This window comes from Agelaius tricolor, unplaced genomic scaffold (assembly GCF_023055355.1).
Source record: "Agelaius tricolor isolate 1412-34295 unplaced genomic scaffold, bAgeTri1.0.p SCAF_1, whole genome shotgun sequence".
NCBI classification, from domain to species: Eukaryota; Metazoa; Chordata; class Aves; order Passeriformes; family Icteridae; genus Agelaius; species Agelaius tricolor.
This window is the reverse complement of record NW_027269261.1, coordinates 10454930-10599108: the sequence shown is the minus strand read 5'-3', so window position 1 is coordinate 10599108 and position 144179 is coordinate 10454930.

Below are 144179 nucleotides of genomic sequence, written 5' to 3'. Positions count from 1 at the left end.
GCCTTGCCTGTGACTTTTAAAATCCCACCTTTTGTCAGCTGGCTTGTCTTCTGAAAGTCATTTCTTCCTCTCTCCAAGGAAAGACATCAGAAGAAGGGAATCTGTGATTGCAAGAGCAGAGAAAGGGCCTATAATAGGGAAAAGAAAAGCAAAGAAGAAAAGAAAAGGGGGGAAAAGGGGGCAAAAGGGGGGACAAAAGGGAAAGGGGAAAGGAAGAAAAGAGTTCCCCTAAGGCCTCAAATAATTGCATACAAAGATAAAATGTGAGGGTCTTCACACATGCTATGTGCATGACAAGCAGTACTTAAATTTCTGTCCTGCCAAAGGTCACCAGGACTCTTTGGGTGTTAGCAACACTACTTGAGTGTGTTAAAAAATATTTAAACCCCACTGGTGTTACAGTGGTGGTTTCAACAATAGATCTACCAGATCCAACAGGACAGATGGGCTCACAGTGCAGGGTAGTAGGAATAGTCAAGAAAAAAGGGAATTCTTGGCAGTATCTAATATTCTAAAGAAAATCAGTATATTCTAGCACTTCAGTGAGCAGGATCATCTGCAGAACAACAACTATGTTCTAGTAAATGACATTAACAATTAATGTACAATTCGCATAAGTGCTCTAAAGTATTAAAATTTTCATTGGCATGAATAGATATTCTGGAATCAGCTTTATAGATATTACAGTAAAAAGAACTGGATTTCATAAAGCCCTGAATAATTACTGGTCCCATGTTAAAAAGTAGGAGATTATTTAGAACAAATAGGCCAACAGAAGAACATGACAAGCCATAAACATCCACTTACAGAAAACATAAGATAGGCAGAGTGTTAATCAGAAGACAGGAGTTCCTCAGGTCAGGGTGAACCTCTTCATAGAATAAGACATTGCTATAGGTGCCAGGCAAGTTTTTTAACCTCTATCCCAAAACCAATAGAGGACTTGTCCAATATTCACTGAAATTACACTTCTAACTTGTAAACTATATACTATAAGGACAAAACTGGTGTTAGATACTGTCATGTGGATATTATATTGTGACCTGAAAGAGGTCAGTCAGTGATGAGGTGATTCAGTGGTAAAAATAACAAGCAATCATACACTCCAAAGCCAGGTAGGTATAAAATGCCAGCCTTTTCTCTTTCCTTCCATTATTTCCTTTCATCTGATGTTAAACATAGCTCCTTTTCATACTGTTTTGCAGTATTTTCATCCAATTCCAGAACATCATCACAACGTTTGCATGATACATTAAGCACGTATTGGGGTTGTTACAGCACTTGTTACTCTAATCACCAGAAGGTCATTTCATGTTCCTTTTTACACTAAATCCAGTGAAAGGGAGGAACATCAAACAGTTTATTTGATATATTTATGGATTTAGCATAATTACAACCATTGCAGTTACTACAGAGCTCTCTCTTTCCTCACTGTGTAATGACAAATTACTGGGCACACAAAATTCTACTCTCTACAAACAGGCGTAGTAGATGGGTACAGAGGTTATTAGCAACTCACAGATAGTCCAGAGTTAGGGCTTCATCCCAATCATCTGAAAATGAGGCCTACAATCCTATTTTTCTCCAAAAGAGTAGAGCTTTAAGAATGAAATTTCCTACCAGTTTAGCAAAACAGTCTCTCAAAATTTCTTACACATCTCTGTTTGCTTTTTCTCAATAAATACTTAATGGCCTTTAAATTGAACTCTGACTGATTAATTTTGGGGTGGTTTGGTTGGGGAATTTTTTTATGCTTTGGCAGTTCTACTTTCTTTACTGTTAAGATGCAAGACTGAAAATTTTCTGAGGATGGAGAATAAGAGTCTGAAACTTCTCATTCAAATAATGATATGAATGCAAACAATTCTGTTTGATTTATCAGTGACCCATCTCACAAACTTCAATATTATATTAAGGTACAAGAATCAACTGTAAGCCAATCAGCATTTTGGAAACCAGGTAGAAAAGATGCTTCCCACTGCTTCTGGTCCTCCAAGTTGGGTGGGTTTAATTAGAGTGTCTGTGCTGGTTTTAGATGTAATCTAGGACCTAAAAAATTCTATTCAAGCTGGACTAACAGGTGGAGGTGGTCTGGTCTATCAGTGCACTTTGACATCATCCAGCATCAAGAATTTGAAATAATCCAGTTTGCAATGTCACTTACTAAAGCTTAAACATTTAACTTTGAGACTAAAACCAAGAAGGGAGGAAAATCCCCCTGCTCAATGATTTTAAGAAGGTAAAAGTCTCTTCATTGCTAAGAGGTTTATTTCTCCAGGAGAAGCTCTGGAAAAGATGGAAAGTGCTGATACTCCAAGTGAATACTCCAGTGCTCAGTCACTAAAGCTCTAAAATATCAATCTGTGAGGCTTCCACCAAGATAAACCCATTTATTTTTTCTGCCCTGGGAGTCACATGATTTAACAGCTCTTACAAATAGAAAAGAAGACACAACTGGCTAAGACATAACTTTTCTCCAGTTTCAAGGCACATGTGGTTGGGGTTTTTTTCCTAAATTTTGAATAATTTTTATGACCTTGGTTGTTTCTACTAATACTCAAATATACTTTTCCTACACCAGCTGTTTGTGATCTAAGTAAAAATGTGTGAATAAAGGCTAACGAGGGAAATTAAACATAAAAAGAAAGGAGCAAAATTTACCCAAAGGGTTCAGATTTATACCTTGGATAAATGCGTGGCTTATTATCAGTATATCTCAGTGTTTGGTTTGGTTTGAAATGCATCTTGTCAGGGTGAAGTTTCTTCCATTCCAACTCTTTTTTTTTTTTTTTTTTTTTGTATCTCAAAAGCCATTGTTTGTTTAGGGACTGCTGCATTAGCCCTGTTTTTCATGGGCCACTGCTAAAAATGCCTTCCTCAATCTCTTCGTGCTCTTTCCTCTAACCAGCTGGGCCATAATGAAAAAGCACCTCGGGCTGATGATGTGCTATCAATAACTGTGCAGTTCAGTCTCAAACCCCTATTAAATCTCTTTTGTAGCACTGGCACTATTACTTTCCCTCTGTTCTCACTTTATCAACCTCTACTTTAGCTGCAGTGTGTACATTTTTTCCCTTTATGTTGCCTCATTCCAAGCCTGGATCCTCAGGCAGTGTCAACTGGCCTATCCCCATTTCCTTTTGGCCTTCCAACACAGGACCTGGCTAAATGTATTTTTCTAATTTCATGTGTCAAGTTTTCCTTTCTCATAGCAGCAATAAATATTTCTCTGTTAAAACAACTGGAGTGATTTTCTATTGCTTGACTGATTTTTCTTCCACACATGACCAGCAGAAATGGACCGAGGGCATCATCAGTGATTAGACTGGACACATTACTATCTTTCAAGTTTTTGTCTTCATTGTCATTACTGCTGTGTCTCATGGTGCTAAAATTGAGCTAAAATTTCAAGACCTTAAAATTAAATTTCCATCCAAATTGAAACTTTTCATTCAGAAAGCTTAATTCACTTAAAAATCACAAAAACATGCAAAGTGCATTCTGCCATATTTCAAGGATCACCACACAACGTGGATCAACAAACAGGACAACACAATTCAATAGAAAAATTAAGTTTTGTAAGTTACTAAAAATTTCTCAGTTTCAACATACACTTTTACAAACCTGAATCATTATAAACCATTAAATAAAAATGGTTTTGTGCAATTTGGCAGTTTTGGTACTTTCAACCTGCTAAGAATCCTAGGTATGGAGACTTAGATGATAGAGATATAATCTTAGACTTGATATAGAAAACAGAGAAGGAAGTTTCTCTCATGACTATTAAAAGAGATGGCAAAATGGAGTATAATATTGTAATAGGAAAGTTCACTGAAATAGTTGCAGAATTTACTAGAGAAAAGACAGTACATCAGAAAATCAGAAAGTAATTCATTTAAGCATATATGGAAAATGAGATGTAAGAGCAGCAGAACACTGATCAGGGATAAAAGGAGGGAGCCCAATTGCATTAAAACTGAGAGAGATAAAAGAGCAGAATAATTGCTAAGGAAGTTTCTGTATTTCTAGGTCTTGTCTAAACTGTTTTCATTCCATATTGTATTCAACAAGAAATAGAGAGGAAGCAAAAATCTGGGGTAGCAGCAAAAAGCAAGCCAGCTATGAGAAATTGAACAGAAAGCAATAAAGACAGAAGGTCCAATGATTATATTCAGCATATTGGAGAAATTCCTCAGGGCATATATAGAGAAACAGCAGCACAAAGACGTGGGACTGTGCAGAAAGCGCTCTTGATTAACCACACCTATCCCAAAAATAGCCACACAAGGAGCAAGTTTCACTCATTGAAGCAAATCTAAAAATATTCAGGGGGATTTAGTACCAGAGAGACAAGCTGATCCTCAGATACATGAACTGACTCAGCACCCTGCAGTGTAAGTTCCCCAAATTTCTATTACTGCCTGCTCTGTGACAATTTGTGGCATACACACACTGAAAAGAGAAAACCCTGTAAAGGGATTTTTACATATGTTTGCAGAAACACCTCTCCCATCGATCTCCCAAGGCTTTAGAAAACAGATTTTTTTTCCAAGGAACAATGCAATGAATTTTCTGAAATGTGTCCTCTCCCCTGACACACCATAGTGCCTGCATGGCCTGCAGATGGAGGTGGAGATTACTGTAAAGAATCTTTGTTTCAGGGAAGAATTGTCACGTTGTTTTTTTCCTTTCCCTATTCCAGAGGTAATCATTAATTCTCCCCTACAATGTTCCTTCTAGACTACATACAAGGTTTAACTGTGATTTTTCCAAAATGGCTCATTTCTCTCCTCTCTTTCCTGTCTCAGGTGTGGGTTGGGCTCCCAGCTTTCTGCTGGAGTTGCAGCACAGCTCTGCACATGTCACTCACTGACCCAAACACACACAGACCTCTCAAAAACAGCAAGAAGGAGGCTGCCTGCCTATGCAGGAAGTCTTTTGTGGCCAATGGATGACAATCACCAATTGCTTCAGTGCTAAATATTATACTGAGCAATTTCCTAATTATTCTAATCATGTCTTTGATATCCTTAATTGTGTTTCCAGAGTACAGTTTTGAAGCTCCTTTTCCCTGGCACGTCCTCTAGCTCATCAATAGATTTGTGGGAAGTAGCTTTACTACCCATAAGTAGACAAGAGTAATATTTCTGTCATTGCCTCAGAGGAAAAGGAAAGAACAGAAAATAAACACATGCACCACTTGTATTTAATGACAACAGGGCATTAGCTGGGAACAGAACTGAACTCAAAGCACTCCAGACAAGGCTCCACCAAGCCCTGTAATGGGGCTGTCAATTAATGTGCTGGCTGCTTTACCTTTTTTCAGACTGCTCTCTTCAAGGCTTTTAAATCCATAGCTTGAAAGCCAAAGGCCCCTGCACCTTAAAAACTTGTGCACAAATGTTGCCCATGTCCCTTTATTAATACGTCCCCTGATGGGCAAGAAATACATGGAGCTTGCTTCTAATGTGATCTCCTTTTAGATTTTTCCTTTTAATACCCTCTGAACTTCTGCTGACTCACTGTGTTTCTTTATGGGAGATAGCAAGCAGAGCTGCTTCATCACTAGTGTCCTTTGATCCCGCTTTCTGTCTTGCCTGCCTGTCCCTCATCCAGTCTGTACATCCTCTAAGTGCCCTTTGATCTCTTGCCACTCATCTCCCTCTTTCATTCTTGCACTAGGAAAGAAACTGGCCATTACAAATTTTTATTTTCAAATTTACAGGTGGACCTCTCCTTTTGAAATAACCTCTGCATCTGCTATAACTTCTAATAGCTTGAGAAGTTGTTTTGTCTCTACAAGCTTCAGTTTCTTTTCTTTCACCTCCAGCATTATTTCCTTTGGTTTTGAGGGCAGGTTTTTCCAACCTGTGACTTGTTTTGTTCTTACATATGCCACCCTGAGATAAATATGTATGTATGTATGAATGAATGAATGAGATATCTGGAAAGATTTCTAGCATTTCTTTTACCTCTATACTTTAATTCTCATTTATTGGAAGGCAGCTGGTGAGGTTAGTTTGGAACCTGGCACCTCTCAGCTGCACCACAGGTACTGCACATGCACTTCTCACCAAAATACCAGCTGAAGGAAGGTGCAGGAGTGACAGACATCCAAATTAACCAAAGCTCTTACTTTGAGTGCAGAACATGCACCATCCTCTTGAAATGCTACTACTGAAGTAGCATTTACTGGTATTTACCAAAGAATTCTCATTTCACTGTCTGGAGGCTCCCAGTGTCATCAAAGTTTGTATTTTGTTTTATTTTACTCAGAGAGAGAGCAGAGCAGAAGGGGCAGTTCTTTCTGTAGGAAGCCCTGAGGAGTAGGTGTGCCTCCTGCATGCCTACCTGACACCTTTACTCTTTCCCCACAGAGCCTTGCAAATCCAGGTTGGTGATCCCACCAAAACCAATCACAGAAAGCTCTAACAGCAGGGGGAATGTGAGGAAGGACCGAGGATTTTCTGTGGTTTTTACACATGAAAACAGAGAGCTGCACTGTCTGGAGCCTGCTGCAGCCTCCCAGACAGATTTCAGTGCAATCTCTTGCTCCCACAGCTCTTGAAGTCCCTCCCAAGCAGCTTCTTGGATGAAGTACCTTTTCCTTTCCATGTTTCCTACAGAATTTTATGTGCCATAACTCACCTCTGGAATACCACCCCACCAGGCTTGCTAAAATCTTGATAAATCAGTGCAAACAAACTGGCTGTGGACACCACAGCACTTGAGAGCTCAGCTCTCCCTTCCAGTGATGAACCATGTCCCAGTAAGTTCCTCCACTTTTGTGAGGATTGGGATGGACAGTCCTACAAAGGAAGCCACTGAACTTCCACAAAAGATGCTCAGACAGCATTTCCCTGTAGCACTAGGAACATAGAAATGTGTCTCTCCTGGACCAAAACCAGGAGAGACATTCAGAGAACAGAAAGTCCCACCACTGTCTCTGGCAAAACATGGACCCACACTCTTTCTGCCACTGATTTTTAAGATGTCACCCTTTGCTTTTAGGCATTTAATACAGACTGTTCACCTGCCACTTCCAAATCTCAAGTCTCTCTATAAGTTTGCCTATTTTTTCTGACTTAATTTTTACCTGTTTTCCCATCAGGATGTTTAGGTGCTCAGCACAGGTTGCTAGAAAATATCCAACTCCCTTGCTTTCAGAAATTCTATTTTTTCAGTGCCAGTAAGCATGACACCTCCAATGGAGTCATTCAACAGTCTTTTTTAAACAGCAATCTGAGGAGATGGCTTTCAAACTTTTTGTCTGCCACATACTTACTGTGATGTTTGACAGAGAAAAATGTGTGTTGGCAACACTGCTTAGTCCACACTGAAAAAGGAAAATTGAAATGATACTTCTAAGAAGATTAGTTAGTGATCAATAGCGACAGGTAGTTATAAACACAGTAATGGAGACCCTCTCATATTCTCTCTCATCTGGTGCAGCCCTCCCAGAATTACATTTCAGGAAAATTAATTTGTTCCAACTCCCACTCTGGGCAAATTCCCACAAAAACAACATGAGAGAGAAAAACAAAGCCAAAGAAATGTCCCATAAAGAGAAATATGAACAGCTGCAATGCTAAACAAAACCACACTAACTCAGCTGTAAAGGAAAGGAGAAGATTTTCACAAAGGGGGTTTTGAAGTCCATAGAGTAAAATAAGAGGCTGCTCCGAATGGAATCTTCTCTGTTAGAAATGAGTAACTGTAGAGTAAGAGGTCTCAAGAGACAGGAAGACCCAAGGGAGGAGACAGGAGAAAGTTTATGTACAGGCTGGAAAACACTTCAGGCAAATGCCTACAGGTTTGGCCACTAAAAGTCAAGATTCTGCTTTTTTTTCCTGATATATTTATCACTTAGTAATGCTGTGCTCCCAAAAGCATTTTCAATAAAAGCAAACCATGATTTCCACCTGAAAATGCCACATTTCTTGACTTATTAAAAAAATATTTCCTATATAAGAGGTCAAATTTTGTGCATGTTCTGTTGTGTACAAAGACACCATTCCTCAAAAAAAAAAACACCACTCAAAGGTACAGATTTTAAATTCAGGAATGTTAAGCAGTTAACACACAGATAATGACAGAATCAAGACCACTGCAAAAATATCAAGTCTATCTTTGAGTGGAAATTCAGAACTGCTAATCTGAGCACTCTTAGGCATAACTTAAACTACAAAAAGAGCCTATCCGAAAGTAAATTGTCATTTATAGTTAATGTTGTTTCTCATTAAAAGAGCATAACTGTAAATTTATAGAAAGCAAATAGACATAAGCAAATAAGAAATCTAAATATCTTAAATAAGCCACAAAAATTAAATCAAAATGTGCTAATTAAAGTGAAATTTTCTTAGCCAGTTATTTTATAGTCAGAATATAAGGGTAATAGTATAACAATGGAGAAAAAAATGCAGTTTATTTTTTTTTGAGTCATGGTAAAATTGACAATGCAGCACCATCAACTCAAAACAAATTAAGTTTCAGCACTCAGTTTGGAATAGATAAGGCCCCAATCTGTATTTTCTGGGACCTAAAAAATATCACTTAAATCAAGATATGCATAGGCAGACAAAACCAACATGAGTCTCTTAAAAAAAGTACCACAATGCTCAATGCCTTCTTGAAATCTTAGGCATAAAAGAACTTGAACATTTCTTCCCTGTGTCCCTGTACCCAGAATAGGCTGAGTCTGTTCCTTACATCCCAGAACTCCAGAAAAAAATTGAAAGTTTGCCAGACCCCCTTTATCATTCAGAACTTTCATTTTGTGTAGGAAATACTGTACCCATTTGAAAAGTGTATCCATCAAGACTTCCTCTGCCTTTTCTGCAGAAAAATACCGAATAAATTACATACGCCGTAGCAGTTCTACTCAATAGGTGAGGTAAGCAAATTTGGGTTGTTCTGGGAGCGATTTTTCTTCTGGATTTGTCCTACTTTTCACCTTTACAATCTGATAATCCTAGAGCAGAGGTGCCATGCTGCTCCAACATTTCACTAACAGCCAAAGCTCTGGCTTTGGTCCTTGACAAGAACACTTCCTTTACTCACAGTTCCTAATCCACTTTTAAGGAAATGTTATCACACAGACAATCCTTTGCCATGGTGAGACAGCCCAGAGCTGCACTACCTTTGCTTTGCTCCATTCCAACCTGTACTGTGAGTTTCCATGGAGATTTGTGAAGGAAGAACCATCCCTGCTATGTCAAATCTGAAGATCACAAACATTTTCCTTCCAATATTTAAGGAAACAGATCCAGAAGGAACATCTTGTCCTTAAGGTCCATTCCTTAATTCATAGTTCTGGCCTCTTGTCTGATCTTGGGAAAAGTTAACATCTTTGAGCTCCAGCTTCTCTTAAATTACTTATAACAGTTCTCCCCCTCTGCCACACTTTGTCTCTCTTGTATATTTTAAAGGTATGATCTCCAGAACAAAAAGGCTCTGGTTAAAATTTTGCACCTAACTTAGAGAAGAGGAGAAAACAATAAAAAGAACAAAAACATTCTTAGTTTAAGAGTTCTCTAAAGGAACCACAGGCTGGGTTTCACACCATTTAATGCCAGAATGATAGTTTCTTACAAGCATGGTAAAAACTGCTGATCTGAGTCAAGTTCAAAGCAGAACCAGCTTAATTATGGTGATATGTCTGCATGTTTAATCAGGTAATGCTAAATAAATTTATTAAAACAATTAACTGCATCTTGTAAGCACTGAATACACACAAAGCAACACTAAATTACTTGCAAACATTACATGTGGTTTGAGTTCTTATGATACTTTGGGGAAAGCTGTATACACTGGCAATAAACTGATCTAAGAGTTTTGGCTAATACCACATGGAAACTTTAAATAGCAGGGACTGAGCAAAGGGAAGCATCTAAAGAAACATTAAATGCCAACCATTCTATTCCAAAGGAATGTAACTCCTCCTTCTGCCTCTAATTCTTTATAGATTTTTGTAAACATCTTACATTTTTGCACCCATAAGAAAGCAGTTTTCTCTTTCCTTAAGCTTGAAATACAATTTCTCTAAGGTTGTCTATCAGCATATTTATATCCTTTGATTTCTTTCTACTTCATCAAAGCAGGGCTCAGTATATTGAGCCTAAAGAGCAGTGCAAGATGAAATGCTGCAGAAAATGAATATTCTCATTTCCCCCAACATTGCAATATATATTAAAGATGAATTGGAAGAAAAAAAGTAATTTTATTTACCATGCTTAGCCTTATTCCTATGCTTAGCTTAATGGAGATCAGGGGTAGAAAGGCAGTTAAAAGAGTAGGTTTCACAATTTTATAACATTCTAATTTACCAACATTTCATGGTATAGATGTAAAAGTTTGAAATTTACCAGTCAAAAACTACAAATCCATCTATTCCCCTTCCTCTTTAAAACAAAGGATGTTTAGAAATAAGGATTATTTCCTTCCTTTCCTGTTGTCACCTCACCTGTATCTTTCTTTCCTTTCAAACCCATTGGTGGATTTTTATACTGTTACCTTCTCTAGTGTGTAGGGCTGCCAGTAAAAATCCTGCACAGGAAACATCAGAAGATTTTGGAAGATACAAAGCGATGGGAATCCTTTGAAAATTATTTTTCACAAAAGTTCACTAATGAACTGATCATTGCAGGGCTGTGCAACTTCCAAAAGGAAAGAGAGATGAAGATGGTAAAGCAGTTCAGTGTGTGTTTTAAACTGCAGCACGGTACATTTATTTTGGCACTTAAACTCCTCATTTCCCCAAGGACAAAGTGTGCACATCTCAAGTAACGATGCCCAGATGTTTCAAGGATATGGCTTAGCAGTCAAGCTTCTTGCTGGTATAAACTGGCAGTTTCCCTGAACTCCCAGGTGCGCTGTTGAAAGCTCACGAGCTATTTCATCCACACCAACAGGTCCAGCACTCTGCCTAAGCTACTTTTGCAGCAATAATATTTACCATTTTGATTTTGAAATTTACTTCCTAGAAGTTTGGAGTATTTATCCAAAATACATTGTTTTGTATTGGACCCATTGCACCCATTTATGTCATTAAAAGTCTGCTAGTGGAAGAAAATCTCCAAGGAGAGTGAATGCTGCCAAAGCAAATGTGATACCAACTCAAGGAAATACTTGCAGAATTCTTTCAGCACCCACCAAGCTTTAGCATCAACATATTTGAAATCACTGCAATTAGCAGCAAGTGAGGCTTCAAGATTGTGATGCAGGAAAGCATCCTAAAAGGAGGGAGGGACCTTTCTTGACTTGCTAAAATGATTAGGGAAGAAGCAAGCAGCACATGGCATTTCCAGAGTTACACAAGTTTAGCAGAAAGAGCTGCTCCATTAGTTCACTTAATAGAACTTTCTGTCACCCCCAGCTTCCTCTGAGGCTGTGCAGAAGAAGAATTATATTCCTTTAAATAGAATCCAAGTCTATTCAAAGAAGAATTTATAAAATAATGTAATTTTTCTGAGGCTGAGTTTGTTGGCAGAATTGCCAGGATTTGGCCTATATTTTAGGCACAGTTGCATTATCAATTTAAGGCCATAAACAGTATATGTGTTCAAACCTAGGGCAGCATATATGGAAAATGGACACTTCTTGATTTCCAAAGGAAAGGGATTTGCTATTTTTTAATCTCCAAGCACCAGTGAAAGTCTACAGGCAGATGAAATTCATCTGTTTATTTTGGTCATCATAGAATTCAAATATCAAGGTACCTTCTCTTTTCTTAGACTATCTAAACCCATCATACCAGACAAAATATATCCAACTCTCTTAATGACATAATAAAAAGGAAGGTGAGAACAATGGGGAGAAAGGGGAAATGGATGAGGAGAAAGGGGAAGACAAGAATAAATACAGAAAACATTATTTGCAATAAAGCTTAAAATGGAAAACCTCTCCTTGAATTAAGAAGCAACACTTAACCAAGCAATAATTCCATATTCTCATAGGAAAACATAATTATTCACACAATGCAAAGTTCTGAAATAATGGAATTTTCTGCAAGTCTTGATTTAAACCTAAATAGCTCATGAGTTTTCACGAAATAAAAGCACTTTTTTGTCTCATTTGCAAACGGAATCTTGAGCACCTGCAAGACAGTGACTAGGCAGAGCACATCAGGGGAGGATTATCTTCACTTTTATTTTCTTATTATCAATTTACTCAAAAGAAAATTACAGTGGAAAGGTCATCACACTGGAGAAAGCAGCTCAGGGTTTTCAAGACCAACAAAACACACAAGCTTGCCATTTACTGTGAAAATTTAACAGTAATCCTTCTGAAAGAGCGAGTTTTAATTCTGCTGCCATTGCAGCTTCTGCTTTCTGCTGTTCTACCTCTTCCTTGTTCTTTGATTTCCATTCAAATTATTTAATGAAAGGATGATAAATTCTTGACCTTCCTCTCACGAGCATTCCCCTCTAACATTTGGTAATGCTCTCTGATAGGACAATGTGCCTGGCAGGGATTAATATTGTATATTAACCTTCTAAACTGAACCCATTAGAAGAATGTAAATTAGGCAAGCCCTATTGCTGTACTTTCACCTTTTGATAATTCACCATTGATAAGATTTCTGAGGCTAATCAAGAGCTGGAAGCTTTCTTTTTCATGTGTAGTGCATTTTGAATGTTTTCTGATATGCTGCAGCTTGTTCTGCTTCCTGGGACAATCACAAAGGTGTGTTTCAAGCCAACTCTGTTGTTGTATAAAGCAATACAACCATAGGATGTTTTGGTTGTTTTGTTTCTTTTTCAGTTTTGGGGGCGGGGGTTATCATTTTTTTGAGGCTGCTACCACAGATCATGATGGGAGGACAGGCTGCTGTGGTCTGCGACTGGCTTTGTGCATAAGGGAAGCCATGGGACTCTTGAAATGGTTTCTGCTTGGACCATCTCGTGCACTCTCAGGAGCAAATCCATCCTTCCTTTTTAAAATCCCAGAGGGTGCTCAGACAACCACCCATGCATGTCAAGATAAAATTAATTATAGTCCTTGTTCATGTGTTTTATTTCACCTCTGAGTTTGTCACCTTCAGCTCCCAGCCTTTGTTTTCCTCCCTGCCTGAGTAAACAGCCCTACAGCGTCAACTCTTTGTTCATGTATCATTTGGTGTATTCTGCATCTCTGCCTCCCAGAGGAGGACATTCGGTGGCACAGCCAAATCCAGTAAGGTTTCCCTGAAATTTAAATCCTGAAAGCCTAAGCTGCTTCCAGGACTGGACTTGGCTGGGTCAGTATTAATTTGCCCTCCAGTTCATTAGTGACCACAGGTACCAAATGTACAGAGGAGGAACCTTCTGTACCCCAAAGGTGTCATAATTCCTCAGGTATCAGCCAAAGTCTCATGGTCACAACATCATCTTCATTCCTCACCTGGGTGGTGAAAAACCACAAGAGTTTCTAGATTTCTCCAATGTCACTTGCCAGAAGAGAATCCTCCATCCTAACTGTCATTGCCTCCACAGAAGAATTCCCCATTAAAAGACAGTTTTCTTTGCTCTTTTCAGTATGCCAAAACAAACCAGGTTATTCCCATCAGCCATCTTCAGCAATTGTCATATTCCTGATACTTGCACTGCTTTAAACTTCACCCCTGTTACACACCCTTTGCTAAGCTAATTCTGGAAAGAAAGGAAAGATTTCAGACAGGAGTCATGTCTTCCTGTTTCCAGGTCAGTTTGGGGCACACCACTTAGATATTTTTCACCCATAGGTTGTACAACTATTTGATTTTGTGTTATTTTTATTCCTAATGAGAAAACTGTGCAGAATTAATGCTAGTCTTATCAAAGTTTAATTACATTGCCATTAAATTATCAATGCTTTCAAATCAATAGTAACAGACTCTTTTGTCCAGGGCAGATGCCAGACTGATTGGTCAAGAACTACCAAGAACAGTCTCTTTAATGTATTTAAATGTTGCAAACTTGTTTTCTTTCACTTCAGAGAAGTTTATCATGATTTTGAAAACTTATCAATGACCCTGGAAGGATTTTTACAAATTATTTAGATCCATAGAATACAGAATATTAACAGTTGCCGTTGAGGAACTTTTTGAGCTGCTCCTCTCCTGTAAGGGACAGGGCTCCAGAACCCATTTGAAGACAGACTCAATAAAGCACAGGGCTCCATGCACGTAATGCTGTGTGAGCCCATGAGAAACTGGACTGAAGGGCTGTAACTCAAGTTTTTATTGACATTATTTTAGGCCCCTACTGTTCCCTAAGGAGTGCCAAGGGATGAGCAAGATGCTTATGGAGTGAATTATGCTTCACTGAACTTCTTACATTATGTAAACAAGCAGAGAGCCAAAGAGAAGTCCAGACCAGTTTTTTCAGACATTTACTGAATATTTATAACCAGTTCTGAGTTATCACTCTTTCTTTTTTTTCCTAAATGCAGTTCATGTGCCCAATAATAGTTTCAGCTTTGAGGAACTGGCAAGCTCTGAATGTGATTCATCTCTGAGGAATCAGTCTTTTGGCAACAGGTTATGCCATTTTTAGAGCAATTTGGCACTTCTCAAACTTTCCTCACTTGCTGCTTCCTGATTATCCTCTTTACTACAGTAATAAAAACTTCCCCATCAGGTGTCATTTATAGTAACTCAATAGAATTAATAGCTGTGAGTAAGCAAACATTCTCTGTTTTGTTAGCCATGACGCAGATGAAGAATTTTCATTACAACACATGAAAGAATTTAGTTCAACTTCTTTGACAAATTCATGGGGCTGCTCTGAATTTGCAATTCTTTGGCTCTACCATCCATTCAGGAAACCTCAAGGAGGGTGTAACAAGGTTTTCAGAATGGAATAAGATAACTTTTATTCAGCACATCCTGTTAGGTGATTTGGTTTCAGTACAGCCATTGGGACCCTGGGGATTCAAAAAGCAGTCAACATTCCTCCACTGCTGCTGGGCCTACAGTCAGTCAAGTGGCCAATTCTACCATGAGTAAAGATTTCTAAGTAATAGAGCATTCAGTATCTTAGCAAAAAAACCTTGATTTCATTGTGATGGATTAGGACACAATACTGACCAGTAACATAGGCACCATGGACAGAGCATTTTTAAAAAAAACAAACCCTACTTTACTGAGAATTTCACATGTGGTAATGCCGACATGGATGAGAAGACAACTGTGCCCAGTCTCCTGAATAGGAAGGGTGAGTTGCTCTCTGACAATGAGAATTATCTATAAAAGTCCTTCCAATAGTGACTTCAGATAATTTGCTTGAATCTCAAACCAGTGGATTCTCACACCCAGGCAGATACATCAATGAGATCCTGGACCTACCAGGGAATTAACAATTGACTTTCATCCTTGTATCTCCCTCACTGCTTAAATTTGATGGCTTATTTGGTTTGTAGACTGTATGCAAAGCTGTAATTTAATAAAACTCAATCTAGCACTGAATTGTAAATTAACTATGTGGATTATTTAAATGCTCCTTTATTTTTTAGCTGATGATCTTCTGTAAAGTCATGCTGGATATGATGCTAATGCCTGATTACAGACCCAGAAGATCAAGTACATGTGTTTGTGGGATACAGGGGTATTTTTAACAGTGTTTCATGGAGGTTGGGGATATTTTGAATTCTACAGACCTCAAACTTTCTCCCAGCTGTCTCACAGCAGAGCATAAAGAGACTTAATTAGTTAAGTTCACCATGAAGTGAATCAGAGCATGTTTTGTTGAGGAGGCCTCAATGTTTTAAGTGCGCACACCTGAAATGCTGCCTACAGTAAGTTAGTAGATGCACAGAAAGGAAATCCACAATGTAAAAACAAAATGTGCAATGGCATCTTTTACTGCTCACTGGGTTTAGGAATCTAGTCTGTGTTTTCTGACATGACAGGAGTATTCTTGAAGAGACAAAAGTGTTACAGATGTGAACTACATAAATACCTGCTTCCTAAGGCTGCCCTTGACAATAGACACCCAGTAGGTATAGAATACTTACCCTTTCTGACTAACGTGTTTTCCTCCCTGCCTGACTAAACAGCCTTGGGGTTTTCCCCTCTTTCCTTCCCCTATAAAATCTTTTTATCTTGTCCAATGATTTTTCTCACTTTCAATCTCCCTAATCTCTCCCACATCTTGTAGGGATGGGATGGAGATGGAGTGAAGTGAGCAAGCAACCCTGTGGGTGCCAGGGTCAAAATACCACAAAAGGTGATATTGTATCTTCATCCCTTTTTCACCTTAAACAATTAATACAGTTCTCTTTAAATATTGCTGAAATCAGTAATATCTCTAAAGTCAGAATGAATTTGGAAGGCAGCTGGCAATATTCAGGTTGTCAGCATGTAAGTTGTAATGACAGCATTAGCTACTATTCTATTTTATTTTTTTTAAAGTCTGGTCAGAATTTAGCTCGAGGCAATACTTGCTGCACATATGAAGCAAGAATAATTACAAAGTTCATTCACTTACAAATTTTCACCCAGCTCTCAGTCTGGTTTAGAAAACATCGTGCATCAAAAGACAATAAAGTCTAGACTTAATAAAAGGGCTGTAAAAATGAAGGTGGCAAGCAAACAGTGACTCAAAATTTACACCAGTCTCAGAGCTCTTAATACATCTGAATTTAATGAAAGTGTTGAGATTGACTTCTGAGGTTAATACAATTAAACCTTAATAAGAGCACAATAAAAAAAAAAAAAATCAATGAATGCAAACTGAGTGATTACACATTTCCATAGGCTAGTTAAATTGGAATGTACTAACTTTAGCAAGATGTAAATTTTCTAAATATGCCCACCTAAAGGAAAAAAAGGAGCAGCAGATTAATATTTGGAAGCACACGGTCAGCTGTGCTAGGTATGGAAAATAACTGTTTCCCAAAGGTCTCCCATATATGCAGTGGTATGGATTCTGTCCTCCTCTAATATTGGAAGATAAGGGGATATCCTAGTGGTCTTTAATTCTTTTACTTCATCAGCAAAATTCCATCTCAAGAGAAGCAGAATAAGACCTGTAAGAGCAGAGAGACTAAAAGACAGGAGAAATGTAACAATGATGTACCATGGACAGAAATTATTACAGGCTAAATTGGGGAGATTCTTTTTTTGCTTTGCTGCAGGCATTTGATAACAAGAAACATTCTCAGCAAGACAGATGGGCCTGAAAATCTGAGTTCAAGAAAGGCAGAAATATGTTTCAGGAGGCTGTAAGGGACAATTCAAAATAAAGACATTTGCCACCAGTTCACTGAAGCTCAAAAAAAGGAAAAATGCCCTACCATGTGTAGATTGCAACTTTTCTGTTGCTAGGAATCTGTTACTAGATTCTCCATGATTCTACATGATTGGGAAGCTTAAATTACCACCTAATTTCTGTATGACTGTAGCTTTGAGAACAAGCCAATATCTACTTCATGTTCCTCTCCCTCGTGGAAATGTTTTTTAAGCAAGGGGGACACAGATCATTGCCTTAGTTCTGCTCCTGTTCCTTGGTGTCCAACATTTTCTGACAAACTTCATCTCCAGAGGGAGGAGGTAGATGTAAAAGCCAGGCCTACCCAACACCTATGAGCATCACTTTGAATCCTTATGGAAGCCTCCCAGGAAATCTTGCTATTTCATGAGGGAGACTGTAAATGTCACTGATGATATTTTCCCCTACCTAAAAGCAGCATCCATTCTGTTTCCTGGTGGTCTGCTAATCAGAGATGCCCTCAGGATCAAAAACTTTAATGGCTCTGAGCATCATGCACTTAAAATTCTCTGAAGAAGCAATATCCTAAGCAGCTCAAAATGCACAGGGATCACATTTACAGAGCAAAAAGTGTAAAGTGACATTTAAAGTAAACACATTTTTAGCATATATTGCTGATTGCAGCAGTTTTCAAAGAGCATTTAGTTCTTCCACTTTGCATATCTCTATCAGTGTGTGTGGTGACTGTTTGCATGCAGGTCTAGCAATTTAAAGAAACAGAAAAGTCAGGTCTGATTTGATGTGACATCCACTACCCTCACCCCATGCTCCAGTCAAAGTGGCAAAGATCTGGGCTGAACTGGAGAGTGGAAGCAGGCTGAGTCAGCACTTCACCTGACACAACCCAGCTTCCCCTGGTGTTTCTCTGCACTGTACAAGAAACATAAAAGTACCACAAGCATGAAGATATTCTGTGTAATACTAAGATACTACAATTAAATTGCATAAAATTCACATAAAAATGATCTCCTCACTTTGTTTACTTGGCCAACTGATTGTTCATAAAAATGTAGAATGAAGATTGCTCTAAAAGCATTTAAAAATGTTGATTGTTTCAGTTTTGTTTAGAAGCAAAATTACACCCCATTAAGTTTCTCTTTGATGTTCTGGCTGGGTCAGTACATGCTGTCCCTTATTTTCAAAACAAGGACATTTATCTGTAGGCACAAATCAATAATGAGCATTAAAGATAAAATACTGCAGAAACAATCATGTAAATTATTGCAACATCAAAGTAAGGCTCAGCATGGCATCTAGCTTTTGGTGTCTGGTGGGCAGGGAGGAAACCACAACTATTGTTTAAATGACTGCTGGAGATCATTTTATTCAGCAGGAAACTTAAGGGAAGTCTAGGGGGAAATGCTGAGCAAAGCCACTGTAAAGTCTGAGCCACTAAGGAGGGATATTTAAGAATATTCCCCAAAGAGCAGAAGCTTGGAAGCCCTCTTTCAAAATTTTGAGCACTTTCCTTTAAGACAAAAAAATAAGCGTGCCTGCCTTTCCTTTAGCTTACTTATGGTAAAGCCATGCCACTCTTTATCCCATTGCCCATTTTCTCATGTGTCTTAATTAGGCCTTCCTTCAGACTTTGTTCTAAGCCCTGCACGCAGCTGAGGTGAGATTAATGGCCTGTCCTTTCCGCATCACTTCTGCTCCCTTCCTAAATAAAGGTACTGCATTTGCTATTCCATAGTCATATCCATTCTCCCCAAAGGTTTATTAAAGATGCTCAGCCACAGTCCTGCAGTTTCATGTGCCAGCTCTTTCAGCTTTGTGTGATGGAAATTAGCTGGTCTCCTGACTTGATAGGATTAAGTTCTTTGTGTTCTCATCTAGAAAGTGGTAATTTCTATTTCCATAACCTCAAAGCTGCTTGCCTTTGCTCAATGGCCACCATGCTAGGACTGCTCAATCCCAGCACAAACCATTCAGTTAAACTCCTACCTATGCTTGGATTATGCTTCCCTCTCCTTCATCATACAGGAAACTAGTCAGTCATTGCTCCTTTTGGTTTCTAAGGCTGAAGAATATTTTGCCATTTCCTATTAGTATTTCTTTCAAGGTTTCTCTCAGTCTAGCTTGGGCCAAATCTCATTTTATTCCTGTATTTCTTGACTTCTTGTCAAATCTGGTTTATGGAGAGAATTTTCTCCCTTTTACTGTGTAAGGACTGTCCCCAAATTTTTACTTGCACTCTTTGGAGTTTAAATCCTGACTGGTGTTTTTGGACATTATAACCAAGCACTAAGAAAAAGTGGAGTAATACAGGAGCAAATAATGAAACTTATGCATTTGTGTCATGACATCAGAATGCACAAAAGGAGTACCTGGAGTGGCTCTTGGCAGGTGAAAAGAAGAAACCACAAAGACTGACAGATAAAGAAATTGACACAAAAGAAATACCAAAGATCCCAGGTATAACATGGTTTATGTACGTAAGACTTCTCTCTTTTAGCCATTCATATCCAGAAAACCTTCACAGAAGCCAAAGGAGTCCCTTTCTATTAACTATGGAGTAATACAGAAGGACTGCTGAAAGGAAAGAAAAGCCAGTCAGAGCAGCCTCATCCTGACTTGAGGCCACTGACAGCCCCTTTAAATGGATCACCTGCAAGCAGGGACTAGAATTGTAGACACAGATAATCCCCCTCTGCTCAGCTGCAGTAGCCCAACATATTTAATGCAACTCAAGGAACATTGAGAGGTGTATGGTTTATTACTCTGTTAAAGTTATGCACCACAGACTCTGGGGCATAAAACCACTGGTTAAATCTCAAGAGTGTATTACATAAATTCATTTAAGCCTTTCCTGTAGATCCTTGGCAATTTTCAGGCCCCTCATTAATTCTACTCACAACTCAAAGTAAACCCATTGTAAATAGCAGTGCAGATCCCATTTAAATGTGGTCCTGGAGTCAGACTAGAAATCACCAAAACTGTCCATTTGAATTCAAGGGAGAGGATAAGTAACAGGTACCATCTGGCTGAAGAGGAGCTGATTTTTATTGACAGGAATGACATGAGGTATTATAGAATACCTGAGTATAAGAGAACTGAGAGAAGATTTCTCTCTGGGTTTGCAGTTCTGACAGCTCTCTGAAAGTGGCACTAAATGCCAAAGTCAACTGAAGTATATTCATCCTCACTAGGAATAAACAGCAGAAAAGTTGTGCACAATAGACATTGCCATTAAAAAAGAAAGAATTATTCCATCTCTAAGTGTTTGTGTCACTCTCAGTCAGCAATAAATCCAGCTGACCTCATCTTGGGAGTAGAAATAACTGTGGCTACAAAGGAGTATTGAAATACAGCATTCTAACAGCACACTGGGCTGGATGGAAGTGGATGAATCTGGTTTACTGAACCTGCTGCTGGAAATAGGCTCTGTAATCTGAATCCCACTTTCCTAAAGAACCATCCCTCCTCTCCTGATGTAGGCTGTCCAAAAACAGCTTTTCAGGTGGCTCTTCCCAAGGTTCTTCAAGTCTCCCAAACTGGGTGCCCTGCTCTTTGCTATCTGCCTGTTTTTTCCCTGTGGTTTTGCCACTGGTACTGCTCAGGCACTGGGGGCCTTTGTAAACACACATTGACCTGAGTCACATCATCCACCTCGATCCAGCTCTCTTTTCAAAACTCTTTTCAAAATCAATTTAATTACTGCTGAAATGACAGAAAACAAGGATGGTGTGGAAGAGGATCACAAGGAGCAAACATAGCTGCAGATTTTTGAGGTCTAATACAATACAGGTATTTAGCAGCAGACAACAAACAGTTTCACAAAGCTTTACCCAATACTGCTCTCCTTACCTGAATATCAGCAAGGTTCTCTTGGGCTCTCTCACTGTGAATAGCACTAATTCCTGTGCACCACCAACTCCTCCACCAACATGATAACTATTTCTTCTTTAGTCTCACCTACTGCTATTTGCCTAGTTAACACTTCTCTTCTTTTCTTCATCTCCTAATCTGGCAACCCCAGATGAACCTCATAATCCCCTTTTTGACTTTTCATAATTTCTGATGGGGAAAAAAAAAAAAAACAACAAGATCAGGTGCCTGCATTCAGTTCATTAAGAAAACCTCTCCTTTCCCTTCAATTAAATCCCATGTTGCCATGGGTGTGGACTGTTTTCCTGCTGTTGTATGTAGGTATCTATGTTTAACCAGAGCACAAATGGATCAGGTGGGCCCTCCTGGGATCCAGATTGCTCAAAGCTCCATCCAGCCTGGCTTTGAGCACTTCCAGGGATGGACATCCGCAGCTTCTCTGGGGAATCTGTTCCAGTGACTTCCTAGCCTCAAAACCATACCTCCTTGTTCTATCACTGTCTGTATAAAATTCACTCTCCCACTTTCATGTGTTTTATCACTATATCATCTTTTTTGGTTTCTGTGATTTTATTTTCTCATTCTCTTTACTCAGATTTTCTCTGATCAAATCCATCTAACTTCTTTTGGTTTTGCTAAGGGTTTCCACCTCCAGGACACCCCAGGATAACACAAGATAAGAAATGCAGATATCTTCACCTTGCCATCATCCCAAGGACCTGTGTATACCTTGTATTTGTCTCCTAGGAAATTAATAACTTGACCAACCTCAGTGATTCTTTTCCATGAAGGGAAGCACAAGTAAACTTAAAAAGAATTCCAAATCCCTCCTTCTCGCAGGCCATTTCTCTTTTTCTCATCATTATAACTCACATTTCACTGTTTGTTTAGCATGATAAAACCCTGCCTCATCTTCAATTCTGAGTGCACATCCAGGTTCTGTAGAGCTAGCTTGTGAATAGTTTTTTAGTGAAAAACATTCCTGTCTGGCTACTGTCATGCTGCTAAAATTCACTTTTAGACTCCCACTTCCATCTTGCTCACTGTTTATCATTTAATTTGGCTTTTAAAAATAAAAATAATGGTTCATAGTCATTTCAAACGTGGCAGGAGGCATCTTATTCCTACCCAATCCCTTCAACTATACTGGCGTTTCACTTTGTATTCTTCTATGGGCTCCATCTCTCTCACAAAAGTAATAAACTCATTTTCCTCCTTCACTTTTAAAATATTTCATTACCTCTTCCCCAAAATCTTCCACTACCTATTACCTAGGACTGTTTTCAGTCCTAACTGGGCTTATGACCTTTCTCACTATCCTTCATTTGCTGTGGTTTTCGGAACTAGCATCTTTCCATTTGTCTTCCCTCTGTTCCTTATGGCACCTTCACTCAAAACTGTGTATTCTCCTCAGCAGCAATATAAGCAAACAAAGTCAGGCCCTGAGATAACAAAGCACCAATTTCCTGCTTCCTCACAGTCTCTAAGGCAGCTGCATGTGCTCACCTGTGGCCTCCAGCAGCAGCAACATCCTTACAACAGGAGGTCATTGAAGTGTATTCTTTGCTTGTTGCTTTTGCCAATAACTGGGTGAAAAAATACTGAGAAAAGCAGAGATGAAAATTAAGTCCAGCAGGAAAGTGCTGGTATGAACATTTGTGCTGAAAGGAACATTTGGACTACAAATGCATTGCATACTTAGAAATATCTGACAATTCACTAAATTCAGAGGAATCAAAGTGAAATGATTCCAATTCCTTGCCTTGACCCCTTCTCTTTACAAGTCAGCAACTCCTGTATTAGTCTAACATGACCTAAATATGTGTTATTCTTACTTGGGTTATGCCAACACCCTCTGCACATGGAGCTGGGCCCCAGAGCTACAGGGCTATTCCCACACAGAACCACAAGGAGAACACATCCCCAGCTGCATCTGGGTGTATCCTGAGCAGCACCACAAGGTGCCATCTTTGCAAAATCAACTCTCAAAAATAGGCTGCCAAAAAAAAAAAAAAAGGAGGGGAGGAAGAACTTCCTAAGTGAAGATCATTTTGCACGCCATCTGCGAAGTGCTAATTAAACACATCATTGTTTTTTGGCAGGATAAGATATTTCAGAATGATATCTGTAAGCCACCTGCCAGCTCTTACTCACATTCTTTACATCACCAGCAAGAGATCTTATACTTTTTTTTTTCCTTAGGTAAGAATCTGCAATATGCAAAAAAGTTAAATTTTCTAAAACTGGCTTCTATGCATATAACTGAAGTCAAGTGAACTCTAAATGAATTATTTTGATTTGTTTAAAATGTCATATTTTAAGTCATGGTTTTAATATTGAATGCAGGTATTAAGCAAGAATTTCAACAGGTGCTTTCTGCTATATTTTCTATATCTTTTATGTGATTTTGAAGCAGCAAGGACTTCCCATGATAAAAATTAAGTACCATTAACAATTGCATTATGCAAACATCTTACTTTATGTTCCCCTAATCCAAATCTTTATATTTTGTACTTGCTTAATATGGTAAAGTATATTTGGTTTGGGGGTTTTGAGGGTTTTATTCTCCCTATGAATCATTAATATTATTTTTATAAACATGAAGTATACTGCCACAGTATTTTACTGTTCTAACCAGAGATTAGCAGGTTGCAAACCCGAAAAAGGAATTTCTCACAGAAAGAGGATACATTGTGTTTAAGAAATTTAAACACAGCCAGACACAGAGGAGACTTTTTGAACACTTTTTGAGGGATAATAGAGATGACAGGCAAATGTCTACTAAAGGTTCTTGGTATGTACCTTCTCCAGAATCATCCATGTAAATTCTATCCTCATGCATGACACCTGTCAGGATATCTGAACAAATATGTATAGAAACAGAAGTGACAAGATAACTGTCACAAAACCAGATTCAGCTTGGGAGTGGTGGGAGAAAGAAAAGGCAAGAAATAAATACCCCAAGCCATTCAGCCTTCAACACACAAAATCCAATGGGATACTTTCTACTCCCTCCTTAGGAAGACAAGATTCTACTTTTACCACCCTCACTCCACCTGATGGAGTTCTTCTACTGTCAAAGATTGTATTTCTGTTGCCAAAGAAAAAGATGACTATTTGATAGCACAACTACAAACCTGATTTAGCTAAGACATGCAGTAAGAAAAACAGCTATATAGATATCATCCTAACATAGCTGGCTGAGACCAACTACAGTTGAGAAAACAATACATTGACCTCATCTATGTCAAGGTAAGGATCACCTGATTCCAGCTGGGATTTTGACACAAAACAGCCATCTGGAATTTCTATAAAAGCACACTATTGTGGAGAAATGTATCTATATTGTCATTTGTCACACAGAGAGTTCATAGAGGCCTTTGAAGAAAGAAATTATATCCAAGACAAGCAGAAAATATTCCTGGCAGATGGACTAATTGGTGGATAGTGAATAGCTTGGGGTACACACACACATCTCATCAAAAGGGCAATAAACTACGTGGGAGAAGAGAGGACCACTCATATTCTGGAGTGGAAATGCCAGAGAACAATGCGTGACTCTGTGGGGGAAAGGAGATAGGAGAAAAAGGGATTTAGTAAATAGAATTTCCTGTATTGCCCCAGCCAGCCACATGTGGGGTCAAGCACTAATTACCATGTATTTATGAAGTAACATGCATGTTACTTAATCAAGGCTTAATGAGATGAAAAAACATCAGCAGAGCTCATCAGCTGGATACCACTTCTTTCCACTAATGCATGCAGCGTTTTAGGACTGACATCTCATTAGAAATAACACTGCCCACTTCCCAGTCCATTATCACACAGAATCTAAATCACACAAAGAACACAAATATTCAGAGCTGGAATATCACATTGTGCTGTTTTCTCTTTTAGAATACATTTTTTAAGACATCCCACAAGCATCTCAGTTTGAATTTCCACTAATTCGTGTTCTATCCCCACCCCAGGTTGCCTCTCAATGCCAATTCTATCGAGTCTAACACCAACAGCACTGAGTCAGAAACAGCCTGTTGAATCCACAACATCCAGAAATAGGAATATTCAGGAGTGTGGACACCAAATCAAGTGGCCAATGCAAAAAAAACATCATCCAGGTGAGCAAGGCAAGGCCTTTCTCATATAGAATAAGCAAGGTCTCTCATAGGTAGAACACGACCCTATGGTTGTTGTGCAAATGTTGTCATGCAGATTCAGTACTCCCCAAGAATTTCTCTATTGCAGCAGTTACACAATACCCTCAGCTGCTTTTTTTCCCTCTTTACTTATTTTGTTTTAAAATAAATACTCTTATGCTTTGTACAAAAGTTCTTACTTGCCAGTTACAATGTGGTTTTCACATGTGACACAAGCCCTGCCTCAATGAGCTCCTTGGTATTGTTATCTTGTTATTGCAAGCATGTATTTTACCTTGCAGTCTCCAGCTCCTATTAAATTTAAAGAGAGAAACAAGCCCCACTTATACTGTCTGTCCCTTGGAAGGAGAAACTTGAGAAGATAATGAATGAAGAAACCTTTAAAGCTTTGAAAAGACATGTACCACCATAAATCTTTTACTGCCTCTCCTCTTGTGTATGTGCCTTATTTCTTCATTTGCAAAGGTCACCTCTCTTAGAAGCTGAGACATCAAAACAAAGGTAATGACTGGAACAGAAGAGGTTGTAAATCCCACTTCGATTTTGGTTCTTCCCCACGCTACAGAGTTGAAGCCTTAAAGCAATTGCTCATCTGTGACCACTGAAGCCCACCCTCCTGAATATGCCTCTGGATTCCCGGAATTTGGACTGTGAACTAAGCCACCTGATGGAAACTTTTCTATCTCTCTCTTTCTCTCTCCACCTCACATTTCCTGTTAAATAAAATCTGTACTATTGTTTTTGGTCAAAAAGTCTTGTTTGCACCTTAATTCAGGCAGAGGCATCTCTAATAATGGGATTTTAATATACATTACTACTAAACTTTTTACATTTATAATCTTGTGCTCTCTATTACACAAGTAATATAGAAAATCTGTGTATAATATATAAACAATATATGAAATCAGTGTATAATTGTTCTAAATTAATTAAGGTGGTTCCAGCTGTTATTGTTCTTGCTGAGACAAAAGCCTTCCTTTTCTCCTCCTTGGTAATTCAGAGCTCTTCCCCAGCAAAAGCAGGGAAAGCAAAAGAAAAAAAAACACCTGTGTATACATCCACCGTCTTTCATGCATGCAAATAACCAGCAGATGAGTATTTATATTTAGGATTAGAGTTTTGAATAGACAAACAGTGGATAAATGTGTGCCCTCAGTATCTAGGTTACATCCTTTAGGAATTTAGCCTAATATTCTCATTTCATCGGAAAAAAAAAAAAGATTTGAAGAAAAAACAAGAAGAGAAATGAGCTTACTTTGAAATATGACAATAATGATACACAAATGCTTGCCAGAAGCACATTAGTTACATTCTTCAAAAGGTTAAAAGTTCAAGAAATGTAATATAAGGTACAAGATATAATGAGATGTAACAAGTGAGAACCAGGAATAGCTGTGTTGTAAGTCAGAGGACCGTGCAAGCTTATTTACAAGTCAAAGGAAAAATAATCACCCTCACATTCCCATAAAAGCCCTTTCCAAAGCTCCCATTAGCTATGCTTGCTGCTGCCAGGTTTAAAATAACTTGGCCTTCATTTCACAGAACTGATTCACCTCCATTTGCAACCCTTCTCCCAGGTGGGTCACTGGAGAAGGCCCAGAGGATTCCCCTTCCCAGTGAACCAGAACTGGCCATCTTTTTAAGGACTGAACCAGCTCCACAACTGACATGTTGGGCAACACCAAAATCTCAGAAATTTGGGGGCTTGTTTGATTTGTTGGTTGGGTTCTGTGGTATTGGTTTTGGGGTTTTCTTGGTGTTTTTAATTTTGTCTGCGCTTCTTCCTCTGTGGTAAGTCTGTCAATTTTTGCCACTACAGAGAAATTGTCATATTAGATCATTTTATATCAGGAACTTCAAAACTGAAAGGTAGCAAAAAAACCAGCTGACAAGAACATGTAAAAGCAAAGCTCAAGGCCAAGAGCAGAATTTCAACCTGTGTCCTCTTGTGCTCTGTGTGCCTTGAAGCCTTCCATCACTGCATCTGTCTCACTGAAGGGCCTCCAAAGCACCCTTTGTTATTCTCTACACAACAGAAAAGTTTCCAGTGCTGCTCTCAGTTTGAGCAAGAGGAATATCATGTACACACACCTCATACTGGCAAACAAACAGAGGTGAGAAACGGCTGCAGCACGGACGTGCTGGAGAGCAAACGCAGCTGAACAAATGAAAGAGAAACCAGGGCAGCAGTGAATCAAGTGGACAAAAAGGAATCTGCCCATCTCCTTGTTATTCTGCAGGGCAGCTCAGTTTGTCCAGCTCTATCAGCCTTCTTGCTCTCTGTTCACTACAGGGAACTGGCAGCACAGTACTCTCATTTTTTCTTCTTTTTTCCAAGAGAGTTCACATGAATAGGTACTTTCAAAATAGTCCCAAAAAGATCAGGACTGCCAACAAGGAAACTCACTACATGGAAAGCAACAAAAGGAGAGTCATATTGGTCAGCTGGGCTGCTCAGCACACCACAAGAAGAATTGTATTAAGATTTTAACTTAGAAAACTCTTTTATTTGCAATTTGTTTGTGATTTACCTGCTTTAAATTTCTGAGTAGCCCAGTCAGGGTGATTAGCTAATACCTTGAGAGTCCTGGGCCTACCAATTTCAGGAGAAAAATTTTCATTTTAGTTTCACCAAGTCTTTGTTTTCACTTCCTCATGAAAGGGAAGACCTCAAGAAGATCACGTATTTTACAAACCTCAGTGTTTGACAGGGCATAAGAACAAACACTCTCACAGATTTCAAGCAGTTTATGAATATCTGCAATAAATGCAGTAAATAATTCAGTTTCCATCAGTCCCAGTAGAAACCACTTCACGAACCCTGGTGAAGACATACAAGCAGCACGTGCCTAGAAACAGTTCAATACATAAAACCTGGGCTAGGGGAACTTTCCCTTTGACATTCACTGCTGCACCACTGAATGTGAGAAGTATTTTATTCAGAAGTATTTTATTGGCATCCACCCTTCTGCTGCCATGCTCTGTGTGAGCCTGAGCTGATGCATGTGGCTGAGGTCGTGTCGAGAGCAGCGCCACGGAGGGAGCAGACGCCGTCTCGCACTCCCTGACTCCAGCGGCTGTGCTGGCTCCCACCACCAGAGCCTGGCATTTCCCAACAGCCTGATGGATGAAAAGCACAATGCCTGCTCTCCTCCCTGACACCCTGCAGGAACCACAGGGAGCCTATGAGATAAAGCTGGCAAGTTCAAAGGGCGCAGATCAGAGTTGGAACAGTGTTTTCTGTAGCTCTAATGATCTTTAGTTTTCACTAGGGTCTTTTACAGCCCAGCATTTCTTCCTCTAGTTAACAGTTTTCTTCTATTCCTTATTCCCAGCCCCTAGCATGGCAGGGATCTCAGTGGCTTTGTTGGAAAGGGAGACCATATCCTTCTTTTTGCACGTGTCTCAGTTACTGCCTGGAGCACCCAGACACCAATTAGCTGCAGGCTCAGTCACAGAGTACACACTGCCCATATCCCCACTGGCACTGGGAGGATCAAACCCAGGGAATTTTTGTGGGTCACAGGTAAAGGATGAGTCTCAACAGAACTGCTTCTCCCAGTCCAGGCAATCATTTTTAATGTTACTGCTATTTAGAGATGTGATCATTTGACTCTACATAATCTGTGACCTTATTCTCTAGCCTGAATACAAGGAAAATGCTGAAAAAAAGGATATCCACCATTACTTCTTTAGCTATTTTAAGTCCTTTTTCAGCCCCTCTTAAGCCTTTTTGTTTGGTTCTCAGAAAATGTTTGAGTGATCTTGTTTTTCTGACCAAAGGCTTTGGAAAAATTTTAAAAACTCAAGTGTTCCTAGCAACCAAGCTTCAGCTTCACCCACACAGTTATTTGAGCCAGAGTGCTTACATGTTTGTCTAATCAAGAAGCCGGAAAAGCATTATGAAATGCTTCTGATCAATAGTCTGTAGGCACAGAGCTCAAACACTGAATATTCACCAACAATCAAAAGAGCAAACATTTAAAAGCATTTGCTGAAAAAAAAAAAAAATCAAAAACCTGAATAAACCAAAGTCTGCTGACAAATTTACTGCTAATGCTAAAAGGAAAATTCTTCTAAGCACTGTTCTTTACAAAGTATTAATTCCTTTCCCACTATGTATTTAGGTTGCATAAATTTTGCCATAAATAACAGAAATGTTCTGGATTTAATATTTCTGTTCAGGTCATGAAAGAAAATCCTATTTAGAAAACAATTATGAATATATAGGTCTTAAAAGAGGGGACATTTAGGAGAAATTTGACATTTGACATCACTCTTTTAAACCAACCACAAGTGGCAGGAATCAACATATCTGTGCTATTTATACAAGCATAGCAGTGGGCATGAGAAGAAATGATACACAATTGTATTTGTATATTTTCACACAATTGTATTTGTATATTTTCCTATTCAATCAAGATGTCCTCTCAGAATTTTAACCCAGAAGGCTTACTTTGCAAACAATATGTGAAGCACAATTTATTTTTACTCTATTTCTCAAAAAAAAAAAGTCAGGAGCAACATGTGGACAATGCAACACTACATTTCATTTGCAACATTTAAATTGTGGGTATGAAGACTATCAAAGAGACAGTCAGCTTGCAAGTAAACAAATTATTCATTTTGTTCCATGTGTTTCAAAGGAAAGAACCCACATTTACACCTCAGTACTCCAATCCCTTGGGACATAAATGTGATTGAGCAATACCTGGATATTGTTCAGCTCTGTACATGCCTCAGTGCTTCCCTGGTTTGCTCAGCCATCCTGTGGTGCACTGTTCACACTCTGCACTGCTATGACTCCATCCAGGTGACAATCTTGAAGCATTTTTGAAACACGAATGAATTAATTCTCACCCACTGAAGCAAGGAGAGATTCAGTGACTTCCTCAGGGAAACAAAACCAGCCTTGATTCAAGCCTCAGGCTGCAGTCCGGAACTTCAGTAGTCTCGTAGCCATGGAAAAGTCCAAAAGTTCACTCTAAGTCACCAACAACATTCTGCTTTATAGCACATCTTACTCAGGTGATGCAAATAAATGAAAGAGTTGTTGCTGCAGAACTGAACCTGCTCATAAATCATACAACTGGGCCAGAAGTCAGATCTCTCTCTTCCTCCTAGACATCACACCATATTTTCTGATGTCTGCAATTAGTTGGGACAGCAGAAGGACCTGTCATCCCCAGCTAAATAACACAGCTAAAAATGAACAGCAAGCATCACCCTATTGTCACATCATTGCCTAGCTAATAACAAAAAGGCTGGAACTGAATTGCAGGGAAAGAACAGCTTTGCTGTAGGAACGGCAAATGCCCTGATGAGATGTGCCCTACAGATCTAAGCCATCATTTCTTCTAAGCTAAATGGACAGCCAGAAGACCTAAGGGTTAAAACCACTAACACAGATCAAAACTCAAAAGGCACACTTCCTTTCCAAGAAATCACAGGCTTTCATCCCCTTCTCTCCAAAGAACTTTTAAAAAGCATTGAAAGAAAAGAGGTAGAAAGAAAACAAGGCAGAACTTTTATTTCTCCACACACTTTACAAAGTCCCCCTTTGAGATGCTCCTGTAGGCAGAAGGAAAGAGCATCACTATGCAATGAAATACAGCACTGGCTATCCAGACAATAACTAATGGGGCTATTGCAGGACTAGAGGAACTATCAGTTCTCAGAGTCCTTTCATTTATTGGCTTGCTTTCAGCCATTTGTGGCAAAGGCATGCTATTCAAACAATAAAATATGGAAAGTACAGCGAAGGACATGCAGCTAAAGGATAAGAGTTACTGAAGGAGGAGCAATATTAACTTAATTATTCTCACATATCTACTGCTTCAGTACATAGCTCATTCTTCACAACTGCACTGCAGCAAAAATACAGTAATTCACTTCTTATCTCTGAGCTCTGTATTCACCCTATTTTTATTTTTCTTTAAAGAAAATATTAATTTCTTATCATGGAATGCCAATTTCTCTTAACTTGCAGGGATTATAGGGAGCATATCTTCTCTACCTGGATGATAGACTAGAATATCAAAGTTTCTAGTTCACCTCTTAGCTGAAGGTGTTTACAGCATTATATCTAAAACTTTTAAGCTTCAAAGGTTGATAAAGCATTAACGCATTGCTAAAGCAGGAGCTCTGGTGCTTGAGAACAGACACTGGAGTGAATAATGTGGTGGAAATAATTCTGGAGATTTTAACAGAAACTGAGCACATCCACCTCATTACCTATGGAAACCATCTCTTCCCACTAAGTTGCTTTTATCTATTTCCATATATACAACAAGTTTGTGAGACAAGGTAGGATGTGCTCCCAGGTCAGAAAACAAATACATCAATTATAATATGTACAAACTGAAGATATTACCTCTATTTTCAATGAAGTGACTCAAATCTCTCCAAATGAAAGAACACAGGGTCTGAGAGGACACTTTGCTTAGCAGCAGGAAGACAATTAGAACAGTTACAAAACATCAGATTATCCAACTGTTTCTGATCTCATGAAACCACTTTTTGCCCACCTTTTCCTTCTTAAAAGACAAAGCATGTCTTGTTAAGATGTACAGCTCTTTTGTAACATCTCCAGCCATTTCCAGTTTCACCCAGGGGGTTGCAAAAGGCGAGACCCAGCACTGCAGTGTGCAGCAGCATGTACTGACCCCTGTAAGCATGGAATGAGATGACCTGAAGATGATCACCCAAAGAAGGAAGGGCTAAAGCAGCTCAGACCCATCTCACTGCCCCAGCCATATCAACAATATAGCTCTTTTAAGCTGCTACACACTGCACAACTTTATAATGAGATTCTGATTTCATTCTATTAGTGCTTGTTTGAAACATCTTCACTGTGACCAAAGAAGTTAATTCATATTTACCAAGGTGGGTCTCCACTGTTACTTGTGGCATGGTCATATTAATTCCCTGTCATGACTGACCCCCATGCCACCAAAGAGCAAGAACACCAAAAATGTTTGCTGGAACAATTAAGAAATGTGCTTTGAGCTGTAAAGTGAGATTTGCCGTTTCACACTTTCTTTTTATATAATATATATGACCAGGTTTTTGCTGCTTTTTATGTCAGGGTTATTCTGAACCCCACTTATGGCACTTTAGCACTGTGTTCCCCCAACTACATGGCAGACTCAGTACTAAAGACACAAATATTTATGTAAGACAAAAGGTGACAAAGGGACAAATAGAAGTGCAACACTTGCTCTTGAAGAGCCAGCTTGTGCCAGATGCAGAGATCAATTATTCTACAATCTTGCCAAGTGTCTCCAGCATTTGTTCAGGATACTCAGTGGCAGTGGGGGAAGGCCAAGGGAAAAGAAAAGCAGCTCATGTACTAACTGGGCTGTTTGGTGTTTTTCAGGATGGCAATCACCTCTCACTCTAATGAGCAGAACAAATGCTAATGGGCCCCAGCTCATTGCAGCCAGGAGAGGAGGTCAGGCTGAACAGAGAGCGACAGACCTCCCTGCAAACCAAACATCCATTTAATCAGCACAACGAGGCCAAGAGCATTATCCACAGGCAATCATATTGTTTCTCAAATACACTCCGACATGTTAAAACAATAGTCCAACACAATGAGAGGCTCTTTGTGCTACTCTGAGACACTTTGAAGCTGCGACTGTCAATTTTGTCGATTTGTGTCAAATGTTCAGCAATAAAAGATGTGAGTAATATGCCCTTCAAGTCTTCCCATTAAAGGAACCTCTGTGACAAAGTACTTCCACAAAATCATGCTGAAATACTTGGGCAACAATGTCACACAATTGTGCTGAAGATCTCATGTAAATGACATGATTGAAAAAGGCACTAGGCAAAGCAGAACAAAAGGGTTTCTCTAGCAGGTCTTCATATTATTTCACAGGAAAAAAAATAGAATGCATCAGCTCAAAGAACAACTAAGTGAAGAGAAATCTTGTAACATGTTCTCCATAATTTTGATATCATTTTCCTTTCCTGAGCTTAGAGACAGCAAACACCTACAAACACATTTATCTTATGCATAAGTATGGGGGTCATTTCATCAGTAGCAGAAACCAACATTCACAAATATTTCTACAATGAGATGTGAAAAATATATCTAGTCTAATAAATTGACCTAATAAATACAATAAGAGGATGTCAATGTAACTCTTTAAAACTGCTAACTCATTTTCTGAAAAAGTAAAAATATACCAATGTACTCTAAGGCAAAAGGCAGACATTCGTTCTTAACCTGGGCATTATTATAACCACAGTCACATGAGCAGAACAAAAAGCAAATGTTGCTCAAATTGTGCTACTGCCATAAAAGTGTGAAAACAGGGCAGAATCTGCCACTGATTGAGCCAAGGAAATTATAATGGGAAAATCAGATAGCATTCCATATTTCCAATTATGGTTTCCTCCAATACCCCGTTTTTCTTTTTCTTTACAGCCTGCTGTATTCATTATTTAAGACTTCAGAATGTTCTTTCTCCTTGCCTCTGAACACTGCCCCAGTTTGTGCTCAGGTTCCAATTAGAATTTAGCTGAAGACAACCCATCAGCTGGAGACAGTCAGGAGAGGTGCAGGTCCTGCTGGAAACACTGGGCCCTGCAGATGACCTGTCACAGCTTCAGCATCATGTTTCCATGCCAACTGAGAGCACTGGGAGAGGTACTGAAGGAACTGTCCTTGGGAAGAAAAAGCATCAGGAATTTTACTTCATCTGCCTTCTGGAAGGATCATTGCAAGGACAATGAAAATTTACAAGCAAATATGGTGTGAAATATTTAGGCACATGGCTTAGTGGTCAGTGCTGGGTTAATGGTTGGATTTGATGATCTTAGAAGTCTTTTCCAACCTGAGTGATTCTATGATTCAAAAAGCAAAAAATGAAGTCTTCACCTTCCAGACAGTCCCACTTTCTAGAGCTCTAGATTTAGGCATTCCAGGCAGATCTGCTTCCACACGAGTCTTTCCCCAGGTCAGAAACTACCCTGTCCCACATTTAAACTGCTCAAATTGACCTCTGGCCTTTGGGTCTCTCCACCCTGGATTTCAAACCCCTGCTGCCCAGGGGTGCCCTGTACCTTAGAGCATTCTGGCCCCAAGCCAATTCCTTTCTACTCTCTTCATTCTGTGATTACCACAAGCCACTGTTGTGAGTCTCCTCTGCTTCCTGTCCAGGTGTGTTTGGCTCCGACCACATTAAAGGATTACTCAGGCAACAGAAGCAGAGCTGAAATAGCAGGATGCAATGTGATGATAGGGACATTACATGGGCAAGTGGGTATCTACCTCACATTTTCAAAACTGATCCTCTTCAGCATCCAGCACAGGATGGACCACATCCTCCTTGGTTCACCAGCTGAGATTTGCTGAACAGTCTCATCCCTGAAGCAGCTTTTTCTAAAGTCTCACAGCTCCTCTGGCCCCAGAAGTCTCCCTGCTCCAGGGCTGGCTCTTAACCCTGTCTTTAGATCCTTATTCCCTTATTATTTACATCAGCAAATGAGAGGCCTTGACTATCTCACATCTCTGGAGCCTGCCTGGTCTTAGTTTGAGGTGTGTTTACATGACCAGGCAAAACAAGCAAGCCAAAATGCATTCTGAGATGGAAATTAAAGTCTTGCAATCTGTCTTTGTGGGAATTTGGAGTTATGCTTTTGTCTTGGTTTAAGACAATTTAGGGGGCAGACACTCAAAAATGAGTTAATTTCCCTTGTATTTTTAACCCCTTCCCTTTCATCCAGAAGGAGAGATGAATGTGAGAAGACATAAGTGAAAAAATAGCAGTTTACTAAAACACAGAACAGCAACAACCAAGATACCAGTAATAAACACCTGATGGAAAAATGCTGAACGCAATGGACTCCCCGGGAACAAAAGAAACCCCATGGCAGAGAAAGCCCCTCCCAGCTCAACCTTCCCCCAGGAAGAGAAAAACAGGAAGATGAGAGTGTACAGAGAACTTCTGGCAGCAAATGCAGGGAACTGACTCCATCCAGAGCAGTTCCCCTGCAGGGCCAATTTCTGTGAGAAAAGTGAGATTGGCTGGTGACTGTCACCTATGGTGGTAGCTTATAAGATATGAATGCTGTTAATATGTCCCTAACGTTTGTACCTCCTAGCTCCTGGTTTCACTAATGATCTTGGTCTCTTTAAGCCTCTGTTTAATTACATCATTCCCTGTTCATATCATATTGGTCATTAATGCCCTTATAGTTTAATGCAGCACCACATATGAACACAGAGCATTTCACAGAGCTGCAACTGCAGTAATGCTTCATTTGGTATTCATATCAAATTGAAATAGAGGCAGCACGCAGAAATGTGCTAGAAATGCAAACAGGCATAAGGAAAATATTTGGTGATTATAAGTCGCACGCTGCTTCAATGTTCCACATTTCTGTACACATCTGAGTTTTGATAGCAGTATAGGGTACAAGTGAATAATTCCACAAAGAAAAAATATTCAGGTTTTTCTGATAGCTTACTTTTAGGACAACCCCTTTTACCCATCCAGGCTGAGAAGATGAAGGGGTTGAAAGCAGATCTACTGAGAAGGACTTGAGGGGACTGGTGGATGAAAAGCTAGACACGATCCACCAGTGTGCATCCACAGCCCAGAAAAACAACTCTATCCTGGGCTGCACAAAAGGAGGCATGGCATGGCAGGGCAAGGGAGGTGGTTCTGCCCCTCTACTTTGGTCTGCTGAAACCCTACTGTGTTCAGTTCTGGGGCAGGTCCAGAGGAGGGACACAGAAATGATCGGGGGATGGAACACCTCTCCTTGGAAGAAAGGCTGAGAGAGTTTGGGTTGCTCACACTGGAGACAAGAAGGCTTTATGGACACCTTATTGAGACCTTTCAGTATTTAAAAAGATCTTACAATATGGTGACAGACATTTTAATAGGGCCTACAGCAACAGGACAAGGGGTTTTAAACTAAAAAAGGGTAAATTCAGAATAGAAATAAAGAAGAAATATTTCACAAACAGGGTGGTCAAACACTGGAACAGGTTGCCCAGAGAGGCTGTAGATGCCCCATATTTCCATTTAAGAGGAGGTTGGGTGGGACTCTGAGTAACGTGGTCTAGTTGAAGGTACCCCTGTCCATTGCAGGGGGTTTGGACTAGATGGCCTTTAATGATCCCATCCAAACCAAACCATTCCATGATCTTTGGTTTTCACTTCCCCTTCTGCATTGAATTCACAAGTCCATTCATGCTCTCACTTTCATCTTTCCAATGCTGCTAAAATCCCTCCTTTCCCTGTGCTAACTAGCTCAGGAATACACTGGAATGTTCCTTGCCTTCAATCCCACAGTATCCCATTACCCACAACTCTCTCTCATGCCCCCTCTCTCGTGCTATGTTTCCAAAATACTACTCCAGAATCAGCTTCCCAGAGCATCAATCCTCACATACATTCTTCCCTAACAAAAATGAATCTCCAAAAATAGGAGCTATAAATCCCATGGAGGTGGCTTTGTTCTGTCTTTTACTGTCTAAGAATAATCTTCATTATGCCATGAGCAACTTGTTAGACAACTGCGTGACAGAATCATTGAAAGATTACATTTAAAAATTAGCTGAAAGTGTTATGAAGCTGAATAAAATATGATTTGGACAAATTTCAGAACTATAGAGGATTTGTTTTGGCAGTGCTTAATATAACCACTGTGCAACTGGGTACTGGATGAATGCAAGTTCTAATACTGAAGTAATTTTTTTTAAAGATATTAGTTAAGAAATTACAGTATGATGCACAAGAGCAACACTGACATCTTTATATGATCTTTGAAGCAATGTAGGACAGTCTAGCTCAAAAAGAGTCACATATAGACCTTTCAAATAAAATAGCATTGAGCTTTAGAGACATTCATAATGTATCAGCCAGGACTCACTCCACTTCTTTGTCCTAAGTGCTCAGTGAAAACACATAGAGAAAGTAAAAGCAACTGTGTTTAAATAACAGCTAAAAATTCCTTTCCAGGTATAAAACCCCCTGAAAATGTATGGGACTACTGGAAACATTTGAGATTTGTCCTGTTTTGCCCAACAAATACTAAGCATGAAGATAAATGTCACAAGCAGGTTAGTTTCTGACAACAAAAGATTTCTTAAGCTTTTTTTATAGGATTCTTATTTAACTATGAATTACAGCCAGTTTGTATGGCTCATGGTCTTCTCTTAGCACTTTTTCAATACATCTATGAACAGAGATCCCACAGCCTTTCCAAACAGGTTAATCCACCCTCACATGTCAGGGGGTGTTTGGCACATTCATTGTTAAAGAAATAAGCAAAAAAACTCACTGAAAAAGAATTTCCAAATTAGGTATTTGTAAAGTATAATAAGATCTGCCCTTCCTCTGGGTAAACCAGCACCTACAGTTGGCCTTCAGTGCAACACCAACAAAGTAAAAGATGCAGAATAATGCACTCCCAAAACTCATCTCCAAGAAATATCTGTTTGAAATCCTTCCACAAGTACTGGCCATTAATTAGAGCAGCTATGGATATCCAATATAAATACTTACTTTATCATTTCGTAAATATTATGTTCATGACATCAATAGCCTCCTGTGTCTGAAAGTTCTACAGTTAAATCAAAAGTTGTACTGAAAAATATTTTATCAGTTCCACATTTCCCTTTTCAATAATATAAAGTAAATATAATCATATTTATTTCAACCTGCTAATTTCAATTTGATTCGTCAGCTGAAGTTAAACATATAAAAAAGGATAGACATAATAAAAGAATTAGGTATAAAACTAATTAGGTATTTCAAGGCAGTCCCTCTAATTTTCTGCATTGTCCTTTCCTTGGATGTGGATTTAAGTCCCTTTGGCTCAGGCATTCCTTTTCCTAGTGAAATGCAAACAGGAACCACCAGTTACCACCACATGGGCACTTTGGTGTATTTTTTGCATTGTTCATAAAGGAATCCATTAAGGATACATCCTTGTACTCCTGCAGGTGTTCTTTAGTGTTTTAGATTAATTTACAGGGAGGAATTCTTTCCCTTCCTTCCTGCAGTTTAATAAGGATTAGCCAGTATATATATATATATATACTTCCAAATACTTCCAAAAGTTTACTTTTGTTTAGTACCAAACTGTTTTGACAACATGTATGCTCAGCTCTGGAGCTGATGAGTCTTCTCACAGCTGCTGAACCCATGAACTTTGATTTTCTCTCCCTAGAGGTTATTATAGATTTCCATGGGTTTGTGCACTGAGGAAACCAAGACTGTATTTTCTATTGATTTCAGCCCTGCAGAAGTCAATAATCCTAAAAAAGGGCATTTAAAAAAGATCCTGTGTGGGCTTTGATGTAGCTGTTCACCTATTTTTATCCATTAATTATAAAATACTGTGCAATTCAGGAGGATAAAAAGTCAGTTTAAAGGCATTGTTGGAAGGGAAACTAAACCTTCTGCAGTCAAAGAACAGGAAAACATTGAAGTCCCCCAGGACTGCTCATGATGTCCATCTGAGAGCCTCTGGACTACTTCACTGCAGGAAAACCTACCTCGGTCCCCATAGTCCCCATCACCTCCCAGAGTTCTAGCACATCCTCCCTCTTGAAATAACATCCTGACTGCCTATATTTCTCTGGAATCCAACAGAAGTTTCTCTAAGAAGGAGGAGGAAGAAGTCAGCATTTCAGTCAGATTAGAGTGCAGGACATGAGGCTTTCAGTGAGAGAACAAAGCACGCAATGGATGCTTCTTAAGCAACAGTCATTTCTGTGCTGTGAAAGGATCATACCATAATAGACAGTCCAGAAAATCCATAAACAATGATTTTTTTTGTTGTTCTTCACTGTTTGTCATTCTGCTTTCCCACTAAGACCTGCCTGTCAGTATCATGTATGCCCACCATTCAGGTGCACTTGAAATTGTTTTGTTTTACTGTTATTGAAGGAAAGGTTTCAAAAAATTATTTTATTTACTTTTCTCCTGGCAGAAAAAGCCCTACTCTGGTCAGCTCTAACTCCAAATACAGCATGGACATCTATGAAGTGTAAAATAACCTGCAAGGGATATTTAACCTAATTTAATCTAACTTGATAGTTTACCAGAAGTTTGACTTCACCATTTTACTTCTTAAGTAGTTCAGACTTATTCAGAGAATCAAAACTCATATCAGACACAGGAATAAAAACTAAATTGGTGTCTTGAGGTCTGGGGCTCATTTTAAATAGATTTTTGAATTCTTTCCCAACATTTTTTCAAGCATACAAAACCAAAACGCAGTTACTCAGCACTACTTCACAACCATTCCTTGCCAATGCTCAACCTGCTTGCCCCAAATACAGTGTTTTTCTCTGTATCAAGAAAAATTAACAGACTATTGCCATGGGGATGTACAACTCAAAATTCAGTGGAAAGTTATTATGCAGGAAGCATTCACACAAGCACACTACAGATACCAAATAACAAGGAGACTGTGGTTAAAGGAATAACAGAAATACTTCAAAATAATTTCAGCAGATGTGGGAGAGGATCAGAACAGAGGCTGCCATGAGAGCCAAGACTAAAGAAAGTCAATATGGCCTTTTGTTTGCAGATTACTGAATAAAAAAGATCAGTAGACCTACAAAATCAGGCCAGATCAATAGATCTACAAAACCAGGCCAGGGTTCTTCAGATGCTATTTTAACCTGTACTCATGTTAAAATATTACTTGTGGTGATTCAACTATCAGAAATTGCTTGAGTAATTTGGCCCACTTGCAATATTATCCTTATTTTAGTACAGTTGGATGTATAAAAATTGTTGTGCATTCAATGTTTAGGAGATTCTTTTCTTCCAAATCACACAGAAATACCCAGTGAGACTTCCAGATTTTGTTTCTACTGGTATAAAAAAATCAGCTTTTATATTTATGACACACATAGGATTACTGAATATACCTTCATTTAAAAATAGGAGTTGCTAATAATATAATATTCCACAAAATCCTATTGTAGCTAGAAATGCTTTCATGCTTTTGTCCAGTTTCTTGCAAGTTCACCAAGAGCTTCATGCTGCAAATGCATAAAGCCACGTAATTGTAATTATTGTAATCACAGCCCAAAAATGTGGTTTTCACAGACTTGGTTAAAAAAAAAAAAACCTCCAAAAAAACCCCCACCACCTTGTTTCATCAGAATTTGGTAGTTTTTACTCTGGAAGCTTCTTGTGTTCCACAAAGATATTTAAATCCAGCTTTATTCTATCCGGAGGCTCAACAATTTCAGGGCAACTCTTTGCATGGTTTTAATCCACTACTTTCAAATTAACTGACTAGACCACACTAGTACCAACATCTCAAAGATGCATGGAAAATTTTCATGTTCAGACAACTTCCAAAACAGATCAGTGCAGCTGAGGTGCTTCAATTTATCAAAAGTAAGAGAGGGTTAAAAAAAGAATTAAAATATTAACTATATTAAGATAAAATATTAAAAATAATGGAGATATATTCATAGTTAAAATTTAAAAATTAAAATATTGAAAAAGATATGAGGAATGGACTGTGGGAAGAACAACTGGATCAACAGGGAAAAAATGTGGGTGGTGCTGGTGGGACAGAAAGCCACACTACTATGAGGGATTCAATGTGGAGTAAAAAAAAGCAGTTTCATTCAGACTGCAAGAAAAAGTTCATTGATAAGAGCTAAGCAGTCTTCCATCAAGCCCTCACTGACAGAAACACTGAAAATCTCAAGGCCATTTAGAGTTTTCTATCCATCAAATCGAGCTTATCTTTCTCCCCCACTAATGTTTTTTAAATGCATTCTAAATAAATCTGTTGTCAACCCAACAGTTTTCAACTATAGATTCAATTTAACTTGTTCCCTATCACACAATTAAAACAAAATAACAGCAGCAGCATGGACAGGAGCCCAGACAAAAGAGCTTTTTGTTCACTCTCTGCAGGGAAGGAAAGCATGAAATGTTGATGGTCTGCTGACAGGTCCTATAAACCAAGTAACCAGATATATGAGACCATTGTCATGGTCAAGGAAGACACTGGAGGGAGGGAACCTCATAAATCACAAATTTCCATTTCTTTCTTTTTTTAGGCAATATCTCCTCTGTTCAGTTCAGAAAACATAGTACAGGCTCTACCCCAGTAACTGCACTCAAGGATTAAGGTCAGTAGACTGATGCTGAAAGTTTAAATATGGTTGATCTGGTGGATTCCAGGTGAAGGCTCCAGCCCCATGGAGACAAAAGGTTCTTATGGAGAGACACTGACTGTTCTTGGTGTGCTCAGTTTCCACAGCTTCCAGCCCCTGAGCATTTAGCTCTGAGCTGAGCTCTTTATCTTGATCTCTCCCCAGATAGCATTTTACAGTAGTAAAATTCCAAGAAACAAGGAGGGGAGAAATTGCTCATCTCTACCCTCCTTTATCCCCCACTCACACTGATGAAAACGGATTAAAAAGGGGGAATTTTGTTCTGCAGAGATCTTTCATTGAAATGAAGCACAAAGGGTGGAGTTATATTTTTCTATTGAAGGATTCACATATGTTTTGAGGGATAATATGTAAAACATGCATTGATTTCCCCTTCAAATTTCAAATACATCACATTTCTTTCAGCAGAAACTGAGATAAAGTGTGGAATTATTCAGAGAACAAAAATTCTCCAGACCTTTCCATAGGTCTGGAGATCTATCACACAACATAAAATACTATTAAGAAGGTGTTAGAGAAATCCCAGCAGTGGTGCAAAAATATGTGTAAACTTGTAACTCATACACTAAAAATATTTGTATTTTTACAAGCAAGAAACTGGAAAAAAAACCTAGAATAGTGTCAAACTATCAGTACAGCCAATAAAATAACATTTTACAAGGCATGCTAAGCGGCCTTCCAAAACTGGGCTATTTGTCACATATATGCAAACTAATAAAAATATTCTGCATGCTTCTCCCCTCAGATTCATGGAATATTATAATCAAGATACAAACATGACAGGCACATTCTCTCTTCTCTGAGAAATGAGAGCTGACTCATTCCATATCATGCATTTATCTCTGAATACTGCATTTTCCTCTGCAGTATGAGGAAAAGAATAGACTTCAACACTACAAAGAAAACTCTACATCCATCTAATCCAAGCCTTTCTCTCCAGTTTAATGAAGATAGCCCTCCTTATTAAAAAATTCACTAAGAAACACATTTCACGTCCCAATTTTTTCTCTAGGACTTTGGTAAATAATGTAATTATTCTCCTGTGCTTTCAATGGAATTGGATAGGTAACACCTTTTAAAATAGGTATTTATTTTTTAAAAGAAAGCAAACTCTAAAATCATGAGAGAGAAACTGCAACAAATTATCCTTTAAGCAACTAAAGCAGAACCTTACAATCCTTCAAGGCTGGGTTTGTAACATGGATTCCATGGTAATTTATCCTAAGCAAGTACCTGAATGTGAATTTTTTAGGCTTTATAAACTGGGTCATTGATTCTTATCAGTGAACCATCATGTATTATTCAATTAGTGCTACTTTTCTTGACACCTATAACAAGGACTTATTAACATTTAATTTGTCCAGAAATGGCTATTCATTGATGCTATTCAATGGGAATATTAGCAAGTCTCAACAGACAAGTTCTATACAAAAGGAAGAGGGAAATTACATCTCTTTCTATGTAACTATATCACCATATATATATCAATATATCACTATCACTACCATCCTCAACAGAAGCTGGGCTCATCCTTTTGACCAGTTCAGTCATTCAACAGCATCAATAAAAATGTACAAATAGTCTGCTTATTAAATTTAGCTTTATACAAAGTGAACAGTGTGAATTTTCTGTATAAAATAAGCCCTTTTTCACTGTTGAATTTATGAATATTTGGCTGGACTATTTGTGTGTCATCAAAAAGTTGTTAATGACAGTGAAAAAGAATGAAGAAAGGCAAGGACTAGCAAGAAGGAAGTTCCTGCTACTATGTGTTTCTCAGGAAAATAAGGCAAGTGGGACGAAGAACACCTATCTAATTTTACATTCATTCAGGGTGTAATTACAAAACTAAAGACAATGGAAGACAGTGAAACAACCCTCAAACACTGCTTTAATTAGGCCCTCTCTTTGTAAGAATAAAATATTAATGAACACTCAGAATGCCCTCATAGGACTCAGATTTACTTCTCATCTTCCAGACAGAGCCATTCCAAATGTATGCACAATGATCTTTGAAAGACGCAAAAATTAAAACATTTTTTCTCTAGGAATGTCTAATTTGAAACTCTTGCCTCCCAGACATGCTGGATTAACGTGAACATACTGAACCTTGCAAAGGAAAAGGTTCAAGAGGCTGCTTCCAGTCACTTGTGTCTTCACTGGGGCATGGACCTGTCCCAAACCTAAAACATAAAGTACCAGTTCCAGCAAGACAGAGTTGAGTAAGAATTACCTATAACACAAATACTGTGAGAGTGCTGTGCTGGGGTTGACACTGGTCTGGAAATTGGAAAGAAAAGCAGAAATATTCTGATTTTTAAAGACACCAGGGAAAGCCCTGGTTTCTGAGCAGAGTTAGAAAACCCACACAACATGGCCCAGAAGTACACAGATAAATCACTTCAGGTGGCACCAGCACTGCAAATAGGAACTCCTCCTCCTTCTCCTCTTGAATGGAAACTTGGGCTTTAAATAAAATAATTCCATCACATAAAAAGCAGGCATATGTGAACAACTAATTTTGGCAATTAAGAACACCCAGGTGGCTCATGTTTGTTGGTCTGAAAAACACCTTCTCATTTAGTGATATAAATCAAGAGTAATTGCATTAAAGATTAAGAAATCAAACCAGTACAGCAAGTGAAGCAGATCCACTTAGAGTTATGTGGAAAACAGAATTTCAGTCCCAGGAGAATCCCTGACACTTCAACACTAAATCCAATGTCAAAAAAAGGAGGCAACTCAATATATGACACCTTGTGGAAAGTTTGCTTTGTTTTGCAATGTTGATTAAATGAAACTGTCTCCATTTAAAATGTTCTGCATTTTTAAAGCTGAAGAGCTGGAGGTAGATTTTTGGGGTTGGAATTAAATAATCCACTCTATGATTCCATGAGGTGCCTGTTTTGAACTTACCTATTGAAAAATAGAGGTCCACTCACAAATCATAATTTACTGAGAAAAACATGCAACTATCAAGAGCTCATATCTTCCTCAGGAGGATCCTTGTGCAAGCTTTAAGACCAGTGGACACAGATATAAATCTGTCCTGTTGCTGCCCCATGGGTAAAATGGGTAGAATAAAAATCAGCCTAATATTTCATTATGTATTTGTAGTATTTTTATCCCATGTTCTTAATTTTGTGCACTGTAACTTCTCACAGAAAGCCTAAACCAGACAATAAAACAAAATCTGTCATTTTAAACCATGCAGGAGTCCTGAGCATCGCTCCCCTTATCTTGTGATTTGTGTCTGCAAGGTTCTTGGCCACCTTCTGCTGATGGAGGAAGTTCTCGTATGGTTAGAAAAGCTTAAGAAAACTCAAATACTTGAAGACTGCCTCCAGGCTGCTCTGCTCTGTACAACCTGGGATTAGATTGCCAGGAGATGTCCCATTAGAAGGCTTTCCCTGCATGCAGAGTTGTCACCCTTGTTCCCATCCTGATTTCTTTTGCAGAACAGCTCCATCCTTTTTCTCCCTGAGTCTTGGCCTTTGACTTCTCAGGAAGCTTCTTATGCCCTGCTTTAAACTCCTTAATTAACCTGGGACAACCTGACAATGACATAACACACTCCACATCCAAGACAGGTTATCTCTGACAGAGTAGATATTTAGGGAAGGAGGTTTTTTGAGCTACTGAACTACCCATCAAGAAGAAAAATGTAACTAAACAGAATTAAACCAAGGAAAAAGAACTCATGCTTGAGCAGCTCAGGAAGAACTGCAGCTTGTGGGAAGTACTCACACTGGAGAAATTTGAGGACTGTCTCCTGTGGTAGGGACACACACTGGAGCAGGGAAATGAGCCCTCTCCTTGAGGAGAAAGCAGCAGTAGAAACAACGTGTTATAAACTGATTTTAACTCCCATTCCCTATCTCTCTGTAACAGTGAGGTAGAGCCCAGGAAGGAGGGAGAGATGGGGGGAAAGGTGGTTTTATGATTTGTTTCAATTCTTATTCTCCTGCTCTGATTGAGATTGGTAAAAAACTCAACTACCTTCCCCAAGTCAAATCTGTTTTGCCCATGAGACCAGCCAGTAAGGGATCTTTCTTTGTCCTGTCTCAACCCCTGAGCCCTTCATTATATTTTCCCTGCCCTGCTCAGATGATGAGGGGAGGGATAGAGCAGTTTTGGTGGGCAATTCATGGGTGTGAGGAAGAGTTTGCCTGGCTGACTCCTAAGTGCCAGTATATTATGCACATCTTGCAAGCTGTTGATTATTTTCTAGGTCTGGTGGAAATACCAGTTAGGAAAATCAAGCAAAAGCAATCTCCTAATTACACAGGTTAATCTCTTCCTCCTATTTACATAAAGAAAGAAGATGGCAATCAAGATGCAGTCCTACTGCTGAAGGAAGCCAATGCAGGGGTTTCCAGTCCTCAGGGTAAAAGCTGGGGTTGACAATTCTTGTGTAAAACCGATTTACCTTTGGTTTTTATCACAGTGTGTATATATACAGCATGTGGGCCTGAAGACAAGCTTTTTTCCTGAACAGTAATTTTCCTTACAACATCTGCTGGGTTTTCATCTGCTATTTGTGCATGCAGCCTTCTTACTCACATTATGGTCTGTAAATAATGCATATCTTTTTATTTATTTTCATTTAGCCCGCTGAAATGGGTTTTCTTGAATAAGCAGCATCCATTTATGAAATGCTGCAATAAAATTTAACACATCTTCCTGATAGCATTCTGCATCTAAATAAAGTTGTGTGGAATGGAGCTTTATTCCAGGTAAATCAAGAATAACTCAGGTTGGAAATGATCTGTAAGATCATTGAGTCCAGCTGTTAACCCAGAACTGCCAAGTCCGCCATTAAATCACATCCCTGAGTGCCACATCTATGTGTGTTTGAAATGCCACCAGGGATGGTGACCCAACTACTTCCCTGGGCAGCCTGTTACAATGCTTGACAACACTCTCAGTGAAGAAATATTTCCTAATATCCAATCAAAATTTCCCCCAGCATAACCTGATGCCATTTTGCTTGTTACGTGGGAGAAGAGACCAACACCTGCCTTGCTACAAAACTCCTTTCAGGCAATTGCAAAGAGTGATAAGGTCCCCCAGAGCCTTTCGGGTTACTAGAGAGTGATAATGTCCCCTCTGAGCCTCTTTTTTCTAGGTTAAAGAACTCCCAGTACACTCAGCTACTTCTCATAAGACTTGTGCTCTGAGCAACTTAAAATAAAAATAAAATAGATAAAAGGAAGGCGGGGGGGTGGGGGGACCATTTAAATTTAAAAGATTTTAGGCCATAACTGGCTAAATGGTCAGGGAAAGTGATCCAAGATTTCACCTTTTTTTTTTTTTTTTTCCTTACTAACCAGCTCTTCTACCTGCATTCAAATATGTAAAAACCTCAGCATTCAAACACTGGTGCAAACAGCTGACAGGCTAATAGACCAAAACACAGCAAAACTGCCTTATCAGCTCTCTTAGAGGTCTTCTCTGGGCTAGTTCCCTGCAACAAAATACATCTCTCATGCATTTAATGCAGAGAGATGGGCTAGTTCCCTGCAACAAAATACATCTCTCATGCAGACTAAAATGCATCTGTCATGCATTTACAGAAGACAAAAACTCCCCAAACTTTCAAGGGAAATGACCCTCATTCATTTCTATATAGATTTCTCAAGTCTGGAAAAACACCTGGAGGCAAAATTAGAGGACACTGAGAAGTTATATTCACATCCTAACAGAAGCTGTAACAGTACAAGATTTACAGGGTAAAATGCAGCTGCTGCTCCCTGGATGGAATGCTGCTGGTGTGCTCCAAGCCTGCTCCAGGATGGTTCTCCACAGACACAACCTGCAGCCACAGCCTCTGCTGAGGAGATGGAACAGAGAGTGGAGCAGAGTGGAAACACCACGGCCAAGTTCCCTTAGAGTCCTGGCAGGGAGGGGATCTCCATGGTGCTTTGCAGCTGATAAACTGCACAGGGCCTGTCAGCCACGGGAGATTGGAGGCATCTTGTGGCTGAGCCAGAACAGGGGAGAAATCATCCTCCCTGGATGAGCTCTGTTCACCATAACACAACTGTACTAACACACATCCCCTTCCCAAAATCCCCCTGCTTGGATGAGCTCAGTTCACCATAACACAACTGTATGAACACACATCCCCTTCCCAAAATCACCCTCCTTGGATGAGCTCAGCTCACCATAACACAATTGTATGGACACACATCCCCTTCCCAAAATCACCCTCCTTGGATGAGCTTAGTTCACCATAACACAACTGTACTAACACATTATCATATATTGCAAGAGTTCTATTGTCATTATATTGCAAAGATTCTGTATTACTAGAGTTTCCTACCTCCTTGATGTTTCTTGCAGGCAGCTCCTCTAGGCACTGACTCCTCCTTGTCCTTGCAGTAACCAACTAACTCCAATTCCCACCAATCCACTCTTTTATAACACGATTCTTATTGGCTACAGGTGTGGCCTCTTAACATCAGGCCTGCTCCTAATCTTTAGTAATTAACCCAGCTGCAACTCTTTAGGGGATAAAATTACATTCTATACCACCTTCATTTACCCATACTGTATGCCCCTACAAACACACATCCCCTTCCCAAAATCACCCTCCTTGGATGAGCTCAGTTCACCATAACACAATTGTACTAACACACATCCCCTTCCCAAAATCCCCCACCCCAGAGTGTGACCACCCCTCACAGGGCACATGCTCTGTGCTTTACTGAATACAGCTGTGAGCAAAGCAAGAGAATTTTACACCAATCAGTAACAAAGGCATCTATGACTAAGAGTCACTCGAGCTCCACCTAAACATAAAGAAATAGCAGAAAAGTAAGCTGAGAATAGGAGTGAGTTAGGGAAGACTCCATTGTAACTACTGGGATCAGTCAACAGGCTCAACCTATCTTCTTCCCCTGTGGATAAGAAATGTACTCTGCACACTGAATACTTTTACTGGGAATTAGAGCTTCTCTGAATTGTTTTGAATATGTTTTTGCAGTCAGATACTTTCACTGTCAGTCCCTGAACCTTAACCTGTCACAATTTTATGTTGATAAGGAATGTTATTCCATGAACTGTCAGTGTAAGTCCTTCCCAGGCACTGGCAGTGACCAGCAGCAGGGAACACAACAGAATAAAGTGGGTGACCTGCTGAGGGGTCAGAAAATGGGAAGAGACATTGAGGGGTCTCCCTTATACTGCTGGTGTGTGTCCCTGAACAAGTCAGTAGGACCACCTGTGACCCAGCAGGACTGTTCAGTGGAGGATCCCTGTAATGGGACACTGGCAGAATGGCTGGGCACAAGGGTCCCGGTGTTCCTGGGCTGCTGACAGACAAATCAAACACTAAAGGTCCAGGAAATCTCCCCTTGTCACATGAACCAGAGCTTTGAGCTCCTCCCCACAAGCATGTCATTCTGTCTCAGAAGTATGATAGAGCTAGAATGAATTAAACTCTGCTTATAAGTGCATTTCTGAGCAGATTGATTCTAGAATATATTTCACTACAAAGCTCTTCAGCAGGTGTTTGAATTCAACCCTTAAAATAATCAAGAGTGGCATTCATATGCTAAAAGAGAACCCCACAGTCAAGTGCCTTGCTTAATGAGAATCTTGGTGAAATTGGTAATTTCAAATTGGTTTAAAGTACTTGAAATTTATTCCACACGGTGCTGACAATCTCACATGCTCTTATTATAATTACAGTGTATAAAAACAGTAAAACAGTCCCTGACCAAAGGTCTGGCAGCCTAATTAAACAAAAACAGCAGAAAAAACTGAAATAAAACAGATACAGACTGGAAAGTTAAAGTGGAATAAAAACCAAGATTTGTGATCTTTAGGTTATGAATAAAACCATATTGCCTCCTCAGGCAAACTTTGCTGGTTATTCTGACAGTTTCTGGCTAGGCACAACATACAGACAGTGCTAATTTAGATTTCTCACAATCTCCTAAAGAATTCCTTGAAATCACTTGGGTCCCAATGTTCCTCTGAGAAATGTAAGCCTTTGAAATAATTCTATTCCATCTCTACTTAAAAACAAACAAAAAATTAGTATAGATCTACTTCATACTCCAGGCAAGAGTTTTGTAACTTTTTGGAAAGAATTTTCAGCTAAAGGAGACAGAAGAACCAAAAAGAAACCACATTAACCTGTAAGTTAAATACTTATGCTAAATGCACAATTCAGAATCTTGATAAAATATTTGAAAATCATGATTTCACACTGAAAATAAAAATTATAATATAATACTAGAATATTTATATAAATTGTGGAATAATTTTGATAAATACACTCTGTCATCAAATACAAAGATTCTGTCATGAAACACAAAGTATGATCACTTGGAATATCCTGAAAAAGAAAGTGATAACATGCAAACCCCCTTTTTGGCAGTTATCAGAAACATCTTGCAATGCCCAACATGTTTTTGGCAACAAAGAGAGAGGCTGCTCAATTATGAAGTCAAGAAGAATGCTCTTTATGGGCTTCTTGGTCCTCTAACCATATCTTTTGCAGGGGAAAATGAATTTGCCAGAGAGAAGCCCACTAGACAAAAGAAATGCTTTATCCAGTGAGTACTTCCTAGCTCCTGACAGTGTCAGTCATTTCAGTGTTCCCAGGAAAAGTGAATCCTGCCAAGTCATTCCAAGATGAACCACAGTCATTTCTACCTGGCAGTAAAAGATGGCTCTTCATTACTCACAGGGTTTAATGAGCTCTGCAATGCTAGCTCCCAGCTCCTGGCCAAACTCCAGTACAGGTAATTGCCTCCTGCCTCTCCAAATTCCCTTTGTGAATCCCTTAGGTCAGACACTCTTCAGTCTACTTGAAGCTGCCCATGCAGTGTTAAACACCAGAAGGGGCCACTTTTAATGAATGAATTACAGAGTGAGCTAAAATCTCCTGCTTTCTCAGGCTAGAATTCACAAAATGCATCACTGGCATCCATTCATCATTTTTCTAAATGTCACTGGGTCACTCAGTATGTTTTAATTAACACTAAATTATTTTAACAGATTCTTTTATGTCTGTGCAGGTGTTTTGTTGGCTTGCAGACTGAGGCCAGCCAGGATCCTGGTCACAATGAAATGTGTTACACTTAAGTGTATTTCACTGAGACATCAGTGAATGTCTCAGGGGCCCCAAAGCATGTACTTACTTCAGGCCTTCAAAAAAACCATGACCAAATTGTGCATTTTTTTCGTTCAGAAGTGAAGGGGCGAGGGGCTAGAACCTGACAAAATGTTCTGCTGTAAAACATCAAATTCTTGCCATTTCTGGCTGGCTACTCTCATTTTACCATGCATTTTCATGACCTCAGAATTTTGCATGCAGAGCACTCAAGGTTAGTGTCAAAACTCCATTGGAACTCCCTTGAAATTAAATAGTTCCACAAAACATTCAACTCCACGTCACCTACTCTGCCTGTGGGACAAATTCCAATACTTGCTCCCACATACAAGGATGTAAGGGAGATTCACACCTGGCAAAACAGATCCTGTCCTTTACACTACACTACCTTTACATTGCAACCACAAATTACCTTTTCTTTTGGCATTATCTACTGTCATTGCATAGTTTTTTTTAATTAATCTGAGCATTTTGATAACAAAATATTAATAAAAACTTTAAAATTATTTCCAGTGCTGTGCAGACACCAGAATAAGTTTCTGCTACCAGTAAAACAGATGGAGGGGAAAAATTCTGCTTCTGTTGGTAGCAGAATATTCTAAACTCCAATTTCACATTTGGTTTAGTCATGAAGACATGCATTTAATCCACAATGCACCATCATGAATTTTTGATTATTTCATTTCAGAGTTATCAATATGCAAGTCCTTTTCCTTTTAGGGTAAGGACTTATTTTGTCACACTTTTATTAGTTTTTCAGTCCCTTTACAAGCTCCAATGTTCAAGTTCTGCGCATACACCATCTCTGAGGGTGACAAGCACGTTTCTGGAGAGTTGTAGAGGGGAATGCCAAAGAACATATGGCCAAAAGAAAATACCATTTCCTTTTGATAATGAACAGGCATCTGTGACAGTCCCTCACTGAATGGGACTGGCAAGCAGCTTGATTTCCCACAGAACTGATGGAGAATCAAAGCCAAAGCATGTCCAGGTGAACAAGATAATGTCCAATCTCATCATTACATCAGTGTGGCACACTCCAAAGGCAGCTCCAGAAGCCACCATAGGAATTACCTCATTTTTCCACAGTGTCTGTGAAGAAATAAAATCCTGCCACTGGTAAATATCTTTCATTGTCTGGTATCTGGGTGCTTTGATTTCTGTTCAAATATAAAGGAGCAGGACAGGTGAAATAATTTCTGAACAAAATTGTTTAAATATGTCAAATGTAGCTGCAGAAAATCAGATATAGGCCCCCAGAAAAGTGAGGAATAAAAGCAAGCACATCTCTCTAGAACCTCAAATGCATGTCAGACAAAGAGCTCAGTTCTTCAGCACTTTATGCAAAACTGCTTGGAGAATGTTTTCCTTTAATACTGTCATTCTGTTATGACAAAAATCACATTTATTTCCTTCAGTAACAAATATTGCTTCAAGTTCAAGACAAGATCTGAAGCTGCTCTGGAAGTGCGAGAGCTCCTCAAGTTCAGGACTCCTACTAAAACCAGGAAGATGCTCGCTGGATATTTTTCAAATAGCAGGAGGGAACAGTAAAACTCCTTTCAAACTGTGCCCATCTGAAATCATACTATAAATAATTCTGAAACAAAAATAAACAACAACAACAGCAACAACACCTTTCTATGAGAGAGGAAGATGGGCTTTGCATCCAAGGCAGGGACATTCAGCTGGAGCTATCTGGACACAGCTCCCAGCTTCAACTCTTTCCCAGCACTATTACATCTGGGAAAATCACAACCACCCTCTCCTATCACAAACAAGGATATCCAAAATCTTCTTTGCTGTCATGATACTTTAGAATACAAACACTTCACGTCCAGAAACATGCACACCTAACCTATTTTTTGAACAGTGAGATGAAAAATCATTCTGCAAATGTGTTGGATAAAAATACTCTGCATGTATTTGAGAAGATTTCAAGGCTTTTCCACACATACCAAGCCTTTTAATCATTAATACTTTTACCTATTATAAGTACATATAAATAGCAAAAAACCTACCACAGATATTGAATGATAAACCCAGACAGACTTTAAAAAGTATTGATTTGCTCCAGCTGCACTGCTGGCATGAGGTTGTCTCTCATGGATTTCAGAAGGGATAAAATGCAGATATTATCCCTAATGGAAAACATTTAATCTCCACTGTAAAAATAAGATTTGTTTTAGACAGACTTGCAGCTGAGCACTTAGGATTTACAGTGGTGAAGAAATAGAATGTATATTTTAAAAGTTGTAACTCCAGAACAGAACAACAGAATAAAGTGGAAGGAGTATTTGAAGGTTCAGAAGCCACGCAGGCACCACTGCCTACATCTTCCCCGCCTATTTATTTCTTCTTCCTTTCTCTTTCTTCTTCAAAATATATGTCCTGGCACAAAATTCAGTACTGTTGTCTGTGTGGCTAAAAAAGGATGTTTTCAGAAAAAATAAACATAAAAAGATTAAGCTAAATCATATTTTGTTAAACTATGCTCAGTAATTATGCCATTATATATTAAGCCTCAGCCTTTACCTTATCATGTAAATAAAAAGTCCATTCTATTATTTATTAATTGTGTTCCAGAGGACAAATCCATGTGATACCAAAAAAAAAAAAAAAAAAAAAAAAAAAAATCACTTCCCAGGGAAACCAGTCCTTGGTCATTTTTATTAATGTCATTTGAAGTGACTGGTGCCCAAGATCTCTGGGAAAAAGAAAAGTCCTACAAACCTCACACACCTGCCACTGAAATCAACTGCAAATTAATGATGTATGACCTAAAGCTTCAAGTTCCAGCGGCATTTTTATACTGGCATCTCCTCGGAAGGCAAGAAGGCATCAACTCCTAAAATACTAAAACATCCAACTTATTCTTTAAAACCAGAGAGATTGTATGCAGATCACAATTATAAAACTTTGATTTTTGTCCTGCATTACCAAGAAGGACACTTGATTTACCTTCTCTATTCCCTGGACACCTTGTTGTTCTCTTCTCTGGAGTCCTTCTACCTGACCTCCTTTCTCAACATGATCTCTTCACTTTCTGTTTATGTAGAGTTTCCATAATCCAGCCAGTGTATGTTCTCCTTTTAGTGAAACATTTTGAGTCACAATTTATAACTCTGGCATAAAGAGGGATGAACACCACATTCAAAGTCTGTTCTACATTAAACTGAGTTGTTATAATTCTCCACAGGAAAGAAAACAGGATAATCTCTCCTAGTGCTTGAAACCACACCAAGCATGATGGTTTTCATAGATTTCTCTTTCATCTCAAAGGTCAGGCCAGATTTTGGATATAAAAAGTTCTCTACACAGAAGGCAAGAGCCAAGCCTGAGACCAGTCTTAGAGCAGAGCTGATTTTGCTCCTTAGAAAAAGGTGGGATACTCACAAACCAATACATGGGAACTGCTGAATGGGCAATTTCACTCCCTCCAAGAACCTGAGGGTTTAGCTTATAAAAATAGTTAAAACTTACAGTACTCACACAAAGAACTGAATCAGCAAGATGCAGGATACCCACAGCCACTTGAAGGAAATAAAAAACTACTTTGAGATAACATCTCCTATAAGTACTATTCCTATTGATTATGGCAGCACACAGTGAGAGCTTTATGAAGTGGAATTGAATTTGCCTTACAATATACACTGATTATATTTTGTAAGTGCTGCAGCACTGCTCCATTTCCTATGGGATGCAGACAAACTCTTTTACACTCCCAGGGGGTAATAAACATGATGAGGCTGAATGCTTTGTATGTCTCCCTCCTTGCACATTCACACTTTTGTCTGCCAGCCAATTAACTTGGTCCTTGGGAGAGGAGTTCTCACTTCACTCTGCAAAAATGGACATACAAAGGCTCTGGTCTCTAATATATACTGCAATGTGAAAAATACTTCAAGGCTACTGTTAGCTTTCTTTATTAACTGTTTTTATGACTTTAATGCTGTTTCCCATCTGACCATATTGCTACAGTGGCTGCACATTATGGAGTGCTCCTGTCAGCAAGGGTTGATGTGCACTCCAAGGGCAAGGCTTTCTTTAAATTCAGTGCACTGAGACTTTATATTCAGGGCACCTTCCTGAGGAGGTGCTCCTCAGAGTTACACAAGCTTGTCAGTGAGCACACGGGAAGAAACAGAGTGTATGTACCTTGGCCCAAGTGCCTGAGGCTCTAGAATACTCAGCTCTGAATTAGGAAATGAAGTCAGATAAGAAACACAAAATTCAAACACACACCAACTGCAGGATGCACAAACCTTTATGACAACCAGCTACTTGGGCTGGGTTTGCTTGTTTAATTACATTTGCTTCATATGCAGGCTGAGATCATATTAAGAAAGAGAAAACAATACTTCCTCAAGAATTGTCAGGAATCATATTATGCATAAGAACTTGGATAGCCTGGGAAGAGATTTATAAGCAAGTTATTGTTTTTCTAAAACTATCTTGTTCTAGAGGTCACAACACACCACAAAAAAAAAAGAAAAAAAAAGGAGAAATGGTAGTAAACATGCAAAAATATCCTCATTGTATTCTAAAAACCTATGTTCTGATCAAAGAGGCTCCTTGAAAATTTGCCACAAAGCCCTGTTACAGTTTTTAGGGGAGTGGATTAGGTTTACAGTGGATTGGTTGGATTTGGGGAGCTTGCAGAGGCCATAGTGACTCCCTTCCTCTGAGACACTGCAGTGAGAAATGCAGGAGAAATGCAGAGCTAACAGCAAGAGGGGAGGACTGAGGTGCCCTTTGTGAGCAGGATGGTTGGGCAAATGAAGGCAATTTATCACTCACACCCTGAGCACACACCTAGGACTGAGTCATCCTTCACCTCCCCTTGGCTCCTGCTGCCTCCTGTTCCCCACGGCTGCTGAGCATTTCCTGGGAAGCTCCACACCCACAGCAACTCCTTTCTGAGTTCTCCATCTCATATCTCATGCTGTCTCTTCTGCTCCTAAGTATCCTCTGTTTCCCCTCTCTGCTGTTTCTTAGGTCATTAACCCCACTGACTCCTGCCTACACTCCATCCCTCTCCATCATCAGCTCCTCCCCATGCTCCACAGCCCTCCATTAGGGTATATTGCCTCAAAACAAACACTTAACAATCATTTTTGCTTCTACCTAAGGTTTCATTATCTCTTTTTGTATCTGGTTTTCATAAGAGATGCACCTTTTTCTCCACATCTGTGCTGACTCGCTCTCATTTTTTTCCCTCTCCCACTTTAAAATTTCTTTGTCAGTACATTCAGCCAGTGGTACTTTTCTGTAGCCTCCTTCACACCAAATCAGGTATTTTAAACAGGAAGGAACTGCAAAGTATCTCCTGACCAGTAGTCACAGACTCTAAAATAATAATTATATTGTCTGCCTTTCAAAATGACCTCTTATGATCCCATTTTATCCCAAAAACTCCAATAATTTTGTAGCCAACATCAATCTAGAAATATATGCCACTGAAATTAATGCATTTCTAGATAATAGGAAGCTCCAATGTATCTCAAATTTAAAGGAAGAGTACCCTAGAGTAATGAAATTCCAGCAACCACTCACAGCTAATTTATTTCAGATGTATGTATAAGGTTCCAATTTTATTACATCCCAGTAGAGCAAAGGAGCCTTAACCTCCACTGGATTATTATAATTTCCAAATTGTTTGCCCATCCTGCTTCATATCTCAGGGAGGTTTGTATCAAACACATTGTTAGAACAGCCAAACCTCTGGAGTGGGATTTGCTTTGGTGGAAATGATTAAAAACGAGGAGGGCATTACAGCCCCAGTAATGTATGTTTAAATTATACAACTGACAGCTGCAGTCTCAACTAAGGAACTGATTGAAACACTTGAGCAGATGCCTAAGACTTCTCCTTGCATGGTTTCTCCTCCCTCTGTGTGAAGGTGCACTGTTGTGGGTGCCTTCAGCAGTATGAGGATATATTATTCTATAAAGCATGTGATGCTACTGACTTTATGGTATTTATATTTTATATTGTGCATACTCAGATACTGTCTGAATCAAATTAAATGTCCTATGTTCTCCATCCATTAAAAAAAAAACAGGAAAACAACTTTGTATGATATTTTTATCCACATTTACAACTGCACACTACTAGTCTTGAGAGTCTGCTTCCTTCTTTGTATCCTGTGTATCTCCAGTATTTTAGTGCAGATATCTGAATTTCTATCACTCTCATAGGTGTTGGGGAAAGTAGCAACAGTCATGCAGCTAGATTTCTTAGCACCTCTGCAGATACATACACACAAATTCTTTTTCATAAGTCTTCAAGGCTTGCAAGATTCTGGAAATTTGATAAATTCATGCAGCTGCCTTTCTATTAAAGACTTCTATGAGAGTGGCTCTTTTGCAGGACTGGGAATTGCTTTTAATTAAACAAACCAATTTCATGGTTACTTATTCATATGAGCAGATGCAAAAAAGTGTTATTACATAAGGGTTCCCAACCCACTGGGCAATATTCTGGTGCCCATCTGTTCTCATCAGGAAGAGACTCCATGCTGAAACATGGCTCTGGAATGGCATTTCAATCTCCCTAGGGACAAAGTCAAACCTCAGCTTCACAGGGAATTCTGTGTTTGCTCCCAGGAAAAGCAGCACAATGTACCTGGGCAAGGAGGCAGAGCCTGCAGATCCTACTGTGAATGTCAAGGGAACTTCAGCAGGCACATATTCACCAGCTGAGAGCCTACTCCCAGGTTTGTAGTTCAAATCTATTAAAGGCCATCTACACTGTAATTTCCCTCTGTTGAATTTTAAACTCCATAAGCTAGATTGCTGCAAATAAGTATGTGGAACCTCTTATTTCCATTAAAGCCTGATTTTCAGCATAGCTCAATTCAATTAGCAGCAGCTTTTCTTAACTAAGTCTGTCCACAGCAATTTAAATTTCTTTCCTTTAACCAGTGTAGTGAACAAGTTTGAATTTCCATGCAGACAATTCCCACCTTAACTTTCTCATTATCACTGTTCAGAAAACAGCAACATATTTCTAAATGAGCACTTCATGTAGCCTCTTCTCAATTATACTTTTCCAATTATTGCATTTTCCCCATTCAGAACCTGGATTTTATTATAGAACTTTACTGAAATTTGAAAGATGCCTGTTCAGTAATTCTTACACATTCTGAAGGCAGGCAGATAAGCTTTCCACATGACCTAAACTGAAAGACCAACCAATAAAAAAACTCTTTACCTTCACTTTTCCTGGTCACTTATGCCAGTCACCTACAGTTAGCAGCATTTTATGTAAGTATAATGTGGGTTTACATATAAAATTTATATATAAATATATAATGCACAATAATACACGGTCAGGATGAGATGGTTTGGTTAGCATAAGGTGCTGAGAGATACAGAGGAAGGTGGAAAGATTCTGCCTTCACCAGTATTTTATCCACTGTCCAAAAACTGTGAAAGGAATCTAAATAAAAAGAAATCAATACACTCCTCTCATGAAAGATGTGAGATCAGATGCTGTTTTTTCCTTTCTTAAGAAGCTCAGAAAAGAACAAAGGTGTTAACAAAACACAGTGCTGGAGCCATTAGCCTCATCAGATAGCATTGCTATCTCCCTGCAGCTACAGATTGCTGCCTGCTTTATTTAACAAATTCCATTCTCACAGGTGCATATTTATGTGCAGATACTCCTGTGATTAAATCCTTCCATGAATATAAATCCCCACTTAGGAGTTATCAAGCATTATCAGCCTTCATTCATATCTATACACACACACTCATTCTGAACATAATTGTGACAGTGACACAAAGGGATTCTCATCAATTGTGTACAAGAAAAAGCAGATTTTAAAGCCCTCTAAAATGTACTTCAATGTTCACACATTATCTGACCAGAAGAGAGGGGTCAAAGGTAGTAATCCTAAATTGCTAAAATGTTTGCAGCAGTTTGTGTTAAAGCTGTAAATAAATATTATCAATAGGAGGCATTGGTTTTCACAAAACACTTGGTCAAATAAGCTGGCAACCAAAGAACTGAAAACAAACTGAACTTGCAGCAAATATAAGTGATATTTTGGTTGAACATAATTTAGTGTAAACAACTATGTGGGGGAAGCTTGAACAGAAAGAGAAGGAGGGAAAGCAGAGCATCAGTTTTCTGTACAAGGCATGACACAGTTCCTCAAACAGATAAATTTGCATCTACAGGGCAACAAACAGCTTATAGAAGAGCCTGGTGTGGTTAAAGAGCAGAAAGAAGTCAAGGCTGGAAACATGATCCACCTGAGAAACAACACAACCAGGATTTCCCTACAATCACGTGCAAAACCTAATTAAATCTCCATGCTGTAGACACAGAGTTAATTTGACATATCATGGAAATTTTGATAGCACAGTCACACACCCTCAGGAGACAGAATGGGACACTGATTGCTTTGTAGTGCCCTGGTAAGCAGAAATAGTTCTGCAGACACACTGCAAGGGTTACCTTGCCCACTGCTTGCACAAAACAAGGGTAAGAGAAACATTTACCTTCACACAGGAGGTCTGACTGATGAGAGATGTGGGGCCTCAGCTGGTGTGCAAAACCACCTTTGTTCTAATTAATCTGAATTAGGTATTTTTTAAGAGAAACAACCACTGTTGATGACAATTTCTGGCAGAACACATCAGGGATGAGTTGCTTGTGCATTTTGCTACTGCATGACAAGCACCATGACTTTCTCCACTTCAGTCTTGCATTCATCTGCTCTCAAATCCAACTGATATATCAGCCTTCAAAGTTTTTTCAGCTTTCATTACATTTTTCCACAAGACACTGATGCCCATGCTTTAAGTGTGGCAGTGTTCCTTGCCACCAGCCTGGTTTTACATGTGGCCACAGTGAATATTGTCTCCTTGTGCCTGCCTCACCAAGGAGTTCAGCATTACTCAGAGCTTTCAGTTTGCTCTCTCTGCAAGTGACACACTTCTCCCAAACTGGAGCTGTCTGCCTATCCAAATTCGTGATGATTTTACTTGCAGAGTAAAAGAAAGATGTAAAATACCTTAGGGTTAAAATGCAGGCCCTTTAGGGACCACATGAGAAACAGAGGTGTGTAAAAATTATTGGCTGCTAACAAATATATTCTGAGACATATTTACCTGTGGTATTTGCTGGGTTTTCAGGATGAAGAATTTGAGAATTTGACTCTATGTTCTTAGAAGGCTAATTTATTATTTTATGATATTATATTAAAGAATGCTATACTAAAGCATAGAGAAAGTATCTTTACAAAAGGCTTAACAAACTAATGAAAAACTCGTGACTGTTTCTAGAGTCCCGACACAGCTGGATGGTGATTAGTTATTAAGTTAAAACAATTCACATGTTAGATAAACAATCTCCAAACTACATTTCAAAGCAGCAAAACAAAGAAAAGCAAATGAGATCATTTTTCTCTGAGACTTCTCAGCTTCCCAGGAGAAAAAATCCTGGTGAAGAGATTTTTCAGAAAATATGACAGTAACATTTACCTGCTTTATTCCATTTAGCAGGGCCCATGGAAATACTACTTTTTAACAAAAATGCCACAATCTATTGAATTCAAACCCCTTCAGATATCTATGACTGACTAAACCCCTCAGGGTGGAACAGGAGCCTCTGAATGAATCCCTCAAAATGAACAACACTCAAAGCTGGGCAAGGGTGAAGTGCCCAGGAAGCTCAGAGCACAGTACAAAGCAGCTGGCTTTGTGGAGCCACAGCAGTGATCAGACCAGAATGGCAAAAGCAATGATGTGGCTCACCCAAAACTAACAAAATACTTTCAAACAGAGCAACAGGTTTGAGCTGGCTTCAGCCCAAATATTCCTTCCTGGCAACTGAGGATGCCAAGAATGTTAAGACAGGTAAAGTGAATCACATTAGTATTGTGATTGATTTCTTTATTTGATTTAAAGGGGCAGATTTTCTTCAAATTTTACGTTTTTCTAAGCGTAATTTACATTTGCATTGTGTTTTCTATATATTTTGTACCACTCTGCTAAACCAAAAGTTGCATGGAACATTAAATATCTTTAAAGAAGTAAGTTTGACATTAAACATTACACTCTTCACTCATGGAATATTTAAAAGAATCTGGTCTGAGGATTTTGGACTCTGACAACTTTTATGGCAGACTTTAAATCAATGGCTTTATCAATGAAATACAGAGTCTCAAAACATGGATGTCTAAATTGTTAGGCTCTATTTCCCACAAATCCATGTGCATTAGCATTCATTATATCCCACTCACTAAACTCAGTGTCATTCAAGTCTCCCAATAACCATTCCCTTGGATTACAGATTTACTGACAGGAATTCCGCTTATCCTGTCAGAGAATGTCAGAGAGACAGTTTAATATAGAATTTTCCAAAGTTGAACTGACTCTTTTTTAGAGTTAAGCAACTTTAATGAACCATTTCCTTAAGCCACAGAGACATTTGTGCTGGCAAAATGTGTTCCACAAGACACCTACAGTGCCGGAAAAGGACAGGTTCCCATATATCAGGGACACATCTAAGATAGATGTTTTCCTTAACAACTGCCTGGTGATTTGCTGCCAGCACTATCTACTATTACACTACGTTTCTCTAGTTGGGATTCAATTCTTCTTCTTGGGATTCAATGATTTCCAAGATTATTTACTTACTGACTTATGACACAAAGCAAGAGTTTGACTGATTTCTCTCCCTGTGCTTCCTCTGCCATGGATTTCAGCACTACAGTTGTACCTCTCTCTCTTCAGGCTCCCAGCATAACATGACTATCATATAAAATTCCTTCAGTTATCATTTTAGGCAAAATGTTTCACTCAGTGTTATAAGAACTTTGCAAAGCAATCTTCTGGTTTCTTTTGATTGTCTCGCTTCTTTTAATAAAGCCTGCCTGACATACCAAGGGTATTTTCATATAATAGGAAAAGCCCAAAAGCTACTTTCTCCTCTCATTATGATGCACAAGTAAAATTCTTCAGTATTTTTGCACACCAGCTGAGGGGCCCCCCAAAAAGAATCATCTCTTATGGAAGAACACCAGGAAAATGCAAAAATCCACCTTTCCACGGGAATACCTTCTGTCTTCCACGGAAAGAGTCAACACCCAGGGGAATGGGGTAAAAGGAGCAACTGTGGTCCAGCTGTTTATAACCAGCCCATTTTGTTTATAATCAACTAGAGTGAATCAAGAGGCCAAAATGAAGCAATTACATTTTCCTTAACACATTTATGAGCTACTCAAAGCACATGAGTTGGATGTTTCATGTCACCTAAAACAGCTCATATCAGCACCTTGCAAGGATTCATTTGTATGTTTAAGATGCATAATTTTAATAGCAATAAATGCATAAATTAATAGCAATAAAGATGCATAAATTTAATAGCAACTCTGGAAGAAAAAAATAAAAAATAACAAGAATCCAAGAGTGGGCCTGCATTGTTATCCATGCTTCTATTCAGATTCCCATGGCACTTAGGCATCTAGATGCAAATTTCAGGAGCAGGGCCTGATTTATAAAGGTGCTTAAAGCTAGGAATAGAACTCATAATCATTTTGAAAATCCCAGCAGGTCCTTAATCTTCATAATTAGTCACTTAACTGCCTCATTACAGTTGGCCCAATTCTCAGCTGCAAGCAAGGGCTATGCTGAGGCACACCATGTTCCTAAAAGTTCTTCAGCTCAATCTCAGCTGGCTCAGCCATGCTCCAGTGCTTTATGCCTGGTTTCAGTCATCACAGAGTTGGACAGGGTAGAAAAAACGTACACAAGGCAGCAATAACTTATAATGAAACAAGGGTAGACAAGGCATAGACAAACATCACTCTCCAAAAGCCTGCCCTGCAGTCTGCAAGTTGTAAGATGGCTGTTTTCTGTCAGAATTGTTCAATGGGCTTTGCTCTAGGTCTCCTCCTAAACTGTTAGACCAGCTGGCTGATCTGTCTAGGTCTTGACAATCTGGTGGGAAACAACCCAAGAAGTTCCCCCAGAAGTGAATAAACTTCACTGCTGTTTGTCAGGTTTAGTGAAATGCAGGTAAATGAGAATTTATAGCAGTCTTTAACCCTCCAGACCCTGTACCCTCTGATGTGCTTCTAACTTCTTTATAAATAACCTTCAGCCATACTTGTGGTCAGGCAAGCACTGGGCCTGCAGTTGTTTAATCCTATTTTTCTCTCTTTCCCTTAATGAGTCCATTTATTAGTCAATGAGGGGGACAAGTCAAACCTCTCCTTTCCCAGTCTCAACACATGAGAGAAGCTGAAGTCTCTTGCATGGATCTTCTCCCTACCATCAAAAACAAATCCAAACAAAAAGCCATCCATCCCTCCTCAAAAACCTCCATACACTATAAACAAACATATAGGACTACCCACCCATGAACCTTTGAGAACTCCACTGGCTGCTGATCACAGACCTTACATGAAACCTCACTGCTCTCAGAACAGTATATATTATTCCAGATATTACAATATGTTCACTCAACACTCACATTCTTGTCACAAACTACATTTATTCTAATGTGATTCTGGGCAACCTGAGCAAACATTAAGAAAAAGCAGGACTTCCACAATTACAAGACAGAAAAGTAATCAAGACCTGTCACCCTCCTACAAGCCGTTTCCAATACAATAAAACTGCTAGAAAATGAATCTTCAGAACTTGAATTTGCTGCTTAGGAGCTTCCAAGATATTCTGATCAAATCAGGTAAGTTGGCAATGAAATTTATCTGCACCAGCTCCACACCTATTCATTGCTTATTGTGGGTTCAGTGGTCAAAGGTACCCATATTTTGGTGGAGGGAAATGCTATTGAGGAGGAGGATGTCCAACCCACCCCTGGAAACAGGCCTGGCAAAAGCCCAGCTTCAACAGGAAGTGAGCAAAGGAGCACTGCTAACACCAAGGAGCTGCCAGCAACTGTGGCACAAAAATACTCTTTAACTCCATTCACAGTTTAATTAAATCCCCAGTTTAATTAGTACAAAAAAAAAAAAAAAAAGAGTCCTGATCAGGGCCACAACTCCACATGATATAGCTGGAATTCTGTTTCCATTTTTAAATTAAGTGCCTGGAAAATATTCAAAAGAAAATTAAACCTTTCCATAACAAGACTGTGAAACTCATCATAGATACATTTAAAACAAGCATAGCTTCAATTGGGTAAGAAAGCAAGATAAAATTTTAAAGTTGCTTGGTAATGTTTGAAATATAGCTTGGTTATATTTACTGACAAGTAGGAAGTAATTTGAAATGCAAAAGTATTTAAAAGTAATTTCTGGCCTTTGGGGTTTGACTTAGAGCTTTTCATAGAAGTTCTTATTAAAGAAGCCTTCATTCATATAAATAATGTGAAAGATGACATAAATAATCTGTTACTACAGGGCTGTAAAGAAGACTCAATCCTCACATCATTGCAATTAAGAGCAAAAGTAAAAAATAAAATAGCTTTTATGGGGAACTGATAGCAATCAGAGTTCGTTGATTTTACTGTTCCTGGCTGACAAATTGATGTGAAAACATTTATAGTACACCATAAATAGAGCTTGGAGGCAGTCAAAATATACAAGGCAGAATGAGAATCCCTAATAAGGGAACATCTCTAGATATGAGCATCACTGATGCTCTGACAGGCCTGCTAAAATCTTAGCCAAATTCATGGAGATTTGGTCCTCCAGAGTTTTGCACAGCACGTGGCCACAGGAAGTTCAAATAAAACCAGCAGTGTATTTCTGACTTGGAACTTTGTATTCCCTGAGGTCTCAGGTCCCCAATATCAGATATTTTTTCAGCCAAATTTACTCTTCCCTCATCTCATAAAATTCAGAGGGTGAAAATGAACACTCCTGTGGAGGAGCACAGGAGCCCTATAAAGGAGTTACTGCTACCCTGTGTCACCCTTTACTAAAATGAGACCCCTACAAGCCAATTATTTAATGACAATTTATATCCCAGTTACACACCTGATATGCAGGTCTTGAAGATGCTTATTGTATACCTGAAAACTTTAGACTTTGTCCTGGCTTGTCTGATATTCATGGAATTTATTTTTGTCAAGCCAACTTGCACCAGCAAAAGGTCTTATCTTAGACCCTTTCTCTGGAAGGGAGTGTTTTAGATTCTGTCATTATTTCTTTTATTAGAAAAAACATAATGCACTTTAATTAGTGGTTTCAAAAGCTTATTTCATACTGTGTTACAATTTGTGGCTTCAGTTACTAAGAAAAAAAACAAGCAAATCTCCCAACCAGATGCAGACAAATAGAAAAATCTAAATGTGTCAAATTGTAGTCTTTAATAAGACTTTAACAAAAACAGCTGTTATCCAAAAAGTTACCTGCATTTCACTTATTTCAACTTCTTTAATGTTTACAGCTACCTCTTCAGTGACTTTGGGTTTGTTTATGTCAAAGAAACAACTTCCATTTTAAAGGTCAAGAATAAAACATTAATTGGGGGCAAAGAGAAAAATCTCCCAGCTGACTTATATCCCACAAATGGACTTGAAGGGCAGTTTACAAATTTCAATAGACCTGTTGTTCCCTAAAGTAAGGATGCAAACATAATAATACACCATTTCTTTTAAGCATTCAAAGAACCATAGAAAACTCAGTAAGAATCAAAGTTCTCACTGTTATACATAGCAGAATTCTTTTTGCCTGAATCATGAAAGAAGATGTGATTACTACTCCTGGTATCACATTTCCCTTCCAAGTTTAACCTGATGTTCATTCACTTCTGTGGAGGTCTAACTCCAAAGAGCAAGATACATTGATATATAAAATAAATGTAAATAGTCACAGTGGCATGCCAAGCTTAACAATGCTGAGGATTTAGTACCTAAATGGAAATAAAATCATTTTACATAGTTATTAACTAAAATATATGTTTGATTTGCCCTTTTTAATGTTCATATCTGCAGAAAATGTTACACACATTTGTAACACCTGAAGATCCATTGTGGAATTTAGACAGGGTGTTGTAAATGATATAACTTTCCTAACTAATTAGTATGAAAAGTGAGAAATCAATAACCAATAGAGAATAGAATGCTAATTAATTAAGTGAAATACCTAACTTAGAGCCAATGAGCATTCATTTCTTTGACTGCTAAAAATGTGTAAATAAGTGAAAAAGTTTTATATCAGTATCTGTGTAGAGGCCATAATTTTGTGGGCCACACACCTTCTGGACAAGAATAAGACAATGACTTACCAACATTAAAACACAGTGTTAGGGGGTCTTATTTATCCCAACAACTTCAGAGAATTTTGGTAACAAGGGAAGTGTTTAACTGATTACTGCATAATAAACAATTTCATAAGCACTCTCCAGAATCCATTACTGAATATGCTGTACAAGCACTGCAATCAGGTACTATTCAAATTATAAGGAAGTCAAGATAATCCAGTCATTTTCTGATAAGCAGCAGAAAATATGCCCAAAATTAAAAAGCTCTCTACAACAGCAGTGATTTCCACTCCCTGTGCACAGTTATTCCTTCCCTGCAGATTGCCTGAGGAGAGCTGCTCCAGACCCCACATTCCAATGCCTCAGCCACCCTGGCACCTTTTGGCCCCAAAGACAACTTGGAAGTTTGTTTACTTGACAAATACCAGATTCAAAACATGTTCTGTGCTCTCAAAGTCAGCCAGAGACATCCAGAAATGGAAGAGTTTCAGCTCCTTGTGCAACTTAACACCTCTCCCTGATGTGTGCATGATATCAACTCAATTTTCCCTTTGTGCTCCTGTAACACTTCTTGGTTTCTTTCTACCCCACCCAAGTTCTCCCAAGCTGGAGCCCTGGTTTGTTGCTTCTTTACCACTACAGAAAGGTGAGGAGGGAGCTGGTGTGGACATTTGTGCTGATCTCAGGTGTGTTGCCAATATTGGGATCACCAGAAGTCAGTAGGATTGTACGAGGAAGTAGTTTCAGGCTCCTCTGGACTGACTAAAAGGTGTTTAATTCAAAAGCAAACCAAAAAAAGCCTTTTTACACTCTCAGAGCTGCTCTAAGTCCTTTCCTCCAGATGGGGTCCATCTGCCACTGCCATCTCTTACTTATTATGTTCTTATTTCCACGTGAATTGTTAGATGCAATAGCAGTAATGTCAGTGGCACTGAACACTGGGACTAGCTCATGGTTTCCCACTTTGCCTGGATGCTTATTTTCTATCATTTCCCACCTATAAATTAGCATTTATCTTGCTGATAGGGACTATTATCAAGTTGAAATCCATATTCTACTGAAATGAATCACTTAATTAAGACCACAGTGCTATTCTTACTGTGTAGAAAAGTATTTTCCCAGTCATTTTCAGTACATGAGTACTGCTATAGCTACAGGAGCAATGCAGTGTAATAATATACTCTGGAATAATAATTTGCACTTGTACAGGGTAAAGGTGGTTAATATTTTTTGAAGAACACCACAGGATACACCATCACACTTGAACTCATTTCATTCAAATTCTGCTCATATGGTTTGACACATAAATGTGTTTTCAAATAATATTCCCACTAATTGCATCAGATCTTTTCTGGCTAAAAATTCAAAGAATCTTCGAAGGAAATGTTCAGACCGGGAACTCTAAAACCATTCAAAGTAATTACTGTTTTTGCTACCCTTAAAATTGCACTTTTTAATAAGTTGGTTGCAAGCATTCAAAATTAGCAGTTTTACCTGTTATTGAACTTCCATTAGCAGCTGATTTTCTCCCTGGGACACCAACATGGCAGATTCCCACTGATCTTGAACAAAACACAAATGGTCTCATGGAGAAATGGAATATTTTTTTCCTTACAGATTGTCCCAAACCTACAGTTGCTAAGTGAAAATATTACTTTAACAGTGCACTTTCATAAAAGCCACAGAAATCACCGAGGTTATATGGGATTTCCAGTGGGGGAAATATTGATCTTTATGACAAAAGGAAGAGGAGTGATGGAGAATAATACACTTGCAGTAGTAAAATAGACTATTTACACAGTAAATATCAAAGACATGCTTTGAAACTTGGAAAAAAATGCAATTAAAAACCTCTGTTGGATCAGCTTTGCACACAGCCTCACCCTCAATAATAAACAAGTGCAATTCCCCTTTTCATTGGTATTCCCAAGAGTTCTTTTTTAGCATCTTTAGTCAACAGTAAGTAAAAAAAATCCACATACAGTAATTCCATAGGACTACAGACACTACCAATACATAAAATATATGCAATGTATTTTTAATATATTTTCTAAAACCTCATATTCATCCTTTTAGCTGTAAAAGGTGAGGGAATTCAAGTCAAAAATACAGCCTGTTTCTCCAGTGGAACTACTAATTAAAAACCTTTCAGATATTCAAAAGAAGCAGTCAGTATCTTTTAACCATACCTACTACTGTTATAGCTTGAGTCTTGGGTGATGGAAGAGGAGTACAATGCAGAACCTTAAAGAGCTGATGCTGCAATTTCTTTTAAATTAAAAGCAAATCTCTTTATGAAGAAGAGTCTTTGTGTGATTAAAATCTACCATTATGAAGGAACTCATTTTCATATCTACATTTTAACAACAAGATTTATCAAATACGAAGGTGATCGCAAAATTCAGTGAGAGCTTTTACTGATTTAATGGCAATAAGAAGAATGTTTTTATTTACCTAATCTGTTAAATTAATTTATTTCTATAAACAATCAAAGAAAAAAGCAGTAGCAGAAAATAGCAGTAGCATTGTTCAACTACAAGGCCATTATAGCTACTACTACAATAAATTTGATTAAAACCTTATCAACAAACTTGCCAACAGAAAATTTACAACATTACTGCTTGAAGTTTTTTCAGAATATTTCAAGTGGTTTCAGTGAAAAGATGTGTCTTGAGAGAACACACAAGAGGCAAAAGGCACTGAAAAAAACCAACAAATTCTGCCTGTTTGGGTTACTATCGTAACAAAAAGTCTTGACTGCTGGGGGAATAAAGAATGGTCTTGCCTGATGTGTGGCTGAAGTGCTGAAAAAGTGGTGCTATTTAACAAGCACAACAGGACACTGAATTTCCAGCCTGTCTGGCACATTTGCCATGTGAAATGTTCAGCACATCCCTTCCTCACCGGAGTTCTGCCTCATGCTAATAATGTCATCCAGGCTAGTCAAGATCAGATTACTGAGGCCAATGCACCCAATTTGAAACCACCAGTTCACTCTGGGGAAAGCCAAGGCCACCCTGAAGGAGGAGAGAATCAGAGGACAAAGTGACATGGAGAGTAGGTCCTTCCTTGAGGTCCCTACACACTGGCACATGACTAATGCAGAATATAAAGAACTGCAGGCAGCTGAGTAGTAAAAATGATTTTTCCAGTGTTTCAGCCACCCTGTTAACCTGCTTTTATGCAAGGATACCCCATGCTCAGAGGAAGTGCTGAGGTGAGCTCTTGCTTATCCATGTACATCAAAGTTAACAAAGTTATTATTAACTTTGTTGATAAAGTAAACATTTTTTTGTTTCCTAATTTTGGCAGCAGTGCTGCCCACTGGCAGGTAATGATAGTGACCCTCAGAGGAGTAGTGGTTATATTTATGAGAGAGGAATTGAAAAAATATATAAATCCATAGTTTCCCTTTCTTCCACCAGTTTCACCAGAAACTTTCTTTTCCCTTCCATCCATTCCTGTCCCTTGGGTCCAGCAGAATGTATCATGAAACTATCTGCTCCCTGTGTCATTATCTCCAGAATCAAAATTTGGTTAGGGTTTAAAAGGGATTGTACTTGTTCCCACTTCTGAGGAGATGAATAAGGACCAGTGGCTTGCCATGAGTTTACAGATACCAGATCTTAATAACATTTCCCAAACTCTGTGTTGCAGAGCCACGGACACTTCCTGCAGAGTCCAAGTGAGAATTGCTGGTTACTCCTTGTTCTGTTTGAGCACTGTGCTGCAATGTCTGAGCTGCAAGCCTTGCTGAAAATCCTTTACATCCAAACAATCCTTTTTGACTGAAATGAAATAACCTAAGTCAAGAATCTAGTATTTACTGTGCTGGTGGCCAAACAAGAGAATCCAAACTTCTTTGTCTGAAGTTGGACACAACTGCAGAGCTCTGTATTTGTAATTTACATCTGGAAGGGGTTTACAGCTAATTTCAAAATGAGTTAACCAATGTCATCTAAAATTAGGTAGGACAATCTCAGACTGTATTAAGCAGATGGGCAAAAAATAAAGAAAAAGAAGACAGAAAAAGAGAGAGAAATTTAAAAAATTAAAAAGGAATAATATTCCTCTACCTCTCACCAGAGGCAAAATTCTGAACCACCGTGAAGTCTTTATATTCTGATTCAATGGGTCAACCCTCCAGACAGAAGAATTTACTCCTTTTTAAAGACTTGTGTGGCAATTTTTGCCACTTCTGCTACTTCAAACTGAACAGACTTTCATTTTTCTGTGGGTTTTTATTCCACAAACAATTTAAATAAACATTCACATGAAGGCACGGTATATATGCTTTGGGTATTTTTGCTAACCTTTGAAAAACAAGAACAACAACAACAACAACAACAACAACAATAATAATAATAATAATAATAATAATAATAATAATGCTGGGATTAAAAGTTTAAAATCTTTACATTTAATTGCACCCAGTATCTGACTTCAATGGCCACTCCATGTACCAAAAGGTATTTAAAATCTTACTTAGGCCACTCCATGTACCAAAAGGTATTTAAAATCCAGTATTTATAGATTTTTTAATAGGAAAAAACCCAGTATTGTTTAAACCTCCAAAATAAAGATATTTACGTATTTTGCAACATAGTAACCAGTAGATGTACTTTTTAAAAAGCTTATGAGCTATCAAAAACCTATTAACTTTAGGCAAAATCTTGCTCACCTAAAAGAAATGAGTATTACAAGATTTTTATAATTTTGTAAGCCTCCCTAGTCTTGCACCTGAGCTTAAAGGCTTCCCAAACAACCTTGGCTGGCAGGCTTAAAAGCCATTTTTGTTATTTTTACAGCACCACACAGAAGAATTGGTTTTGATTATTTTAGGCATACTTTTGCTAAATACGTTCATGGAGAAATGATCCCACTGAAGTTGACAATCTGATTACCTAGTTTCAAAACAACATAAATTGAAATGGCTGCACTAACACACAAAGCCTCTATTACAGAGATTTATAAAGGAAATGCTGAGTGAACTTTAATTACAGCAGCATTTCCCATGCCACTGTGTTACTGACAGGTCTATTGCCTCTTGCTCCAAGCTAGGATTATAGTTTACTCAAGGGCTTTCTCTTTCAGAACCTGTGGCATAAGCTCTCTATGACAAAGTGCCTAGAATTGCACTGTCTAAATCAGCATAAGCCAGTGTTTTTAAAAAGGAAAATTTGGCACCCTGCAGAAGCCCTGATCTCTTCTAGAGCAAGCCAAGTCCAGCAATGGCAAAAGGATATGAGATACTGGAAGTGGGAGCCATAAAATAGCTGGATGAGATTGGCTGCATTGAAAAAACATCAAAGCAACATCAGCTGAGAAATCAAGCACTCAAATCTCAGGAAATTCAAGTGTTATGATTACTTTTGCACCTTGCACATAGCCCACTTCCAAAGGCATGAATGAGACAATTAAGATAAAGGACTAAGTAAGTACCCTGAGTCCCATTTCTGGCTGCTGCCAAACACCTTTTCTCCATTAGAGGCACAGCAGCTTTGCTGATCCAGACCAGCTGAGGGTCTGGGGTAAGAGTCAATTTGTTACTGTAGTCATTAAGGGGCTGAGGTAGAAGGTGCAGAACAGGCCACAGGCTCCAAAAGCCTGATTCTGTCTTTCTCTCACTCATCTCAAAGGTGGTTACAGGGGGAGGCAAATCAAATTTGTCAATGTTTCAAAAGGTAAAAAAAACTTTAAGAGCATCTAGTGCCTAATACTGCTAAAGAACAACAAGCTTTCTGTTCTTGTGTTTTTACTGATAATCACCATAAAGAGTCATTAAAGGCTATGATTTTCAAGGTAAAGCTGACACAAATGAGTCACTTGGAATGCTTAAAGTGAAGTTAAACCTTTATAGACCTCTATGCACAAGGAACTCACAACTCACACTGTGCTTTCATGGATTTCTTCAGACTCAGCTACGGCCCTTGTGAAACCACAGCTTGGTGGGGGCTGCATGACAGAGGAGCAGAGGAAAGAAAATCAGGAAATCATTTCACCTTCCTGACTCAATTCCACCTGCAGCCTGTGCACACATAAATTCTGCTGTCAGACAGCTTTAACTCCAGCCATTCCCTGGAGGTCATGAAGGATTTTCATACCTTCAGGACAGCCACACATGCAAACACAACCCTTACCTGTCTCTGCACATCTCTCTGCCAGGGAGGCTCTGCCAAAGAAAGAAATTTTTCCAGCAGAGGTGATCCTCCTTCAGGCTCCAGGATGGAGCTGCAAACTAAATGCCTTGTCTTTAGCCATGCATTATACAGATTTCTTCCTCAACACACACCTAGCAAAAGCAACAAAAAGAAAGCTCTGTATGCAGAAACTGAAGTAATGCTGAAAGTATCTGTGCATAATGTGCAAGTACACATTCTGTGTCCAGCTGAACTATTACAAATCCCAATGATATTTTTTGTGATATGTTAACAGTTAGATACAAGCAGTGCATAACCAGTTGTGAGTAACATACAATATGCGATTTCCTCTGTCACTGACTTGTAAGAGTGTTTATTTAGCTGTTGCTTGTCCTTTCAGTGATCTAAACCTCCAGAAGGTAAAAATACCTGCTGGCCTGAGAAAATGAAAATATTCTCATTAGCCACCCAGATGTTTTTACCTGACACCCCAGGAGCACATCTGCAACAAAGGGTGTATTAAAATAACACAACTTTACTTCACCCTGGGTCTCGTTTTTTGAGTTATCATAACAAGTTTGTCTAGGCCAATGTATTTATTGTAAAGTTATCACATTTGCACCAAAGTTCTTCACCTTAAACCTTCAAACTCGTTCCTTCAAACAAGTGCCTTCTCCTTGGCATTCATAGGAGCAATAAAGCCTCCTTCAAATGCATCACTTGGAGGTCCACCAAATGAAAAATTCTTAGCTGAAAACTCCATCAAAGCCCACAGCTTTTCCTTGGACCAGAGCTCTCTCACTTCTGTATTAACACCAGGACAGAGTGGATAAAAATCAGTCTATTATAGAAATTTATAAAGGAAAATTGGAGGGCTCTGACCGAATATTGACTCAAGCCTTGTAATAATCACATTCTGAGACTCCTGAGGAGTTATGTGTAGGTTCAGAAGCCCAGGGAGAACTGATACTTGAATAATTCTTCTTCTTTTTCTTATCCATCAAGTGCAAGAAGAGGATTTCCCTTTCTACCAATGCTTGTTGCCTGATTTTGCAATCTGAAATCAATATAATTAAAAGAAAACAACACTGTAGCATACTCATGACCATATAAAGCTGTACATCTGTAAATATGATAAATCACCAGAACTAAGCCTTCCAAGTAAGAAAGAGAACTTTCTAGTTTTTCTCCTGATCTGTTCTCACCATAAACAGAAATATCTTGCATGGACCATGCTAGCTTTCCTCATATACCAAAGGGAAACCCCTCCTTGACAGCAGATCTGATCTGAATGCAGCACTGATGTGTTCTGGATGGGTGGAGTTTGGGGCAAGAGGGGATGAGAGCTGACAAGGCTGCTGCCAGCCCATGGAAGTATCTCCCTGGTGCCCTTGCAAAAGAGCAAAGGTCATGAAGAATAGCACTGTAAAGAAATCAGCTGAGAGGTTTAGAAAGGTCTGAATTTAAAAAGCCTTGCTGTCCAGGCCTGCATTTTAAAAAGTATTGGTCAAAGCCACATTTAGCATCTCCAGTATCAGGATATTTTGGTATCCTTTGTGCTCTTCATCAGAGCTTCTTGACATCTATTTTCTACTCCTCCTTCTTCCTTCCCCATCTCCACAGCCTGTTACTCTTGTTACAGCCTGTAACTCCTCTGTTGCTTCCAGCTCTATCCTTGTCTGCTCTTTTGTTTTGCCTCACATGCTATGAATTCTTATCTTATTTAGGAAAACTCAAAGCCTACAAAACACTGCCAGGTTTATTCTGCTTCCAGCATTCGTATGCAACACGCCAGGAAAATCCTCACCATAAGCTAATCAAATAAAATATTCATTTCAGGACCGCCCGAACACGATATTTAGAAAACTCTTAAGGATTGTGGTGGAGGTTTTTAAGTTCTCTATCAGTGGAGCCCAAGGCTTTGCTGCTACATAAAGCTGTTGTTTCTCTGCTGTACCATCACTGTCACTCAGGGATAGCTCCTAACCTGCAGCTCTCTCACATCACACAGGGACGTCCATCACCCTTCCATCACCCTCCCGCTGCCCATCCCACCTGGGCTGCCCCCAGGCCTCGGGGGTTTGGCCGGGATGGAGCTGAGCCCTCGGGCCCTGCACACAGCCAGGATGGGAGCTGAGCCCCAGGGCCGGGATGGAGCTGATCCCTCAGGCCCCGCACATAGCCGGGATGGAGCTGAGCCCCGGGGCCCTGCACACAGCAGGGATGGAGCTGAGCCCCAGGGCCGGGATGGAGCTGAGCCCTCGGGCCCCGCACACAGCCAGGATGGGAGCTGAGCCCTCAGGCCCCGCACACAGCCAGGATGGGAGCTCACATAGCCGGGATAGGAACTGAGCCCCAGGGCCCCTCACACAGCCGGGATGGAGCTGAGCCCCGGGGCCCTGCACACAGCCGGGATCGGCCCGGCTGGAGCTCAGTCCCGTCACTGCCAAGGCGTTCAGAGCAGGTGTCTGTGTGTCTGTCTGTCTGTGGCACAGCAAGGCGAACAGCAGCTCACGCTGGGGCGGCTGTGACTCGAGGGCCCACAGTGACATCTGCTGGAACCGCTCCCTCCGAAGGGCCACTGGAAGGATTGGTCAAGCCCACACGAGCTCCGTTCCAGAGGGAAGGGAATCGGTAACATCCATTTGTCGGGAATTGTAATCATCGATGCTATTGACAGCGGAGCGCCTGAGGGAGAGGCAGGCTGCAGAGCCTGAGCACGGCTCACATGGCAGAAGGGGGGAAACCTCTGGCATCCCAAACCCTCTCCTACTCACCGGGTTTCTTCACACAGAGGCCTGAAAACAGAACCTGCTCTCGCAGTGCAGTCAGAGATAATGTCTGCACAAGCTGGCATCTCCTTTTGATCATTTCATTGAGAGCACAGCTCCTGAGCAGAGTACGAGGGTTGCCAGATTTCTAACAGTGTTAAATCCTTCAAGTTTTCCCAACCATGGATTTTTTTTCCCACTCTTCTTCCAAGCAGCATTAAAATCCTCCAAATCTTAATTGACCAACTTGAGCATTCTCCTAGAGAATATCAAACACATTTGACAGCTTGGAACTGCTTTTCAGTTACAAGATTTTAATTATACTAATTCCACTTAGCAGTTCCACCTCCATGGCCTTTTTTCTTTCTGCTGCTGCTAACTGAAATATCTTTCTGTAGAGCTGAAGTTCATCACAGGATTGTCAAGCACCTACTTTGGCATTGTGGGTCAAGCCTTTCCAGGTGACCTTTCCATATGCTGAGGGTAAGAGCACACACAAGGGAGAGGTGTTGATTGTCCTGGGGATGAGGACACACAGTTCATTTTAGGATATGTGGGAATGTTCTGTGCCCCAGTGTGGAGACTGCTAAGCCAGGAATTTTTTTTTTTTAACAGCAGCACATAAAAGGAAAGAGAAACTGACAGCAAACAACAAAATTCAGAGGGAGAACGGAGAAGTCCACAGCTCATTTTGCAGAACTCAGAGGCTGGACATCCTGAAGCTTCCAGGAGTGGCAGCAGGATGGAGAGAAGGAAAGAAGGTGCATGAGAAACAGGCATCACAGAAACTAGAAAAAGAAGACAGTTTTTTTACAAATCCTTACAAGAAAAGCAGTAACAGGTGTTCCACACCTTTCTGTATCCAAAACTTGCAGAACCACAACCACCTCCCTGCCTTAAAATTAAATGGGAAATAGGAAAGTCAGGAGGAGCTGACTCATGAATTATTGAAATCCAAGTTACTTACTTAATTTTTAAATTTTAGTTACCCAGTTACAAAGTCTTGACCCTTCTAATGCTGCAATCATATTTATAAAGTGTTTTATCCCATTTTGGAAGCCTGGGGACTTCAAATAAATCATGACCTAACCAGAAAAAGCCTCTCAGGAGGAAGTTGTCACCAGTGTGTAGAATATTGTACATGGGTAGGGGAACAATTCAGAATGGGAGTTACCAAAGGTGACCTCAGATTTTTTTGCCCCCCAAAGAGCCAAAAAGTGAGTTAAATGGCTTAAATTGTAGATTCAAAGAAGGCTTGAAAATGCAACAACTTGGTTATCACATTCTTGAGTACAGACACATGGCACAGCTATTCAGTTCAAAGACAAGCAGGGAAGAAAACAAAGCAATCCAAACCCAGATAGGGCAGCTGTCTAGATATTTCCATAAACAGGCCAAGTTTTCTGCTTTCATTTCAGCAAAGAAATGTCTCACTCATGGAGGATCTGGCCAAAGTTTTCAGACTGTGTGAAATACTAACAAACTCCTATTCGTGTGAATATGGAGAGTAAGAGGGTTTTATTAAATTGTAAATCTGCTGCTAATTCATCAGTCTAGTCTGCAAGTGCCAGTTATAAAACCCCACATGTTTTGAGGATAAAAATTAAATGTTTTGACTTTGATGAGACTATTCATGTGTCTGAACATGTGTTTATGGTCTTTTCTGGCTGGAGGCCTAACTGCAAATCCTTTATTCTTTAGTGCTACTGGAATAGGAAATAAGCAATAAGTTTGCACTTCTCTCTAAGAAATTTTAATATTTGGCTTTTAGCAGGTATTTCCCTTTGTTTCTCAGGAAACATTAAAATCTAGTGAACCCACAAACTTCTTGGTTTTTTTTGTTTTTTTTTACTATACTTAAAATCTGATCCACAGTATCAGATTTTGTCTGACAAACAAAAACAATGGGATTCTGTTTGGCAGAATTGGCCAGAGTGGATGTTTTTATGCTTACTGTAGATCTGGGGAGAAGCTTTGCATATCTGAGGGGGAAAAAAAGAATCTGAAATGCATCTGCCATAGTATATGTACTGCCACTACACAAGAAGATTTAGTTTAATATTGGAGTGATCCAGCACAAACCCTTCTGAATTAATGAAGCAAACTGAGCTATTTCTATTCAGGTGATCTAACACAAAGTTAAATATTTGTTTTGCTGTTCATCATAGAAAACATTTGTGGGCTGGTTTGTTTGGGTTTAGTTGGGAGCTTTTTTTCCAAAATTAGGGAAAAAAGATCTAAATTATAAAAATAAATTCATCACAGTTATTTGTTGAAAATTCGGTTATGCAGGGGATTTGCCAACCACCTCTGACCAACCATCATCAACATATTTATATGGGTTTCACTGCTAAATCACCTCAGCTGCTGCACTCCTACCAGATGAAAACATTTTAAAGACTTGATAATATTTCTATTCATTTTATCTCTGTGTAAGTTGATGTTTATGTAAATGCTACTGAAGAGCATTCTCATTCTGTTCAAATCCTGGATCCTTGGTTCACACTTTGAATCCTTAGTTCAAAGTTCTTTATTATATCAAAATTTTAAATTCCTAATAATTACTCTGACAGTCAGAATGTGTCCCATTTTCTAAATCTTCTTATAACTTTTTTCTTGAAAGTTATAGGTATTGAGTTTATTTTCCAGAACATACATGATCTGATTGTGAACATCCCTTTGAATTATTTATAAAATATTCCACCTGAATAGGAATTAATATTGTTCTCTAAAAAATTATGTGTGCCTTATTGTCTTCTAATTTCTGAAAACTGGAGATAATGGACCCCTTTTTGAGTCATTGTTTGATCAATAGTTTCAACATATTGAAAATAATGGTCTGACTTTCAAAAAGATTTTTTTAAATTCTCTCTATAGCCAGAATTAATTTTTAAAACTGTGAACAATGGTTGAAACATGAGGGCTTTTGTTTCCAAGCCAGAACAACTAGGATACAAATATTTCTATAAAACAATCCACTGATCTCACTGGCAACTTCTACTAACACTCTAAGAAGGATCATTTTTAAATAGCAAATCTCAACATTTAACTCAGAGGATATCACCAAAACAAAACACACAAAAAAAAAAAGAAAACTCCAAAATAGCATAGAATATGAGCAAACTATTACAGAAACTCAAATTGCTTGTCATTAAGAGGAAGGAGGAAAGCCATCACTATGATAAAGCACTGCTCTGTAAAAGTATTAACCAGTCATTTAGTCCAGCTGACAGCTCTAATGCTTCAAGAGCTTCAAAGATTTCTCAACTAGAAATGTAGTAGTGCCAAAAATACATCAAATGGGCCTTTAAAAAGTCATTCTATGCCTTCTATTATGCTAACACTGCACTTTTGATCACTGGCTTTAGTTCCAAGAGTTTATGAAATGAGTGAATTCTTTTTGACCCTTTTCATAATCCCTACAGCATAAACTCATCCTATTGTCCACACAGTAAGGCAGACAAGATATAAGGGACATTCTCTGGTTAGCCTGCAACATTATTAACTCATCTGGAAACCACTTGGCAGGAAATCACACAGAAGAAGGTAATTATTCCTCTTTTTATGTAATTCCTTCATGCTTCAGACCAGGTTAAGCACTATCCTAGGAACCCCTTGGTTCCTGTCCTCTTGTGAGAAATAACATAAGTCACACAAAGTCTCCTCACTGCCTAATACATTCACAGGCTCCAAAACCCACTGTAATTTGGAACTATCTGGTAATCAGACAATGTGGGAAATGGACTTGTAGAGAGTTCTCAGGGCCTGACAGAAGGCCCACACAGTGTGCATCTGTATGCAAACTTTGAGATAAGAAATGCTGACTTAGAAATGCCATGGAATAGGACAGATATTATTGAGAAAGAAATGGAGCTAGAAAAAAAGTTCCAAAGGATGGCCTTGCAAATAAGTCTATATACTTTAAAAAAATAAAGCTATAAAAGATACATTGTAATGAAACCCACAAAAAATAGTTTTATATGATTGGCTTGAAAACATCTACAATATAGCATGACAAAAAAAACCTAATAAACCAAGAAACACTTATAGTGTTTTGGAATTAAGAATTAGTTAACTTCTGATTGTGATAGCATAAATTATGACATCTATATCATCTCACCCTTCTCATAAGACTAAAAATAAAAATTTTTAAAACACCTCTCAATTACCTATCTCTAAATAAAAAAAAAAAAATTGCTATCCAACAAGACCCCTCTATAGAATCAGTGCCTCAAGACCTAGCAGCAATTACTATGATGCCAGATTGGTGGTGCTTCCCTTCCTGATATCATGCAACAAAGCACCTTCTTCCAAATCAATTTGTGCCATCAAACTTTGGAAATTCAGTAATTATCCTTCTTCTCTGCTCATGCCCACCTGCAAGCAGATGCTGGTTTTCCTGGCCAGGGCACCTGGGGCAATGGAGAACATTCTCTCAGATCCACAGAGTTATCCCTGGGGTTGTCCTGAGCAGAGCCAGGAGCTGGACTTAAATGATCATTTTGGGAACCTTCCAACTCAGGATATTTTATGATTTTACACAGCCAGCATGCAGAACAGTGGAGCTTGGCCATGGATTCCTCTGTGCTCTGATAAATATTCATGATCTCACAAAATTTCACACTTTTCTCACATGAATATATGATTATGGGTTGCTGCCAGAAAGTCAAGGCAGGGCAACAACACCAACAAATATCTTCTGCTTTTACTACTGGTGTAATGTCATATATTCCTCAACCTCCAAACATCCAAATAAAGAATAAAGGGCATCTCCCAGGATCTCTTTGATGTGACAGTGATGCTTTCAAACCTCATAATTAAACAGCCCCTACAAAACCTTAGGTAAAGTTGTTCTGCTGCAAAAACTGACAAAGGTGTAAAAGCAAGTGATGATAATCTATTGCCAAACACACCTGACCTGCAAAAATGTAAATCAAAATCAAACCCAGCATTCTCTATGAATATTGTATTTACAGGGATGCCCCAACGAAGGCAGGAATGAAGCATCTGACTCCATGTTCTCAGAAGGCTAATTTATTACTTTATGACACTATATTATATTAAAGAATACTATACTATACTAAAGAATACAGAAAGGATACTTACTCAATGCTAAAAAGATAATAAATAATGAAAACTTGTGACTCTCTCCAGAGTCCTGACACAGCTTGGCCCTGATTGGCCAATGAGTGAAAACAACTCACACCAGAATCCAATGAAACAATCACCTGTGGGTAAACAATCTCCAAACACATTCCACATGAGCAAAACACAGGAGAAGCAAATGAGATAAGAATTGTTTCCCTTTTCTCTGAGGCTGCTCAGCTTCCCAGGAGAAAAATCCTGGACGAAGAGATTTTTTCAGAGAATGTGAATGCCACATATGAACACCTCTTTTTTTCACTAAACCACAACTTGGGAACCTTATTGCTTTGAAGGGCTAAGGCTCACTGCTTAATGTGACCATGCCCAAATATGACCCAGTCCATCAGCTGTTTAATTAGCAATAGAACAAGCATACCAAATTAAATGCCAGAAAGCAACCACCCCCAACAACTCAAGGCCTAGTTGTTCACTTTGTGCCATATTGATACTCTTAACCCAGAAATTCCTTCTTTCATTTATAAACTGCTCTCTCCATTAATTACTTTGGCAAAGTGTAGAGGAATCAACAAATCATGGTGAGCAGAGTGGCAGGCAATCCTGCTCCTGAAGCTGGATATTTCATCATCCCAGTTCTTTCCTGAGTGCTGCTGATTTTAATCTGTATTTTACAGGGTAACAGGCTGTTCTTCCATCTCTGCCAGGGGAGTAGGGAGGCATGTTTGAGGTGGATTTATGAAGAAGCAATAATCCTCAAATCACTTGCAATTCCATCACTCTTGAGCCAGCAAATTCTCATTCTATTTAGCATGTGTTTGAAGAGCCCTGGTGGGATGGAAGTGGTGGAGGCACAGACAACTGCTGCCACATACACAAGAGTGGTAACTTCAGCTTGTAAATTATGACACAGAAAGTACCTGTAAAAGCACAAGGCATCTCTGAATCATGCAGAGAGCTGTTCTGAAGCCTCCCTCTGCTTAGTTATTTCTCTTCCCTTCCTCTCAGAAGGCTCTCATTCCCTGTAGACTCTATACAATTTTTTCCCCACAGATTTATGTCTTCTTACTATATACAGACATTGTTGAAGCCTGCAGAAGGAACTAAACACACTCCAGCAATGCTATTCCAGAAGATGTTAAATTTCAACTACTTATAAAGGAGTTTATAAAATCGAAGTAAGCTCAACAATAAATATTACCATCAACATCCTTCAATTTTTTTTCCTTTAGACATATCAGCTCTGTCTCCTGAAGTGATCTCTGATTCAAACAGGATCTCCAGACCATGGTCCTGCTAACATACTCCATTTCAAACACATTTAAAGCTTCACAATGATCAAAGATGACAATGTCAACACTCACAAAAGATGTCCTTTAAAGCACTCCATTTCTGCCACTAAAATTCTTTACACCAACAGCCTTTATTTCCAGCATAAATTGTAAGAAGAACATTTTAATGAGTGTCATATTTGTAGTGTGGCTTATATTTCCTTCTCTGTGCTGTATTTCACTTCCTCTAAGTTTTTTTCTAGTGCAGTTTCTGGCTTTGCTTCCACAACTCACCCTTACTGAGAAAACTTCAATATGGAGAATATTCTCCAAAACTGCAGCAAATTAATGCTGCATTTCTGTCTTTTGGAGGAAAAAAACAAGCCTCTTCAGCATTCTTAGGAAGTAAATATACCAGAAAAATTTATAAGGCTTCCTAGGAAATCACCTGTGAAGGTCAAGAATTTTAAACCTCTGGCATGCCATAAAGAACATTTCCCATCAGAACAGAACATTTGCATAATATTTACATGTATATTATGACCAATTCATACGGCACAATGCCAGTTGCACTGAGACTGACAGGAACTTTCATGGCCTAATGAGAGCAAGCTTTTCCTTCTAGATTTTAGAGGTTGGAGGGCCCAATTATAATGGTCTGATTGAGCTGCTGAGCCACAGAAAGTCATCCAGTAGTTTCCATGTTGAGTCAAAATAATTCACAGATGTATCAGCACATATGTCTGTCAAAAAGTATCCAGTTCCACTTAAAGATTTTACCCAGGGAGCAATAAATGATTTTTTTTTCTTTTTTGTTTCTCTTATCTAGCTGATACTTTTATCTTGTTTCATAAAGGAATTTTCCAATTCAGGTATCTTTCCTCACAATGGAGTTTTTAGGCATCAGTAGCTACTTTTAAACTTTCTCTTCAGCATATAAATATTTATACACCGTATTTATAAATTAAAGAAGAAAAATCTCAAAAATATGCTGCTTAGTCATGGGGGATGAATAGCATGACTCACAAAGACTGAGATGGTAACAAGTTAATACAAATCATGCACTGTACCAAATGTTCCCTTAGACAGGGTCTAATAATCCCCAAAATTTTGGGAATGAAATGGCCCATCGTGCCTCTTCAGGTTTTTTAGTCATGGTGCTTTGGTTAGTTACCAGGATTGTATATACAGTGTAGACTGATGAACAAAGCCACCTTTTCATCCATTTTCCAAGTAATTTCTGACGTGACTCAGTGCAGGCTCCTCACAGCTCAGTGGTGAGGTACAGAGGTTCCCACACAGCTATCATTATGCCAGGAAAAGACTTAGTTTCACTCATACATTTTGAATACGTGGTTTTCTGCATTTTCAAACCTTTCAAAACACTTAACTCAAGTGCTGGCATTATAAAACCGTCCTTTTGGCAACCATTATTTATCCCTGCACAGCTCATTAACCCTTCTCCCTTGTGGTTTAATTTAGACAATAAAGCAGGTCCAATTCTTCTTTCTACTCAGGTGACACTTTATTGGGACCTTGGAACCCCCTTTAGTGTCTGAGGAGAGAGAACTCTGAAAGGAAAACCCCTGTGCTGCTTGCAGGGTCCTCATACTCAAAGGGAAAAGTAGGGGGGGAAAGTGTTTGGATGGAGGTGAAGAAAAAGGGTCTGACTGAGGGAGGGTTTGATTGGTTGAGTTTGGGGAGAGAGGGAACAGGGGTCACATAACACTTCAAAATCTGACCTAGCTTCTTCCAGTTTAAAAGATAAAATAGAAGATCAATTACATATCCAGATATGAGCTGCTGCAAGCTTTTCATCTAAAGCCTAAAAACATAAATATAATTATTTTTGGTCATCACTTTAAAACAGCCATACATAGGGACTTATCACAAGGTAATTTTTGCAGTCTCCCTCCCCCATCATTTTACTTCTTGTTCCCATCTTCAGCACTGTGTTAAAAACTTTGAAAAAAAAAAATCACAAAGATGACAAACCAGAGCAAACAAATTAACCTAAATGTGTAATTTAGGCACCCAACTGCCAGAGACTCCTATTTCACACCACTAATTCAGTGCCTGGCATTAATTTTAAGAAGAATCCTGACAGAAAGGTTTGTTTTCTTTCCTCTGCCACAGCTTTTAAAGTCCATCTGCTCTCCCTGTTCCTGTTGGTTGCAGAGCCTTTGCACATCTTCCATCTATGTTGTATTTTTCCTGATGTCCACAGCTACAGCTCAAGTTCCCTAGTTTATCATATCCCTTCATAATTCAAGTCAGCAATATCACTAGTGCATAAAATGTAATCTCACTGGTTATCTACAATGAATGCCAAGTGAAATGAAAAAGTCACATCCATAACTCATTCCCAGAAGCCTCCATCCAGTCTTTCATGCCTGTTTTTAACCATGTCATTTGGTGAGGAAAACTAACACTTCTTAGCTCCAAAGAAATACTGAAGTAGTTCAGCTAGAGATGAAATATCCTTCTAATCTTACGTACTTAGCAAAAAAGAGTGAAACAGACTGAAAAGGCTGATGTCAAAATTACTTTCCACATAGATTAACACAGAAAGATTAGAAGGCAAAGCAGTTTTCTAAAAGCAGCAATTTAAAAGAGAAGATTGTGATGAAAATCTTCATATCCTGCATGTGGATGAGAATGAAAATCAATAGCAGACAATTAAATGGATAGCTCTGGTATCCTTGGAAAAGGGGGACACTTCAAAATTGCTGCTCAGCTGCAATCTTTATACTATTCTTTTCTCCTTTTATGTAAAGCTCAAGGACAAGGAAGCAAAAATCTGAAATTACAAAAATTACAAACAAAAAAACCTTATAGAAATGGAGGACTCTCAAAAGAGACACACAAAAAAGACATGAAGAATGAGGAGAACATTGACTGACATAAAACACATTATTTATGCTCATAAACACCAATCAGATACTGAATGGTAAACTGGTAGTCATCTATATGATTTTCAATGGTTTTGCCCTTCAATTATTTTATAAGGAGTTGAGAGGAGAAATTTCCCAGGAAATTTCAGTGCTGAAAACACTGCTGAATCCCAGGACAACTTTTTGGGAAGATACATTTGGAGATTCAGGACAATTCAAGCCAACATGAACATCAACTGAATTTGACTACCACCAAGTAGAGAAATCCACTGGTGACCCAGGTCCTGAACTTGGCTATCAGCTGTACATTTGTCAATTGCAGAAAAGAAACCAAAAGTTCTTGACCAACAAAAGCTCCTTGGTAGCTTTTTTTTTCATGCTATGGTCTTATTAGTGTTGACCACAAAACTTGGATTTGTTAGCCAGCTTGCACCAAGCCAACAATTACACAAGAGAGACACAGACTATTGATTTCAGAGCTGCACAAGCCTGGGTGCTCAGTGGTGTTCCACAGATCAAGCATGTCAGCTATCAAAACTTTTTACTAATTATGTATCTTATAATACAAAGGATTTGGAGTTCATTGGCTACAAGTGACAGAGCTCTCTTAATGTGTATTCAACATATATTTATCAATTGTTTTGTATCTCAACGTTTTATCCAAAATTTTAACGTGTCAAGTTCTTGAAGATGGAGAAGAAGGAAGAGATAGATGAAGAATGAAAATATGATATCAATTTTTACTTAAAGCCTAGCCCTGCTGCACGGGGCAATTTTGTTATTAAGCCTAGCCAGGGCAGGATTTCACATGAATTTTATGTGAAATAATCTTAATCAATTTCATCTGCAGCCATTTAGAGGTGTAACTGAAAAATTCTGTTTTGTGTGGACATAAGATGAAAATCTGAATAGTATCTTATTTTAAAGATGCTAAAGCATACCACCTTTTAACTAAAAGAAATATACACCCTCCCCCCCCCAAAAAAAAAGTCACCAGGGGCCAGTAGAAGTAGTAGAGTAGAATCCTACCAGATTTCCCAATACTGTCTGCAGAGTATCCACCAGGAAACACATCATCCCATCATCAGAAGTGGAACATTATACACGTGCCTATGCCTGAATCCTTTAGTTTTAAAGATTAAATCTGTATTCTGCATGGTAAAGAGCAATTCAAAATGGAAATGGAGGGGATAAAAAAGTTGCTCCTTAGATCTGCAGCGCTGTCCTTGGGAAACCAGGGTCAGAGCATTTCCAAAGAGATAAAAATCAGTATTATTCTTAAAATAAAAAAATGACTATGTTATACTTCACAAGCACTAAATGAAAATATAAACATCACTGCAAAATGTTTATAAACTAAGTTACAATTGATTGCTTAAGCCACTTTTTTTTTTCTCCCATTGACTATTATCCAATAAACTTTTTATGCAAGTTGGCAGAGATAAATAGGTGTAACTAAACATCTGCTCACCTGATCCAGGAACAGCCTGATTTGACCAGGCAGATTCAGGCATCACAGGAACATCAAAGAGCACACATGGACTGACCCTGTGTTTATGAACTTCAGCTTTCCTGAATACTTGAATATGACCCATAATTTTCATTCCCTTCACATCTACCAGTCTTCCCTGATGACTTTTTCATTAAAAGGAAAGAAAATTATCCGCCCAATTTTTTGAGTTGCAAAGAAGCCTAAGGAAAAAAACTGGATGCAACTCCTGCTAGGAGGGGCAAAAGCAAATGAAATCCATACAATAAAAATTCCTCAAAAGCCATGTAATCCTCTGAATTATGCTCATATATTTTCTGGTTTTTATTTTACATGGACTCTGACCAGGAAATCTATTTCTACAGAAACATTTTCACCCTGCCTGCAATTTTCATGCCACCAGTTTTGCTGCTGAATTTGAAATGGGAAGCACAGAAAGACTGACATCTGTGGAGGGCAGATCATGCTGTGTTGGGCAGTCCACAAAATACTTGCATATCAGAATCTCTAAAACTATGAAAATATGGTAATATTTTCCTGGAACTGTGCATACTGAAAATACCAACAGTGCTGGTGCCAACTCAGAGGGAAACAAAGATTTTGAAGTTAGATCATGAGATAAAATCCTCCTCTCCTAACAGTACAAGCAAACCCATGAATTTTTGAAATTATTTATAATACTGTGGGAGGCGGTATTGCTTTATTGTCATTTATAAAAGATAAAGTACCCTCAGTAAAACAGGAAGAGGAAAACAAAAGAGAAGAAAAAAATTGTGTCTCTCTTCCAAGCTTCTCAGAGCTAAGCCTGCTATGTTTTATACCTGAGCAGTAGGAATGAGGCTGATCATTTCTTTTAAATATTTTTTAAATTAATATAAAACTACTTGATACTGGGAAAGGACTTGTACCAGCTTTGCTGCCAATTGATTGATTCATTTCACATTGACACAAACGGCCTGAGTAGGCTAAGGGTGCTTTTCATTTCCTGCTGAAAAGGTTTTGAACCCAAAATTTTATTGAGTCCTGGCCCTGCAGCCAGGAGTCCCATCTTATCTTGATTTGGAACAATTCTCAAAGTGAGCCTGATAGATATATACTAAAACTAAGACAAAAAAACCTGAAATAACACTGTAAAAGGATCTGCCTATTTCTGAATGTTAAAATGTGTGCAACAGGGAGTTGAGATGATTATTTTTGCCTTACATGTGAGGGGACAACAGGCCAGAGAAGACACAACCAAAGACAGCTGAAATGATACTGCCTAAATGTAATACACAGCAATTCCCTGGCTGGACAGGAAAATAATGAGAGAAAGGAAGGAAAAGATAAAGTGAAAAACTGGCAGTGAGGAACATTCTCAATCCCCCAATGCCAGTGAGGAACAGAACTGTAAATAGGATGCCCAAGCACCTTAATTTGCACACCAACCCCCAGCACTGCCAGCCTGGGTAACTTGCAGGGAGGTTCTAAATCACCAATGTCACCATGATATTTTCTGAAAAACCTTCTTTGCCCAGGATTTTCTCCTGGGAAGCTGAGAGGCCCCCGAAAAGAATGAAAACAATAAATATCTGATTGCTTGGGAATGTGGTCTGGAGATCATTTACCAACAGGTGCATCTTTGATTGGTTCCATGTGAATTGTTTTTAATTAATGACCAATCACCATCAGTTGTGTCAGACTCTGATGAGTCAGTCAGGAGGTTTCATTATCATTCTTTTCTAGCCTTCTGAAGTATCCTCTCTTTCTTTAATATTTCTTTAGTATAATTTTAGTATATCATGCCTTTTAATATAATATAATATCATAAAATAATAAATCAGCCTTCTGAGAACATGGAGTCAAATTCTCATCTCTCACCTCGTCCTGGGGACCCTCACAAACACCACACTACAACATTGCTGGTTACTGAATACATTTTTAAGCCAGAGCAAGGCATGTAGCTACATATTATTCCTACATTTAGGGAGCCAATCTACCAAGAGATAAACAGAGATACCAAGAGACAAACTGTCTCCAGTGAACTTTGCAGCATATTAAATATCCTCTGTTGGAAAAGCAGTCCATAACACATAAATCACACAAGTGAGCATATGAGAACATAACACATAAACCATACAAGCCATGGCACTTCCATGTGAAATAAAGGCGAGGAGATACCTCAAATAAAGCACTCAGGCATAATGACATGTACAGATCATGACAGGGCAGGTGTCCTTCCTCCAGAAACTGGGAAACAAGGGGGTAAAAAAGACTCCAGTCATGAAAGGTTACCAAACAGATAATAAATTACTAGGTGGGCTTTGCAGCTTTTGCAGCACTGAGTTCAAAGCAGGCCTGTTCTGGCCTTACATCTCTCATGTGATTTTACTTCAGGTAACAACACTTTAGTTTCAAGCTCCATCAAGCACTATGTACATTTTGGGTACTGAATGTTTTTAATTAAGTGTATTTATATGCTACTACATTTATAGAGAGGTGGCACAAAGATCAGAGAACTGAAATAATTTGATTCACACAATTTAGCCTGGATTTTGTATCTCGGGTCTCAAATACTCAAAATGGTACCAGTGTTTCACAGCCAACTCAGACAGAAAATGTGTTTGGGTAAAATATATTTTACTGGATTTACCCAAATTAACAGCTGCCGTAAAATTATAGTATAACTGACAAAACATCCATAAATGTGATTAGAATTGAGCTTGTTATATCAGAGCAAAAGACAGTAAAAGCCAGTTAATAAATAGCTAATTATTATATTTAGTCCAGTGGGTAATTCAGGTGATTTATCTTTCTGTCTTCACACTGTCCATCTATACACCACTATAGATTTTTAGATATTTTGTCATTAAATTTGCTAACAAAACAGTTTTTACTGGGCACCTTGTCAAAGGCAATCCCAGTGTTTAATGCAATGACTCACAATTTTTATAATCCAATTACAGTGGCCTGAAATTGAATACAAATTTTAAAATTCACTTTGTGATTAAGAGTCCATAGCCTTAACATTTTCAAATTTAATGACTAATTTAGTGACTAATACACACACTATAATAAACACACTAATTACAGTTGGAAGGCTATAGATAATTCTGGTCGCTTTTTAAATTTTCTTGGAACCAAAGAAAGGAAAGCTACAATATTTTCATCTTTATTTTTTTAAACAAGAATCAGTTTCAGTGTGGATAGCAGCGATAAAGTTACTTCTGAAACTCTTCAAAGGAAACTCTTTTTGTGGAATTTATAAAGTCACAATATATGATCCTTTTTATTTTTGTGTCCTGGTTTTATTTCCAGTCAGAATGTACACTTTTTGTTCAATGAGCTCCAATAAAAAAAATCTTCATCCTTTATCTTAAACCAGAGTATAAAAACAGCAAATCTTAAAAAGTTCTTCCTATAAAGTACCCATTATCTCACAGAAAAAAACTCCAAAATAAAGCTTACATGAATTTAATAGAATAAGCTGTGAAAATGTACCCAAGATGTAATAGACTCTTATAATCCATGATTTTTCCATTATTCTGATTGTGATTTATATTCTCAACAGATAAGTCATAAAAACGAACACAAGTTTTTACTCAAACACAAGCCTAATGTATGACAGGCACTTCCAAGAAAACATAAGTAGTTTTCTAGAAAAAACTCAGCCAAAATATACCAATTTACCTCAGCCAAATATCACACACAAGAACTGGAATATCACACACACTATTCATTTTTGCTGAGGTTGGATAGAAAAACCTTTAAAGCTATTTGACAGCATGATGCTCTTCAGGTATGTGTCATTTAAATATTTACTACATGATTACTAGGATGAAGTTTCCATCATTTCTGTAAGCAATTTCTGGGGGAAATCAAACTTGGAAAAACATGAAAATATTAAAGCACTAAATGTTCACACTTGCAGAAATAGCAAATTTAATGTGCAGCATGAATAATTTCTAGCCCTACTCAGATCTTGAAACAGAAGGAAGTTATCAAGGAATTTTAATCAAAACAAATTTCTGAGGATGCAGGAGGCCATTCCATAAACCAATAAACAAACATTCTGAATGGACAATGCACACCCACCTCAGGGGATGCTGCAGGAAAGCATGTAAAGAACTAGAACATGAAAATCAACAATTTCAACCAGTCAGCTTTACAGGGGCTGATTCTGCCTTGATTTATACCAGTTTAAATCAGAATCTCATTATATCTACATAACAATCCATCTCCCTGACGAGAGGCCAGCTGCTTTTTGCAGGCTCAGGCTGCTCAGCAGTCACTGCAATCCTACAAAGAAATGTTCACTGAGCTCTGCTGACTCATTGCAGCTTTTGATTTATTCCAGCTGGCAAGAAGAGGAGACAGAATGTGGCTGGGAGGGGTGGAATTGGGCTTGGGTGGCTGTCAGGTGAGGAATGCCTCCAGTTTGCCGTCACCTCATTATTAATGAAAACTCTGACAATATTCTCCCCCTCCTCAGAGCCTTTCCAGCCTAAAAGTAGGAGTGCATGGAGATTTGGACAAGCAAATGAATCCTGCACACACCTTCCAAACCAAGGCACTGTTTACATTCAGAGGTTAATTATTGCTTATATTTGCCTCTAATCTGTATATGTGTCTTAAATGATCCACCCAAAGTGTGCTCTTACAATTAAGAGTAATCACTTCTAGCCAGGGTGTAGTCTTGCCTGCCAATTAATTACAGATTTTGTGGGAAGTGTTTACAAACTAGGCAAATGAAAGGCTAAATACAGCAGAGCAATCATCCTGATGAGGCAGGAAATAAAAACGTCCTCGGGTATTTCATGACTCTGTTCTTGTGTCCACAACCAAAGTCAAATGAGAACACACCAAAACTCCACTGGCAATTTTCCAGGGTGCCAAAATGGTGTTTCCTACATTTAGCTTGCAGGATTTATAGTGCATTCCAAAATTTGAGGCTCTTAATGGAAACAGCAGATCAGTCCTTCTTTTAAAAGTTACAAATGCTTTTTAATGCCTTTTTCCTAAAAGTACCTTGACTTTATAACTGCTGTAATTAATGTTGACAGGAGCTGTGCTCCCTAATTTTTCACAGTTTGTACAATGTACCATCACTAGTTTAAAAGTTAGAGGGGAAAAAGGACCTTATTGTAGGAAAATACCTGGGTGATTAAGTTCAGTCATCTGAAAATTTACTATATAATTGATCTGACAAACTTCTCATATTCCTTTTCAAGCTGCCTCTCGATGTCTGACTGGAGCTACTAGGACTGTTCTTCTAGTTTCTAGCCTTAAATATACTCATACTACTCTATAACCACTTGCTTTTGTGCTGATGTTTTATTCTGACTTTTATTTCAGAAAAGACATAATTATATTGTGAGATTCAGTGCCACAAGATGTTGGAAATATAAAGGGATAAATGAGAAAATGTGGAAATGAAAATATATTACCTCAAAACCCTATCAGGAAGTCCAGCAAGGGCTATTAAAATTTATATATAACTTTCTGCACTTCAGATTGAGAATGTAAAGTAGAAAAAAAATATAACTCTGCACTTTTTAGTGGCTATATTATTGCCATAAGGATCTAATACTGGCTACTAGCAAAGACAAGGTACTGGAACATAGATACCTCCTGGGCTGTCCATAAACAATATTTTCCATGGAAATATAAATCAAGCTAAAACTTTTAGACTAGTCACAGATTCTTTTCCACTTAATTGTTTTTCACTTTATCTAAATTGCCAAAAGAAACCCTTTCACTCTAAATATTGAATTAGGCTGAAGATCTCCAGTGCAGTCCCTGCTAGATTCTGTGATGGAATGGCATTTTATTTTATAAAAAATTAAGGATACAAGTGATTAAACCCATTTTTTTTGTTTGCTTTGTTCTCTTTCAAGGAATTCTTGAAAAGGCCTATAGATATTAAACACAAGCAGTCAAAACCATGCCCATGATGAAAACTGTCCATAAATGAGGCCATAAATAGTAACCTTTCCATTAGTCTTGTCCACATGAAAGAAATTTCCCTTTGAACTAATTAATGCTTTCAATAACTGTGCAGAAGAGGAAATGTGGCTTGACAGCACTGGATGTGACAGTAACAATAAGACAAATTTTGCTTCTGCACCAGGCCCTGTGAGGGCATTGCCATGGGAACATTTATCCCTTTACCCCTTCTGTGCTGAGATTCATTGCTTTGAACATGCCCAGACCCACGAGGCTGTTGGCCTGAATATTTTAATTGTTGATGAGGGAGGGATTGAGGGGCCATAGGAGGAGAGACAAGATGCTTGTGCAGCCTGGAGCAATACATTTATGAAAATCCCCTCGTGGTGAGCTGTCTCCTCCTGACTGAATCAGGCTTTCAGTGCTGCCCCTAAACTATGACCAACCATGGATTTTGAGCCCAAAACACATTTCCATAGAGAGCTAGCAGGCAGGCAGGAAGTCCTGCCAGGAAATTATATCTCTTGGCAGATACACTACAGCAACATCTTCCCTCTAATTCAATGGGAATGTATTCAGGCAACAGGTGCAAAAAGAGCCTCTGAAAAGCTGATGCCAGCTCACATCTCCAAAAATCAGGACATGCTTCTCCAGAGACCAAGGCAAGCGAATGATTAGGCTATGGCAAGATTAAGGGCTAAAGGCTGTTTGGTCCTCTCAATGAATTTGTTCTACTGCCTTTAAATAATAGGATTTGGGTTGCTGGGTTTTCACAGAAAACCAAATACCAATCACAGAGCCATGGTTTGGGCTGGAAGGGAGCTTATAGATCCTCTAATTCCACCCTGCCCCACAGGGACCCAATATTAAAGGGTATGCCCTTTGTATTAAAGGTGTCATACTTGCTTACTAAGATAGAAATTACTTATTTACTTATCAAATATTGCTGTACTGATTTAGATTTCTTTCTAAGGGAAAAAAAAATTCTTTGTTTGCATTAATGACATTTCTGGACATTCATCCCTACATAGTATTTCTGACTTGCAAAGGTTTTTGCAGTATTTATTATCTTGAAAACCTGAGGTCATTGGCTCAATTCAGAGAGAGGCACAACTGCTCCTAAATCACTGCAAATATCCTTGTGTCAGCAAAGTGCTGTGTGGAGTAACATGTCTGAGAAGGCTCCAGAAGAAAGAAGATAGTGCAGAAATAAATAAAATTCCTCACTTTTGTTGATTATTCTTGAAAACTGTTCTATCTCAATGTCATTTATGAAGTATTCTTATAGAGAGAGTCTTTCAGAAGTTAAGGAGGGTATTGTTATAAAGCTTAAAAGAAAATTTAAAGATGCAAAGCTCTGGAGAATTTTATCTTCTTTAAGAAGAAGGAAAATTAAGTGAAAATTTACCAGAAAAGGAGCAGATGTTACTCTATGAAGCAACAGTAGAGCAAGTTGAAATTATGACCTGAGAGGAGCTTTGCTCAGAGCCATAATTTTAGACACTCAACACCTGCAATTAGGGTCAGACTGAAAATGAGATACCTGATGTGTGAAAGCCTAATGCATCCCACTGGATGCTTTCCTAGCTAAAATCCAGCTTTCAAAATGAATAAAAGAAACATATGCTTCTGGTCTGAGGTGCTGAGCAGCCATTTGTCAGAGACTTTTCAAAAGAATTTTTTTAATATCATGATATGGAGATAAACGAACAGTCAGTATCCTGCAAAAATAAGACTTTGGTCTGCAAAAATATCCCCCAATGGTTTGTTTTAATATTTGGATGTGTCATTACTATTTTATTTTTGAAACATTTTGAAACTTTTTTTGTACTGTCTTATCATTGATATTGTAAAAGCAGTTCAAAACAAACTTAAAAAAAAAATATTATAAAAGCTTCGCTGTCATTAAAAACAGACAAAAAGAAGACCTCATTTCCTGTCTAGGTATTTTTAAAAAGTATGTTTTCAATCAGATTCAGAAAGAAAGTCTAGTTCATACCTCCCATTCTTCACACATCTCAACATGGAGCACTTATGCTGGGATTTCTGCCTATAAAAAGACAATGTCACCAAAAATGCTCATGTTCACCTGAAGCTGAGAGTCAATAAATATTTTACTGCTAAAAAAGAATTGTCCTTGGATCCTGAAAGTGCTACTGTAATTAAGTGAAAAACATATGATTATTTCAAGGGCCAATTCTTGCCTACTTCTGCAGAATCTATCCCAGCATTTATGGTGATGTGTCATCAGTTGCAAGTTACTTTAATATCTTGTTTGTTAAATATGACTCCTACATACAAAAGTGCTTTAGTTCCTTAATTTGCAAAATACTTTAGCACATAAGCACCAAAGCTCTTTTAAGAGCTACAGAAGTGTCATCCACTATAGGAGGCAACAGCAAATTAAACTGGGAGGGGGAAAGAGGAGGGGAAAATTATAATGGGTGTACAGAATATCAGAGTATTGAGTCAGGAAGGTACATTTAGACTAATTAAGGGTTCCTTTCAACTAAGTGCACCAACCAGGATTAGTTCACTGTTAGATTTTGACTTGGCACCTGGGAATTGTTTGTTTATGGGAATTGCAGTTTGGGCTGCTCTCAGGTCAGGGAAAGCCCATGCCTGTCACTGAGAGACCATATGTTCCCCCAGCTCAAACCCATCAGACATCTGGAGGTGAGCACATTTGTGCAGCAGCAGGTCTAAAAATATCATAGTGAAGGGAAATATCTCCCATCAGAGAGACTCAGCACAGAAAAACCCCTCTCCCCGAGGTGTTGGGGAAGCACAACAGCAGGGAGGTACAGCAGACTCCTGGTGAGTGAGATCAGACACAATACAGAGCCTGCTGCATTTCAGCAGTGGATATTATCACCTCTGGAAGGAATAAAAGAGCTGGATAACCCCCAGTCTTTATCTTTCTGAGAGCTTCAAATCAGTGACAGGCAGAACAAGGTGAACTGCCTGAATAAAAGACACTGTTCCCCCAGAAAAGCACGAAGAGAAAACTCCAAACTGGCAACAGAGCAAAGAAGAAAGAGTTGATGCTCCCACACTATTCTCAACTCCAAGGATTTTTTTTTCCTACATACTAATTTTTCATATAAGGAGATTTTTTCTCATTCTCCCTTATGTAAGTGATCTTCTCCTAAGGGAATTATCAAAAGTGAGAATGATCAGTGCTGGAATTTAATAAATTTGGGTTCTAATTAGTTTTAGTATCTCCTACATTTAATTGTTGTTTAAATTTTTCTTTGTTGGGAGAGCTAGATTAAAATCAGATTACAGAGCAATAACTTGGGAGAAAAGTGACCATGCCTAGTGAGGGAACATGATGTACAGCAGAAAGCAATCACAGCCAGCAGCTATGATGGAGGAATTAGATTTCAAAGGGGAATTTCACATTTCCCAAGATGTAACAGGACATAATGCTGCACTGATTCACACAAATGTGCAAAAGCATATAATAGCCTTAGAGATGGAAAAAATTAATCTAAGATAGAGGGGGCAATGTCAATAAAGTGTTTATTTTAGAATTTTTCTTTTAGTTAACTATTTACCTTATATATCTGACCTCAAACATCAGTGCATGCCTACTAATAACCTTAATTTATTACATTGGGGGCTTTGATGATTTCTCTGTCTTAAAATGGGCCAAACCAAAAATGGAGGAAGGCATTCCAGAGAAATCCTGGACAATCGTTTTTGCCAACCAGCTTCAACCCTTCTTAAGCAGTCATGTTGCCCAGGAATCTACTAAAGGTGGGAGACTGTTTCATTATGGGAACTAAACATCATGCAAATATTAATAGGCAATGGAAATAGAATGGAAATCACTTTGCAGCATCATCTATAGGTTTCTGTTCAGAGATTAAAGAGAAAGGAGTTGAAACATTCACTGCACTCTCCACAGAACAGGTTTGTCAAACCAAAAAACACAGACCTCCATGCTTAGAAGAAAAATCTGCTTGTACCCTTCTGAATCTTAACCATCAACAGTAAGATAAGTCTGCCTCTGCCCAGGGGGACAGAGGAAAGAAAAGTTGTGATGCAGCAGAGTAATGAGCTCCATGAGCTTCCCTTTGTCATCAGACCTTTCTTGAAGAGTATCATTTCCACAGAAAAAGACACACTACAAGTACTGAATGACATCCTGTACTCAATTATGGCTTTGTGATGCAATCAGACAGGTTTTAAACATCAGCAGGGACAGTCAGTTTCCTTGCAGTGCCCACAGAAATGTCTCTTCAGGAAAAAAAAAAAAATAGTCAGAAAGACAGCCACATCTGACAGTGAAGACAGAGAGCCCATGCCTAATGGGCTGCAGAAAAATCCTAAAAGCATTCATCTCTCTGAGCTCTCTGAGTGACCCCAGCAATGAGCAATGCAGCTGTGGCTACCAAAACATATTGCTGCAAGATGGGCAAGGGACAAGTGTGTGAAGGACAGTTAGAACTTGCACACTTGGTCAGTTTTTCAAAATATTTTGAGGCAAGACATCAGATTGCCTCGTAATTCATGTGAACAGCCTAACGTGAACCCCTCAGTACTGTTAATGTAAAAAATTACATTCTATCAGCCAGAATAAACACATCAAACATAGCAGCAAACAGAGCTCTAAATGAGACATTATCTTCTGTCTGTGTTCAGATGCTGTGTGCAAAACACAGACAGGTGTAAACCCATAGTTACTGCCAAACTTTCTGAGAGGGCTGTACTTCCTACAACACTGAACAGCATCCCACTCCCAACCTCTTACAGCATAGCAGCATTAACCCCTTACAGAGCCACATTCAGACTGGAGACAGTCACTTAAGTCACTGGCAGCTTCATCATTATGACAACCTTAGGACAGAGGCAATGTCGAACATTTCCTCTATTGCTGGGCAATTGCTTTGAAAATAGTGCTGCCTCTCCAAAGCAGATGTCCAGCTCTGTCAATTTGACTGATTGTTTTGTTTCACCCAAATTCCAGCAGTCTGCTTTCCAGGCTGGTGCCCCACAATGTGGAGCACAAAATCTAAGTACAAATTGAGCTTAGTAGAGTAGCAATGAATGTCAAAACACTCACTCTAGAACCTTCCTATCTAAAAACCTGGCACAAAAACAGGAGAGACAATCCTCCCATGAATGCTGTTGCTTTGCATTCCATCTGCATACACAGAATGCTCAAGTTTTCTGTGGGCATATTTTAGGGTGGGTATAGGAATGTGCCCCCTGTTGACAGAGTGACAAAACTATCCTTTGTCTCCTAAAAAAAGTCCAGAAGTTTCTCTCCTCAATTAGGTAAGAAGACACCTCATAGGACTTGGGAGACTTCACCTCAAATTTAAGGATAGCCAATTGGACAGAAGCCAAAAAGTCCTGCCTAAGCTATTTACTAGAAAAAGAAGAGAACAAAGGAACCAATCACTTTTGTGGGGTGTTTTACCAGGAGCAAGAGCCTCTTGCACCTGGCTCAGTTTTTCTCTGTAGAGAGCTTTGTTATTTTGTCTTTTATTAAAACTTTTCTGTTTCCAACACTGCCACAGAGCCATTCTGCTGATTTTATGCCTTCAATGGTAGCTGAGCTATCTTGGGTGTGATATAAATCTCCAAGAGCTTATGAGACCTGGCTCAAAGAGACCAGATATTGGGTGGGCATGTTCCTGTTCAGCAAGAGACAGGGCCAAAAGCACAGGAAGAAGATGAGGTTGGCCACTATCTACCCCCAAGTGTGCTGAACACACCAACCTCCCTAAAAGTGAGAGACAGCATCACTGGAAAGTCTGGAAACAAACAGCTTTCTTTTACTTCTCTGGACTGGGGCAAATTGCAATTAAGTTGGTGAAACAACCTTATGAAACTGGGTGTGAAATCTAGAGGGGAAGGGAGAGTGAGGTGGAAGACTTTCTTTGTATTGTTTACAAAACCCAGCATTGGTATACTCTGAGAAGAAGCAAACAGTGACATTATCCCACCCTGCAGGACTGAATGCTTATGAAGAACTCGGCAAAACAGGAATAAAGATATTGCATCTACATCCATCTCCCCACATCAAGCAGCAAGAAAGGTCATCCATGACCTTTATATTGCAGTTCAGAATGCACATGAAAATCTTGAAATTGCTGTTGAACCCCCACACACACAGAGCCCTTTGAAAAGCAGGTCCATGTCTCTTTTAAGGTCAGCTCTGCCAGGAGTCTCCTCTCCCAGGGCTGTAGGAACTCCCAGTAGTCATGCAATAAAAATGAAACACAATGAAACAGAAGAGAGGGTCAGTGTTTTAGGTCTCTTGGTGAGATGTTCCTGTGTTCAGTGCACTCAGCAATAGAGGGAACCTTAAAATTGCAAGTCAGAGCTATCTGCCAACTCTGCTTGGCTCCACCACAGAAACAAAACCCTGAACTACATCCCTCCATGGGCTCTCTGCCTGAGGACAGCAGAACTGCTCTGCATAGGAACTTGGGCTGAAAAAACATTAAGAGATGTAATTTGGCAGCTGCAGAATACTGTAGTGATGTTGCATGAAAAGCAACTCATTCTTTGTTTCTTCACTGCCTTTCTAAGCAGGTCCTTACCAGTCTAACCTTTTTGGGGGGGACAGATGGTGGATATTTCCCTGGCGTTGATAAATGCAAACTCTGCCACAGATTTCAATACCTGGGATTAGTTTTAGCATCAGGATTGAATATTTACTCTCCGTAGCCTGAGAGGAGAAATCTTTGAAAATTTCTATCAATCAGATCTCTGGGTTTGTCCCAGAAGACTTGAGAGTTATGAAGTATCATACATAACACCTGTTGCAATAGAAGTTTATACCTGGAAAATTGACCAATTCTAGTTCAATCTATTCTAATTTTGAGTTTAAAATAATAACAATCCCTCTTATTAAACAGCCAATTCACTCCTGAAATGCATTTAATCTTTAGATTCAAAGTACAATTCTTTAGATTCAAGGTAAAAAAGGTCGTCATTTTACTCAAAAGCAAACAGAGTAGATAAGCAGCACTTTCTCTTTTTTCTCTCTTTGTAATACAAGGGTAGTACAGCAAAACTTCATCTAAGGCAGAGAAAGCACCAAAGCCTTCACCATCACTTGTTTTGAAATAAAGATCAATTCCCCACCCTCACCATTGAGCTCAACCTCAAAACACTTTTGCTGCTGCAACGGGTGCAGGAGCTGAGAGACAAGAGAAATATACAGATAAATGCATGTGCTGTGACAAATTCACTTATCTTGCATCAATAGTCATGAAACAGCAGCACTGAGCTTTTGCCTGTGTGTAACAAACAGCAGAGATGAGGTGGACACAAGTTACACCCACAGGGGTGCTCTACATCATCTACTTACAGCTGGGGAGTGGCAAGAGAAGAAATTAAAGGCCTTTATATGATACTGTGATAATTCTAGATAGTTTGCCTTTTATCCTCCCTTTTCTGCTGCTAGCAATATCAGCATCACTAACAATTAACGGGCACTTGAGGAATGCTAATGAAGGTAGAGGAGGTGCCTGCTTGATGTGCACAGCTGATTTTACTGCACCAGCTTTTCTGCAGGGCACATGGGAGCCCAGGGAAGGCAGACACCTTCCCTGCAAGCAGGGCACAGCAGTGGATGGAGCCCCCAGAGCTGCTGAGGCAAGGGCACTGCCAGCACTGGCTTTGTCACCAACCTGCTGCCTGTCTTTTGCCCTCCGCAACTATAACGTGAAGATAAAGGTGTTTGCTGCAATTTAAAACAATTTTGGGATGCCAAGCCTGCAGAAAATCTGCCTTGGGCTTTTGCAACCCTACTAGCAAGTCCACTGTCTCCAGTTTTCTGGGAAAGAAGGAAAAATTAAATAGCAGAGGAATGGTTTTCAACCCAAGTACCGCATCTCTGGGCCCTCAACAGCCTACTCAACTCTGCCCACCACCCACTGAATACCAAATTCTATTTAATATTCCCTCACTGTCTAGGATGCTGGAATGGAGTGTATAATTGTAAAATCAGCATAAGGAGATTGGGGGGGGAGGGGAACAAGCAGGCTGAGGGACACAATCAGAACCCAATATGAACCTGCTCAATCAGAAAGAAAACTTTAACAAGATGCATTTCAGTAAAAACAGGCTCAAACCACTGCACTGAGTAAGGAGAAATTGAAAACAAAAATTCAAACCATGAAGCAGCTGGTGATGCAGCAGAAGAAATGATGAGACCTAGGTTTGTAACACAAACAGGACATGCACACAATGACCATGGACAGTGCAGACACAACAGCAGCCTTAAACTCCAAATACATCAATGTCATGTCACACACCTCCTAAGAGTTACTTCTTTGTCACTCACAAGTGACCAAGTCTTGAAGTGGAAAACGCATGTTTTTATCATGTACTGTAAAGGTACTACATATGATGGGAGTTGTGTCATAAAAAGTTGTTTCTTTTATTTTATTTTCAAATTATTTTAACTTCTGAGGGATACCATGTATCTAGAGCAGGAAAAATAACAAAAATGGGGACCAAGCATACTAGAGCAAACAGAGGTTGAATCTTTACATAACAGTGAGATAGAGATCAATGCAATGTAACAGCAAAATAAACAGGCAAGAAGAAGCTACATAAATTTGCAGTGTCTGAATCTTAGCAAAGCCTGCTGAGCAGCACCTGGCAGATTGCACTGGCAGGCACCAGAGGACTCTTGCCCATTTGGTGTTTGTTCATTCTTCACCTCACTCTTGCCCTCAGCGTGGAAAACATTCAACCCTTGAATTTCAAGTGCCAGTGTTTGCCAGCCCCTTTTCTGATTGCTTCTTCTTTGTGTAAATTACAAGCTCTCAGCAGCAAGCACCTTGTTTCATATTATGCTACAAAACACCCACCACTGTGCTGGTGTTCTAACAAAGACAAGACAATGGTCTTTCAAAAGGCTGATTAAGAAAAGCTATTATTCATCTTCTGGGTCTCATACAATTCCCTTCAGGAAGATAAATAGTGCTACAAATATAGGCCTTTGTGAATAAGGCACTGAGATGATAAGAACTTAATTTCCATAGGAGGAAAGATATACATTTGAGTTATAGCTGCTTTTATTCTTATGTATGGGTTTCCAGCCAGATTCTAGCTACAGTATCTCTAAGGAATAAAAAAAAAAAAAAAGGAAAAAAAGGAAATTAAGTAATATTAAAACATATGGCATCTATACATTACTGAAGAGACTTTTGGTAGCAGCCACCATGTGATAAGAGAGTCTATAGTTCTTTAAGAAGTCCAGTAAGTTGTTGAGAGATTTGAAACTCTCTGGCCTAACTAACCTTGAATCTTACATGAGTCTTCCAAGCATCTTCAATAAGTCAGCTAAAACAAAGGCTACCACTGGAAAGAAACTAAACAAAACGCACAGTTCATGGGTTTTCTAAAGGCTCTTGGAGACATGTTTCCCCTTAGAGATTTGCTGGCATTACTGCAAGGTAAACACATGCATCCAGACAAGAAAAGTACTTTGTGTTTATAATCAGCAGAAGTAACGAACATTCAAAAAGACAAATAGATGAAAACCATTGGTGCCAAAGGAAGAAATGGAAAGTGCAAATTTATGCTGTTGAAGTATTCTGCTTTCTGGTTTAGGAATAAGGCCCATCTGGATTTTTTTTTCACAGCAGTGTCAGATAAATACATACTGTAAATAAATGCTCCATTTTAAGTGACTCCATGTCGGATCGGCGGAAGAAATGCAGCACCCAATATGCATGATCAGCAAGTCTTCTAGTTTATTGATAGTTCACACATATTTATATTGGTGTTAATGAAGCTTATACATATTGCAAAGCTGAGCTCATTATTGGTTAATTACTTATCGGTCAACCACGCCTGCTTTTATATTCTTATGGTTATTTTGTTACTACTTCTACATTCTTGTGGTTATTCTGCTGAAACTATCCCCATATTTCTGGCAAAAGATCCTCCCCCCCATCCTGTTGTTGCAGCAAGGTCACATCAGTGGTTGGACACTGACTGCTGACTCCTAGACTTGCCTCCTTCTATCTTAACCAGCGGTATCATGTCTTCTACGTGACCTTTCTCAGCTAGCCAACTGTCCACAAAGCTCTCCACAACTCCAGTATGTTTCACCTTGTTCGTGACACTAAAATTCCACTGGGGAGCGAAGTTTGCAAGGAAAGTACAATTTCTATAAACAGATTTTTTTTTTTTTTGGTCTTCTTACAGCCTAAAGAAGCGGCTGCATATAAGAATCCTTATAGGCACCACATACACCAGTGCAACTGAAGTGACAGCCTTCACATCCTGCATGGTGCCTGACCTGAGTTCTGCCCAAAACTACTGGAACATATCACTCATCACACATCTAAAAAAAACCCAAAAAATCAGCTCAAACAGTCCTAACCACCTTTTCCATTCCAGCCTGGGAAGCTGGGCAATGGACTCAATTCCCAACTGCAGCAAAGGGATTACTCTGAAAACCTCTCTTAAAGAACAAGAGTAAACATTGGATGTGAAGGAATTCACAAGGGAAGTTGGGCTGAATTCCTACTTTCTGATGTGAGGAAAGCAGTGATTCCTATCTCTTCTCTGAGATTCAAAAGATTATCCTAGAAAATCTCATTTTTTATGGCACAGTTCTCTAGTGGTGGATTTCTTTACTTAAAAAGTACAACATATGCCACCAGAGCCTAATGTGCCTGATCTTGCCAACACCTTCAGGAACAGAAATCACAAGTAACAGCCAAGGTTGTTTCCATACTAAGACCTATAAAAAAATTCCTTGGGAGGGGGAGTCCTTTCCTAAACAATTAAAACTTAATTAGCAATTTCTCCTGCATTTTAAAATCTTATCCAAAGAGTTACAAATGGGTATCAGCTACTTGAGTATTCAATGAGAATGTCAAAATAAACCTCTGGAGATTTCAATTCCTCTTATTTAGAGCCAGTTAAACAAGAGAGAACCTGCCAAATTTGGGGAGTTTTGATAATTTTCATTATACTATCATAAGCAGCAGAGTTTCTCAGCTTTCAAATATTTCCAAATCACTTGAGCTGTAACATTTCTTTTGAGGTTGCTGAACTCTACTAAGCTATGTCCTGCCTACAGCAGGGCCCTGCAGGTCTGTTGTGGTAGAAGGGCTTTGACACTCACTAATTAGAAGGCAAAAGCCAAATGGAAATCAACTTCAGCTCAATCAGCCTTTATCATTCTATAGTTATATCTAGAAAGTTGTCAGATGCTGATTAACCAGAGCTGCTCAGAACTGTTTTGATGAGGGAGTCAGAACTAAATAAACAGATTCTTTTGTGAAGTGAAAAGCAAGGGAAAAAAAAAAAAGAATAAAAGCTGCTAGTCCTGGGTTTGGACTTATATCACAGAATATTCTGATTTTGAAGGGACCCACAAGGATCATTGAGCCCAACTCCTGGCTCCTCACAGGACCATGCTCAAGAGTCATCCCAAGTGCCTGAGACTGTTGTCCAAATGCTTTTTGGACTCTGTCAGGCTTGGTGCTGTGACCACTGCTCTGAGGAGCCTGTTCCAGTGCCCAGCCACCTCTGGGTGAAGAGCCTTTTCCTAATACCCAAACTAAATTATGTTATTGTCAGCATCTTATTTAGATGGTGACTATTAAATAATTCACTCTGTCAACAGCAATAAGATAAAACCAGAAAAAATTTAACATTTTAAAACAGGACCATACATGGACACACTATAAGCTTGAGCTTGTTAACATCCTGTATTTTCTGTCTGTAAAGACAGATTTATAATTCATCTCTGATGAACCTGCAAAGTCTCCCTAATCAGTAAAAGCCAACTGGACAAATAAAGCAATATAGACAGGTGCACAGAACCAAGTCATATTATCAGCAATCATTACTATTATTCTTGTTGTTTCTGAGAGCTAAGAAATTGGAATATTATTACCAAATCCCACATATAGCCACAAAGAAATGACAGTTATCTTAAAGATTATTTTAGGTCAAACCAAGAAAGTGCAAATGTAGTTATCACCATGGAATAGCTGAGCAGAAATTCAGAGGTGGGGTTTCTGTCCAAATGTGATATAAAGGATACTTTTTACAAATTCTTGTCCCACGATGCCACAAGAATACCTTTCATATTTCCTTCATATGCTGTTGGAGAAAGCTCTGAAGACTTCAGCAAAGCTAAGAGATAAAAATGCTAAATATCTTTCTGATAACTGAACACAAGTAACAAAACTGATGAAGCAGAGCTGTGAGGGAAGAATGGATAGATACATAGTTAATTGCAGCAACTTTGGAACTGCTTAATACCAACAACATAAAATTTGGGGTTATTTTCCTCCCAGATTTAGAATATGAGCAATTTTCCAGAAAAATTAATGACAAAATCTCATTAAATTCAGTGGAACAGAATCAATCCTTATAATTCTGCCCAACTTTAATGGAAGTTGTATCTACAAAACAGGTGTCCAAGGAGACTTGGAGCAAAACAGTGAAATGCTGAGAGCTTATTTAGTGCAAATGAAAATGACACTGAGATTTTAAACCCAAGAATAGAAACTGCTTAGACTGGGGAAAATGAAGATACAAGGGGGGAAAAAAACCAGCCTAACTGTTGTTGCAGGCTGAATTGATCAAGGCCAGAAGGCAGAACATCTTCACAAATAGATTTCCAGCACAGAGAGAAGTCAACAGAAAGAGATCTGAAGGTTGAAGCTGACAACATGAATTATGGATTAAAATAACCCTGCCTGCCCCTCCATGACTCAGCCCACTTACAGATATTATAGGACAACAATTCACCATTACTCATTCATCTTGGTGTTCGTGATCTCAAAGATGGCAACCCCAAAACAAAGCTTATCTGACTTAAAACTTTCTTCCCTGGAAAGAATCCACATCTTGTAATGTCAAATGGAAAACCTCCTGCTGGCCCAGGGAGGGCAGGACCCTCTTGGCCTGTAAAGAAACTTGTACCACTCTGCAGCTGCCAGGGCTTCAGCTGCCCACCTTCTCTTCCACAGAAAGTCCAACAGATTCAAAGTTTTTTTTCCAACAGGCAGATTACCTCCAATCACCTTCTATCAGTTCTTCCTTGTCTTTGTACCTTTGAAAATTACTTCTTCAAATTTCTGCCTCGCTTCTCTTATCTGCCAAAGCCCCTTCCACTTAATTAGAATTGTTTAAATTTCGAGTGTGCTTCCAAAGAATATATTTTAGCTGCAATGAAATATTGTATCTTATCTCTTGAACACATTATTGAGACTCCCATTTGCTCCAATTCTTTTCCTTTTACATGCCAGGGTGTGCACACTGTCCCATCTGTGATGCTAATAAGGTGCTCTTTATGTTCCTCCATGTTGAGGGATTTAATTTCCTAAATTTTTTTTTCCTTTCAGGTGATTTCTAATTTCTTTTCAATAGAAAGAGTTTCCTTTTTGCAGGCTAATATTGCTTTTTTACCCCTTGGTGATACCTCTGAACCATGTTAGGACTGCTGACATCACCCCATTCCTATTCATCTCCTCACAGGTGCTTAGGACTACCCAGAAGGAAATCCCTGTCACTGTGGTTCACTGCTTTAGCAATTCTGCAAAGAATTTATTTCCACAAAGGTGGGAAATTGTTCATTTTGGGGCCTAGGTGGAGATGCACATACAGGCAATGCCAGTACCCCTGGCAGAGTCCTGGTGAGCTGTGGAGCCCCCAGTGCAGTGACCACCCTGCTCAGCTGAGGGAAGCAGAGTGGGGCTGCTGAGGCTGCAGCTGCAATTAATATCAGTGCAAAGATGCTTATCTTTCATTTGAGAAAGTGTGAGAAAATATTTGACTCTGTTTCTGAATGTAATTCTCCATGATTGTCCCAGCTGCAGAAGGAGAGGAGGTTTCCATGAGGAAGAGGCCAGGAGCACTGTTCAGTGAGGGGGAACGTGATCTCTACTGGAACCTCCATGAAAAAAATCATGAAACAAAAATCATGAAGGCATCTGGTTTCTGACAGCTAAATAATACCCAAGCCTACTCATTTTGGTTAGTGTCAGAGCTGCCTTGCCATCTGACAGCCATCTGCTTTCCTTTCCAATTCCAATACACTAGGGAAGGGGCTGGAGAAAACTTTGAAAGCACACAATGGGCAATAAAATAAATAAAAGAAAGCAAACTAGATTTATTAAACTAAGCATTCTATGCAAGATATTTAAGGCAGTTACTTAAAGTGTTTGCATTTTAAAAAGGTCAAATTAAATTAGCCATTAATTTTTGCCTGAGTTGCCTACAATTGTCTCAGAAATTTAATCTAAATGGACTGATATAAAGCATTACTTTGCTCAAAATCCTTCAATGACTGTCTTACTGGACACAAATCAAGTGCAACGAAGGAGGAGACTCATTTTTGGATTATTGGTGTGTCTGCTAGAAGGACTATTTGCAGTTAGGACTATTACTATTATTTTTTAGGCATGATCAAAAATAAATGGGCTGGAAACAAACTGTGCTCTCTTATTGTTTCTTTGGGTGAAGTTACAGAAAGCAAAAGAAAACAGTTTTATTTCTGCTTGGCAGAAGTGTGTTCATAAATTTTTTAAATGGCTCAATTGAAATGCCTACAAACTCCACTGCTGCCCATATGAAATGAGACATTTTTGATTCACTTATACATCCATGAGCCCAATATATTACTTATATTGGAGAAAGTTGAGGTAAGAGAGAAAAAACTGCTGTGCTAAGGAGAGAAGATTAAACAGTCTCTCGATGATAAAATTTTTTATTTAAAAGAGTCCTAAGTAGATTCAGTGTTTTTATTTACCTCTACTGCTATTTTAATTTTAGCTAGCAGAGAAAAAGTGTATTTGACTTTGTTACACTCCAGAACAAATCTGGAATTCCTCTCTGTCTGACAGCCACAAATATAATTTAATCAATGTCTTCTGTGGTATTTTGTCTGACATAATTGGACACCTTTTTAACCCCTTGGCTGCTCCCAGAAGAAAGGGAATCGCAGCAGCCACTTGACAATTACAGAATATCCAACACTTCCAGAAGCATTCTAAGAGTGAAGCACAAGCCAACAAGAACAAATATACCACCTACTCATTTTTTCCCTGAGGATGCAGCAATCAGAGTCACTTGTTTCTAAAAAACCACTAATTTTCATGAAACTTGTAGAAATGTATCTTTCAGATCTTCAACCTTTTGCCTGGAGTGCTTAAAACTTGACATTACTTTCTACAGATTTTTGCTGTGTGGGGGGAACTGCCCTGGCAGGCAGGAAACTTAATTTTTCCTCCAGAATATAAGGTAAAATAGTGCCTGGAATGTGTTTGTCCTAATGAACTTACCCTTGGCCATGGATCATGTGGGTTTCTGAGATGGGAACAGCCTCTGTCACAGAAATTAAGTCCTGGAGCGCAGCACATTCCATTCTTGTAGTTGTCTTCACTTGGACTTGTCTTACTCTTCAAAGACCTCAGAATAATCTATGCAAGGGGAGAAGGAAAGAACCTTTTAAGGTCAGTCACACCTTAGGGTTTGGTAGAAAAAGCAAACAGGAACATGGCAGAAATACCCAACTCTGCATTAATCAGCAGAAAATCTGACTGTCAGGCTTTGACAATCAATTCAATTTAGATTTAAATTTAGCCTGATAAGGATATTTTTCCTTATTGCAATTAGAGCATCTGATAAAACCCAGAGAATTAAAATTACGTTTAAATGCAGATCCTGGAATCAATCAGAACAAACACAAAAGAGTTGTTCCCATGGGTATTACAACTATTTGTAGGCCTCAACCTGTATTCCTGAGTGAATCACTGGGAGCCTGATAGCTGATAAACCCAGGCAATAATTAATTAATATAACTTTTTTTTTCTGATATACCCTTCCCACCTACAATAAAATGTGGGAAGTCTTATTCATACTGATCTAGCACTACGAAAATAAGCAACTCTCAACATTAATTCAACAGCTCCACCTAATCTCCAGTGAAATAAATATTAAATGCAAGCTTTGTCTTTAGGGCAGAACCAAACTGAACATACTCAAATTTATGCCTTGATTTTGCAAGTGTGAATATGTCTGTGTGCAAGTCTTCGCGATACAAACTTGTAAACTTGTGCAAAAGTTCTATCGTATCTGTAAATGCTCGCACACAAAATTGATATGCTGGAATATAGACAGGCCTCATTTCCTTAAACAAAAGAAAATAGGAATTTTAAACTGCAGTTTATAACAACTTATCATTACTTAGAGTTCAGTGATTTAGCACTAGGCTCTGAGTGCAACCTGGATCTAATTCTGTGTCAGCAACCATCATGGATAAAACTGGTCCACATTTATCTATTTATTTATTTGAGTTTTCTTTTTCAATTAAAAATTTATCCTGACCAAAAAATGAACATTGTCAAGAGAGTTTGCTAGTGGGGAGAAAAAAAACAAGTATATGTTCAACAATTTGGAGAGTGTCTGAGACAAGAATCTAAACAATAATTGTACTTCAATTGTAATGTGTAAGGCAGTGAGCTAGATGATGCTGCATTACAGCTGATCATAAGGAGGCTTTTCCAAAGCAAAGATATCTTTCAGCAGTAATTCCAGATTTTTCCACTTGAAAAGTCTCTGGAGATTATGCACACATTTTATCTATGTGTATACATACACCTTATTTATGAGTGAGTATACACTCAACATCACACTTTGCCAATTCCCATGCACTCCCAAGACATCATAAAGGGAATTTAAAAGATCATGGAGTCATCCCCCAGCCCACCACCTTGCAGCCTGCGTTGACACCAGGGGTGCCCCAACCCAGATGGAGCTTGATCTTATTAAACCTCCCGAGATTCCCACTGCTCAAGCCTGTCCAGGTCCCCCTGGGTGGCATCCAGATAACACTGTCAGAATTAAATGTAATATTTCAAAAGCAATCTACTCAGGGCTAAAAACATCAAGGAGACTAAATCAATTTGAGATCTAAACTTAAAACTATTTCATGTCTTTTGTTTGTGTATTCTTTGGTATGGCAAAAACAACAAGATTAAAGCTTTTGCTTTTGAATAAGAACTGCTAATTTGTTTATACAATATATTGCCAATAATCCAAGTCAGGGGAAAAAAAAGCTATCTGGCAAGAAGGTCCAAACCAAGGGATTGAAAATTAGGTTCTATAGTGCATAAATTAAAAAATAACTCAATTGTTTTCTTAATAGTCAGGAATTGTCTCATATCAAGGCTATGCTTGATCTGTTGCCTTGTGATATGTTCCAGAAGAAATCCCATCCACACAACGTTCTAAATTAATATGAAGCATTTACTTCTTTTTGCAAACATGAATTCTTCATTTGCAGCACATCTCACCATAGAGGATTACCAGGTAATTCCTGCACTCCTTGTGCTGGAGCTGGGGCAACAGACACTCTAATTGAGATGATGCATCTGCGCCAAAATATTCTTTTCAAAAGCACACACCTGGACTGTTCTTCAGGTGCATTTCTGTGCTGGTGGATCACAGATCAGATCAGATCACCTCCTAGGTTTTGCCATCTTGGACACCACAATGGCACTGGCTTGGATTAAGTCTCCAGAACTAAACAACAATTCTAATGGGACAGCAGGTACTGGAGAAAAAATCCTGAATTGCTAAATATGAGCTTTTTTTCTTTAACCTATTATCTGCTCTTCAGAATCTTGGTGTGCAACTTAAACCTTCCTGGTAATGTCATCCTTCCAGTTCATAACTATGACAGCAGTTCACTCACCCTGAAAGTTCCCAGTATTTAGGCAGTTTGTCTTTAAATGTTTGTGAACATTTCATGTATTTTACTCTCAGTCTTCAGGAAGGAGCTCATGGTAGTGGCAGGAATACAGGTAGTGGGAGGTGTATCCACTAATTTCCAGAGCCAGATATCCAGCCACAAGAAGCTGTTTCCTCTAACATAATTTTCCTCTGCACTTGTAGCCACAGAATATTGTTCACTAAACATAAAAACTGAGTGATTTCAAGGTTTTGAAAAAGTATTCCCTGCCTGTCTGCCCTATTTGAAAGGTCTTACCTCATTTATAATGAAGAAAAGAATTAGCATACTTTCTACCTTGAAAGAGACTTAAAAGTTTGCAGTGCAGACAGGTCAGAAACTTGTTGGGTTCTTCCTACTCATGTCAAGAAAGAAAAAGTCATGAGGAATGCGGGACAGGCAGTGAACTACCATGAGAAAAATCTGCGTATCCCTGTAATGTCTTGAGGCAGAGTTTTTCTGAGCAAAGCCAAACCCCCAGCAAAGCAGAGCACCAGTTCTTCTAGGCACACCAGAAAGTACCAGAAAGTACAGCTGTCACTATTGATATGGAAATGACAAGTGCCTGTCTATTTTGTGAATGGAACAGGGGAAGACAGGAGCAGCAGGCTGGGGGAGAGGGATGGGGCACAGACTGCTTGGCTGTGGCCTTGTCTGGAAGAGAAGCATCCTGACACCACCTTGCAGCACTTCCCTCCAGCAGCCCAGGGTCAGCACATGCCACGTTTTCAGAATCAAAAGATGAACAGTCAGAGCAATCACGCCAGGGAGTGCAGAACGGGCCTGACAGACAGACCTTCCCCATTACTGTGGAGTTTAAAGCAGCACCAATGCCTTAAGTTTTAGCTTTTATATTTTTGAGATTCTGTGCTGCTTTAGTGCACAGTTCTGAGCTTCATATTAAGTGTTAGTAAGCTCTCTTCATGGAGTAGCTAAACAAAACAATTCCTTTCCTAGCTTGGCACCAAGGACAATCAATACTAGTTCTGGGCCCAAGAGCATAAACAATGGTGGACTGAAGAGAGTAAACAAGAAGGATGGGACTTCATAACCTAAAGGACAATTGGACAACTGTAATTGGACAATTACTCCAACATGCAAATGGACCAGAACTTATAAAAGTGAGAGATCTCATGACTGGTCATCCATTTTGTGACCATTTTGGGTTCCTCTTGGATGTAGCCCTGGCTGGGCTCTTGTACTGCCCAAGGTGTATCCATTGAGGTCTTTTAATACATACCTACTTTAACTCTATCTATGCTCTGTTCTGTGTCAGCCTTCACAAGGCATCAGCTTTGCAAACCTGCACATTGCCCAGGCAGCTGAGTGTCTCCATCACTGCCCTGGTGGCTTGAGCATGGCAGGGAGATGAGGCAGAGCAGACTGATCTGGAATGCCTTAGATTTCAGCTGCAGTCCCAGAACAAGCACTGACCTGCTGGATGAACCTGCACTGATCCCTGTTAGCTCCACACCTTTCTTTGCTCTTTCATCCTTTCTTAACTCTGAGGGAGCAAGGACTTTGAGGATTGATCTCTAAGCTTCAAGGGTAACCTGCAGTACTCCAGGAATTTAAAACAAAAAGAGCTTTTTACATCAAAAGTACAAAGTTGCAGACTTCTTTGTTGGTTGCCACCTTGGATGCCCCTAGTACCCAGCAAACAGCCCAAAACTCCACAGAGGGTAAAATGCAGGAAAATGTCCCTGTGGTCTTTCTGGGTGGGCAAGACTGAAGCTCCCTAACCCATCTCCACAATGACAAATGTCAACTGTGATCAGCCATGGGCAGTTTTGGACAGAAATGGAAAAAGACAGTGACAACTGAATAAGAGCAGCAGCATCTGAAGCTGGAAGGCTCCAGGTAACAAAGTGTTGCTGAAGTGAGAGCAATACCAAATCCCTCTTCTACCCTTATCTGTTGGTTTCACCTCCAACTCTCAGCTCTTCTTTTGCCTTGAAACACTAAAGCATCACCAACTTGTGAAGGGCATGAGGCCTTCTTACCTAGCCAGCAAGGCTCTTGTGTAAAAGCACAAAGAAAAGCTGATGTGAACAGTTGAAACAATGAGAGATAGTCAGGAATCACTCAGGAATTCTCACATTCCAAGACAATGTTTAACAGCAATATAGACACAGATTTCAGGAATGTCTGCGAAGATTAATCCACTCCTACAAAAGAGCTTACAAATTAAGTCAACAGAACAGTAAAGGAGAAGCAAAGAAGAAGGACATTGTGATTATGGTGCTGCTTGGGAGTCTAATACATATCATAGAAGATAACACAAGAGAATTTTATTTGAGGTTCTGTTGGGGTTCTTTTAATGCAACTATATTAACTTTTAGTCGCTATGTAGTCAAGCTCTAAAGTCCTCAACCAGAGCATGTCATTCTGCCACAGACCCCTTTGTGAGAAGACCACCAAAGCACAAGCTGAAGAGAGAAAAAGTAAATGCTGAGAAATCAGTGTGGGAAAGTCTGAGAAGTTCCAGACCAGTTTTCCTGCTAAATCAGTAAGAAATTACAGTTAGGATAAGAATCTCTCAAAGCCTACTGTCACATCAACACAGTGGAATACTGACCCACTGCTGGCATCAACACAGTGGAATATTGCCCCACTCCCACAAGGCAGTGTCTTGCTCTACACAGATAAAGACCACAAGCCTGTATTTATATCTGGTGTAACTCAGGACCCTCTCAAGGACCTTCTGAACACCTCTCTGCCCACCTATCAGCCCTGCCCATCTCCTTGCACATCAATATGTCCTCCTTGTCCTCCCAGACCCAGGGAACAGCTGGCCTTGGCCTAGTTAAGCCTATTGTCTCTCATTAGGTGACACATTCTCCATTCCCTACACAGCTCCAACCCATGGATCCACGAGGCTGTCACAGGTGAAGTTGTGCATGTGCTGCACTCTGTCACCAAGATGAGAGGGGAAAAAAAATGAGGAGAGTTGGTGAAAAGGCATTCTGGCATTTGACATTGTAATTTGGAGAACAACAGCTGAGATTGTGAGCAGCCACTTTGTTTCTGTCAGCCTGAGGCTTTCGGTGAACGCTGAACTGTGTTTGCTTCCATCTCAATAAAACTCAAAAAGCCCAAAAGGAGGAGCCACAAAAGGAAAGGTGTCCACTGAATTATATAAATAAAAATTCATGCAAAATTAAATGCATTATAATGAGCATAGCATTTAATCAGCAGCTCAGTTAATGATGGCACCTTGTCAGTGACCCTCTAAGCTTTATGACAGACACAAACTCTGCCTCTTGGTGTTTCCTGTGACTCTCAGCAGAATAAATGAGATGCCAGCAACAGGCACTGCTGAATGCCTCACTCTCCAGGCCAAGTAATGGAAGATCTTTTTAAGGGACACTCCAACATGCACCTAAACCACTGGGGTTTTTTTAACCTCTGGTTTTCTTTCTTTTCCATCCTGCTATTAGTCTTACTCAAATCACAGCAATGTCCAGAGTCTACAGTACTTCCACCATGCAGACAAGTCACAGGAAACAGTTGAATTGGAATAAATAGGAAGTGCAAATTTAAAAGCATATGCTGAGAGCAGAGATGTGGATAATTCAAGTGATTTTTCCAAGGTCAAAAGTGAAGCATGATGGCAAAATTATCTATGCACTTTCACTAGGATTAATCCAGTTCAAGAATGGAATTTATATTTTTCCAGCAAGGGCTGTGTGCAGGACAAATGCTTTGCTGGAAGATCAGATTGGAGTAATATACTGTGCTTTTCTTCTACACTGAACACACCAACACTCTACTCCAGAAAGCTCAGTTTAAGGTCATGGACTTCAGCCAGCTTAAAACCAAACACATAATTCAGGCCTTGGCTGGAAAGAGGTTCAGTTAAGCCTGCAAACTGGGGCAAAGCCATCCCTTGATTTCAGACCACCTGTACTTTCTGCAACAATCCCTGCTCTCAGCTATTAAAGGGAGTTTCACGCAGATGCATCAATAGGAGTCACATGCAGGTGTCAGGAAGGTATAATTTGCTACTCAGAAAAGAGTTCTTCCAGATTTTCATCTGCATAATAAAATGAAAATTGCTGTTCAGTTTCATTCCTTGATGTCTCGCTGATTTTTCCCTCCCACTGACTAGCTAAATTATTTTCCAGATATATAAAGTTCACTTGCTTGAACTTTAATTTTTTAATATATTTTTGCCCCTTTCTTCAGCTTCTAAGTGCTTGTGTAAAATTAAACTTGTCCACGCTCATGAGCACTCACCACTTTCCTCAATTAGCTGCCTCTGGCAAACTCCTCTCTATTTCTCTTCCAGATCAAACCCAAAGATATTTAGTCATATCTGAAAGTTGATCAAATGGGTATCTTTCCTTTGTGTCTGTTGCTGGATATTCCAGCTTTCAGGCCATGTGGCAATGCCCTCCATAAGTCAATCTGAAAACCTTTTTAACTGAGCATTCAGAGCAGCTCCTCTGAGCTCCCTCTCTGAAGCCAAAGGACTTTCCTCACCTGTGCCAGCCCAGGTTACATAGCCTGAATTAAAACCTCAAACTGAGGTCTTAAAACCTCAAACTGAGCAAAGAGCTTCTATTCAACTGCAGCAAAACAAGTGGCAGAGGGCTGTGTGCACTCAAATAGCCACAAAACACAAAGTCATAACTTTCTGACCTTTTTCCTTTCTGGATTTTCTTCTGATTTCCTCAGTGCAAGCTCTTAGCACTGTAAGGGAATTTCTATTGAATACATTGGTTGGCAACTCACATTTTACCCCCAGTACACACTGGAATCCCTGCTAACTCACTCAATAACACATTCCTGCTTCTGTTCTTTAGAGCACTTCAAAATTCAAACATTTGTATTTCTTTAAAAAATATAATCATTTTCCTTAACAGTTCTGTAACTGCAGTTTCTGCTTTCACGTCCAGTACTTTATTCCTGCTGATGTGCAATTTCAAAATGACTAGCACAATGCTTTTAAATTATAAACATCTTCTAAACAGGTTATTTGCTGCTGAAAAGCAGCAAATTTATCAACTCCCCGCCTGGATGAAGGATTTGATGCTAATTTTGGAGGACAATGTTATGAAGGCACGTACAGCTATTGCAGGCATTTATTATTTAAAATCATAAACTCATGTAGAGCCACAGGCACCTGTGAATCTTGAAAATGAAAAAAAAAGGTAAAACCCACCAAAACATATGACCCTTGAAGGATTTTTCTGGATTTTAACTGGAACACAGGTAGCAGACTGCATAATAACTTTTATATAAGTCTTTTTATATAAATAAATAGTATTCCTAATTTGTTTCCACAAGGATCAGCAATATTTACTTTCTTAAATACACTTGATATATGTGCTGCTTGCAGAATTTTATCTAAGGAATTCACAAAAGACAGACAAATCCACAGAAGCAACCTCCCAAGGATTTGGCACAAAATAGTCTTCATAAATCAGGCTACAACCATTACATGTAAGCACAGAGTTTAAGGCAGATTAATAAACTGCTACACCATCAAGCCCATGAATTACATCCCTGAGGAGGAAGTCATGATGAACCCCATGAGAGGCTTCAGATGATATGAAAACCAATAATAATTTGCACAGGACAGAAAAGAACACATTCCCATCTCAGCCTCGTTGGGACTCAAGCACCCCACTTAAAAAACAGGTTGCAGCACTTTTACTGTAAAGGCCAACTGTTTCTTTATCTTCCTTGGGGTTTTTTTCATAGAATTTAAAATGTTAAACATTATTAAAATGTAACATTTTAGTTGTTACAATTTAAAAGGTAAACATTATTAAATATCTTTCTGGTGTATTATACTAAGGTAAGAACTCCATTTCATGGAATTAGAGTCAACATCAAGAGCTTTAAAGCAATTCCAGAAGAAGCAGAATAACAGAGTTAGAAATCAAGTATAATGGTATATGGGACAAAAAATATTTCCTCCTTTCTAAAAATTAGATTTTTAGTGAAACTTGTCTGTTTTGTTATAAAATTATTCCTCCACTTTCCTCCAAAGAGAAACATCAAATCTATCACAATTGTTTTAGTTCTTCATCTGAGCATTCAAAGCAGCTAACAGGTATGAATATGCAAGTTTTGAATTATGTACACTTTTTAAAAGACCAGTCCACAACATCTCAACCACTTTCCTCTCTGCCTTTAATCAAGTGCCCTATTCAGTACTTTAATGCTGTTAACACAACTATCAACAATGTAAAACCAAGAAAGCAGGAGGAAAGGATAAAAGCTACTGCACAGGAAATTAACAGATTTATGACAACAGCAACAATTGTGAATTTATAGGTACCAAGTGAGTGATAAGCCCTTAAAGCAATCTGTCACACATACCCCAACAGGTAAGGAGGAGAGATTTACTGAGTGCTTACACTTGATAGAAAATAATATTTACTGTAAGAAAAATACATTATGTACTGTGCTTTAACTATTTATTTCCTTGTTTAAACTTGGACATTATGAATGTTGTGACTGCAATTTGACAAGCTGTGCTTATTATTTTAAAACAGCATTTCTTATAAACCCCTCATTTCCAGAAGTATTGACAGAAAGGAGAAATCTGAAGCAGGAATGCTAAAGAGACTGACCCCACAAGGATATAGAGATCTGCCAAAATAGAATTACTTTCTCTGACAAAGAATATCAGCATGAAACACCTGGATGGACACAATTAGCTTTTCAAAGGGGTGTCTGACAAGACAGCACAATGGTCCAATTGTTAGAGCCCCAAACCAGGACTTGAGGCAGCTGGTTTCAGCTATGCTGTGATGGGTAAATATGAATATTAGGGAAATAACCCATCAGGACAGGGTTGCCTCAGAAGAAGACTTCTAAGAGAAGCTGCAGGAGTCCAACCAACTATCAACCATTTTCAGACTAGTGCCAGTGCCATTACAGCAAACACAGGGAAAGACTAACCAGGAAAACACTTGGGAAAGCTCAGGCTGCTCCTTAGCGCATCCAGGATTTTTTTTTTAACTTTTAAAAGCAGGAAAAAAAATCCACGAGAAAACCTTGAAAACACAGAACACAAGTGAAACAGTGACATCTATCTGATTTTGTGAAGGACCTACAGGTAGTCTCACCAAGACATCCCATGCATTTTCATGTGTGTGATGTCAGGAGCCATGAGGACACTTTAGTGGCCACAATGATGTCTGTGTCAGTGCTCATCAACAAAGGTAAGATTGGAGAGGGAAGATCATACTCTGGAGCTCTTTCTAGTCATGCTCTGAACATATCCCATCCAGAAAGAAAGAAAACATACAAAATACAGTCTACTCTCTTTAAACAAACCCTGCCTTCCAGATTTAGGGCAGAGAGAAGAGTGTGGTCTTGCTCACATAAGGCAAAAGCAAAATGGAGACAGAGACCCAGCACTGGATGGCAGAGGTCTCCTGAAAAAGAATTCTTTTCAGCATTATTTGCATGGTGATCTGACATGATGCCACCAGAACACCCTACCTAACAACTGGATTTCACACTCTGGATTTTCTAGCCCTGCTCTCCCTATTTGCTTTTATTTTTTCAAACCATTTACAGTGCTGTGTATCAATTCTGCAACATGATGCAGGAGCTAAAACAGCCTGAAAGCAAACCTGGCAGCAGCCACCACATGCACTGCTGTGGAATAAAAACAGGGATGGCATCTCAGGGCACTGCTGGTCTCTGCAGGATAGGCTGCCTCTTATCCCAGGTGCTGCTGCATCTGATCCCTTTGTATTTTAGGGGTCCCTCGTGGCAGGAAGGAATGGTAAATCTGAGTCAGAAGGCTAATTTATTATTTTGTGATACTATATAATATTAAAGAATACTATACTAAACTATACCAAAGAATACAGAAAGGATACTTACAGAAGGTTAAAAAGATAATAATGAAAACTCATGATTCTTTCCAGAACCTTGACACAGCTTGACCCTGATTAGCAAATAAATCAAAATAATTCACAGCAGAAACCAATGGAACAATCACCTGTTGGTAAACAACGTCCAAACACATCCCAAAGCAGCAAAACACAGGAGAAGCAAACCAGATAATTATTGTTTTCCTTTTTCTCTGAAGCTTCTCAGCTTCCATGGGGAAAAATCCTGGGTGAAGGGATTTTTCAGAAAATATGAATGTGACAGTCCCCTGTCAGACAACAGGTATTTATTTCAAGAGCATCTTTTAATAGAAGCAGAAACTGTGAAATCTTTAGGAGAACATAACATAGGTCCTGAAATTCAAGAAGAAAGAAATCTGGGAATGAGAATATATTTGAATTTTTCAAAATTCTATGTATCTTTTAGGAGAGCTTACTGTATACATCAGACTGACCTAATGCTGTTAAATAACCTGAGTGATTAAAGGTTTTCTTTGTTAATTAATTTCCTGCAGCACCAAGACTTTTGCCTTGTAATCCTTCTGCTGTTTGAGACAACTTGTGGTGTTACAGAGGTACTTTCTGAAATGCAGACCCAGGAGAAAATTAGTGTATTGAGGCTCTGACCTAGGTAGGGACCTCATCTGTCAGGGGTCCTGGAAAGTGTGAACCAATTCAGGCAGGCAAGGATGCTGGGTGATTTAAGGGCAATCTGAATCAACTTGCAATTTGTGAAGTAACAACAGTGCCTGTGAGGCCAGATGAGACAGAAGGTGTAATGCCTTGAATTTGGGTGGCTGGGACCACAGGGACTCAACAGGGATCAGGAGAGGGAGGTCTTCAGTGCCTTGCTTTTTCATTATACATATATATATATATATATGTATATATATGTGTATATAGATACATATATATCTTGTAATTCCTTTTTCTCCTTAAAAAGTGTTTCCACATTTTAGATTTCTAAAGCCCAAACTTAAAATCTACAAAATGTACATTTAAATAGTATAAAAAATTATTTCTAGGTAAGGGTGTGAGGGTGTAAGTCCACAAGGAACTCCAGGACAGTGTTGTCTTGACATTAATTAAATGTCTTGGATTAGGAAAAGTCAAATTTCACCAGCTACCCAAAATTCAAACCTGTCATCACTGATCACTTTATTTTCATTTAACTGAGTGCTGGTACAAGGATATTTAAACTTCATCATCTTCTTACTAGCCATAAAATGCCCTATTGCTTTTGCAGTCTTCTCTCTTCATCTCAATTTTATCTCACCTCATAATAATTTATATTCCCTTTAAATATACAAAACCATGAAAATGTGGAAAGTACAGCAATCAGTAGTCTCTGGAGAACACCTTGGCTGCCATGGAAAAGGGGTGGAAGATGTGTCCAAAGGGTTGGGAGAAAGTTAACCCTCTTTCATTTGAGGCCAATATCCAGGGAGCAAGAGACTGCAGCTACTGAGGAGAAAGGAAAATATTCTTTGCAAATTTGTTCTTATTTTGTTGAGAATCAATGATTTATTAGAACCTATTATAACCTTCCACCTGCAACTGTCCTTCTTGTACACTTCTGACCCAGCAGAAAGAATAGTTCATAGTCATGTAAGGCAAATGAACATTAGAGCAACTTCAAAATTTGGGTTCATAACAAAACCCCTTTCCTATAATTTCCCTACAGTCTCCTGGTGAAGAAGTTGCACAGCTTAGCCTTTCACTGACCCACAGCAAAAGAGAGATTGAAGGGCACATAAATAGCTCAAGGCCATCACTCTAGGAGGGAAAACCTGTGCAAGCAGTGAAATAAATTATCCCAGGCACAGGTCTGTTCTACCATGGACAGGTATCCATCCCAGCTAGGCTCACATCCATGGACAGGTATCCATCCCAGCTAGGCTCACATCCACTGCTCAGGGGGTACATGGGCACCCTCTTTCACACATGCTATATTCACCACTCCCAGAGGTTATAAATCTCAGTCCTACCCCTTCCCACCTTTGAAAGAGGTGTGTTAAACCAGCCTTCTCAGTGCCTCCTTGTGCAGCAGCAGTTCTATCCCTAACACCCATTTCAGGGCCTTTTCTCACACTTCCTCAGCTTTGTCCTGCCTGAGGTGTGGACACCAGCACGGCACCAAAGTCTCATTCCCATCACAGGTCTGCACAGGAGTGCAAACATTTCCTCCATCCTCTCCCACCACCTTCTCCTGCTGAGCAGGCACTGCATAAGGTCCTGAAAATCACCCCTTAAACTGTGCATCCAAACAACTTCACGTGGTTATTCCACATCTGTCACATCTGCCATATTTTCTGAAAAATCCCCTGGCCAGGATTTCTTCTCCTGGGAACCTTAGAGGACTCAGAGAGAAATGAAAACAATAATTATCTGATTGCTGTTCCTGTTTTTTGCTGCTTTGGAATGTGGTCTGGAGATTGTTTACCAACTGGTCATTGTTTGATTGGTCTCATGTGAATTGTTTTAACTTAAAAATTGTTTTAACTTTAACAATCACATCCAGCTGTGTCAGACTCTGAGGAGAGTCACGAGTTTTCATTATTCATTCTTGTTAAGCCTTCTGTCTGCATCCTTTCTGTATTCTTTAGTATAGTTTAATATATTGTATTAAATAATATAATAGTATATTATATTATTTAATATAATATCATAATATAATAAATTAGCCTTCTAAGAACATGGAGTCAGATTCAATCATTCCTCCCTCATCCTGAGGACCCCAGAAACTACCACACACATCCTTCCCTCTGCTCCCTAATTCTCTTTTCTGCCCAAAGCACACCTGAAATGGCAGTTTTTACAGCAGACCATAATACTTTAATACCAAGGACAATGCAGGGAGAAAACATATTAATATTTTTTATTGGATTAGGGCCATTTCTATGTTTTTCACACATTTGGATGTTTCCCCACAAATGATGGTTTAGCTACAAGCTCTCTATGATCCAGCTCCAATGCTCTCACAATAGAGCTGTACAAACAGGCCATCCTGCAATTTCCTATTCAGGGTGTTAAAGTAGAACAGATCATTAATTTTCATAAAAGCAAGCCAAGACTCAAACAGCCAGAAGGGAAATGCTGAAGTGCATTCTCAGTATTAGGCACACCATTGAAGTACTAGTGAGAATAAAGCTTAAATGAGCTACACCACCTACAGTGCCATTACCAATACCTGTGTCCATTAATTACACCTTCATCTCACCTAAACCTTTCCATCAAGGTTGTTTTCTGGTTTTCCCAATTGTGAAGAGATGATGAAATGGCCTATGTAAGTAATAAAATCCCAAAGTAGAACATAGTGTCTTTCAAAAGCCACCATGTCAGTGGTTAATGATTTTTGGATAGCCAGCCCACCTGGCTTTCCAAGTTTTATTTGCAGTGTTTTACACATGCACATACAATTACAAGTTTATGCTTTAAAGGAAGGAAAACTGAAAAGCCATGGGTTAATACATCACAGTCATCTACAATCATCAATGAACTGTGACCCATCAACAATAAATAGGAAACACAAAATTCTAAAAGAAATCACTAAAGTAAATTTGTTAGCTAGAAAACTTGAAGTTAGGATGATAAGCAGCAACTGCATCTAATAAAACATGAAAATAATACATTGCCATAGATGTGGGTTGTGAGATAATACCACTTTCTGCTCCACTCTAGGTTCTTAATATTAAAAGCATTGCTTGATTTACTAGCTGCAAAAACAATCTCATGATTCTGCAGGTTTGAAGAATGAATAAATCTTTGCACAGGCAGAGACTAACAAGGTCACATTTTAATGATATCTTTTCTTACTGTGTAAAAAATCCTTCCATAAAGGCTGACAGCACTGTGTAGGAGTAGTTCATCTGACTCTTCACATTCAAAGTGATTTTTTTTGTCCATTATCAATAGTTCTCAGAACATCTCTAGATAAAACAGGTCACCAGCAACCCTTCTACTCTCAGGTTTCTTCACCTCAAACTGTTTTCCCCTTTTATTTCCACATTTCCTGCTTTATTATATGCCTCCATTTGTCAGGGGAAAATAATTTTTCTTTAGTCTTCCACCATTCTCCTTAGTGCCTCACTCCTACCAGCATTCTGTGTACGATGAGAACATAATTTCTTCATTTCTTGAGCCTTTTCAGACTGGAGCTCCAGCAGGATGCTCTTTCTCTGTCTATGAATAAAATAATATTGGCAGAATTTTTTGCCAGACCTGCTAAAGTCTGGGCAGCCACATGTCTGACATGAATTCTAAGTTTGACCACAACTGAGTGCTACTTGCAAGTAGAGATGCACCTTTGAAACCTTGTGGCAAACAGATTGTGGTACTTTGCTACTTGGTAAATTTACATTAACCACAAATATATTCTAGTAGCAATTAATCATGGATTCTTCCCCATTTTTCCTGAAACTTCTGTCTTTTCACACAGTTTGACAAGGTTTTAATCAATAAAACAGAAGATTTTACATTTCTGTGTGGATACTCAGTAATAATATTTAGCTGACAAGACCCCATTAGTGTTCCAATATTTCTCTTTGCAACATTTTTTTTTAAAGTTTTTGTTAATATTTGTCTATCCATCTCAGACAATTTAAACAAAAACACTAAATTATGTTTCAGACCTCTAAGATTTTTTGACAGCTAGGTTACCACACACTTATCAACATGTATTTCTCAGCTAATTAAAGAACTGTATATAACACATTTATTAGTGTAATTTTTACACCTTAATGAAGACTGACAAGAAAAAAAAATATTTTAAACCTACAACCTCAACAAATACCCTGCCAGCTGCCTTAAGGCCAGCGTTTCCATAGAAATTAAGGTAGCTACTAAAATTTCTCCCTCACTATCAGCCAATGTTATGTTTTGTTAACTTACACCCAAAATGGTACCCTCTCTTCTTTGTTACTAAGAAAATGCTAAGGACTTGATTATTTCTTTTTGATTAGCAGCTTCAGTTCTCAAGGTGGAAAATAACTTATTTTTTAATAAGTTAAATTTAGAGATGTTAATAACCAAGCTTTTTTTCCCCCCACTTTCAGATCCTCTTTCTTACAATATTCTGATTTTTTAGGATTCTTGCTCATAACAGCATGCCTAATTCTCTTACTCATCTGAGACATCTGCCATTTAAAAAAGGAAAAAAAAATCCTTCCCTAATCAAACCTAAAAAGAAACATATCTGCATATGCAAGACAAAATTAATTTAGACATATGAAGAAAGGTATGGTTTCCCTCCTTAAGCAGCAATGATTTGTACAGAAAAAAAATTCCCCAGAACTACTAGCATATCATTTTTTCCCAAAATAATTCTAGAACTGATTCACTCTTGTATTACTTCAGTCCCAAAATACATTAAAATCAACTGACTTCAAAACTAGAATTATGCAGCAATGAATCAGTTTTTATACATATATATTTAAACCAAACTATTTCCAGATATGTGACCTTTTAGTATTAAACACCCTCCTTAATGTGTGTATTTCTGTACCTAGATGTAAAACCTACCCATGTGTACTCCAACTAAACCTTAGAGATTCTTTTTGTTTGTACAAGAGAGAAATTGTGAAACACTGAAAAATTATATCAAGCAATGAAGAGCTTCATTTTCTCATCTTCCCTCCTAATGGCCTGCAAGTTCTTCCCTGTTCTTGGCTTCACAAAGAAGAATATTCCCCTTTCCCTAAGGATCCCTTCCTTGGGCAAAGACTGTGGGGCTTTCAAATTCCATGTTCTCCTCAGTACCTCCTCCATCTCCTGAATACAAATGGTTTGACTGAAGGGTGAGAGTGCCTATTTGAAAAAGGGTGCAATTAAAACATACCTTGCTAACACAAAAAGGGAGATGACCATAAGAATATTTAAAACCTTTTAAGGTTTTATGAAAGATATTAGCAAAAGAGGGAGCTCGAATTTCTGCTGAACTGATTTTTTTGAGTAGGCTTGCCAAGAGTAACAGTTGCAGTTAGAGTTAGAAATCAAGAATTATATGAGAAAAAGATTTTTTTTAAATCTCCACAGTTGAAAATGGAGCTACTTATAGACCACTCACTCAAGACATGCTTGAGTGCACAGATAAATCCACTGTTATGTTACAAATTTAGTACCAAAATTGAAATTAAAGTTGCACTTTATTCATCCATCCACACATAAGAACACACAAAGATCCATTTTCTGAGCTGTGTATGTGCCTGGTTAAGCATGACTCCAGATCCAGCCAGAAAATCTTGCCATTTACTCAGTTTTCATATAAAAGGTATCAACACAGTCTTTAGAAAAAATAAGCAGATTAAAACTTCATGCAAAACCACATAACCACTACTTGATGAAGATTTTTGCCCATGGGCATCTTAAATTGGCCTGGATATTGGATTAAATGCTAGAGAAGACGAGTCAAATCTGGTTTTGCAAGCACAAAGAGCATGACTGAGACTGAGAGGCTTCCACCCCAGTCTCTGCACCCTGCTGGAAGCTCTCAGTGTGGCCATCCTAAGTTTTCTATAATGCTCCACACTAAGAAGATGCTACCTAGAGCATGGATCATCTGATTTATTCATAGGAACATCCTAGGACCTCTGCTTTACATTTCAATCAGAATAAGGGTAGAGTTCCAGAAGGATATGTGGTGCATAATAAAAACATACAAGCAAACCTCAAAGGGTATAAAAACCCACAACAGTCAACTTTTTCAGTAGTTTTTGTTTGATAATGCACCATGACAGTGTGAAATGTCAAATAAAACAGTACCCCAAGGAACACGGCATTGATCAAATCTGAGACTTTAAAAGGAAAGATTTCTCTTGCTGAGCAGACCTTTCTGATTTATAAGGAAACTGAATTTTTAAAAAAGCACCTTAATAATATAGAAGAATTTGGAAAAAAAAACTAGCATCTTCAGCTGCTAAGACAAATCACCAGGAGTTAATGGCATTCCACAAAGAGATTTGCTTTCAGTTTTCTGAAGGACTGTGTGCAGTCCCAGTGCCTGATAAAGAACTTGACAAAGGCAGGGTGTGTAATGTAAACAGCCCAGAGTTCAGTACCTATTGAATTACATAAAACCCTGTACCCAACTTAACAAACCTGAAACTGCACTTAAGCTTCTCCATTCTGAGAAAAAACAATCCAGAAGTGGCAGAGGCTGCCCAGAGCTGTTGTGCACTCTATTCTTGGATGATTCAAGACTGCATTGCATAAAACCCTAAGCAACTTATTCCAGTATTACAGCTGGCCTTTCTTTCAGGTGGAGGTTGGATTAGAACCTTCCAGAGGTCCCTTTCTAACCTCTGACTCCCATATGCATATATATATATATATTTATGTATTACCATTAAATTGCCATTATTTTAACAGCTGCAGTGTGACAGCAGCCATAAGGATTAGCAGGAGAAGCCCTACAAATATTTTCATGGAGTTTATTTAAAATATTTTATTGTTAAAAAGCTGTAGGATAGAGCCCCTGCTAAATTTGCTGAAGAGTTTATGAGCCTTTGCAGGCCAGAAATGCAGCAGTCTCTGGGTTGTTAACTCAGAATACAGTTTTAAGCTTACTGAATCTACACCACGATAAAACTTTGCTCTTTAAAAGAAGTTAAACTCAACATATTCCAAAATAACTCCAAATTCTGACAATCTTAAATTATTTATAAGGCTACTGTATCAATTTTAGGTTGTCATCTCATTGCAGGGGTTCCATGCTGCTGTCTCCTTATCACAAAAGTTCCATACCTCCCTGGTGCTGTCTCGTGGGCAGCTCCTCAGAGCTCTGACGCTGACTCCTTCTTCTTCACAAAGCAGCCACTGACTCCAGGGGCCTTCTCACCCAGCCACCCCACTCTTTTATAGCATCTTCTTCTCCTTGCTTACAGCTGTGGCCTGGTAATGTCAGGCCTGCTCCTAATCTTTGATCATTGGCCCAGCTGCAACTCCTTAGGGCTGAGATTACTTTCTACACTATCTTTATTTTCTTCTATTCTATCCCCCTACGATTTTATATTTAAATGACTTGCTTAATTAGGGAAAAAAAAACCCCACTTTGTTTTCTGAACTAAGGCCTTTAATCTGATCACACATTTAACAACATGAAAAGTCAGCCTTTAGTCAGTGCTCTGCAGCAGGTCCATCCTTGGCTGTGTTTATGGCTCACATGCAAGCTGCCAGAAGGGAGACTGAACTGGCACCAAGAGTAAAAAAACAGTGGGAGCCTCTCCCCACAAAAGAAATTTATTACTCAAAATATGTTCCATATACAGGATCAGAATATACCACCTTGATTTGTAGTGTTATTTCTGTGCCCTTTATGGGCATAGGCACATGGAACAACTTTTCTGGGTGCTCATCAACTCTGACAACCAAGTTGTTACTACCCCTGTGGGTGACTAGAGAAGGACATGACATAATTTTCATCAGATAACATTGCTGCTATTCATATCCATTCAATATACTGAATATTCAACATATTCAGCTGTTGCATTTGCATTGTTGTTGCTTGATCAGGAGAAAGGGCTTGAAAATGCTAAATGGGATTTTATTTATATTTTTATTGGGATTTGTCAAAAGCTTTCTGGGGGTTTTGGAGCTTGCTTGAGGTTTTGTTTTGCATTATATTATACTACCAGCTCAGTGGGAATAGAAAAGTTACCAGTGCAGGAGAGACCTCTGATAGCTCAGCAGTTTCACAGAGCCCCCCCAAACCAGGACACCAACTCAGGGACAGGAATGATCTGTCTTTCCTCCAATTTCTAACCTCCATGCTTTTCTTTTTATCTTTATTCTTTAAATTTCTGTAAAAAAGACTGCATTTTTTCCCCAAAGATTTTGGGAAAATCTTTGCTGCCCTGGTCCATGCTATCTCTCCACCCATGTCAAATATTCAAATCTCAATTTTCTCATTAATTTGAGTACCAAATCCTCAAAAGCTATGCTATTGCATACTATCATTTTTTTTCTTCTATTATTTAATTAAACTCCCAGCCCAAAAAAAATTCCTCCTGCCTTTTATCTTGAGAGAATACTGGGAATCCTGGAGGCTCATACCCAGCAAGCCTAAATGGTCTACTCAGAGCACCTCTAGAGCTGTCAGAAGCTCAACACTGCCATGGAATTACACCATAGTGCAAAATCCCAGAAAGTAACAGTAAAAAATAATAATAATAAGAGAGAGGGAGAGAGAGAAAAAATTACCTCTGAACTGGGGCATTCATATTCTTCAAAAAAATTCCTTCGCCCAGGGCTTTTCTCCTGGGAAGCTGAAAAGCAGCAAGAGAGGCCTCAGAGGAAAGGAAAACAATTCTGTTCTCATTTGGTTCTCCTGTGTTTTGCTCATGTGGAATGTGTTTGGACATTGTTTACCACAGGTGATTGTTTCATTGGATTCTGGTGTGAGTTGTTTTGACTCTTTGGCCAACTGGGGCCAAGCTGTGTTGAGGCTCTGGAAAGAGTCACGAGTTTTCATTATTATCTTTTAGCATTCAGTAAATATCCTTTCTGTATTCTTTAGTATAGTATAGTATTCTTTAATATAATATAGTATCATAAAGTAATAAATTAGCCTTCTGATAAGATGGAGTCAGATGCATCATTCCTGCCTTCATCAGGGGTGCCCTGCAAATACAATACTGAACAAGTGTGGGGAAAGTACAAAGCCAACTGAAGTTTTGTGCTGGATTCAGAGGGTTTATGGAGCCAGACCTCTAAAGAGAAACAATTTTCAGCTTTGTACTGCACCCACTCCATAGGATGCAAAAAAGCACAGGCATGGTTTTAGTGAAAAACTAAACAAGGTTTGTAATCACCACCAGCTAAAAACCATGAGGAAAAATACCAGCAGCCATAACATGAACTTCATCTCTCCAGTATAATATCACTGCCAGACTTCCCATAATGATTCCAATCAATTAAAAAAAAATTCTAAAGTATGATATTACTTGAGATGAGATGTCTGGAAAGCTGGATACAAAAAAATACAGGCATTTTTTAGCCAGAATTTCCAAGAGAGAGGGAATGAATGCTTCCTTTTTACAAGAATGGCAAAATTGGAGCACCGAAAGCCAAGGAAGTGCAAGAGAGCCTTCATCTCCCCAAACTGGAAGCAACTGAAAAGACCAAGAGCACTAATTATTACTATTATTAATTATTATTGCCTACAAGAGAAAAGGGTATTTTCTGGTTTTCCCTTTAGCCCTGAACAATGGCCTTGAGGGGGCTGCTTTTGAAACTGGGGTTTTGCTGATGCCACAGAACAGTGCTGCCTCGGTTCTGGAAGCCAGAAAAAGATTTTACTCTCAATTCCCCTGACATCCAGGAACCATATTAAATGGCACACTGAAACAAGAGCAATGCTGGTTTTATTCCTGCTCTGGGTACAGGCATGGATATACACCAGAGCAAATTAAAGTAAACTTGCCTAAGGCTCTTTGAATGTAAAGATCTTGAAATGACCAACTTCTGGTCTTTATCAGCCTTACATTAGTAAAACATTAAAACCACCCTGTTCCCAGAATACTCCGCCATTCAACAGCACTGCATTTACAGCTGCTTCTCTCCCCTTTTTCTTTCTTTATGTCTGTGGTTGCCTTTCCATTTCTCCACAGCCTGTGATATCCCTCCAAGGAGCAAAACATCCCAGTGGTGTATGGCTCAGGAAAATGAATCCAGCTCCTGACTCCCAGCTGGGATATGCAAGAGCAGCCTCACACCAAGAGAGATCTTTCACCTGCAAATGCACCCAAGCAAGGAGAGGAAAAATAAGAGCATAAGAGCCAGCAATTCAAAATAAAAATATCCACATGAAGTGAAAATTGGAAGTATCCTATGTAGACAGCAACAACAAAAACAGGAAAATTAGTGCGGAGAGCAAAATGGCTGTGTGTCTCGGTCTCTCTGCGAGCCTCTCAGGAACCCTGGGCCAGTCCCGAGTCGGCAGACACCGGGGGGAGCAGCCCCGACACGGCCGACAGCGGGGAGACACTGTCTGTGTGTGCCCCGAGGGTACTGAGGGCACCTGGGCTGACAGCAGGGAGACACTCTCTGTGTGTGCCCCGAGGGTGCTGAGGGCACCTGGGCTGGGGGGAGACACTCTGTGTGTGTGCCCCGAGGGTTCTGAGGGCACCTGGGCTGAGGGGAGACACTCTCTGTGCCCCGAGGGTACTGAGGGCACCTGGGCTGGGGGGAGACACTGTCTGTGTGTGCCCCGAGGGTGCTGAGGGCACCTGGGCTGGCAGGGAGACACTGTCTGTGTGTGCCCCGAGGGTGCTGAGGGCACCTGGGCTGGGGGGAGACACTCTCTGTGTGTGCCCCGAGGGTGCTGAGGGCACCTGGGCTGGGGGGAGACACTCTCTGTGTGTGCCCCGAGGGTGCTGAGGGCACCTGGGCTGGCAGGGAGACACTCTCTGTGTGTGCCCCGAGGGTGCTGAGGGCACCTGGGCTGGCAGGGAGACACTCTCTGTGTGTGCCCCGAGGGTGCTGAGGGCACCTGGGCTGGCAGGGAGACACTCTCTGTGTGTGCCCTGAGGGTGCTGAGGGCACCTGGGCTGAGGGGAGACACTGTCTGTGCCCTGAGGGTGCTGAGGGCACCTGGGCTGGCAGGGAGACACTGTCTGTGTGTGCCCTGAGGGTACTGAGGGCACCTGGGCTGGCAGGGAGACACTGTCTGTGTGTGCCCTGAGGGTGCTGAGGGCACCTGGGCTGGGGGGAGACACTCACTGTGTGTGCCCCAAGGGTACTGAGGGCACCTGGGCTGGCAGGGAGACACTCTCTGTGTGTGCCCCGAGGGTGCTGAGGGCACCTGGGCTGACAGCAGGGAGACACTCTCTGTGTGTGCCCCGAGGGTGCTGAGGGCACCTGGGCTGGCGCCTGTGCAGCACAAGAGACACCAGAGCCATCGGTAGAAGAGAAAGGGCCGACTCTTAGCCGGGGTTAATCCAAGGTTTTATTCTAGGAGTCCCGAAGGAGCTCCTGCACCTCAGGGGCCTCCTGCCGAGAGCCCGGGAGATGTGCCAAGGTCACATTTAAAGGGAGGTAGAAACCAAAAGTAGAGAACATTTTACCAACCAATGAGTGACCCTAAGGGATGGATGATGGGGGATAGACATTTAGGACAGCGTATGGGGCAAGGCTTGGGGGGCTGACTCCCAGCCTCTGGCTCATCACTCCACGACTTGGACCGAAACTTCTGGATGGAGGGGATGGGATGCTGAGTGACTGACAGAGAGCCAGGGTGGGGGTTTGGGGATGATCTCATCCCGGGAGAGGAATTACACAGGTAAAGGGAGGGGGGTACAGTCTGGGATAAACCATTTGGGAAAAATATGGGAATACAAAACAAAGCTACTTCAAAGTATTACAAAATATAAAAATGCACTACAACAGCTGTGGAACATTCCTATTTCCTGACTGGATTATATTCTCAAATGGAATACCAATGATGCTTTTATTTTCCTCCAAAGGGTGCCTTCACCCTCTTGCCTTTACACCACCAAGGATTTTGTACTACAGATTTTGCAGTATTTCTTTTCCAGCTTATTCTTTTTCCTTGTAGCACTGTAAGGTCCTTCCAATCCCACACACCTCACCCAGGATCCACACACCTTTCTGGGCACTGGGATTTTGGTGCTGAAATGATGTTTATTGCATATATAAGGTCCTGTTTTACTTTTCCTACTTTCTCAGCAGCTAATTAAGGTTAAATATTCTCATAAATGTTTAAGAAAATCAAAACTTGCTTCTAATAAGTAGAGGATGCTGAATAAAGGCTTAAACTTAAAACACTTTTTATTAGATATTACTATTATATTGTCTTTGGTTCTGTCAATGAGAAAAAGACAGTCAAGACACCACATGGATTAAAACAATTAGTCTCATGATAGGAAAAAAAATCAGTTTTGCCACCTGCTGATGAGCAGATATTTGAAAAACAAAGACAATTATTAAATCCACAGGTTTTTAAACTTTTTTGTGTGCATGAGATTGAATAAAATATAATGTTTAGGGCTTTTATCATAGACTTTTCTGGTTCTAGCATTGGAGGAGAGCTGAGGTGGAGCAGGGAATGAAAGAAGCAGTTATAAAGGTAAAAGGCACTAGCTCCAATATTTGAATTAAAGCTTTTCTTGACATAAACCTGAAAGCCCCACAGCAACATTCAGCCTAGAGGAGCTGATAAATAAAATGCATCTCACAAAAAGACTTTCTATATGTAAAATTAAATTAGACAGGCAGTTTTTTTTCAGAAAATGTATGAACTGGTGCACTTGTATTGCCCAGAATTGCCTAATTGATTAAGTTGATGTGATCTCACACTCATGAAAGTGCAGCAGCTCCAACCCCTCATGAAAAACATGTAAACTGCCCCAGCTCTTGCAGAGGTGGGGCCTGTTTGTTCTGAAAGTCCCTTCTAAGAATACTCAAGCTCAGGAAATATTTGAAAAATCCCCAGTGTAATACACAAACTTCCAAACTGAGAGAGGCAGAAAGTTTTAGTGGGACAGACTTCCCAGCTACTGGTATCACTTATTAGCATTATTGTGATGCACCCAAAAGAAGAAGGTTCTCTACTACCCTTTTGTTCATATTTTCTATTTTTTTAAGAATAATTAATGAAGCATTGTTATCAGAAATTATCCTGCATTTGTGAGACACTTACTATTGGACTGAGTTATGTCTAACAGAGTATTACATATACCACATCCTCAAAGCTTCAGAATCAACAGAGACAGGAGGAGGAAAAAGTTCTCAATATATGGATTTTCAGGTTTGTTTGTAGGACTTGTAGCTGTAAAAGACTAAAGATGTTGACTATTTAAGTGCCTAAGGGCAATACTAGTAAGCAAAAAAAAAAAAAAAAAAACCCAAAAATATTTATTAAATAATCAAAATTCCTTATTGGAAGTATAACCCAGTAAATGTCAAGATTAAGTGAATCCTGCACTTAGCTTTATTTACTTTCTGAAATAAATTGAATTTTGATTCAGTACAGAGTTATACTTCCTACTTAGCAGATATTGCCATAACATTGCATGTGGATCAGAGCAATAAATCTGTAGGGTTTATTGATTTGGGAGATTATTTTATCAAAATGTTTCTTACCTTCAGTAGGACATCCAAGTCTCTGATTAAAAATCTCCAGGAGGGTGGAAAGAGCTGGAAAGAGACAGGCAAGGTCTGGGATCTCCTGAGTGCTGAGTATTCATAGAAATGTGGATTATGAGTATTCATGGAAAGTGCCTGCAATAATGCAGTTGCATAAATTACATCTAGCAATTCTGTTTATTTAAGATAAATTATGTTTTAAGCCTATGTCAATACAAAGACCCTGTGTATATGCAAAATATGAAGAGTTCTCCATGAACAAGTTAAAGAGCACATAAGTGATCAGATAAGTGAATTCCTGGGCATTAATGAGACTTTTAGCCAAGTGGAAGGAATAACTCTTAAAATAAAAATTTTCATGGCATGTCAGATATTTCTACTATCCTATTGTAGGAAGTGAGGTGCAAGAACCCAAATTAGACTTTCTCAGGAGGTTCACACCCCTTCTCTGAGAAGTGGCAACTGGTGATGTGTGCAATATTAATTATCTGCAAATATGAAGCTAAAAAGATTAATTTCAATTCATTGTGATTCTAATACTTCAAATACTACACCATTTCCCTGTTTGCCAATGGATATCATTCTATTTTAAATACTACACACTTCTTCCCCATCTGCCAATGGGCCTTGCAGGTGCTCTGGCAGAGAGCAAAGCCTGCAGGTCAGACTATAAAGATCAAAAATCCTCAGCTGATTTCACTGGCACCATCAGGATTATCTTAGCTCTATAATTAATGTCATTAATTGCAAGAGCATATGCCTGTCATGCACCTCTGTAGATGATGCTGTTGTTGTATTCACAGGTTTTGCTTTTTTTTTTTTGTTGGCACTTCCAGAATAACCATAACCTCAGATGAGAAAAGAGACACTGCAGCTACAATGTGTTCATTGCCTGCCTCTGATGAAATGGGAGTATTTACAACTCCAAGAATGTGAGGTAAATAATTAAGGAGTTGCTGGTGTTTGCTGAGGGTGAGGGAACAGGCAGTGCATGACATGAGTGATAACCACTGCCAGGTAAAATTTCTGTGCTGGAGAGCAAAGATTTCTGCCTTGATTTCAAGAAACCATGCAAAAATAAAACCTGAAAGAATTAGTTGTCAAATCTAACAATTCAATTCTTTCCCAATACTGACCTAAGTCATTAGAACATCCAAAATCCCTGCTATTCTAATGAAAGAGAAGTTGTTTCATATTGAGGACACATTCTGCCTCCTCCCAGGAAGCTTGACAGTCTCTATTTTGAGAGATCTTCAAACTCAAACAGGACAAATGTGTTCCTGCATCTTTACTCCTCTTTCTTCTGCATGGTAATTAAAACTGGCAGACAGAAATAATGCCCAAGTTAACTTCCTTCTATTCAGTTCAGTCAATGAAACTGTGATATTTTGCAAATACCTATCTCTTTCAGATCAGAGGAAGAAATTTTCCAAAGTATCTTCATTATTCAAGGCTTTGAGAAACAATAATTTAAAATCTTGCATATTTAGGACCCTGAGTCCTGCTAACAAGGAGCATGCCTTGTAAGCTTCTAAGTCATCTGGCTAATTTTGAGAAAGCTAACCGGGGTCCAAAGTCACAATTTGTGGCCATTAAAGGATAGGAAAGCTCACAGGACGTTCTAAGAGCAAGTGCAGGTCTCCCCCATGGTAAGGACATGCACTTCCCACGCCAGCTGGCAGGATAGAGCCTCAGCATCCAACCAAATCCTGCTTGGCCCCCATTCAGATCCTTCCTCTTCCACCAGACCCTGAGCAGCTCTCCATGACAACAGGCAGTGCCCCAGCAGGGCTGATTAAAGACCAGGCACAAAGCTCATTTAGAAATGGGGAGTGAATTTACAGCCCAAATACCGTGGAAAAGCATTTTTCCTCTCTCAACAGAACTGTGCTGTGTTTACTGAAAATATTCAGAGCAGACCTCTTCCCCAGAAGACACAGAGACACAGCTCCGCTGGAGTTAATGGAGCTGGACTGATTGACACCAGTGGAGAAGCCAGCTCAGGATTTGACTGGTTTAATACTAAATACATTTCATTCAGACTCTAATTTCAGCACTCTGCACCCTCCCTCAGGCACTCATTTGATATCCTGCATGGCTAATTTGTACTCAACATAAAATATGCATGTTTGCTGTTGTCTCCAGAACTAAAATATTCAGCCTACCCGTGCATGCCAAAGTCAGTTTCCCCTGTACACTTCAGAGTCATAAGAATGTGCTGTAACAGGCATACCTGTGCCTTTGGGAATGCACCTGAAAAATTAGAAAAACATTTTCAATTGCTTACTGAGTCTCTAATTGCAGGCCCTGATGTGTTTACTCCCCATGCAATTGCACAGCAATTAAAATAACCATTTGTGCACCTACAAATTCTGAATTTTAGCACATTCGTATTTCAAGAACTCAAATCCCATGACAGCATGGCAAGAAAACTTCTTGCCTAAAGTATTTTTTTCTAAAATGAGGGCTAGGGACTCAAGAAGGGCAAATTCAAGAATGGAAGGCTTGTGCCTGAAGGAAAGTAGAAAAGGAGGCAGAAAAGAAAGAAAGAAAGAAGAAGGAAAGAAGAAGGAAAGAAGAAGGAAAGAAGAAGGAAAGAAGAAGGAAAGAAGAAGGAAAGAAGAAGGAAAGAAGAAGGAAAGAAGAAGGAAAGAAGAAGGAAAGAAGAAGGAAAGGAAAGGAAAGGAAAGGAAAGGAAAGGAAAGGAAAGGAAAGGAAAGGAAAGGAAAGGAAAGGAAAGGAAAGGAAAGGAAAGGAAAGGAAAGGAAAGGAAAGGAAAGGAAAGGAAAGGAAAGGAAAGGAAAGGAAAGGAAAGGAAAGGAAAGGAAAGGAAAGGAAAGGAAGTGGCGGGCGGAAGTGGCGGGCGGAAGTGGCGGGCGGAAGTGGCGGGCGGAAGTGGCGGGCGGAAGTGGCGGGCGGAAGTGGCGGGCGGAAGTGGCGGGCGGAAGTGGCGGGCGGAAGTGGCGGGCGGAAGTGGCGGGCGGAAGTGGCGGGCGGAAGTGGCGGGCGGAAGTGGCAGAAAAGAAAATAAGGAAGGAAGGCAGAAAAGAAAAGAAGGAAGGAAGTGGCGGAAAAGAAAAGAAGGTGGAAAAGGACATGGGAAAAATCTCAACCACCTCCCCCTGAAGAACAGCAGAGGAGCCAGAGAAACACTGCAGTTCCAACCTGCATCCTGTTTAACCTGACAGAGCCAGAGCCATGCTAATGGGACATGTGGCTCACAATTCAGTGAAGAGCAGCACCAGCAATCTCATCAGTGCAAAGCAGCACCAGAAAATACTTTTTACCTTATAAACAGAGCTATCACCTGGTTGGGAGTGGATTCAACCCTCTTGCTCTTTGTGAAACACTTTGTGCAATCTCACCTCATGATGTGAGGGTTTTTAATTACCAAGAGAAGAAAAATATTGGTATGCACTCTCAGATTTTAAGCTGTGTAACACAGATATATGTCCTGATATCTTTTATGATAACCAGGCTAGGGAAATTATATCAATTATATGTTATGGCCTTAAACTTAGCAAATACTTAGCAAATACTTTGCACTGCAAAGTACCAGAATATCTCAGCAAGTCAACAATATTAATATTAATATATTCCGCTCCATATTCAAGCCATAGCCTACATAATTTTCACTGTTAAGCAGGCTGGCAGAAAGAGCCATCCAGTCTTGTCAGTATGATCTATATTTTTTAAAAAACAAATATTTTATGACTAATTTCTCTCTCCTGAAATAGCATGATGATGAAACCTGTCCTTTAATTCCTCTGCAGTTATAACTCTGGCTACAGCCTTGAGTTTAAAGTATTCTTTGCAAACTGTCACAGGCTCCACTGAGCATAGATCTTTCCATCAGCAAAGATTTCATGTGAAGTTGAATTTTAAGCACTAGAAGTAGATTTGCCTGGCAAATTGAGGTCTTACCAGGCATTCAACAACTGCTCACACACAGCCTGGAACATAAAAATTCACCTGAAGAAACCAATATCTTGACAGAGAAAGAAAGAGCATGAGCACACTACCATAACCAAATATTTTTCCAGAGAAAATTCAGACAGCAAGTAAAGGAAAGGTATCACCTACAAGTTAAAACCAAAAGAAATAGGTAGGATTTAGATCTGTTTCCAAAAAAAATGCAGCCTCACAAGGCACCACGTCTGTGCAAACAGAGGCTGCTCTGGGTCTCATCCAGGGTATGGTAGAACAAAAAACATTTCAATCATTCACTAAAAAAAAAAAAAAAAAAAAAAAATCAAAACTCTAGATTTTCAGTTTTGTCTTTAGGTAACATTTCCTATAATACTTATGGGATTTTTCCCAATGCAGCACATTTTTTGCTTCTCAAAAATTTAGTAGAATTTGGTGAAGTAAAGGAAAAAAAAAATCTTTCTGCTTTTGTGAGCCTATATAATTTCTGATATAGGCCCCAAACTTTTTGGTTCAGTTTAAATAATTAACAGTGACAAAGTTTTATTTGCACGTGAGAAATGTGGATGATGAGGCTGATCCACTTTATTCAGCCTCACAGATAAAAACAGTAGGTTGAACATTAGATCTGATTTCTACATAACCACAGAACCATGAAGCCAAAAAAGTTAAACCCTGCTGAAAAGAAAGAATGTAGGCACAGGTTTACAAACCAGAATTTGAGGGTTGCCATAGTCAGTTTTAACAGCACAGACATGGAGTGAATTTAGAAGGGTAAAATGTCTTCTTCTACAGAGATATGTACTACAACACAAAAAAAAAAAAAAAAAAAAAAAAGAAAGAAAAAGAAAGAACAGAAAAATCATACCAAATGTAATGATTTCCAGAAAAAACAGATGTGCCAAAAAAACAGATCCTGTGCCTGAGTGAGGAGCACACTTCAAAACCCTTAATATGACAGTAACACACATATTTTACAATCATGCTACAAAATCTCAGGCATATTGCCATGGAATGAGATGCTCCAAGGACATAAACAGCTTTACCTCTACATTTCTAGAACTCCTCAATTGTCTGATCTTACATTTTATTTACTCAGTGAAAAATGCATGCTCATTTGTTTCTTAAACTAACTCTCACTTTTATGCCTAAGGAAAACAACACAAACAAGTCAAAGTAGCATCTCTGAAAACACCAGCCACTAAAGTTCTGTGCAGTAAAAATAAAGCAGATATTTTGAGGCATGGGCTCAGTATACAGCCCTTCAGGCAAGATTGATTTTCTCAGCAGCTTTCCTGTAAAATAAATAAATGTCCAGCACCATTGCCAGAAGATGAAAAATTCAGGCTGTTTGAGCTGGTGTGGGATGGGAATAATGCACTGCATGGAAAAGAAGCCTTCTGCAAGAACTTCCCAACAGCAGCAATGACTGGTTTAGAGTAACATAAGATATTTGTTTGCCTGGGGATATAATGTGAGCCAGTGACTTTTGCTGCTTTTTAAATAAGTTCTGGAGAAGATCTCATTCTCGTTTCAAAAAATTATACTCTCTACCCACAGCTGGAATGATGTATTTTCATAAAAATAAAAATAACTCCATAACGTACATGAACATGTTCAGAGGAGGGGACAAACAGCTTTCCCTGGAATACCATAGGAAGAACTGGAGTACTTCTCATTCTGCTCTATAAACAAACATCTGCTTTACAAACACCTTTGCATCAGCAGAACAATCAAACACCTTCTCCACTACCCCAGACATCAACTGAGAGTAGATGGAGAATGATGCCAAATCAGCAGGAATTCAAAAGTGGCCAAGAGTCCCCAGAGCTGAATGGTGCATTGTGGAGTCTGACCTGAAGCAATAAAAACCTGCCAGTGTTTTGGATTTTTACATGGGCAGATAAAGAAACCCACCATGCATATCAGTATCTCTGTCTGGGTGCTAAGGCTGAGCTCATGCCTTTCATGTATGAAAAATAACTGTGTTTTCAGCACTGGCTGTGTTGGTGACCTCCATTAGACTTTTAATCAAATCTTGCATATAGCTGGGGCTTCAGAGATTATTTGATTTCTTCTCAAGAAAGAGCAAGACAGCTCTTGTTTCAATTAATATTTCAATCTCACAGAACACTGCATAATCAAAAAAATGAAAGAGGTCCCCGCAATTTCAAAAACTGAACTCAGTAATTAAAACAAAGATTAAAAAAATATCCTGGAATCCTTATGTGGCCATAGCAGTGAAAATACACCTCAAGATACCATAGCAACACTTGCTCTTTTATTATTAAATAAAGTATCTTGTAGGCTCATAAAATGCCAGTCAATGCAGACACATTTTGGGCTTCACTCCATTCCTCTGCTATTCCTCTTCTCTTGAGCTTGTCTTACTGAGACACTAGAGGTCAGCCTCCCAAAAAAAAACCTAACCACTGCTCAATTGAAATCCATGAGGAATCGTGGCACTTGGAATTTAATGCATTTGAAAGCAGCGCTGGAGATGCAGTGATAACAGAATGATGGAATATTGCGAGTTAGAAGGAACCCACAAAGGTCGTGGTCCTGCACAAGACCAGCCCCAAGAATCCCACCATGTGCCTGAGACAACTGTCCAAACATTTCATTGGACTCTGGCAGGCTTGGTGCTCTGACCACTTTCCTTTCCCCCACAAAGAACAGAGCAATGCTTTGGTTTCTTCACTTCAATTTAGCACGGTTGTGTTTACCGAGAAAACACAATTCATGAACAACCTGATGGCCTTCCTGGTGAAAATGGTGAATTTGGGCACAAGGGGAGAGCAATCCATGTCGTGCACCTCAGCTTTAGCTCTTCACACTGTGCCCCAAGCCTGTGCTTTATATTGGATGCAGAGGACACCACGCAGATTGAAAAGTGGCACAAGGCACCACTGCAACAAGGCCAATGTGGGGTCATCGTGCGGTTGGTGCCTGCAGCATCACCCTGTGAGCACAGACTGAGGTTCCTGGGCTTGGAGGGTTGGATTTGGAGGAAGAACCATCTCTGAGAATGCTACAAAAAGCACAGAGCCAAGCTCTTCACAGCACTGTGAGGGGGATGAGGAACAACCCGCAGGCAGAGATGGAAACAGGGAGGGATACCCCTGGACACAAGGAAAAACTTTGTTGTCTTGGGGCAGTCAAGCAGGGACAGAGGTTGTCCAGGGAAATGCAGCCTAGGAAACATTTTTAAGGTCCAAATCAATAATTCTCTGAGTAGCCTGACTTCTCTGACCAGATGACCTTGCTTTTAGCTGGAGTTTGGAGTAACGAACTCCTGAGGTTCCTTTTTACCTGAATGGCTTTCAATCTTTTCATTTATGGATATGCTGTTTAAAAAGTCTGTGAAGGATGTTCCCTCTTTAATCTTTAAGTTTAGCCACGAAATTGGCTAAGAGAAATTGAAACAGTTTCCCAAATAAGGGGCACAAAAACCAGATCTCAGTTTCAGTCCTTACTTTATCATTACTCTGTAACACAATCACTCCTATTCCAGGTAGAAAGGCTTTGCACAAAGGCAAAACCTTCTGAGACAGCACTGACCTGTCCCTCTCATCCCAAAGTACAGGCACAAGCACTAAATGTGGCAGAAATCACTTCAGCTCAACGTGCAACAGGAGTTCAGGAGTCCCCAGCAGCACCACACAGGGTGTCAGGACAGGAGGTGAGGCAAAGCAATAAAACCATTAGAAAATCAATCAGCACACTGTTATGGCAACTACCAGAAGGGAACTGCTGAGGCTCAAGGTGGGAAATCTCTGCTGTGACAAAGTCAGTCGTTAAGGTGTCACACAGGTAAGTGCAGGGGAATGCCAGCCATGCTAAACCCTGGGATCCCCTCTGCCTCCTGCCACCTACTAACCAGGCTCACTTTTATTTTGCTCAGTCTGGTGGAATCACAGCCTGGGGCATTCCCTTTGTTTGCTTATTTTGCTGAACAGCCTTTTCCTCTCCAACCATTCCCTCCTCCCCCCTCCTCCAACCATTTGTCTACTTCCATGGCTGTTTTCATGCTCAATTAGCTCTCTTTTCCCCATCTCCATCAATTAGCTCTCCTTTCTCCATCTCCATCAATTAGCTCTCCTTTCTCCATCCTTTCTCCCCAGGCAGGCACTCCTTTAGCCACAACCACTCCCAGATCTGTCACCTCCAGCTCCTGCAGAGCAAATGACAGGCAGGGACCAGGGGAAGCTGCAGGTGACATCCCACACCTCCTGTGAGCTGGCAGCAGTGTGACAGAGCCTGCACACCCTCCAGCTGCCACACAGCCATCAGAGCAGCTCTGTGGCTGCTTCCCGGCCTCAGGTCTGCATTTTTAGTCTATGCAATATAAATAAAGGTGGAAGAGAGACAAAAATAGGGAAAAGGCTAAATGGAGCTGTTTTCAGGAGCTGCATGCATCTAAATTAGGACATGAGAGAAAGGATGGAGAATGGGTGGACGATATTTTATCCTCAAATAGCAATAGAGAGCATCACTGCAACTTCTAGCCAAAAGTAATGAAATGCATAATGTGTTTCTAGCCTCTATATGTCAGTGGGGGGAAAAAAATCAACACAAATCTGTTGCAGACACAGGAACATACATCACCTAAATAATTACCGGTTGTTTTATAAGGAAATTGCATTTTTAGAAAGGCAGAGAATCTTTGGGCTTGTTGGCTTGGGTTTTTTTTTCTCCTTTTTAATGCCTTCTTTCCTCATTTTACAAAAGCTTATTATTTAAACTAGGCATTTGGGAACTGTACTGAGGATCAGAGACATGAAAGCACAGCTTCAGTGAGGCTGAAGTTCCTGAAATCCTCTGCCAAGCTGAATCTTACCAAACCTGTCTATCACCAGGGGCAAAACCAGCATAAAAATCTGTCTCAGTAAGAAATTGTCTCCACAATCAGTTCCAGCACACACAGGAGGATCATCTAAGAAGGAAGGATGAGAAACAGCTGTGGAAGCAGAGGGAAAGGAAGACAGGAAAGAGCTGCAAAGGACACTTCCTCCCTCCCTGCATAATTTAGCCATGTATTTATGAAACACACTGAAGGTCTAATTATGTTAGCTTGCAATGAACACTTAAGTGCAATTAGCCACAGTTTCAAGCTGGAGGCAACAATTATTTTTATTGCTGCTAATTAATGTACAGGATGCGGTGTAAGATTATTTTTTTCCTCTAATTCCAACAAAGCAGCCTCAGCCACTTCATTGCTTTCCTCTTTTAAAAGGAATGGCAGGTTTCAGCCCTGCCTCCTCTGCTGCTCATCACAGCCTCATCCCACTTTTTTTTTTTTTTTTGCTTTCATTGCTTCTTTGCAATTTTCCAGCTGTGTAATTTTTGTCCATATCACAAATACAGCAAAGCATTAAAATATTTAAGCATTTCCTTAAGGTGTGTAGCCCCACTAATTTCAATGGGTTCCTCAGAGCTGGATTACAAAGAATTTCATTTCAGCAGATATTTTCCTGAAATGTGTATTTTTAACCTTTTTTTTTTTTTTCATTTTCACCCTCAGGCATGTGAAAGAAAAAATAAAGCTATCTTTTTTTTTTTTCTTATCTTCAAATTATTTGTGATCCTCCAGCTCTTCCTTCTGCTGTCTTCTCCTGACAATGAAGAACTGGGACTAGGGAGCCAGGTCCAACTTCACAGCTTTGATGACTTCTTGGTAACATTCCAAAACAATCTGCCCTATGATCATCCTGCTGGATGCTATCACCTCCTTATTCCTCTTTGTCTTTGGGGCTGAGTAGGACTGTTTCTAATTCTTGGGAAAATTGATATGAATTTAGCTACCACATAATTCCCCACAGCTGTATTATTGTAACAGAAAATTATAGCTTTTTACCAAACCCAGCACATTCTGAGCATTCAGAATGCAGGCAGCTCCACTCAGCACATTTCATCCAGGCAATCCTTTCAAAAAGACAAAATTTGCATTCAAAATTGGCCTTTCCTGATTTGTGGCATAATGATGAGCCACAATGGGGGGAAGCTTGCACTCCTCTTGTATTTCATCAAGATTGGATAAACAAGATTTTACATTGTCCAGGGAGTATTTGTGAGAAATACTAAAATCCACTAGAGCAGTCATAACTCCCACAGAGATTTGGTACTTTTGCAAGACAAAAGGAGCCCAGAATTTTTAAGAATGTATCCAGAGCCTCACATGCTACTCTGCTGTTCAATTCAATTAATGAAACTACACGACACCAAAAAACGGGAATGTTGTAAACCTTGATGTCTCAATAATTAGACTCTAATAATTACAGGGTGGAGGGCATTATCTTGGCTTACATTTTCATCTGATACAAACCATTCCTGTTGGATATGAACACCAAGGAAAATGGCCTACAAGTTCAATCCACTGCAATGATTCCCAATGTCTCCTCCTAGCCACTGCCATGGCCTCATCTGCTGCAGCTCCCAGGAGACATCAGGGTCAGATAAAGCATTCCTCAGAGATTATTCAGGTCACTCAGTCCAAGAACAACCCACAATACAGGCCTACCTAAGGAGGGCATTTATTTTCAGAGAGTAAGACCCACCACTTGACAGCCATCCATATTTCAGGACAGACAAAAAGTCCTCCCGTGAAAACCAGCTCAATGATCCTCCCCACAGACCAAATGTCACTTTATGTGATAAACCCACAATAAGAAACCATGATGTAGCTTAAGGTAAAACACAAATTCAATATTTTGAGTTTCTTTCCTGCTGCATCTCCTACCTTGGCTACACTTGTTTGGAGCATTTTTTTCCAAAGTTTCCCCACATTACTGACAGCAATGAATAAAAAAGCTGCAAAGACCCTGAGAGGAGGTATTTGACATCCTCCATGGCCATATGCAGGTACACTGAAATAGCTCACAGCACTCAGGCTGCTGCCAGGTGGGATGTTTTAACATGACAGACACCCAGCAGCTCATCTTCTCCTCAAGCAGGAGAGGGAGAGAAGGAGCACCACATTCTGTGAGCAGTTTGTGACATCCCTGATTTATGTAAGACACAAGTTAATGAGAAAAAGGAGATGCAGATTCCCCTCATGGAGTCCCAAGCAGCTACTGTGATATGTCCCTCTTCCTACAGTGCTTGAAAGAAAAACAAAACAAAAAGACACTAGCAACTGAAGATGCCATTGGATTTCCCTGCAGCCTCTGAATAATTTAGTGACTTTTTCCTTCACAGGAGATAAAGAAATAATGAATACTGTGAGGGCCAAAGCTATTTCAAGGAAAGAGGCCTTTGCTGAGAATTTTTTTTTCCATGGATAATTCAGAAACCAGAATCTGTGTATGAAAGACACCAAAACATTTGACCAAACAAAAGAAAATTAAATTTTAAGCCATGCTGCTGTAAGTGCTGGAGTGCAATGCAGCACTCCTTCCCCTCAAAGCACTAACACCAACATGCACGAAACAACACAAGCAGAAAAACACTTTGTACTCTGGCTGTCTGCCTGAGTGTTCCTGTGCTGGAATACAACTCACAAAACCATGCATTTACCACTCTCATCCTCAAGGGAGGAAGAGCCTTCCCCTATTTTGCCACTCCACCCTGCTGGGGGAAGCCACCAGCAATTCCTGGGAGAAAGTATTTCTGCTTTCACAGGTACTGTGGTACTTCTGCATGGGTACCTCACCCTGCAAGGCACAGGGAATTTCCCCAGGACCTGGAACAAGTTGTTCCTGGCTTCAGCAGCCACAAGACACAGTTGTTTCTGTTTATTGGCATGGCTTGACAGTGTACACCTTCCAAAAGCTTTTGGAAGTTTTTTTCTGAAACGATCAGAACTTCCTCCTCTCGCCCAGTGAGTGTGAGGCTGGGATTTAGGCACTCTGAAGTCTGAGCACTGTATTTTCAAAGAGGAACTGGTTTGCTGTTGAACAAATGCCCCATTTTGGCATCCCCATGCTGTGTCTTTATCCCCTCATCTCTTTTAATTAGGCTGTAAGACCCAGCTGAAAGCTGAGCTCGAAATGAATCACACTTTCCAGGGTAAATCAAGGTAGAAAGATTCCCAGTTGCCAGTAGGAAGGCTGGAAGTTGAGCACCAGTGATGGAAATGACTGTGACCCAAGTTCTCCCAGATAATTTTGAGCCTCACTCAGATTTTAAGCTTTCCTATTCCCCACCAGTTTTTGCAGATAATTACCAGGCCTTGTTATAGCCACAACATTTTTTTTACACTGCTAATCCATAAAACACTAAAAAGTAGGGATAAAATATTGAATTTTTATAAGTGTTTAACACAAAGAACCTAGTGTGTAGTTAATTCAACAAAATTCTTCTAAGTTCCTCTGATAATACCTGACTGAAATTTAACCAAAAAAAAAATTGTTTTTTAGTCTTTATTAAGGAAATGTCCCTTGCCCTTCACCACAGGATTAGTAAAACTCATCCATCTCCTCAGGATCTTACAGCTCTCTAGGATACAAGGACCTTTTAACTTGCCAGGGCAGTGAAAAATCTAAACCTTTCTCCTAGCAAATGGCCTAAATAATTCTGTTCTATAAATTATGAAAGCCTAACAGTCTCTCCTGATTTCATCTGGTCACAACTGTAACGTGTCTGAAACATGAATAAATAAGACTTTTCTGATTGCCACACACAAGAGAGAAGACAATAAGAGCAAGGTTTAAGTGGGTGTCAATAGAAGGCATCTAATAATTTGTGAAACAGCTGATGTTTTTCTTGATGAGAACTTCTGGCTGTGCCCTTTCTCTGAGGAGTTACACAGGAAAAGGAATCCAAACCTTTCTGCTCTGAGATAATCATGCCACAATAACAGTGGAAAGGGATTGGTTATAACTAAGGGCAGGAAACTTAGAGTGTCCACATCTTCAAATTGCCTTAAACCAAGACCATTCCTCAGGCTTACCTCCTTCAGATGCATTTTCTGCTCCCCAGGAAGACAGAACACATCTCACACAACCACATTTTATTGGCCCTTCACATCCTCCAAGGTCAGCAAAGCCTTCTCCAACACCTAAGGCAAAAATCATACAGCTCAGTTAAGGGGAAAAAAAAAATTAATCCAAGATACTGAAAATGTCCATTTCTGTTTATTTATTGATACACATAGTAATATTAAAGAGGCATAGCATACAGATATTTTGTTTCAGACACTATTAGAACTGAAATTTACAGTGCTTATTTTGTTTCCATGGACTAGTGATTGGGCTACAGACCAAGTTGTCAGACTGCCAGCTTCATTTGCACCTTACTGGAGTGGTGCTTTTT